Source organism: Zosterops lateralis, assembly GCF_965231275.1.
Source record: "Zosterops lateralis genome assembly, chromosome: Z".
NCBI classification, from domain to species: Eukaryota; Metazoa; Chordata; class Aves; order Passeriformes; family Zosteropidae; genus Zosterops; species Zosterops lateralis.
In genome coordinates, this window is record NC_139800.1 from 5,192,213 (window position 1) to 5,336,391 (window position 144,179).

The 144,179-nt window shown below is 40.2% G+C and overlaps 1 protein-coding gene across 1 annotated transcript; it reads left to right on the forward strand.

Moving 5' to 3' along the window:
- Window positions 1-10,412: 10,412 nt before the first annotated feature.
- ARHGEF28 (Rho guanine nucleotide exchange factor 28) lies at window positions 10,413-103,974 on the forward strand (the record flags this gene model as incomplete). Its single annotated transcript, XM_083884264.1, is given in 32 exon segments — window positions 10,413-10,458; window positions 17,440-17,623; window positions 18,874-18,967; window positions 18,969-19,055; window positions 22,361-22,433; window positions 48,731-48,861; window positions 51,295-51,596; window positions 54,136-54,274; window positions 55,555-55,666; window positions 58,474-58,513; window positions 59,122-59,245; window positions 61,150-61,282; window positions 61,650-61,705; window positions 63,197-63,248; window positions 63,793-63,940; window positions 64,047-64,168; window positions 64,914-65,054; window positions 65,512-65,762; window positions 66,666-66,788; window positions 67,174-67,291; window positions 68,172-68,426; window positions 69,326-69,402; window positions 70,079-70,257; window positions 70,912-71,006; window positions 72,050-72,232; window positions 75,572-75,703; window positions 76,333-76,418; window positions 79,834-79,872; window positions 79,963-80,010; window positions 81,760-82,239; window positions 85,561-85,861; window positions 102,867-103,974. Coding segments are annotated over 32 exon segments (4,512 nt in total). The 3' UTR covers window positions 103,028-103,974.
- Window positions 103,975-144,179: the final 40,205 nt, after the last annotated feature.

The following is a 144,179-nucleotide window of genomic DNA, read 5'->3' on the forward strand; positions in this document are numbered from 1 at the left end:
CCAGTGTCAGGACAGTGTTTTCCCTGGTAATAAAAGGTAGGGTGTATTTTATGGAGCCCAGAGAGGTGAAAACTAACATTTCCCCATCCACAGATTTAATGTGTTTGGAATTGAGTCTATGTTTCTCTTAAGGTCCCCTTAACTGCAGTGTCTTCCCCCGAATTCCCCTGTATGCTTTTCTGTTTTTTATGCAATGACAATTTTGGCTTTCAAAAAATCGATTTCAAAACTTCTCTTGGCTGCAATAGGCTGAGGGCTTCTCCCATGTTCTTTTTCTTCTGTTTTCCGCTATCTTTTTGCAGTAACAGGTGTAGATGCAGCTGCCTGAGGTTCTCTGCTGTTGCAGGCATGAATGGTGTTTGGGGGGTCTCCTGTTTCCATGTGTTCCTGTGGTGGTTCTGGAGAGCTGAATACCTTTTTTTGGGCCATGTATGTGTAAATCTAATTAAGATAATGGCTGGTTGGTCTCAGTAAGTGCCTTTTGACTTTAATATTTCTTTTCTCTACAAATCCATCAGAATCTACACGGTGTGAGCTTGAGGCAAGGATGGGATTCCCCTGCATCTACCTGAGGAATGAGCTGTGGCCAGGGACTGTGTTTATTTGCTGAGATAGTGACATGACACATCCTTTCCCTTGCTTTGATTAAGTGGGGACTGAACTATCTGAGGTTCAGCTGGACCCTGAAAGCATGCTTGAGCATACCTACACATAGAAATCAAGGTCTCTCTGTTGCATTTTCCCAAGTTTGAGGATACAGATAACCTTACTAAGACAAGGAAAGAGGTTAGGCTGTTAAAGGAATAAACCTGTGAAAATGGTGTCAAAGACATCTAGTAAATGGATTGTCAAGAATGTGGCCCTTCTGGATCCATGCTCTCACAGCTGCCTTGTATTCAGTGTACTTGGCCACTTTTCCAAAGATGAGGCACCAGTATGACTTCTCTCATTTGGGTCTTGGTATCTAGAGGATAAGCTTAAATTTTATATTTAGAAATGTTAGAAATGTTAAATTTTCTACTTAGAAATGAGGGTTCATGGAAGAGAAAAAATCCCTCCAAGAAATTGTTGGAAGACCAGTTTCAGTGTCTGGAACAAACTCAGACCAAACATCATTCTGTAGGAGACTGTTCTCATTTCAGCTGGTGTATATGTTGTAATCTATTTCTATTGATTTTGCTCTTTTCTACTGATATCTGAGTTAAGGCTTCATTACTTACTTTTAAGTGCCAATAACTATAGTTTTAGTTTCTTTGTGCTTTAGTTGTAAGTCAATGCCAGAGTCTTTTTTGCAGACTTGAGAAGGTGCTTTGGTCATTCCTTGCAGAATGGGTTGTGAATCAATGGAGAAGCCCTTCTCCCACATGTGATGAGAGTGATGCTGTGCAAATGAGTTTTGTAAGGGCAAATTTCTCATTGAACTCCCAGAGAAGTGTTTCACTGTTGTTTATATAGATCATTTAATTGCTGTAATAGTTAAGTGAATATGCTTTGATTGAAAACCTGGATTGAGCACTGTGGCTCTGCCAGGAAGCAGTGCTTTTACAAAAGAAGTGTCATCTCCCAAAAAACTCCAGGAAAGCCTTGTGAAGCAGACAGACATTTCTGTGGTGGAGGACTAAATTATTGCATCTCATTGCAAGATCCAGCCCACTCCCCTCTTGCTTGTGTGCCTTGTTTGGAAAGGAGGTGGAATTGCTCCCACTCCTGTGACTGAGTTAATTTATCTGTGGTGGAAAGACCTGCTCAGGTAGCTCCTGCTGCAGCCCTGCTCCTGGGGTTGGACTGACCTTGCCTGAGGAACTCAAGATACAAATACTTCTGAAGGGATTTGGTGTAAAACTTGAGTTACTTTCTCAAAGTATTTTTCTGCATAGGAGTTTTCTAGAATGGACTGCAAGTAATCTTTGTAGGAAAAAAAAAAAAGTGATTAAATAGGTCCTGTAATATACTTGGCTTCATGCAGAGACAATTTGAAAGTAAACTCATACATGTATCAGTAGCAGCAGCAGCAGCAGCAAGAAGAAATAAGTTTGAATGGAGCAACACGAAACAAGAATATCTGAAAGGGGGATAGAAAGTGCTGGAGATGATTATAGGAGCTTGCATGAAATAACTGTTTCTGATGCTAGGTAGGATAACCATATAACACCAAAAATAATATTCCTCTATTTCCTTCTGTGTTATCTCTGAATCATCTACTGTAATACAGGGTTTAATCCTCTTTTCTGATCATTTGAGATTTTCCAATTGAATCATTTAATTGTTTGGCCATATACAAGCTAGCTGCCAATTTGCTTTCCTTTTGTAAAATCTTTGCATAAATGACCATGACTTTAATTTTCCAGACTAAGGAGTTGTAAGGAGTGGGCTGTATAAAACTTGGGTTTTTTTTATTATATGCACATGAGGTTTCCACTGTCTTTTCCCCTCTAGACAAGGATTTGTGAAATTCTCCCTTGTTATACATTATGTAATATAATTAGTTTATGATGTTTCTCTGTCCTTAGTGAACCCAAGTTAACATTTTTTTAAAAAGGAGCAGTATAGCAACAATTTGAATTTTTTTCCCCCTGACAGCTGTTCATAAAGTGAAAAATGTTTCCACAGAATATCTCCCTTGTTTCGCATAGTTAGGGCAAAGAAAACATGAAAGCTTGTGGCTCTATTTGCCATCTGACTCAGGGGTCCAGAGGGCACAGAGATGATTTGGGAGTTGTGGCCCAAGTGTCCATGTGGCAGAAATTCTGCCATGCTCCTGTCAGCTCCAGGCAGCTGTCAGCTAAAAACCCACTGGAGCAGACTCTGGAGGGTCTTCAGAGACCTACCCTACTCCTATCTCCCCAGAATAGCCATCCACATTTGTGACAGTTCTGGCTTTTTTTCCTCTGCCAAGGCTGGGATTAATACACGAGAGTTGCCGTTCGTGTTCGGACTTGGATATATATTATTTCTTATCTATTTAAAGACTCCTGAGCCGTGAGCTCTGATTAGCAAGTTAAAGAAACAAGGTAAAATGGAGTACCTCTAACTCTTTCCAAGGTTATTTAAGTGCTAATCACCAAATAACCAGGTGACACCTACATTATTTATATCTCTGACCCAATAATGACCACCCAAGGCCTGCAATGTGGACCTTTTTCACCCAATTACAGAAAACCACCCAAACCCATGAAGAAGAAGGAAGAAGGATGTGAAGAAGACGGACTCAGACAACACCCAAAGTCCTCCATCTTGACTCACATGTATTACTATATACTAAAATCTTAACTTTAAGTTTTTCACCCTGTGAGATTACACAATACTATTCAAACTACACACCCACAACCCCAGTGCCATCACTCAATCTTGGGAGCCTGTTCCAAGGCCTTAAGTCAAATGTGGTGCTTGCCTGAGGCTCAGCACCTTTTAGCATGGAAAGCCTGAAATTTTCAGCCTCCAGGGTTCCAACACACATTATTATTATTCAACAGGTCAAAAAGGGTTATTGACAACTATAATATTTTTTTTAAAAAAACCAGATTGTTTTAATAACAACAGTAAAAACAGCAACTGTAGCAGTAATAATAATAATAATAATAATAATAATAATAATAATACATTCTGGTTATAGTAGTGCAAAACCCAAAGAGAAATAGGAGAAAACACTTTGCAGCTATAATAACACTTCATGCCACTAAAAGAAGGGGTGTTATCAGCGTTTGGGGGATAACGGGCATGTTTGCTCTTGATACTGAACTCATAATGTTGTTTACATCATGGGAACAGTCCTATGTAAGGAAGATTTTGTGCTAGAAACCAGCCTTTGCCTCTTCACCCCAGTTCATTAGATTTGTCTGCACTGAAGAGGAAAACACATGCAGAATTTGCATTGCTGTGAGTGACAAGAAATATTTCCTTGGGGAAGGCAGGCCAAGGTGTGACGTGGTGGATGACAAGAGTCACACTGCAGTGGAGTGTTTGGCTTGTAATGAACAGGGTAAGGACACTCAGAGGCATAAAGTGTGGTTTTCAGACACAGAATTTTCTGTGCTACTGTGTTGTGCTTTGTTTTTTACAAGACTTGTTTATGGAGCTGGTGGAGTCAGTGCTGTGGTGATTGTTTTGAATAGAGCAGGGCAGGCATCTTTGGAAATATGGCTCAGATATTCTTCTGTGACATGTTTTCTACCAGATGCTGGGGCAATTCTGCCTTATTTAGAATAACTGTGGCAGTCAGGAACTGTGCTGTAGCACACTGTCCTTCTCCTCAAGGAAATGCAGCTTGGTCTAAATTTCCTCCCTCAAACTTGTCAGACATTTGTTATTGTTTGCTGCTTCTTAGATCCCTTTCCTGTGTTTTTTGAAGCTATTGTATGACAGGTTTTTCTTGGCTGGTTGCTTTCTATTTACTATAAAGAGACCTGCAGACAGATATCTGGGAACTAGTATTCTTTAAAACCGTTTGTAGAATTGCATTGGTGCTTCTTTTTGAAAACTAAATCTAAAGTAATTTAAATCACTTCTGAATTTTTTTAATTTTTAAAACAAAACTCACTTTTGTAAATAACAAAATATTTGGGTTCGGGTTATTCTTATGCATTTTAAATAAAAAGCCAGTTATATTTGTGTTGGCTAGGATGAAAGGAATTGCTTGAGAGACATTATTTAAAAGGCACTTTTTAAAATCAGATTTGCTTTTGCAGGCATAAAACCAGTGTCATTTTCCCAGTGGAAGTAGGAAACTGAAGATTTGTCATTGTGTCACAAGCTCTGTATAATAGAGTTATAAATGTTACAATAAACTTGGACCTGAATTATACATCAGTGGGTCTGTTGAAGATGAGAAATTTACTGGATGTTTCAGAATGCAGTTTGATTTTTCAGGGACAGGTATACATGCAAAATTTGACAAAGACATTTATCTCCCAGGGGATGCTGAGTTTTACTTTGTTTATGATGGGTCCCTGAAGAAACACATAATGTTTCCTGAGTGGGTTAGTGACCACAGTCTTCGGTCCATAGTTCTAGATGAGCCTTAACTCATGTTTATATTTTTCTGCTCTTTGCTCTACTCCAAGCCCATTTCAAAGCTTGGAGTTTCAAAGTTTGGTATAACTGTTTTATGTCTCTGTAATGGAAAAAATGCAGGGATTTGAATGATTGCCTTTAGGATCCAGGCTGAGTTTGACTCTCCAGGTGATCCCGCCTTTTGTAGCAATTGGATAATTGGATTAAGCTTTACTGGACTTGCACCACTGGGCATGCATTAAAGTGCAGTCTTCAGGGATGGCATAATTTTTAACGTGACTGTATGCCACAACTGTTTTCCTCTGGAAATCCTAAAACCTGCAAAAATCCTATTTTTTTTTCTGAGCCTTCTGTTGGTGGAGCTGTCAGCCTGGCTTGTGATGCTCAGAGCTCTGCTGGAGCTGCGGGTGGTGCAGAAGTGTCTGGGAAGCTGTTCCAGGGTGCCTCACTGCAAACAAGGGGTGCATGTGTTGCCTCACAGCTGGCTCTCTGCCCTGGGCTTGTCTCCCTCATGGATGTAACATACACCCTGCTTGTCACCTTTATTGTGTGCTCTGTGACCTTTTCATTTGTGTGAGTAGGAGGGTCTAAGACACAGTGTACCTGTGCAATAGGATCTCCCTGTTTTCTGTTGTGTTCTAAAGGGGATTTAGAGTCTGAAAATAAGTGGAGAGTAAAAAAAAGGGAAGTTCTTTGCTGTTACATAGTGGCTCCTTTGAACCTGTAAATGCTAAATAATTGCCATGGATTACAACTGGAGAAAATGCAATGCTAGGCTTGTTCCAAGTCAGTTTTAATTTTTTTTAAGGTCTCAGCATATTCTCTGGCACTGTAAAATGGTTGCTTCTGGGGTAGGAACAAAATCAGAAGGCTACAAGCAACACTTAATCATGACCAAAGCCATGAACAGATGAAAATAAAATGTGAGATTAAACTATATCCCTGCTGATGATGTTAGTATTATTTTATGGTAGCCAAATTACATGTAAGGGAACACAGATCACTTTAGAAAGAACTACAATTGTGGTAAGCACATGATTCCTTCTGCACTTACTAGATTGCACATGCACTCCTAGCTTTTCAGAGTATGTTGGAAAATTTAAGCCTGTGCAATTAGTACATCATGGTTAACTTTATAGTGAGAGGTACAGCTTGCACCTCTTTTATGGCATCCATCCTCCCTTAGATGTCAAAGGAGTAGGAGGGAAAGACAAAGTGCTGACGAGGTTAAAGGGATAAACTCCCTTGGACTTTGAGGGTCCCAGCTGGAAGTTACAGAACTGATACAGCGCTTAATCAAGTTTGCCAAGAGCAAACGAGTGCATTAATTAAAAGTTTTTGGGTTTTGACCTGGGTTAAAACCAAAAAAAATCAGTTAATAAATAGATTTATTACTCAAAATTCATTTTGTAGGCCACGACCCCACTCTTTTCATGTGCATCTAATTTTTCTTAATTCTTATCCAAGAATCTTCAATTATTTTCACTGTGGTTAAAGAACCATCACCTAAAAAGACTGATTCTAGAATGAACTGCACTGGTATAATTGGGAGGACTGTCAGTTCGAGTCTGGTCGAATCCAAGTCCATCAGTATAAATGCTTGGTGGGTGTCCTAAGACAAATAAATATAATGAAAGGGATGAATAAAATAATTTTTAATGAACCATAAAGGTGGACAAGAATGAAAAACAGCTAATGTATTTTCTAAACACAGATTATTAATTTACATTATAATTACAGGCCATGGATACCAAGAAGCAGTTTCTGTGTCTGTGTTGATGGGCACGGTGGGTTTCTCACCTGTGGTCCTCACACAGGTCCTCACCTGTGTCACTGACAGAGAGAATCTTTCATGCAAGTTGTCTCACATTCTGGTTGATCACCCACAATGTGTCACTGCCACAAGTCACCAGCTGCTGCTGGATAAATTTGGGCTAAGGATGAAAGATCTGCAATCACTGGATAATGACCTGATGATGGCTTCTGCTTATGAAAAGTTGTCTTGAACCTGGAACATCCTTGGAAAGTGCCCAGAAGGTGGTAGGGTTGTATTTGAAGTTGGAAAGCTGTTAGTAGTGGTTTGGTGCACAGCTCAGAGCAGAGTTATCTCACTGTTTTGTCCCGTTTCTCTACTCTTGTGCTTTGTTTTGTGGTTAATATGCAAAATTGTTGAACTAGGAGGGTTGATCAGAGATTTGGTTTGTGCCCAGAGAGATAAAAAGGATAATAATGGTTATTGTAACTGCCTCCCTATAATGTTTTTCTGCCTTGACTCACTGTGAATGCAGTTCTTTATTTGTAAATAGAGTTGTCTGTTTAAAGAAAGCAAGAGCTGTATCATGAAGGTTTGCAGCTATAATTCTAAGCAAGTGAGGTGTTTTATCTTGGGAGGAAAAAGTGGTAGCCAGAGAAGAGTATGTTACTGTAGGCATTCCAATGTGCAGAGTAGACATAATTTTTGCCATTGTTTTGTCAGTGTTCATCCTTAATTTATTACTATGGTCATTCTTTGGGGAAAATATCATTAAATAAGTTTATAAGTGGCTTTTTTAAATTGTAGAGGAGATGGAATGAAAATACAAGTGAAACTTTATGGTAGGGTATGCTACTGAAACACTTCATAACAAAATCAGGTGACATTTTTCTAATTTCAGGTTTCATTGCAAACAGAAGGCTGTAGTTAGGGTTTGCTGAAGTGTATATTTTTTTTGCAGAATCAGCTCATTTATAGCTGAGGGTGGAAACTGTGTTACACTTGATGGCTTCACATGTTTTTCATTGAAATTTTGGTAGTTTTGGCTGGGTTTTTTTTTTTAGTACTTTAAATTGCTGAGAATTAGAAGACAGGCAGTTTCCATGTAAGCCAAACTGAAAGAGATGCGTGCAAGTTTTCAGGAAATAAAAACACACCAGTTAAGCTAATTTCTTTGGGTAAGGGCTTTTTTCATGTCTTAAATCCTTCTAATTCTTAATGACAGATAACTTAGGATCTGGAGAATGTTTTTTGTCTGTTTGTTGTAAACAACCCCTCTAACAGATGCGAAAACAAATACCAAGTCTCATTCAAATATTGGCTAGACAGGATAGGATAAAAAAAAAAAGACTGTTACTTGCTTCATTTTGATGTGGAATAAATACTTGTTCAACTTCTGGAGAAACTGTTGGATTTTAGCAATGAGGACCTTGTGTCAAAGCCCGAAGAAATCAGCTTAGTTTTGTTCACAGGCTTATTTAAGCTTTTCACCAGCTGAAACCCAACCCAGAAGCATCAGCAGGATGCCAGGGGTACTGAGAGATGCTTGGGCATAGCCAGTTTGGTACCTGCTTGCTTGAAATGTGTGGAAAGGTTATCCTGGGTGTGTTGTAGGTCCAGAGAGTCACAGGTCATCTCATCAGGTATCAGAGTAAGCTCTGCCAGGGCAACTGCTATCCACACAGCAAAATTCTTTAATTTTCAGTTGTGCTAATGTTCCATTTTCAGGTGTACTGCAATGTTTATATAGAAAAATAATAAGTTGCCCTTGCAAGACTTTTATAGATCTTGTATTTTTTTGTTTCTATGTATTTTCGTTTCTATGCATTTTTCATACTTTGTTGTGCCCTCATTGCCATGCAGAGTCTCTGCGAACATTTGAAGTGTAAGACAAGCCTGCCTGTCTTCAGCACAGTGTGCTAGGATTGCCTTGTGGGCACTGTTGTGCTTGAAGAAGTGACTTTTCTTTTTGCACAACAGACACTGCTCCTAATGGAAGCCAGAGTCTTTTGCCTGGTTTCTGAATAAACAAAACAAATTCCTGGGGCCTGGTAGCAATGCTCATTTACAGTGGGATCTGTCAGTGCACTCCTGCTTGGGGCCACCCTCGATGGGGGACTCCTGGAAGCTTTCTGGACAGCTTTTCCTCCAGCCCAAGGGAAGCTAATCCTTCCCTTTGTCCCTCTCTGAGGCCCAGGCTTGGGCTGGTCCTGATATCTATTTTACTCTCCTCTAGGCAATTAGTATAATTTTCCTTTATGTTCTGTATCCTCTCTCTCTCCTTTCTGAAAGTGTAGTTTTGATCTTTTCTCCTAACTCTGAGGAGCCCTGACTGGAGTTGCCTCCTTGTGCTGTTCCCATCATTGTGTTTTTGTCTTCAAAGGCAAGAGAGCCAAGCAAAGCTGAGGGTTGGCCTGTGCATGGAGGGGAAGGAGAGGGAGGGAGAAGGGGATGGACTGAGACAGGAGAGCTTCAGATCTCTCTGAAGCACATGAGAAGAGGAGAAGTCCTTCATCTTCAGCCATGAGATGAGGAAGGGTTATCTTCTACATGCTCTGGAAGATCAAAAGGGGTGAGAAACAGGATCTAGAAATTTATGATTATTCAGAAGTAGAATGAGAACTTCTTTCCCTACCTGCTGCCCCTACAACTCCTTGTATCAAGGATTGGATGTGTCTTGACACTTGACATTGTGAGGATGCTCTTTTTAATATGAATGTTAAGAAATTGTGGGTGCTGTCATCCATCACTAGTTAGGACATTACACTTCTGCTATTCTGTCAGTATTCAGAGCTGTGGGGCTGGCTGTTTTTGTTGGAAAAAAGTACTTTTGAGTGACATGTTGCTGGAGAAAACTATTGCACCATCTAGTGTTTTTGGGCCTCATTCATTTTTATGAGGATTTAGAATCATAAGGGTTGATGGAAAGATGGAAGAATTCTTTATTCATAGGAGTTTTGGTGTTCAGGAAAAATGTTTGTGTTCCTTTTATAAGGTATAAGAAGCATTGGATAAAGAGAGCCAAGAGATTGTCTAGGGAGCATTGCAAATAATTTAGGATTTAGTGTAATTGCAGGTCAGGAGTTTTTGGCCACATTATAGAAAGTTCAACAAAAGAAAGAAGAAAGCATGACCCTTCTGGTAATCCTCACTTGTAATAGATGCCTGTGTGACAGCTGTGACAGGAGCTGCTCACTCCCACACAGTGGTGAGATATTGAGATCAGCATCTTCCTGCTGGAGTTAACTGGGTACTCAGCAAAGGTGCTGTGCTTAGACATTTATTTGTTGGTGGGTTTCAGGAAAGGGGAAGGAGGGGTAGGGAGGAAGGAGAGGGAGAAGCTGATTTTCTTGTTTATTGCACTTTGATAAAGGATATGTTCCTTCTGAACTGGATTATTCAATTTGGAGACAATCAGTATTTAATAATAAGCTAAATAAATTGTTAGTGCTGCCAGAAAAAAAAAAGGAGAAGAGAATTTTCCCCTAGTAGCTGTGTTGGAAAAAAAAAAAAAAAAAAAAAAAAAAGATGCAAAGAAGGAAGGGAGGAAAGAAAGACTGAGAAAAGAGAAAAAAGTGAGAAAGAACAAATTATTCTGAATGAGAAAAATGCTTCCAAGTAACTCTTTGTTTCTTAGCACCATCAGGTTATGGCAGCCTTCCAGTACGGGCAGTCCCAAGAACCATCAGACACAGGTTCAGCATCTTCCCTGAAGCTTTTTATCCTTGACACACACAGGTTTACATTTCTCAGATGTCAGAGGGAGCACAGGAGGGCAGTTTGCAAGCAGGGCACTTTATGGATAAGAAGCTGAGGGTATGAGAGTTTCTGGTTGTTTTAGGGGCACTGCCAAGAGGGTGAGCTCATGTTGTCTGAGTTACTTAACTGTGCTAGAAAATGAAGAACAGTTGCTGCCAGCTTTGCCACCATTTACACTTATTTTCAAGAGGAGGACTGCTCAATCAGGTCTTTGTCTATTAATAGAAGCAATAACATTACAGCCTGAATTAAGAAAACTAATTGTGGGTCATAGAGAAGGAAACGGTGATCTCTTTCCTTTTGCGAATAAGGAGATTCTCCATTTTATTTCATAAATGCCTTGTAATTGTTTTCTAGGGATAGGTCTTGTGGAATGAACTGAGCTACCAAACTGTGCTTTTTTATAGTCTGCCTTTGGGGAACACTTTTCAATTTTCTGTGGCACTTCCTACTTTACAGCACTCGCCCTACTGTTTTCTTTACTATTAACATTACTTTTTTCACTTGGAATTACACACATTCCTTCTAAAGTGCACAAGCTCAAACCTGACTAATGCATGTCAGGGTTTTGATGTAATTTAAAGAAAATTCTGTCTCTGTCTTCTCTTCAGCTGGAATTTTAGATTACTTTTTTTTTTCCCCGTGGTAGGAAATGGAGAGGAGTGCAAAGTGCCTGAATTAGGAAAACTTCACAGTTTTAGAATTAGAAAATTAGAAAAACCAGAATTAGAAAAATTCTAATTTCAGAATTAGAAAAACCACTGAGAACAGTGGATAAATGTGTCTAGGTCTGGTGAGTTTTGTGAGGAGAGGTAATTGCATTTTGGTCAGAGAATTCAGGGAGTTAAAGAAACAGATAAATCTTCGGCCAGTAGGAGTTCGTCCTTTTGGAAACTGTGTCTGGCAGGGGGAGGAGGATGCTAGCCTGTGCATTGTGAAGCAGGTGAGTGAGTGTCTTCTAGAGCCTTCTGTTCACTCAGAAATCTGCAAGGGGGAAAATATTGTCAAGGCACACGTCAAGCAAAGGGTTTCCAGCAAGTGTATGATTCTCATCTCCTGGTCAGTGGCAATAACAGCAGAGAGGAGACGTTTGAGATCCCTTTGACCACGAAGGGGCTTTTTGGGAAAAGCACTGAGCACTTGGAGATATGCAGAGTGAGAGGAGAGTGAGCACCGTAAGAGATACAGGGGATGAAGTTTCCTGCTGAAGGCAATATAAAAGTGTTGGGGCTCTGGAGCCACTTTACTGCTGAAGAGACCAGATAGGAAGCTGTGCTCTGACCCAGACCTCAGCCCTGAGTCAGCCCTGGGCTGGGGAGCCCTGCTCTTCTCCTGGCTGAAAGGGTCTCCCAGCTGGTGTTGTGCACTTGGGTGCTCAATAAACAAGTGTCTCACACCAGGCACCTTGAGGGAGTGTTTGGCTGCAGTACTAAAGGATGAGGAATATCCCTCCCAGCAACAGGCACCTCCTGTAGGGATTTGCTTCGTGGCTGGGGTCACCCCATCAGCAGAGTCAGCTGGAACTTCACCTGAGGTGTAGGTGTGGCACCATGATGCATGAGGCTGGTGGATGTGAGCCTTTTCTAACCCTCCTGCTGCTAAAACTGCTGGGGCAGGACTCCCTTTGCAATGGACCTTTACTTTCTCTCATTTCCTTTATTCTGTAGGGTGATTGATGCCAGCCCCTGGGAGTTGGTTCATGTAGGTATGCTCTCAGATACCTGTCACATACCTGACTTCATGTATTGATGTCCCTTCACAAAACCACTTCTGTGGGTCTTTGCAGCTTTATTTATAAAGCTACAAAGATAGCTTTAGAAATATTGTTATTCCTAATCAAGAAATGAAAAAAATTAGCAGTAGTGTATTAAAGTAGGAAGCCAGGAAAAAAATGGAATTTGTCAGCCAGTTTTGATGTCTCCCCCTGCTTTTCAGTCTCCTTCCAGGAAATGAATGAGATTCAGAGCCCAGAAAGGGCTTAGTCATTTCTGTCAGAGAGAAATATTTGGTTTTAGTTTATTTTTTTGGACATAGGAAAGGATTCAGGTGCAAGGAAGAACAAAAGGATTTTTTTTAATGTTTAAAACAGGCTGTTTGGCTCAGCTCTCTGTAACCCAAAGAGAATGTTTTGGCTGGAGAACTGGGATACAATGCAAAACAAAGTCTTGATAGTGTATATATCATTTACAGCACCACCTGCCTTGCAGTAGCTGACCCTGTCTGAATCAGCCAGAAGTGTGTCCTTCAAATCATAGGAGTTGTTTGGTTTGTGCATTGACGAAAAATGACATTTTATACCATTTAAGTTAAATGGTGTTTTATACCATTTAAATAAGAATATGTTGAAGAAGCCTTGTGTTTTCTTCTTTTTTTCCTTATTTTGTTCGTTTGCCACAGAATGCAGAGTATGTTAGGATTTTTTCCACAATACGTGTGTGTGTGTATATTTATTTCTGGATCACTTTTTTTTTGTTCTGTTTTCTTTGTGGTTCTCCCCTCTCTCATACTTTATGCCACACTTGAATTCTTCCCCAAGAGAATGGGAAAATAAAGTGAAAAATGTATGAAAATACCAATTTTTCTGCCACAGTGAGGAAGTATAAGAGAAGGAGGCAAGAGAACTGAAACTAGAAATTGTTCTTAAGAGAAAGAACTGCTATCCTCCTGTTATTTCAGAACATTACTATCTTTTAATGAAAATCTTTTCTTTATAGGCCAGTCTGTTTAAAAAGCTTATTATCAGTAATCGTGTCTTTTTTTTTTTTTAATTTTTAAATGTTTTTGTTTGTTTGTTTGTTTTTTGTTTTTGTTTTGTTTTGTTTTGTGTTCTGGTATTTCTGATTCTGGAATAGAAGCAACGGCAGGTTTTGAATCTAAGTGTCCCTGGAGGAGACTAGGTCCTACCCTCCACTTGGAGCAGGGCTACCTGGAGATTTGCATCAGGTTGCTACAAACCAGGTTTTGAACACCTCCAAAGACAGACAGTTTGTAACCTCTGTGGGCCACCTGTCCTTGTGGTGAAAAATCCTTGTGCTGAACAGCGTATTTACCTTTCCATTTATCCTTCTGAGTAGACAGTTCAGATTTCAGATTTTACTGTCATGAAGGCATTGTAATTGCTTTATGTCATCAGTTTCTCTTCACCCCTGGATAAGCCATGTGGGACCAGTAAGAAAAGGGTAGCCCAGCAAACACATCATCTAGAGAGGTAAAAGACAGGGAAAAATGAGGGCTGTTTCTAAGTGCATCTAAGGGCTAAAAGCAGACAGTGAACCTGCTGGGTGGTTCAGCTACCATGTGCATTCAAGCTGGCCATGAACAAATTTAGCATGAGGTTAGATGGGGGTTGTTAGGTTAGGCAGATAAGGATCAGTTACTAGACTATTTGTGGTGAGATATTAAAAGTTATTGTTTTAGATGGAGGTTTCAGAAGGCAAAGATTAATTAGTGTTATTTTTAAAACCCCTTCTTTTGCAGCAGACTTATTCATACTGCATTGTTTGTAAGATCTGGCTGCCAGAAGAGTAACTTTATTTGCTGCAGTGTCTGAGCAGGGAGAAGGCTATTCCTCATCAGAGAAAGGGCATCCTAAGGGCTCCCTTTTTGCTGAAGGGGAAAGTCCTAATCTTATCATCCTCAGAGCAAGCTTATCTGGCTTTTTTTTTTGCATTGTTACAGTATACATTGAAACTCATTGGCCACAGGCCAATGCTCAGAGTAAAGTCTGCCTTTTTGTTTCAGTGCATTTAGTCTGAGGGTTGGGATTTCATCTGCAGATGTTTAGCGCGCTTAATATTGATTGATGTATTTGTGTGTGTTTTAGTTAGATTAATTTGTCTGCTGTCTGGTTACTAACACTGAAGTGCAGTGTGGTATGGTGTAGTTGGAAGCATCTGAAGAAAACAGCTTGATGTCTAAAGTACATGACCTTATTGGAGTTTCAGTGGTGCAGATCAAGGAGCAATTCTCAAAACTTTTTTTTTTTTTTTTCTGTGAATGCATAATGTTTGTTCAGGGTATACATTCTGGACCATGTGATTTCCTGGGTGTTTAAACTTGAACTCCCTGGTGTACACATAAACACTCCAGACAAGGTGCTCTGGTGAGGTCCAGACAGATGGCACAGCCTTGAGTCTGCTGAGGTCCTTGCAGGGGAGACTCTGATACAGAAACAGCTCTGGGGCCAGTGCTGTCTGTGCAAGGCACAGATGATTTTATCAGTCTCTATTCATAAATACAGCTAGGGGAAGGGAAGATACTGTCACACATTTTTGTACTGTGTCTGAATTGTTAGGTCATTCTCTGAGCAAGTGAGAGATCTGGGCTTTGAGCATTGTTTTTCACTTCTGATGACAGTATAACAAGAAAGGCATCCACGTCTAAGCAGCAGAAACTTCTCCTAGCTGATTATTCCATTGTAGTCAGTCTGTTTTCTTGGTCTTCTGCCCTGCATCCCCTGGATTTCCCTCCGCCCCATGCCCTATTTTCAATTACTCTGCAATACAGGGTATGCTTCCATCAGATGAGTGATCTGGGGAAATTTGAAGCTCTCTATGTTCAAATTGCATCTGGCTGAGAGGGAAGTTGTATTGCAGTCTCTCATTTCTCAAGTAGCACTTCAGCCACAGATTTTGGGAAGCCTTAACCCTGCTTATTTTCCATAGAAGGAGGTCTCAGATCCAGGCAGGCCAAGGTGTTTGATGAGTAGTGTTTGGCTGGGCTTTGAAACTGTGAGTTTTAGTCAGATCTTCTGGGCTGAGCTGTTCAAGGCCAGGTTAGATGGTGCTTTGAGAAACCTCCTCTATTGGAAGCTGTCCTTACTCATGGCAGGATCTTTGGACTAGGTGGTCTTTGATTTTCTCTTCTGATCCAGGTCTTTCTGTGGTTCCATGTTGGTCATGGTTCCATTTAGCACACTGGTCTGCAAATGCTTGAGTTGGATTCAGTGGTGTAAAGGTTGCATGGGCTTAAAAACTTTGAAACATACATTCTATCTCATTTCATAGATGTGTAAACACTACAGTTCACATTAATGTTGGTAACTAAAATAAGGCAATGATCTCTGTTTCCAAAGACTGAAATTGGAAGCACTTTGTAGACCTTGAAGAAAAAAAACACCACCATAAATTCATTACTTTCCTCTGTGGCCCTGGATCCTACAGTAGATCCTGTGGCCAGATGGACATTTCCCTATAATCTGAGATGGGAAGACCAAAAGAAAATTTTAGACTGAAACCTGTGTAGAAATTTGTTGCATAGGCTGGCTAATGAACCAGATCACATGTTGGCTAACCACAGTCAGATGAAGTTTGAACATGATTTTTAAAGAAATAATGGTATGACATTTTACATGTGTGTTCCACAAATACTTAGGTACATATTACGTAAATGTTTAGTGCTGTTGTGGTTTAAAGAATTCTCCCTATGTCCAATTAATGTGCCTGCTTCTGTTAGAACTGCAATGAAAAAATAGTTTCCAGACACTACATTCAGGTGTGCTGGCTGTTGTGGTTCTAGAGTCTGCTTCCTGAAGCTCCTTTTTACTCTGATGCTTGGAATTTCTTTCATTTATTGAAGGAAGCATGACATGTTTTGCTGGGATTTGACTGTCTGGGAGTTTTGATTCCACTTGAAATGGAAAGGTAAAAAATTTGGATGGGTTACCACCAAATGCTCGATACCAAATACTCAGATCAAAAACTGTATCACCAGTGGAGATCCTACAGTGATTTTCCCAGCGTAGTGGTAGGGAAAGTTCCTTAAGTTCCTTTCCATTCTGGCTCTATGAGATGTGGATATAAAGAATTTCTTGGAATATAATAACACTCTAAGTCCAACATTTTCAAAAGAAGCTAATGACTTTTCCCCCATTGCCCCTAGAGAGGACATTCAGCTTCATAGAAGGGCAACTCTCTTGTTAAAATGTCCAGAGAGGATGTACTTGGCTATGACATGACAGCAGCCTTCAATTATGTAAAAGGAAGCTGTGAAGGGAAAGAAATGAAAATTTCAGTGACATTTCTTAAATCACTGGAAACCTAACATATTTTAGCTGATTGTTCTAAAATCTGTAGAGCCATGGTCCCTAAAAACTTGATCCTTTTGGAAGGGCCTTTATGTTTAACTTTGTACCAAAATATTGGTGTAAGGAACTGGTTGAGTGGCACTTGAGAATATTTTATTTATTGCCTTTAAATTGCAGAGACTTTTTGTTTGAGAAAGTATGTGTTAAGGCAGATAAATCCTTCCTTGAAGACAGGCCAGGCAATGGTGAGAATGATAATTCAGCATCTAGTGACTAAGTCATGGTTGTGCACTCTTTTATTTTAAACTTCATCCCATTGAATTTGATGATTATGTGCTAAAAAATGGAGAGGAGAGGAAGGTTTGGCACATGAGGTCATATAAGGTTGGTCACACGAGGTTATAAGCTTATAGGTTATATGGGTCTCTTATTGTCCTGATAAGCAGTCTGCATTGAGAAATCTTTTTTTCTCTTTTTAATTTTTTTAGTTTATATACTTGGCTGTGCTGCTGGATGTTTTCTGTTGCTGAGGCAAGGCAAATTGCAGGAAAATTGTTTTTTAACTATATTCTCCATTGGGGTGGTGCTGAATACTATATTACATACAGAGAATGAGAGAAATAATAAGATTATCTAATTCCAGCTGTTTTCTTTGATGAAAGAAAATAGAGAGCATTTAGATATCCTTTAGCTCTGCATATGCAATTAAGTATGTAACTGCTGTTTTCAGTGAAAGACATAAAGTCTTCTGCCAAAAGAAATTTGTAGGTCTGAACCTGAGCTGTGCTATTTCTGCAGATGATAGTCAGTGTCTTTTGATGCTTCCTAGCATGTAAAATGCTGGGGTTTGTTGCTGATGATTTTGATCATCTGTTTGCTGTGTTTTTTTAAGAGCCTGAACAAAAAGAAACTCTTCTCCACCTTGTGATGAAGTTGGGCTTGGTTAAGCTTTCCCTGTTCTTGGCAGCCCAGCCTGGAGGGTCATCAGCATTAGCATTACCTAATAAGGATGGAGCAACATCGTTAGATTTGGCTTTACAAAATGGACACTCCAAACTTGTTGAGATCTTTTCAAAGTGAGTATAATTGTTTGCTGCTTTCTATGAAAATGTAATTTAAGAGATGTGAGGAGTACTGCATTGTTTATGTACTCCTGCTTTTTGCCAGTATTATCATTTAAAATGGTAAACTTGCACTTACAATTGAAGGAAGTTTATTATTTGTGTCCTTCATTACATTTGAAGTCAATTAATAGTCAGTTAAATGATAGAGGACCAGCTGCACCATCAGCTACCTCTCCCAGCACTACATCAGCTGACTCCTGACATGCTAAAAACAAGGAAGGACATTCCTTAAAAATACATATAAAGAAATATTTATATATAAACAGAACCATAGGACCTGACTTCCCCAAAAACCTCAGGAGACTTTGTGACGCCTCTAAAACTCAAGTTTGAACAAACAAATAAGGGAGAATCAACAACAAAGACACGGCTGCAGTTATGACTCTGTTTTGCCTGAGAGCTGCCAAACTGACAAATGACCTAAAGGACAAGTGCTTTCTGGCACCTTTCAGCTGTCTGGAGCTCTGTCTGTACAGTCCTGAGGAGCTGCATGGGGTGTATGTGTGTGTCTTTGGAGTATGGATAGCAAATGGTAAGCATCAGACACCCCTTCTTACTCTTTTCTTTTCTTTGCAAATAGAAAGTGCATGAATTGGGTTACATTTTTATTTTGGTATGTGGTTCTTTCAGTTCTGGCTCCATGCAGCCTTTAGTTTATGTGAGATTTATCTGTACTTCAGCTTAAAAAAAAAAAATAACACAGGCACAGTACATTATGTTATGACTGTCTAATTTGTTTGTTATATCCAAACAATACTGTACTCCCTTGAGATACTTTCTGTTTTTCACTCTTGTGGGATAACAAATCTGCTAGCTGCCAGTTGTGTCCTACTGCTATATATGGCAACACTGACAGGAAGAGGTACTACTGCTCATTTACAGCAATAAGGAGAAATAGGTATTGTCACAGCTTGCTCATTCTGGCTCCTTTTAGTAGTGAGTAACTGTCTAGAGCTACCATTGTTTTATCCCCAGTTGATATCTAGAAGTAGCTCTGTGCTCTTAAGGCTGAAGAGAGTTTTTGTTTGCCCAGCTGTGTTTTCAGTGGACGTTTCAGATTTTCTGCCTCCGGTTTTTGCAGTGGGAGTGTTGGGGTCCTGACAGGTTGTGCTGAAGACAAGCAGGGAATCTTGCTGTGGCTGTGCTTTCATTCTACCTGTGCAGAGAGGATCTGCCTTGGCTAAGAGAGTGTGTCATTTCAGCTTCCAGGGCAGTCAGTCGCTTGATGTTTCAAGAGCAGAGATCAGCAAGGGTGCCTGCATACAGTTTGCTCATTCATCTGGAGCTCTGACCCTGCCAATTCAGCCACACTGCACAGCACTTGCTGCAGTCAGACATTAAGCTCTTCAGAAAATACTTCTGGGAGAGACCTCTTCTTTACCAGGTACCACAGATTTTTTTCATAATTTCCAGCTGCTTTTCAGGCTTGATTTGTTTTCCTCTTGATTTAAGCTGCTGTGTCACTGATCACCAACATAATTTTGTGATTACTCTTGTGGGCTTCTACTTTGTGTAGGTGTAGCACATTGTATGTCTGAAGCTGGAGCATAAGAGGTTTTAAGAACTTAGTCAAAGCCTCTTTTGCCTCCCAAGTGGTTTTTTTTAATCACGGTGGACTCTAAAGTGAGTATCTTTGCCTGAAATCTCTGTGCCTTCTATTGCATTGCCATTGTATTCACATTTGTACTTTGAAATATTTGATTTAGTTCTGTTCTTCCAGTAGTGTAGTGCCTGGGAGTATTTATCAAGAGCCAATCCTGCTCTATTATTTACAGCAGAAATACAGATTTTCTTTCTTCAGAGTTTAGTTTAGTTTTTTAATTTAAAATAAAAAAAGTTTATTTATTTTTAATAAATAAATAAATAAATAAATTGAAATAAATAAACAAATTTTAAAATTAAATAATAAATAATTTTATTATTTATTTATTATAAAATAATTTATTTAAAAATAATAACAAATACAAATAAATAAATTTAAATTAAAAAAAATTAAAATGTCTGAAGCATTGTTGTCATATCCTTCAGGACATCTCTTGATTCAATAAAATCAAGAGAATGCTTGAATGTATAAGTTCTTTGATAGATGTGGATGATTATCTGTGTAATTTTTAGGTTGAGGCTGCACAACATATATAAAACTAGTGAGCTAAAAACACACTAAAAGTTTGCTTTTTTTCTGGTCTTGAAATTCAGATTTTCCATTCTTAGCTTCAGGTTCCCTCATTTGTGCACTGATTTTCCTTGTGTTACCTTTATTGCATGCTGCATTTTTTTAAACCTAGAAAATTATGTATATATTTTTTTAATATAGAAACTTAAGGTGTGGTGTACTGTATAGTCCTTATATATAATCTCACCTAACTACATTCTTCAGATTTTGATTAGTTTCAATACAAAAAAGTTGCTCTCTGAAGCTTGGAAGAATCCCTGCGATTTGTGTGTGTCTTTTCCATTGAGATCATAATGATCTCAAAAGGAAATCCATGTCTACGATCAAGAATGCATTGTTATTTATATAATTGGCTTTTTTTTCTTGCACTCACAAAGTCCTTGTTTTTCATTCTGTCTTTGAAATGGAGAGTGTGGCATGTTAGGTGTTCTCAAAGACTCTGAAAGGCTGCAAAATTCTGCATTTGGTATTTTCAGGAAAAGGCCTACTGCCCTGGATTTGTTGGTTCCCCTTTTGTCATTTCTCTAGTGGCAGCAGTCTAGATTCTGTCATGGAGACTTTATTCCCCTCCTGCTCAGCATCAGTGTTGCAGCACTTTCAATCAACCAGAAATAGATGAGAATAATTGTGAAGATCACCTGGTTTATTTGGTTAATTTCTTATACACAAACTGTCGTGTTTAGACTATGTATTATGTCCAAAATGAAAGGTAAAATCAATTTTCTTTCTGTTGCAAACAAGACTTTTGAGCTCTTCAGTTGTATCCAAAGCATTGAGAACCAGTTATAAATTTTTGGTAGGTATTAAAGATTTCACAGTACATACTATTTTTAAAATAGAGGTAGAATTTACTGTTATCCTGTTTCATCTATAGCAGACTAAGGCTGTACATCTGATGTCCTGTAGAAATGACCACATTGCTATTTCACACTTGAGTTGGAAAGTCATGAACTGAAGAAAGGGAGCTTTACTGTTGAATTTGTGGATTTGTGTGAAAAGAGCACCTCTATTCATGTAAGAAAGGCATGTTAGTTCTGTGTTGTCCTGTGTTGTTGCTGTGTTGGTTCTTTCGGTTTCTGTTTTATTCCTTAGAAGCCTCAGGAAGTAATGGAAAAAGTTAAAACAAGCTGTCAGTAGGCTAAAGTCACTTCATGTATGGGAGCCTGCCTTCATTAAGCAGTTCAAAAAGTGGAAACCCACAGGGTTTAAGGCCATGCTTAGGCAACAGAGATGGGGGAGATACCTGAAATTGCCAAGAAAGAATGTGGAATTCTTGAAATTCTGAGTGACCTTCTTAGGGCACAGATTGCTGTGTGGTAGTGGTGCCTGGATGTGTTTGGTTCATTGTGCACCTCCAGTGGAGACCTAGACAGCAGGAGAAGGTGATCCATGAGGTTGCCCTGGCTGCTGGAGGTTCTCTATGAGAGGAAGAGATATCTGGGGACTGATGGACACATCTGAAATATCTCTGGACTGATGGACACATCTGAAATGCGTCAGAGTAATGAAAGAAACCAGAAAGGGCAAGCCAGGATAATAATCCAAAATTACTAAGATTGTTTATGATTTTTTTTTTTTTTTTTTTTTTTTTTTTTTTTTTTTTTTTTTTTTGTCTGGTGATGGACAGATTTAATGGTTTCCCAACTTTCTTTTGGGTTTTTCTGTCTGACAGGTGGTTGGAGTGGGAAACTGCCTAGCACTGCAAGAGATGAGCAGAGAAAAATGCAACTTGCCCCACTGAGGTGGATTAATGGATTTCAAATTAGTTTGGCTGCAGTATTCAGCCCAGGGGTCATCCCTGGCTTTTTCTCTTGTGTTCCGGTTACCATGTTTTTTCTCTGTTTGCATCTCTTAGTAGTTGACAAATACACAGGCAGTCTTCTAGAGGAAAAGATTAGAAGCAAGCAGAGTAGTAGATGAAAGGACACAAAAGAATCCATTCTTTCTTCCTCCCACTCTGTTTTTAATTTCTGAGGGTAATTTCTAAAATAGGAGACTCTGTTCCAGGCCCCTCTTTATTTTGAGCAGGGGTGATATAGTTGGTGTGTATCTGAGAGAGGGAGCAGCCTGGCTAGGAGCACAGACAGGGGGACTGTCTCTTGGCTTCCAGACTGGGTTTATCATGTGTAAAAAGATTGATAAACACTTGTTTATCAAGTGTTTAGTCCTAGTTTGTTCTCTTTGTATTATGTATCCATCAAATTGCTTGTTTTACAGGGATGATTTTAACGTAAACTAGACTTCTGAACAGAGCTGTTGTGCAAAACTATTGTGCTGCTTTTCTTGTAGAAGAGAAGGTTGTAAGCAGTTAAGTGCAAATGGTAAATCTGTTCCTCTAGATCTTTTGCGTATTGTAAGCAGGAGGTGATTTCTCTCCTTGTGGAATCCCTCTCAGTCATTTTAGTATTGCTTATAACATAAGTGTTTGCTAGTCTTCAATATTGTTCTTGAATTTTCAGATAAAGGTCATGGGCATCAAATACAGTTACTGTAATTTTGATTTTTTTTCTTAATAGAGTATTAATTCAAATGAAGTTGAGGCAGTGGGAGGTCCAAAAATGCCCTGCAGTACAACATGCTCTATAGAAGGTGCATTTTTTTTATTCCATAATGTTGCAATCTTTCAAAGCTCTAGAAAGCTGGCCCAGATTCATACACTATTTATTTATTTATTTATTCAGAAAGATCATGTTTCATATGGTTTTAGAGACCTGTTAGTAGAAAACAGTGGAATAGTTAAGTAATATATTACAAGAGTTTTGTTGATCATGATACTCTCTATAGAGCATCGGTTTTACAATGTCAGACTGAAACTGCTCACAAAATATTATGACATTTATAGTGACTCGAAAAGCCTTAGCTGATCCCATTTTAAGACCCAGAAAAACGTCAGGTCGTTCCAGGAGAGGGCAGTGTTTAACTGAATGAACTCTCTTGCACGTTCCAGTAAAGCCTAATAAGTTAATAAAGATAGGAGCAGAGTGATGATTTGTATGGGTAGTTTTGGAATCCAGCCTAGACTTCTTAATGTAGCAAAATCCTCATTTGTTTCTATTAGATGTTCACTATTTTGGTGAGCAGTTTACCTGTGCAAGGATTGTGAGACTGCATTTGTGGATGAGAATGCTCTTTCATTCCCAAAACACCTCCCTGTGTACCTCAGAGCAAGCATAGGTTAGAGCTGAAGAGAAAAAACACCAAAAAAACCACCAAAAACAAACAAACAAACAAAATTATTCTTCATCATCAGAAGTAGGGAGGCTTGGGGACTTATATATGATTCTTAGGAATGAATTAAAAAGTTTTTTATCAGTTTGTCCATTTGCTTATGTGGCTGGCATTGTATGTGTGGGTAAAGCAACAAGCTGAAAACTGAGAGCTCTGTGAGAGGCTTTGGTCTTGCTCTTCAGTGTCTGCTGGAGACAACCTTACCTGAGGGCAGCAGAAATGTGAGCACCTGCATGAACTTCTGACAGGACCAGGTGCAGGGAAAGGATGGGGACTGAGGGGCATCAGCTAGTGACTTCAAGTGAATGGTAAAACACAGACACAGTCATGTATTTAAATGTGTATGCTGCCATTGCTAGTGCTGAAAAAAATAGTTTTATACCCAGCTTTTCTGTTGGTCTTCAGGCAGCAAGTGTTCTACCATTAGAAGTTAAGTTTGCAGAGGAATGATAAGCAGTTGTTAGCAGTTACAAGCTACATGTCTGTTATTGTAAGTGCAAGCAAGAATTTATTATACAGGGTTTGTGGCTGACCTTGGTAACACAGTGTTAAAATGCATTTATTTACTCTGGATGTTCACCTGGGCGCTGTACTCTGATCAGGGTGAATTTATGTTGCTTCTTGGGGATAGAAAGTGAATGGCCTTCATTGGCAGCACTAGAGGTGGCAGTCACTTGGCCAGTGTGACTTTAGTAGGTGATGATTACTTTGATATTTTTTGCAAGGAGCAGTTTTAACTTTGTCTGGCTTGCACAAGCAGAATGCAAACATCAATGGGTGTTCATAGCCCAGAGAGAGAGTGTGAGAGAGTCTCCAGTTCAAGACTTCTGCTCTCATTTTGGGTTCTGATGAGCAGCAGAGATATTTGGCATAGGCATCCCTAGCTATTTGTGTTTTCAATGGAAGCTATACACTTATGTGCCTTCATGCATCAGAGTTTCTTTGCACCTATTTGTTGTTGTTGTGGGTCTTTAAAATTTTTTTCTTTTTAATTAATTTCACTTCAACACCTGGAAAAGCATGCCACATTTTGTAAGCATAACAGATTGTAGCAACCACAAACAGATTGTAGTAAACATGGTTCCGTGTTTTATGCTCTGTAGTATCTACTTGTAGGCATGAGAAGTCTGTAACTACTGTTTGTACAGTATCAGGCAACAAAGCTTTTTCATCTTCTTATATTTCAATATTTTATTAGTTATCATATTTCTGTAAGGAAGACTGTTTTCTAACCACCAAGTCAGAAAAATGAAAAATCACTGAATGGTGGTTACTCGTGACTGGTGGCTTGTCTTACAATTTCCACTTGCCAGCATTCAGGAGATCAAAAAAACTTTGAGATTGAGTTACAATTGTTGATGCTGGAAGCAAAAATTACACAAAATGATTGTGCTTTTTACTACATTCTGAGTTGCATGCCCTGAACTCCTTTATAAAGTGTCTGCCAAGTTCAGGACTTCTGGCACACTAATGTAATGAAAATTTCCCATTCAGATTTTAAAACTGCTGCCATTCCAAGAAGCAGTAGCTACTCATTTCCAAAGTCAAGATCAACAGACCTTTAAAACCCAATGCTATCAGAAGCCCTGAGCTGTTAAGAAGAAGAGGTTGCTTTAGCAGTGTGTGAAATGCCATCCTATGAAAGCAGTAGGTCAGTGTAAGGTGATGCTGCTGGTAGCCTGATCTCCCATAGCAACTTAAATTCAAACATGTGGAGTGATACATTATCCAAACAGGATACAGAACAATAAGTGAAATAGGTGGTATTTTTGGCTAATTTTATAATTTGTGCTTTTCTTTTCTGTTTTTTTTGACTTTGAAATTCCATGCCCATGGGTATTCATTGCTGAATACTTTACCTGGAAAATAAGACAATTGTTGCTACAGTTTATATGGTCTAGAAAAAATGGCTTTTTATTTCTGAGAATTGTGGAACTGAATGATAATAATGCCAAGTGTATGTCAATACTGTAAAAAAATCTTCTCATGGAAGCTTTAAAGTAGGTGTCTGCACTTACAGAATAAATAGTCTGTTCCTACTAGCTGAAAGGTGGTGTATGGAATGTTTAGCTTGACAGCACCAGGGATTTTGTGCTCTGTATTTATTATTTGCACTGTACTAGAATGCCAGGGAAGTTATATATGTGAGCACTGCAGGAGATTAATTAAAGAAGGTAGATTAATTCAAAATTAATGATTGTGGTACTGATCAGTGTGGACCAGTCCTAACTCCTGCCAGTGTCCAGGAGCTCTGCTGAGGTCAGGGACAGCAGGTTTCAGTGGGCCCTTAACTCCATCCCAGAACTTCATGTCCAGAAGACCTGCAGGTCAGGTGGATTCTTTTTTGCTGAGGATTGTGTGATTTAGGCAATGCCCAGCTGTCTTTGAATTGTTTTTCCCAGGATGTATTGTCTAAAAACTTGAGTGTATAATTTGTTCAACACCAGTAAAGTTCCCCAGACTCCATATACCTCATATACCCTATGCTGACTCTTGAAGCATACTTAATTTAACTGTTTGCTGGAGCTAGAGAAATGAAGAGGATATCTGAGAACAGATATGAACCTAGATTCAAATATTCAGTATAAAATGAAGCATATTTACCATGATGACTTTGTCTAAAGAATTTCAGTTTCATTTTATTTTAAAATATGTTTGTGAAATAATACTGTTCGTAGAAGCATGAATGATGCTTGTGTTCATTTACATTCTTGTATCCAAATTACTCTGCTGTTTCACAATAGTCCTTTGGGCTGCATATGGGCAAAACTTGAGAAGTTTGGGAGATGTTCCTTTCTTGGTGTTTTTTGGCATTGCTTTGTCCTTCTCCACATCCCTTGGAAGAAAATATAAACCAAAACACAAGCAAACAAACAAACAAAAAGAGCAACAGAAGCTAAGTGTTTTTTTAACTTTTTGGGTTAAAAATGCAAATTCAAATTTCAGAAAATTCATGACATCCCTGCAGAGAAAAGTGAAGTTCAGCTGCTCTGTGGCATGAGACACAGTCCTGGAGCTGCTGATTCTCTGAGCCCGTGGGGGTTAATGAGCCCAAACATAACAGTGACAATAAACAGCACTTGTTGTGCATCCAGCCTGCACGCTGCCCACGGGATCGCCGCTGGGGGAGATGCATGGGCTGCCCATGTCCATTGTTCTGGCTGGCCTGCCTGCCTGCTTCTTGTGTCCCCTTTGCTATCTGAAAAAGAAGAGACAGCAGCAGCAGAAACCAAAGCAGACCCAAACTGAATTTCCTTGCTGTTTAAGGCAGCAGTCTTTGCTCTTGCAGGTCCTGTGAATTGGCATCTGATGAGTTGTCCTGGGATGATATGAAGGTACAGATTTCTCCTTTACAAATAGCTAAGCTTTATTTAGGCTGAGAAGCAGCAACCTCTGCATGCCTATCTGAGCACCTACCAGACCTAAGAAGTAAATTCTAGCCTGCCAGGCAACATTTCTTGCTATTTCTATGCTGCAGGAATGTGTGTAGATGATTATTTTCTGTTATGTAATTGTGGGCTGGAAAGCTGGGTTGCAGAAGCAAGCTCTGCTTTTGGACCAGAAAGCTCTTGTATTTATGGTGAAGCTTAGTAGTGGCTTGCAGCTGCCAGTTTGGGGTCAGCACCAGACTTTTGTCTAGCATAAGTTTCATCCTTGAGACAGTATGGTTCATTACGTCTGAGGAGTTAGTCTTTGAGAGGGACCTTGTGGGTTACTGTGAATCCTTAACTAGATGTAAATGGGAATAATGCTTGATGCAAAAAATACTGCTAATTCCCCTTGCCGTCTGCTTGGAGGTATCTAAAAAGCTTTTGGGAGAGACCAAAATATGTGAGAAGTGCCATTACAACTATTTCTGTCAGTTGTATTTGATCTTTAGTCTTATATTCTGCTTTTTATTTATATGTATTTGTTTACAAAACTGGAAAATCTTTCTCTTGGTATTTCTTAAACACTTTTTAAAACAGGAACTTTATTAGTATCTCAGTGGGTATGCAGCTAAAATAGTAATTGAGATTGAGAGAAATGAAACCTGTTCAAACCAGGTAAATCTGGTAAAAGTGCTATCAATAACAAGTGACTACTGTTTGTTTGGGGTTCTTTTAATAACATTTAAATGTAGTGGAATATTGCTGAGCTGACACATTAGGTAATTTTTATAAACGTGGTGACATCTTTAAGCTTTTTGTTTGTTTGTTTGTTTGGTTACTTGAGTTTTTTAAATTTTTATTTAGCTGTGCAAAAGATTGAACATTTGTTTGGAACTCACATGTTGGTATTGTAATCTGTGACATCTCAGAATTACATCTGCAGTATGCACACATTTTGGAGTCTATGTTGAAGGCAGAGTGTTGGAGCAGTGTTTCAGCTCATAAGTCTTGCTGGGGGAAAAAAAGACTCTGGTCCCATATTGATTGTCTCTTGTTTTGATCTAGCAGAAAGGCAATAATGAATCTATAATGAATGAACTGAACTGTAACACTTCTACAGTCATGAACAGCTCAGGCATTAGAAATATTTATAATCTTAGAAAATATTGCTGTCTTCTCCAGAGCACTCTATATTGGCTAGTCAGAGCACAGTTAATCTTTGTAAGAAGAAAACAGGCTGAAAATTGAAAATTGAATAAGATATGGTTTGGTCTCTTATTTGATTATGGTTATGATTTGAGTCCTTAGGGTTCATTTACATGTGGAAGCAGCATGCCGTATCAATTGCATTTATGAGAATGGCTAAAATGAAGTGACTGCTGTTTGATAGTGTTTGAACTGAATTATGAAACCCTGTAGCACAGTTTGCAACTAAGCATAAATACCACTATTTGTCTTCAGAGATAAAGCTTAATTTTTTGATTTCTAACCTTCCCAAGACTCTGGCATTCCTTCTAAAGAAAATGGAGATGGTGTCTTGTTGGGCATAGGTAAGAAAGAATTAAAAATTTTGACTTCTGAAATGCTACTGATAGATAGTGTCATGTCAGTTACACACAAGGCAGTTTCTTTAAAAGAGGTGAAGGCGATTGACATTGCGGAGTAACTTGCTGAAAGATCAGCCAGTTGTATCAATGTCAGAGAGGGAACCTCTTTTGTCTCTACCATACAATAGGTGGTGTATCCAACAGTATTGTGATACCAGGACTTTTCAGCAATGTGTTAGCTGTTGTAGGAACAGCTGCCTTGAAAACAGTATTTAACAGAGTCAACATATCTGACTGAAGCCATACGTGGGACTGAAGGTGGAATGAAGTCTGTAGAAATGTTTAAATGCCACAGTGAGCTGTGGGCCTGGTAGGAGAATATAGCCAATTGTGCTAGAGAGCACATTTAGAGACTGAAACTCCTCTGCAAAGGTATTTTGGACCTATGTGGAAAGCTACAAGAGCAATATGCAAACATGGGCTCGTGGAAAGCACAGCAGGTTGGAAAATGTGATGAACTAAGTGGGGAGTAGCAAGTGGGAGCTGCTGTGCCAGGCAGAGACTGCCAGTAGTCTGACATCACTGGCCTGTGATCCAGGGCTGAGCTCAGAAGGAGCAGCTGAAATAGAGGCATTCTCTGTGCAGATTTTGGTGCTGCAAAGTGAAGACTCACTTTGTGTGTGCAGAAAGGAAGGGGATAGATGTGCATGCATAGAGTGATAGATGTTAGAGGGAAATGAGCTGACATAAACTCAGAGACAGTTCTAAGATAAGAGGCTTATTTTATTGCCTTTCACTAAATCAGCATGTAGTTATTGTTTTAGTTACTGTTATGCCAAATACCTGTAATTCAACTGTTTAATGCTGTTTGTCTCACTGTCCCATACAGGGAATATGAGAGCTCCATAAGGGAATTGGGACTAGTAGCAAAACCCCTAATCACAACTCCTAATTCACAGTCATTCTAATGTTAGTGCTTTTGAGAATAGGACAGTGTACCACTCTTTGCCTTGATCAAAAATGCAAGGTATGGGGGATGTTAGTGCCCATGTGCTCAAATCTGTTTTGTCAAGCAGGAACAAAGTATTGGACTGCATCTCAGTGTAGGAGTGTGTTGAGCCACTGGGGAGTGATTATGGTTTTTTAATATGAAAGCCACATTTGCTCCAGCCTTTGTTACAGTTACACCATCTGGACAGAACATAAAGTAATTTAGAAGCTGACAAAGTAGAAGCTCTCCACCCTGAAATGATAGCTGATATTTCTTTTCCTTACTCCTGAAATGCTTTTTCCTTCTAAGGCATCATTTGCACAGCATTGCTTGCCACAGCTGAAACAGGAGCCAGGCCCTCTGGCTTCAGACTTTCTCATTCTCTGGTGCTTGGTGGGGCAGCTGCATCAGATCCTGAGTTCCTTGGAGGAACAAGCAAGTGACTTTGGCCATAGTTTGTAGTGTTAGGAATGATAATGCAGATTTTTAGAAGAGCTAAAAGGGTAAAAAGAGTGGTGAATTTGCATATCATTTGGACAAGTTTAGGTGCTTAAAGTTTGATTTAAATGAATTTTCTTAGGCATCCTTTTTGCATATAAAGTAAAATTATAATGTGTGTAATGTGTAGCTGTACATATATGTGTTCATACATGTGTGTGTGTGAAGTGTATCCTGAGCACAGGATCATCTTATATTAAACTAAGAAAAATTCCCTGTTGTAACTCCTATATAAGAAAGAACCAACCCTTTGTTGCCACCTGTATCTTAATGACTTCATAGTGCATTAAAGAAGTTGACTTGTTTGTGGAAAAGCTGCAGTGAAATCAGTTCTACTTGCTTTAGAAGTCTGCACTCAAGTTGGCCAAAACACTCATCACAAATGTTGTGTTTTATCTTCTTTTTGCCAGGGCTGGGATTAAATGTTTGAGAGGGTATTTCATGTTTGGACTCAGATGTTCATTAATTGTTATCTACATTACAGTCTCACAAACCATGAGTTCTACAGCACTTTTAGCTAACAAACTAAAAAAATGTCCCCCTATCTCTCTGTCTACAAGGCCTTTTAATGATAAACTTTCCAATTAAGAAATGATACCTAAATTATTTTTACTTTTAATCCAATAATCAACCACCCATGGCCCACAATGCAGACTTTTCTGTCCAATTACAAAATACCACCCAAACCCATGAAGAAGAAGGTGAAAAAGGACTAGCCTAGGCCCTAAATCCTCCACATAGCTTTATATATATTACTGTATTCTAAACCCTTAAACTTTAGGTTTTCTATCATGTGATATTCTATTCAAGCTACACACCCATAATCTCAGTGCAGTCACTCAGTTTTGGAAGCCTTTCCACAGCCTCAGGTCAAATGCAGTGTTCTCTTGGGGGTCAGTGCCTGTCAGCACAGAAATCTAAAATTCTCAGTGCCCAGGGTTCCAACAACATGGACATCCAGTTGGATTTTGCCATTGACCTCAGCAGGACCTGAAGGATTTCCAGTGAGCACAGTGTGTGAGATCTGATGGGGCTGAATTGCAGGCTAAGGAATGAGTGGAGTGTTGGGTGGGCAGTAAAAAGTGGGGAAGTGGGGAGGGATGAAGAAGGATGCAAATAGAGTTTGGTGACAGCCAGAAATTTGTAAGTTGACCAAAGCTGGGTTTATTAGTTTATTTGAATGTGAAAATCAGCATATGTTCTAACCTGACTCATTTAACCATATTGCTAAATATCATAGTTTTCTTACCCTGAATTGTTTTAAACTATTCTTAAAAAAAAAAAAAAAAAGATTGCTAGGCATTCCTGTTAAATGGCAGTGGTTTTGGCAGGAAAAGCACACAGTGGGGGATAAGAAGAGAAGTTCAAATAGTTGTCAGTGGAGAAGAGAGAAACAGCTAAGGGGGATTGAATGAAAAAGAATGAATAGAAACAAGCAAACTCTGGAATCTCACTGGTAGCTGGATGTGTAAATCAAAACGGACTTGTGAGAGTGAGAATGTGAGTGCTCTTTGAGTGTACAAAGTCCCCCACTTCTGTTTCCCACTTCTTTTTCTATGTGGTTCTTGCTTTAGAAATCTCTACCAAAAATCAGTGTTGTCATAGAATGGTTTTGATTGGAAGGAACCTTTGAAGTAGCAGTGGCTACTTGGAAGGGCTTCCTGCTCTCTGTGTCCCTCCTCAGACATCCCTTTCAAGCATGTTGATAATTTTGGCTCTTTCTCCACAAAGTTTGGGAAGTGCCTTTGCAGAAGTGGTTCCAACATTTGGTGGGATGCTAAAAGGGCACCAACTCTCCTTGCTCCATGTTTTCTTCATCTTTGGGTTGGGACCTGGCTGCTTTTGGCACCAGGTCTAGTAGTGAGTCCTGTAGTTTGGTTTTGAGAACTGTAGCTCAATTTCTTTTTGTGCAAGATGTTTCTCATCCTCCAGGACCTCTGGAGAGCCCCAGGGATATCAGTCCAGGGAGTGAGATGGGCCAATAAGAAGCCAAGAAGATGATGAATTTTGGGTTTGCACTATTTAAGAACGCGAGGAATAGGAGTAGGGCACAACAGGATGCTAGACCATGCTTAACAGGAGGCACTCCAGTGCTAGTCACACCTGCCAGTGTTCTTTCCCCTCTTTCTGTCTCCTTTGGAAATTGTGAGAGATCTGTCTTATGTTTACAAGAGAAAAAAATGCTAAACAAATTCCAAAGCAAATCAACCTCTCTGTACTTTTTTACTTTTTTCATTGAAGGTAAATATGCTGCAAATACTGAGAGAAAACCAATATCTAGTTGGGGAGAATGAATAAAAGAAATAACTGGAAAGCAACAAAAAAAGGATTTTTTTTTCCCCATTCAATATTATGCATGTGTTTTATTGCCAGGCATTGTCATCTTCAGAATCAGCAACCCTGTTCATTTTGGGAGAAAGTCTAGGAGGTGACAGCTGTATTCTGTTACTGTTGGGCATGTAACAGTGTGAGCAGGGCATGGGTTTTTAAACATTTATAATTCCTTCCTGTTTTGCATAGCTGGTTGGGAAAGATAATGTTCACAGGGCCATTTATAAAGCTGCAAAAGTTTCTCTTTTTCATTAAGAAAAGTGACCCAAACATCCAGTTTTTATTCCAAGGATATACAGCTTTTTTTTTCCACCAAAACTTCAAGAAGGAATGATGATGATAATTTTTTGAAATAATTTCCACAATCTCCTCCTTACATGGCCAGCAACTTAGTGGTGTCTGTCTCTTCTATTCTGTTTGCTCTGCCAGTGATTAAAAACTCCTGGAAGCCATGTTTTGCTAGAGATAAAATTACTGATGCCAAATTTTTTGGCAGTTCACTCTGTGACCAGGCAGCTACAAAATATTTTTAGTAGAGTCTGCCCTTTGATTTTTATGATTCTGCAGAAATCCCTGTTTAACCACAGATCAGTTTAAGGAACAGAATATAATTGCCATAATGATCTTCTTTTCTGTAAACCAGTGGGCCTGTACTGAAATCTGCAGAAAAACCTGGTTTCAGTGTTGCTGTTTTGTTCTTTTCTTTGATTAGATTTCCTCACCATGGCAAACTTAAAAGTGGTAGAATAGAAAAAAGCATGGTTCTGCTGTCTGGAGCTTTGCAGTTTTTGTTATGTCTGTAAAATTATTATTTTTTTTGTATTTACTTACTGTGGTTGTATATTTTGCTCCCCTTTAGTGTTTGCTTGCTTCTGGGTTTTTTAAGGCAGAATGTTTGCATTTGGAAGTGTTTGGAGTCAAGTGTGCCTGTTCTGACACTTCAACTACAGGAAGTAATTCTATGGTTTCTGATAGGTAAGAGTGAAAGTTAGGTATTAAGTGTTGCTTATTTGACACAGGTACAGGAGTCCTCTGATTCCGGCTGTGCGGATTTTTCTGTTTGCAATAATTTTTATATTTTTCTGGCAGCTTTCCATCCTATCTTTGCTTTATGTATGCTTTGAGACAGGCAGAGTGATCCAGCAAAGCATTTCTAGTCCAGGACCTGCAGACTTCTGCTTCAGTTTCCCTCCCTAATAGATTTCTAACAATACTTTGGGCATATCACTTAGCTTTTTTCTGCAACTCATTTTTTTCCTGAAAGAAAGAAGGCCACAGAGAGCAAGGTGATAAAGAAGCACTTCAGTACTTGGATGATTGGTTGTGCCAAAGAAGTTCAGTTTGTGGTAGAGGAAGATTGAACCTCTTTTGACTAATTTTTAGTCAAAAAATCTGACTAATTTTTAGTCAAAAGGTATTTGAAAATTGCAGAGAGAGACAACAACTGAAGAGAATTGCACAGTTGCCACTGGAGCTAATGAAGGTGGCAGCTGCACTCTGGAACTTTGGGCTGCAGCTTTGTGCTGCTTCTTCCACTTTGCAAAATCTTTGCATGGATCCTTGCACTAGAGATGTACCTTGGGGTTGGTCTGTCACAGTGTTGCTAACATCAACCTTCAAATGTGACAGTAACTCATTTCAGTAGATTAAAATATTCCCATTTGTCTGGAGTGTCTAGAAGCAATGCAATATTGAAGACTACAGAATAGTTAAGAGCTGCAGAAGATACGGGATGTCAAATTTTACTGGGATGTGAGCCTGAACTGGGTTCAATTAAAAAGCTAGGGAGTAATCTGGAAGAAGCAGCATTAGACACTGAAATAAGCTTGTTCTTGTTGCTTGGAGTTTCCTCCACTCCTGATTTTTTGAGGCATTATAATTCAAGTTGACCTCAAAAGGAAGAAAGAAAGAAAGAAAAATCAACAAGCTAAAACCATATGGTTTCTGGCTTCCTACGTCTTGTTCTCTTCCTCTGCCTAAGATCCAGAGCAAATTTGCTCAACAAAATAACCCTCCAAAAAAGCACTTTTTAAAAATTGATGTTTAAACCAGCTTTTTTTTTTTTTTCAGTCTATCTTCTGCCTATTTTCATTTCATGCTAACATAAATGTGCAATCTGGGATGTATCTAATGTCAAGTTAGTCTTTAAATGTGAAATATGACGTAGAAATACATTGTGAAGAAAACAGTTGTAGTTTTGAGAGTGCACACAAGAAAACATTTATCAGCTTTCTTCCTTCTCAAGAGAGAGTCTTCCCTGAAACACAAAAATTTGAATTTTTAATGAGGTGGGCCTTTGGTGAACTTTTTGGCATCACAGTCTGCCAGTGTGAGTGTAAACTCAATAACCAAGTCATTGGCACAGCTTCAGTAGAAGGGAGGTCCAAGTCAAACTTCAGTTTGCTTTCACATGAGGCAATATGCATGCTCCCTGTTCCTGGTCTCACAGCCCTCCACGGAGCTGAAACAAGGAAGAATAATCCCTCAGTCCTCAGGCTTTTGCAAATAATCTCTTATTTTCATCAGGGAGCTTTTCATCAGGACACTGGACAAAAGAGCAACGAGCTTTCCACCCATGTTTGTTCTGTATTTCCCAGCTAGTCTTTTGATCCGAGTAGATGCTGGACAAGGAGATAATTTAGGCAAATTATCTCTAATATGTGCTTTGCTTGCTGGTTGTTTCAAGAGTCAGGGCACACTGACCCCTGCCATGTGAAAGTAGTATTAATGAGCTTCTTACCCTAAACTGAACTTGCTTGTTACCCTAGAGTGATCTTGGTGTTTTATAAAAAGGATAAAAAAGTAAATGCCTACCATCAGTTATGAACCAGACATTAGAAAGGTCTGAGCTGGAGGAATGCTGTGAAATCCTAAAAGCATGTGAGTGAACTGGGCAACAGGAGGAGTGAGACAAAACCCAAGATGATCCAGTGTGTGTCCCCAGGGGCTCTTTGGAGTTTTAGGCACAGGTCATATTCCTGCCTAAGTTTTGTAAAAATATTAAGCATTTCTATATCCCAGTCTGGTGAGTGTTTTCCAAGGATCTTGGAGTATTAGTACAGTTTGTGCAAAGAGGGTTTTTTTAAATTCGTGAAGGTACATTATTTTTTAGTTTCTCAAAGAAACAAGCCTGAAGTGCCACCACTTAATAACAGCTTTTCAAAAGAGATACCTATGACCAAGACTCTTTGTAGGAGAATGTGTCATTCACTGAATATCACAAACATCAAACATTTTATCATTTATAACAGTGTTGTTCTTGTTACAGGTGTTCCAAGTGTAGTCACCCTGCTTTCAAAGAAAGCATTAAAAAAGTAGCCTTAACAATTAATCTAATTCATATTACAACTAGAAATGGATCTGCTGGGGTGTCCTGGTTTAGAGCAAATTTAGGAGAAAGTCATCCCAGAGCATTGGGAATAGTAAGGAAGTAGATAGAAATTTAGGTAGAATGGTCTTTTCTCAGTCTCCATGGTTTGCTGCAACATGGTGATTCCATATGCCTTGTCTGGGAATGATAAAAAGATAGATACATTTGGAAGTAAATGCAATTAAGCATAAAAACTCTTGGACTGGCAGGCCATCTTAAAGCAATCCAGAAAGCAGTGCACACGAATTGCCTCTGCTTTTCCTGCAGCCTGCCATGATTGTAGAGTGTTTTAGTAAACTTGTTGAGTCTTAGAACAGTGTTTTTGGAGATGGATAGGGTGCCCTGCTGCTCTCAGCAGAGTGTCTGTAAAAGCAGCAGCTGCTCTTTGTTCCTTTCCTGGTTAGGGTCCAAAAATTGCACAAATAAGTCAATGAAAAATTGACCCAAACTTTTAGTAGTTTATTGTTTCCTTACATTTTTCATTATTATTTCTGTTATCTGTCTACACAAGATCTACAGAAGGTCTGCTTGTTAGAGTAAAAGAGGTCCCTGATGTGGATGAGTTTTGTCAACAGCTGTTAGAATGGAAGAGTGAAGAACAGAGCATGAGGGGGACATGTGAGCAGGAGGTTTGTGGGCTGGGGGTCAGGGCCATTTAATCTCATGTCAGAAAGTGGCTAGCTTGGATACCGAATTCACCCAGGACTGCTCTTTTCTGGGGGTGTAAATTTGGCTGCTTAAACTTGTAGTGGGAGGAGGAGGCTCTGTGATGCTGGATGGTTGTGATCCTTCACCCTGTTGAAACCTGTGGCTTCATCAGGGTTGAAAGCATGGAAAACAGGCATGTACCTCATTAGTGTATACAAATTATGAAAGGGTGGGTGTCAAGAGGATGGACCAGGCTTGTCTCAGTGGTGCCAGGCAGTGGGACAAGAGGCAGTGGGCAGAAACTGATGCACAGGAAGTTCCACCTGAGCTTGAGGAAGAACTTCTTAATTGTGCAAGTGACCAAGCACTGGAACAGACTGACCAGAGAGTGTGTGAAGTCTCCTTCACTGGGGATATTCCAGAACCATCTGGATGCAATCCTGTGCCATTTGGTCTGGGATGGGTCTGCCTGAGCAGGAGGATTAGACTAGGTGGCCATTGTGGTCCCTCCCAACCTGACCCATCCTGGTGTTCTGTGATTCTGTTTGCAAGGAAAGCATGCAATGCAAGAGACTCTGTTCCTCCTTCCCCTGCCCTGCACCCTGCCCTTCCCAGCTCTGATCCCCTCTGGATGATGCAGAGTGGGTGGGCTGCCACAGGGTGCTGGAGAGGGAGATAGAATCCTCCTAATATTGCCATAATGTTGTGGTGATGATGGAGAGTGACTGCCTGCCTGGACCATCTGAAATCCACTGCTGAACAATTTAAATCCCAAACTGTTGTGTTACTTGTGGGACATCTCTGTTTGCAAAATAAGAAAATAATGGGCCTGTTTCCTTAAACCAAATTCCTAAATTTCCCATCAGAAACTTTGCAGTAGGGAAGATTGTAAGAACAGGTGGAGGGGGTTATGAACTAAGATCTCAAGGATCTGGGCTTGGTTCTTTGCTCTTCAGTGATTCAATGATTTGGGAAAGGGAGAGAATAGTTATGTGGCAAAGCTCTTCTGAGTTTTCCTGTATAAACTTCTGTAAGAAAGACTCCAGTCTTTAGTAGAGAAGAGAAATGGTAAAACTGATCTCTGTGACAAGACATCCTTCAAGACCTATGAGGATGTTGACAGTTGCAGTCTGCATAGCCATTGTTGTTGTGGGCAAATAGAGTGTTACAGTCAGAGGGCTGGCTGGCTTCTGGTTGGTCGTGTTTCCCTTTTGGTTGCCTTTAATTCATATTTGCTGAGTCTTGTTAAGTCTAATGTAGGGTAAAGCAGATAGTTTGTTATAGGTGCTTTGTCTGATCCTCTCTGTGGGAAGATATGCTCTGATTAGTAAGAACAATGGAGTGAAGAAGGTGGGGAAGCCACGTGTGCCTGTGGATCACAGAGATCACCTAACCCTTTCTACACCATTTTATCTTGTCAGATGCTTTGATGTACTTTGGGAAAGGATTGCAGGCTCTGCTGGAACTGGGACAGAATCAAGCTGGGGGAAATCAATTTCATTGCTGATATCAGGGGGACACTTTTCCTGGAGCAAAGTGAACGGGGTATTTTTGGCAGAACTTTTGTCCAGGCAGCTCTCACTCTACCTGTGCTAAAAGTCACCTCCTCCAGCTCTGTTTGTGGAGTCTTTAACCACATTTTCCATCCCATATTCCTCATCTGGGGAGGGGGTGATGGCTCAGGGTTGTGCCCTGCCTGAGAGAAAGAACTGCCAGCTGTGGTTTTTGGGAGAGGCAGCCCACCCACTGGGTACTACGGTGCTGTTCACTGCTGGTGCAGGGAGGCAGCAGTGCTCTTGCACGGAGTCTGCGGATGTGGTGACATTCCTCTGCTTCCTTCCGCATTGCCATGGGCCACAGGAATGGCCAGACAATAGACAATACACTGTACTATCTCTGAAAAACATTTAAGTTTTATGGATGTGTTTTGGTAAGCATTGGTTGAAGGAATTTAAGGCATTGCAATATTTGTCAAAAGCATTAGCTTTAGATAATGCACATAACCTCCCCCCCACCCCCCCAAGTTGTTCTTTATCTTCACATCTGTACCTTGGTATATATAATGAAAAATATTTTTAGTGGGAAGTGAGGTTAATATTTTCCAGCTAAAAGCACCTTTTATCTTGTAAGCAGCCAGATCTCTGCGGTAGCTGCCTGCAGATGCCACCACTTTGGGAAAAAGGAGTGGCAGGTGAAAAGTGGGTTGGATCATCCTACAAAGTGCAAGAAATAAAATATTTTTAGTCGAGGACTGTAGGGCAAAGCCCTTCTTTGTGGCAAAGAACAGCATGACATCTTTCATGGTTGCATAAAGGAGTTTTGCAAATAAGAAAAAAAAGAAGCCTTTCACAAGGCCCAAACAGAGTAAGTAATGTGAGTGATATTCAATTAACCCTTCAAAAGTGGGGGTTAAGGTTGATAATTTATCTGCACTTTCAGACTGCGATCGACAAATTCCTGTGCAAGATCCTGTTCAGGAGAGGTTGCAGTGTGCAGGTGAAAAGCCTAAGAATTTGGACAAAAAAGAGATGATAAGCAGCAGGAGTGCATGGTCAAGGTTTCAGTCATTACTGCAGAAATTTAGTTGCTGGATTCTCTGAGAATTATGTAATGGGGCTGCTGTTGAAAAATTATTTAACAATCTTACTTACTCCTTTATGTGAGAAAGTTAAATGAACACGGCTTGTTTAAGGGAGGGAGGACAGGCAATAACTGAGCAATCAGTGCAAACATTTATGCAGTGTACAGAGGTCATCAGGAAAGTAAATGTCTCGGCATGTAAAATATTTTAATGCCATTAAATACATTGGCAGCATTTCCTCATGGTGAGTGTTTTGTTCAGCTCTATTTACCCCTCCCTGGACTAAACAGAAGTCCAGGAAGACCAATGAGAGTGAGTTCTTTCAGCTGAATCTACAAGTGAAAAAAGCCAGATTTGCAGAAAAAATGCACAAGTGGAGATATCATAGAAATAAGCAAAATTTACTATTTGTCATAATACAGAACAAAAGAATATAGTATAGAACAAAACAACAACTGCTAAAATTGAAAGGTAAAATATTTTTAAAAAGCTCTCCAAATTTAAACTGCCCTTTGTCCATGGGAAACTGCCATTTGTGCATGTCTGAAATGAAAACTTACTCTGGTTGGTGTTAATTATACCCAATAAGCCGGACAGCACACTTATGTAGGGAAAATTACTGCATAGAGGGGAAATCTCTTTTGGAGCTACTGGGAAGGCTCCTTTTTTCCTTGATGTGTTCTGTCCTAGCCTTTTCTCAAACCATGGCCATGGTGGGAGGCAGGCGAGTGGCCTGGCTGGTGTGCAGGTGGGAAGGAATAAGTCAGTGCTCCTGCATTCCTGTATGCCCAGGGGATTTATCAGTGCAATTTGAACCTGACATTCCAGGGAGTGGAGATATTTTGAAGTGGATGTTTAAAGCATGGATTTATATCCTCCCTGTATTTTCCATTGTCTGTTGTAATTCCCTGGGGCTGTTAATTATACATATAAATCAAACAAAGTCTCTGTGAGTGTCTAATATTTAAAGTGAAAGTCTAAGGCTTCCAGCGTCTGGGGTGAATTATTCTTTTCAGGCCTAACAAAGCTGGCAGAACTTCAGTTAAGGGAAGGGCAGAACAATGATGTGTTTCAACTGTGTTTTATGTAATTTGTGCACTTTATGAAGGGCTTGTTTAATTATTTTATCCCTGAAAATATGATGGATTTTTTTCTAACAGGTTTTGAATTAAATTTGCATTTGAATTGCTTTATTTTCTTCAACAAATACATTGTTATCGCTGACTGAAATGTGGATCAAAGAATCACTTGAAACATAATACAGAAGTAGCACTGCAGACCCTAGCAGCCTGAAAAATAATTGAAGTGAAGTAAGGAATGTTAACAAGCTCAAATGTCATCATCTTCCAAAACCTGACATTTAAGCTGATCCACATTCCCTCTCCTCCTTTATGTGGAATACAAAACCACATACATTGTGGGGTAACTAAAAGAAATGTTTGCTGGAGTTGGTTAAGAAACAGTGGACATGTTATTTTTGTATTAGCTCTTGTATAGCCACATATAAGCCTGTTTGGAAGAAAATGTAGTTTGTGTAGCGTAAAGATGTTGGGGGAAGGGATAATGAGTTCCTACTGAATACTAATTGCCTATGAGTTGTTCAGGGAGACTGTATAAGAATGGAAGATTTGTTGTAAATTAGTCACTAGCTGTATTGTGCATTGCAGTGAGGTTAGACCAGAGCTGTAAAGGTGCCAGCTCTACAAAATCCTGATTATTCACTGTCTAACTTGGTGACTGTGTGAAGGAGAAATTACTGTGCAGACTAAATATTATTGGAAAAAAATGCTCCTCTAATGACAGTGTAATCTTTCTTCATGACACTTAAGCTTTAAGCCCATATGAGCTAGAAAGATGAGAGTGACAGATTTTGAGTGGGTTATCACTGCTTTTCCAGCTGCAACATCCCAAGGTCTGCCAAAATTATAAACGCTGAGAAGAGGTGTATTGCTGTGGAGTGATACAGAGCCCAGCAGATTGATTAGTGCTCATAGCTTGGTGCTCATCTTTGGCTTCTTTAGTTCCAGCATTTTGCCTGACTTTAATTTGAGATCTCCTAACCCCTACATTTAACATGGAAACAAAGCTTTGCAATAGTTTGCCTTTGAGAAGTATTTTCTCATTCCTTTACCCGGCTCCTATTGTTTTCATTTGCATCAAAATTGAAAGGTGAGTTAATGATTCATTGGCACACAGTGACCTTTCAAATAGCTCTGGACCACAAACGCAGCAGCTCAGCTCGAAGCTCTCATACTTTAACCTTCTTGCTTCTGCTTTAATATTTGCAGCCTGATCTGTCTACATGCCTGGACGCCTGAAGAGAGCAAACATTTACAGCTTCTCCCTCCCCTGTGTTTAGTGGGCAATTTGATCCTTCTTTGTCCATTCGTTTATTCCACATTACTCTAAGGCTTGACTTGCTATTGAGAACAACAAAGTGCAACTTTGGGAATCTGCTCTCTGTTTATTTAGCACAAAAATGGACTCAGACTCTGATTCACCTTTTAATTACTCTTGGCCTTCCTTACCTAAAATGAGGATTCGAAGAAGGGCATCCAAAGCAGGTAGAAAAAGCTATCTTCTTTTAAATGGCTCTTCTTTTAACAGGACTCTTTACAGCTCTACCTCCTTTTCATTTTCTGCTTCTGTGAAGGTGGCTCTATAAGCAGGTTGTGTGAGGTAGATTTGCTTTCTATCGAAAGTCCACTGCACTGTTTTTTATGGCTTTTTAGGTAATGGAATTGGAATTCTTTAAGTAAAAACAAAGTTTTTTTTTCCAGATTATGTACTGTTCTTTACAGTTGTTTTTATTTCTTTACTCTCTTAAAGCTTTTTTTTTTTCGTCTTGATGCATGTGTAGCTCTCAGTGAACAACTCTGACACCCTGGAGGTGCATGGCATGGCAACAGCTGCAAAAGTTGCTGCTGGTTGCAATTATTTTAATTTAGGGACAATTTGGTAATTCAACTGTGTCTCAACAGATAACTGTTTTTGTTTGGGGGTGTTTAGGTTTTATTGTGTGTTTTTTATTTTTTTAATTATAAGAAAAATCATACCAGAATGAAGAGAAAAAGCTTTCGCTTTCTGCAAAAGAAAATGAAAAGAGTCAGTTACTGTCTTTGCACAGTTAGACATTATCCTTCTTTGTGGAGAAATCTTTGGGAGGAAAGGATTATAAATGCTGTCAGTATGAGAAAGGGGAGTTTTAAGGCGGCTCAGAGACACTGACCAGTAAGTTTTTGTAAGGAAGAATTATGATCGGATGCTTTAATGAGGAAAGAAAAATTTTTAATACACATAAAAGCAATGAAGACAAAGAATGGCAAAAATATGATTTCTGCTTCCTTTCATAGAATTGGGAGATTTTTGTGTTTCAGAAGGGGAAAAAAACAAATCAGAGATGTCAGATGCATCAGAGATGTCATTAAATTCAGTAAGCCAAGAGAATAATTTTTACACAGACTGAGACTTTGACCCAGTTTGGAGTGAAAAATGTGTACAGGATGCACGTTTTATTGTGCAAGGCACTTCCTCAACTTTTTCCTTCTTTTCATGAGGAAATTCAGTGTTTCCCAACTGCACAGGAATTTCTGCAGTGTGAATAGTTGCACATGAAATTTGCAGGGATGAAATGAGTTGCAAAGCTGCACAGGATGTGTTTACTCTGTCTCAAAGGAGGACTCATTTTATCTGTAAATGCTGTTGCTGTGCACCTGTCCTTCATTCACTTTTGTTTAGACAGATTTTTTTTTTTTAAATACTCCACCAGTTTTAAAGCAGTGGATACAGATGTGATGTTTGTATGTTACAATACTGCACCTTGTTTTCCTTCCCTGCTAGTAGTATATCAACACACGTGGCTTGTACACACTGCTGACCTTATATGTGGGGTTGTTGGAGCAAGAAGGTGCCTTTGGGTACCTGTAAATATTTCAGTGGTAAAGTTCAAGGGTTCATTTGTGCTTGGGGGATTGAAATTCTCTGTGTTGATCTGGTGAGAGAAGGGGAGGGCAGGTTCATGATCTAAGCTCGTGATCTATGTTTTTTTTTCTGCAAGCGCCTGAACACGACCAGTTGATCCTGGCATGCAGGTGTGGGGCACCTACCTCATGGCTGCATTTCATTCCATTTCATTCAGGTATTCAGGTCTCAGTGAACATGAGACTTGCAGTGCCTGGCAGGAAACAGTGCAGGGTTATTTCAGCCACTCCACAAGTCATGAAATCTTGTACCTGTGCTGGGTGCTTCAGCTGTTCTGGACCATGAAATTCCAACTGCCACCCTTCCCCTTTGAAACATCAAGCTGTTCTGACCTAGGGTTGCTCCTCTTGGGAGCTGTGCAGACTGTCCCACTCTTCAGAATGGAGAGTCAAAGTTGTCATACACCACTTCCCACTATGTACATCAGTGTTTTCACTTTTTAAGGTGGAAGTCAGTTTTCATCCCTGCTCAGGAACCTTTCAGACTGAGTGTGCAGCCTCTGCCCTTACCCTGAGCTCCTGAAGCCTGTCAGGAGCCAAGTGCAGACTTCACTGCTTTAGGACATGCATTACAGATTGCCCCCTCCTGCTGAAGGTGCTGGGCATGACATATTTAAAGGGTAATTAGGCCGTATAGAGAGTGTGAACGTGTCTCTGTCTTAGTGATTGGACTGGAGAGAGGATCTAGGTTTTTCCCTTTGCTGCATGACACAAAAGGTTTTGTTATTTCATGTGAAATTGTCACAAGGCATACCCCTTACTCTGCACAGTTCTACCTGCTCAGAGACAGTGACTCTCTCAGCCTTTTTGGGAGCTTTAAAAACTTTCAGGGTTGCTGAGAGTATGTGTCCCTGATGAGTCTATCCTACTGCACTGGGAGGTGAGAGTTATACACTGAGTCCACTCATGCAGAGTTGTGAAGTGAACATCCCATATAGGTACATCCCATATCATCGGAAGGTACTTTTTTTTATTTTTTTATTTTTTATTTTTTTTATTTTATTTATTTATTTATTTATTTATTTTGATATACTGCTCTATAAAATGAGACACCAACTTATTTCTGTCTGTATATTCATTTGTGTAGTAGGTAAGGTGCCTTCTTCAAGGAGGGAGTCAGGACTGTGAATCCCGTGTTGAAAACAGAAAACTTTCTTGCAGTCCACATTTAGGTGACCAAGACCAAAGTTGGATTGACAAATGCTTTCATCCTTAGTGGCTTTTTTAGGACTATATCTTGAACATGTTGACATTATTTTCCAGCATCTACATGCCTGATCCCCCTTGTTCAGTATATAGGTAACACAGTGCTTTAGCTTCTACTTTGTAGATTTAAGACAGTTAAATGTTCACCTATAACAAACCCTGCATCATTTACCCTCCATGTAGGCTTATTCTCAAGTACTTGCTTGATTTTGCTGTCATGATTAGATGTGCTGTCTGAATGAAGACACCTCAATTAAGGGTGCAGTTCTTCCCCTGGAATGGGTTGTATGGTTCATATCCATAATGTGCATGTTGTTTGAGTTGGAACCATGCTAGGAACTTCTTTCTTAAAATTCAGGTGACCTGGCTTTAAAGCAGTATATCGGCAGTTCTGTATGACTCATGATCTAAGCAACTGTCTATTTTTCACTGACTTCCAATTATACATTAATCCCTGCACAGATTGCTGGGGGTAAATGTGATGAGCTGTCTGAAAACTATGTATCGTATCTAGAGAAGGGAGTTTGTAATTTCTTTCCTAGCTCTTGCTTGGTCATGTCGCTGTATTTAACTGCACCTTTGCTGTGTGTTCTCCCATGAAACAACTTAAGTTTTGATTTTTGTGGGGGAAAAAAAAAATCAGTGTTATGCTCTTGCCATTTTCTGACACAGACCATTCAAGGCTATACATTCTCTTATACTAACATAGAACAGGTTTTTATTTACTGCTATGATGATAATGTGTTTTTTTAAAGTTATAGCATTTGTAAAAGCTTTGTGGCTGGTAAAATGTGCCACCTTTGCTGTGTAACTCTACAATATTAGAGAAGATGTAGAGAACTTGTACCTAGTTTCTCTTTGGTCAAGGTCTTTTATTTTACCCATGTTTGGAGATTATTCTTCCCAGCATGAGACCTAAATGACACATACATCCATCTTGACTCTTTATCAGGCATATGGCAGAGAGCCACAGGCTCTTCTAAAGGAGGCATGTCTTTATTCTTTTTCTGTGATCACAGTGTAGAGCCAGAGGGTGTTCAGTTCTGGCAGAAAGAATAGCTTTTTGAGATGTGCTTCCTAGGTTGTTTCAGTAGCAAAGCCAATTCTCCTCTGTTCTATTTAGGTAGAACTATTCTTACTTTGGTAAGCATCTTGAAATCCATTTCCAACACCTTACAGAACCTAAACTCTCCTGGGGGCACCTTTGGGGACACTTGCTCTGGCAGTCCTGTTTATTTCACAAACTATGCTGAATTTTTGCATCTGCAGTGTGAATAACCTTTTTGAATGCCTAGGAGAAATTTCTGAGACATTTTATTTGAAAGTGGATTTGGTTGATATTCTTCATCCTTCAGGCAAGTGCAGCCTGTTACCTGCTGCCATGTTAACCTGGAGGGAAAGGTCTGCTGATGGTCCCTGTAAGATCAAGAGGACTTGTAGCCAGCAAGGCAGGCTGGAGGCTGTTTGTGAAGCGGTAGGAATGCAGTGTGCCATTAGTTAAGCTAATTAGTTAGTGAAGCTGTAGAAATGAAGTGTGTGATTTGGACATTTGCAATGATTTTGTCAGTTTTAAAACCATGTGGGCCTTTCTGGTGGAAATAAGCACAGTCAGCGTGTAATTGATATTGGTCTCCCCCACATTCAGCAAGGCTTTAAACTTCTCATGTTAAAGTTAATTTGATGTCATTCCTTCATATGTTTGAAATTGAAGGAGTGAGGGGGCAGAATAGGAATAAAGAGGTACAGTGGGGTCACACTGCCATTGCACTCAGTGATCTTGAAGGTCTTTTCCAATGCACACAATTCTATGATTCTATGAAGCCTCAAATAATTTGTTACCATTTAAAACCCCAATGAGTATTTATTCAATCATCTCACATGTAACAACAGACTAACTGGAGCATCTCCAGGAAAATATATGGCATTTAATGGGGATAATTAATAAAAGTTTGCAGATTGAAGATGCTGCAGGTAGTGTATTCTGCTATAGCTTGTACTTGCAGCATCTTTCTCCAGAATTTGTTACTTAGGTTGTTACTCTTGTACAGAATTTTAAAATAATACGATGTGTTATTAGAAGGGGGACTTGGGTTCTTTCTGGTTTGGGATGTGCAGTCCAATAAGTGACTGTGAAGACCCCATGTGACATCCCACCCTGAAGGGGAAGAGATCACCCAAAAATGCTCATAGATGCTCATGGTCAAAATGAATGGCAAAAGTCAGAGAGTCCACAAACACTTATAAAATTTTAGTAGTAAATTGCAATGTGGCATGGAAATTGTTGTAAGGTAGTTCCTGATGTCCTCCTGTAAGGAGGACATCCACAACAGTGGGTTTTGGGTAAGGAGGTGTGTTGAAAGGGAAGAAAAAGAGGGGGAGAGAGAAAAAAAAAAAAAAAGGGAAATCACCAGTCCTGGTTTCAGTGCCAATCCAGCTGGTGGGCTGTCCAGGGTCCTAGGGTTCATGTGCAGCTGTGGAGAAGTATGTTTATTTTGTTTTTTTTCACTCCTTGGAGCTAAGTTTCTTGCTTTGTATACAAACAAGTTATCATGCTAAGTCCATTTTTATAGACCTTTCTGGAACTGGGTCAGAGGGCTTTGGGGTTCTTGAGTTGTCTTGACCCCTCCCCTGCAGTCCATGGCCACTTCTTGACCTCATTCCTGCACTTGAGCTGTATTGTGTTGTGCTTATCTCCAGGATCCAGGAGAAGGATATTTGTCTCAGAAAAGTGCTGCCCTACCTCTTGAGCCACATCCTGCTCCTTCCTACATCATGTCATTACTGGCAATCCTTGGCTGGCTCCACACACTGTCTGTCAGTGTTTGGGACACACACATCAGTCCCCTTATCTCTGAGGTTTCTGCACCCCAGCAGTGGGGGCCATTGCTGAAGTCAAGAAACTGACTTTTCAGGCTCAGGTTTACACTGTGATGTGGGAATCCCTTATGCCTGGGCTGTTTTGTGGGGGGTATGTGTTGAATTTTGCCAGCCTAGCACTGATGTATATACCAGCCTTGCCTGTTGTAGCAGTGGGTTTGTATATGAGAGAGGGTGCAGGCTGGGGAGGGTAGCAAGCATGCAATAAGAAATGGAGAGTCTGACACTTACTTTTTTGCCCGATTGCTGGTTTAGGACCAACCCTTGGAGGGCTTTATTTGCCACAAGAAAGTACTGCCAGTTTTGCCAAATCACATTTCCGTATGATGTGTGCTGCCAGAGTTTGATGAGCTGCTGTAGAAAACAATGCTTTTATATTATTTATAAACAAAGGCTTTGGGATCTTGTCAGACATAAGGAAATGGTTTGCAGCTTTAGCAGTTCTCAGTATGACAGTCCCTAAAATCATGTTAAAATTCTTGCAGGATGGAGAAACAGAATGAGATGTGTAAGGATGTTTTAATGGAATGAGATCCCATGAGGCCTGCCAGGACTCAAGCCCAAGTATTCATAGTGTGCCATTTCTAAATGGGAATTTCCATATTCCTCTAAGTATAGAGGTTACTGTTCTTAGGCTTTATGAGATAGCATCTTAAAATTAAATAAAAGCTGTGGTGTATAATTGCAGATTTGGCAGTAGTCTGGGACCTTTTTTTTCAAAGCAACAAATGCACCAGACTTTAACAAAGGTTGTTTCTAATTCAGTTGTATTTTTTCATTATGAATTTTCTTGCACTCTAATGCCTATAAGTATCTTGGATGAGCTTTGAGCAACCTGATCCAATGAAAGATGTCCCTGGGCATGGCTGGGCAGTTGGACTAGATAACCTTTAAACTTACCTTTCAACCCAAACCATGCTATATGGCTCTGTGACCTCCCAAAAACAGTTATGTTGCTTTACTAATAGAGTATGGGGAAAGTCTTCAGTGGTATCTTTTCCTTTTACACCTTCGTAGAAAATAGATTTCTGATGCAGCATAAAAAAAGATTTTAAAAATAATATTCAATAACAGACAAACTCAAATTAAATTAATTGAGTGGTTTGATTTTGGATATTTTGTTGGGCGCAGTAGTTTCCTCTAAAACTCACATAATTTTTCCTCTTGTGTGTCTCCATTCACTTCCAATGCCAATGTTTGACTTACAGCATTTTAAGGATGTAAATCACATTAAGATTGTGATTTTTTTTTTTTTACTGCTTTCACACAGTCTACAACAAGTTTCTGCTTTGTTAAATTTTATTTGCTTTACATTAAAAAGATAACTCAGCTCAAATGCTGGACTAGTATAAGCTCTTCATTCTTACAACCAGCTTTAAGAGAAGTGAGCCTGCAGAACAGGATTTCTGCTGCTCAAAGGCATAAAATACATAGCCCATCCAGTTTTTTTTAAATATTTGTAGTCATGAGCACACTTTTGAAAACTAAACTCTGGATTTCTGTTAATGATTTCTGGTGAAACTTATCAAAAGCTGATCATATGCCATTTTCATCATAAATATTGTGTTCCTGAATTAAGTCTTGCTTGATTGCTGTCACTCTGTAAAGGCAGTATTGGTGGTATTTCATTTTTATCCCTTTTGCAATTTTATTAGCTTTTTTTTTGTTGTTGTTATTGTTTTCGTTTTTTGTTTGTTTGGTTGGTTGGTTTTGTTTTAAGAGCAGTAATCTGATTTCTTGATTTAAGGTTAGTATGTATGTGCCTGCCAGTAGGTAAAATGCTTCAGGAGAATCATTATTTGACTGCAATTGAACAGTATTTCATTTATTTAATGTATCAGATGTCAGGTATTTAATGTATAAGCAGAATCAGGTATAATTCTTCCCAGCCCATAAATATTGTCCTGTGTTCTTCTGCAACCACAAATCTCTGCAGAATTCTAGCTTTAGGTGGAAAATAAAGGCTTTTGCTAACCAAGATACAGGAGCACTTATTTTTTAGTTGTGTGAATGATTTTGTGGTGCTCTTGAGAGTCTTGTCAGCTATAGGCTTCCTGGAACATATAGCAAATGTTGGTCAGTTATGAAATGAGCATGTTTTGGTGTGGTTGCACAAATATAACTCAAATTGTAATGCTAAGATTTGGTGTTTAATGCTTTACTTTGCTATTTTTATGGTAGTATATAGACATAAGAAGGAAATGGTTTGAGATTTAATGGCAAATTTCCCATACTTTTTTTTTTTTTTTTCTTTCCAGAGCACAGACACTCTACCCTTGATGTTCTTAGGAAATTGAAGTCTCCCCCTAGTCTCTTTACTGCAACCAGGCTTTCTCCCATGCTGAGTGGAAGTGATGAAGTATATGCAAACTGCATGGTAGTAGACCAAGTAAGCTTATAATTGAACTTCTGGCTAATTTTTCTTTGTCTTCTGTTAATTTATTTGCATTATAATAGGATCTTCTAGATCTGTCAGTGGTGGTGTGCTGTCAATTAATAAAATACTAAAATAAAACCAGTAATATCTTACTCTTTTCAATTCTATTTTGTGACCTTTCTATGAGGTGTCTTTTTAAAGATTCAGTTAATTATAGGAATTATTCTCCCTAGCCTGCAGGAAGACCTCTAAGGCAGATGTCACTATCTCTTTTGTGTGTTTGTTGAGCTAAACAAAATATGCTTTCTTCTGTGAAACATTTACAATATTACTTGCTCACTTCAGATTTCTGAATTCTGTGTACATTCACAATTTTGCTGGATAATTTCAGAAGTTATTTATAAACTCATAGTGAAGCATACAGGGTCAACAAAAACAAGATATTGATGGAAAGGTGAAGTTGATGTCCTACAGCTGTCATGGAAAATTCTGATAGTGGAGATCCTGACTAGTATTCCCAACACTTGAAATGACCTAAAGTGTCCATACCAAATTATATTTTACATCACTGTGTTGCACCTGGAATCTTTCTTCCATGGTCACACTCAGGTACCACAATTTAGGCCAGGGGCATGAATCTGACTAGTCACAACATGTGTTGGTGGCTGGGTCTAGCTAAACACATGCCAGATTCTGGTGGTATGTAGCTATTTTTCAGTGGTGCTTTAAATGATTTATTAATTTGTAACCTGCTTTGGGCCCTCCCTTTCCTGAAAGTTGGAATACAGGAGTAAGAAATTATCAGACAATATTAGAAGTCTGAGATTTTGCAAATGGGATTTTTTACCCCTTTTCTTTGCCTCCTGCCTGTCCCTACTCCATTCCCTGAAACATTTCACCTATTGCATTCGCTGCAGATCCAGTTCATGTGACAGCTGAGATGGAATTTTAAGTCAGAGGCTGAGTGTGTTCAAAATGCACTGAAGAGATGTAATCTGTATTACAGATGAATCTAAGAGATGAATGTTTGTAATAATGACCCATGAGTGAGCAGCTGTCAGGGGACTGTAAAGTGCAGTCTTCGAACCTTTAAATTGAACAATATCAAGGTTGGAAGGGAAGGATAGAGCTGCAGAACTGCATCTCCATCAGAGATGGGGATGTTACCCAAGTGTACTGCTCAGGGGACCTTCAGTTTGGGTTGCTAACCTTTGCTCAGTATGTGGCCACTTTGTACTTTTTAAAATTACTGATGGGAGCCAAATTCTCCCTTAAGCACCACTCAGCAGGAGCCAGAGTGGCTGCTGGAGAGGGTCCCTCTGGTGCTGAGGAGGAACACTGCCCAGACAGGAATAACTTTTCAAGGAGGAACAGCTGCATAAGAAGACCTGGGAAAAGCATTTTACCTTCGTGCATGTCATGTGCACAGTGCAACAGAAGTATTTCCAGACTTGCATGTGCTCTGTCTTTGAATGCAAATGTGGCCTGCTGTAAAAATGCCAGCAGCTCTTCCTGTGTTTTACTAAGAGAAGCATAATTAAGATGGGGATGAAAGCACATCTCAAGAGGAGCTGGAGAAGAGGAAGTCTGCAATCAGAAAGACCAGGGCTTTGGAGACACTTGCAATCATTCCTTTATTCTTGCTTTTATGCAGGTGCTTTTTTGGACATTAAGTATTTTAACTGGCAATGTGACTTTTCAATATGATTCAGTATCTAATTATATGACTGTTGCCTCTAGCTAAAAAAATAATAGTGAACTGTATTTTAGTGTCTTCTGTAGATTCAACAGGGAATTCAAAGAATTATTTGTGACTGGAGTTTAAATCCTGATCCCTGTACCTGGAAAAAATAGAATTCTCAAATCTATTCCTGTCTTTGTGCAAAAGGAGAGATGTTTCAGGCCCCAAATAGCCTAATGGCAAAAAATAAGAGTCCTTTCCCTTCCTCCCCTCAGAAATTCTGTTCCAGGTCATGTGTATTTATATCAAAGCTTAGGAAACTGGTGCTGAAAAATTAAAAGTGCATGATGTGTAGGGTGATTTTTCCAAATTAAATTGCACAATGTTTGAATTCTCTTCCATATGTCTCCCACACTAATGTATTATGCATATTTTTTTGCTCTCAACTGAAGGGTAGTTTTAAATAAAATCTATAAATATGTGTATCAGTACATTTAATAAAAGGTATAAATATGAGTGAGAAATTCAGTAGACTTGGAAATACCAATTAATGTCTGCTCTAACTAGGGAAAAAAATAATGCAAAGTCTAGAATCTCTTAGTCATATGAATTGCCTTAAATTCATGTGGTGTAGAAAGTAATAGGGGAAAAAACCCTCAAAATATATATAGCCATAAATAAAGTGGCAAACATCTTAGGCCCTTGTTTCCTGACCAATATATCTTGTTGTTACCTCTTACCAGCACTGATTTTTTTATCTGCAGGCTGGAGACTTAAAGACTAACTACATTCCTGGAGATGGTGATAGCAGTGAAATGTGTCTGAATCCCACTGACTCAGTCGCGATGGCCAAGAGCTCTTCATCCCCCTCCCTTGAGGAGGATGATCAGTTTATGTACCTCCCAAATGAGGAAAGTCAAAGGCCAGTAAAAAAAGAAGAAAATGCAGGATTAAGACAGACCATTTTGCCTTCTCATCTGTATGTATCAGATTCATATTTTCCATTCAAGACCCATGGATTTATTAAGGATCGGGGCCAACTTTATACTGACATGAGAAGAAGGAGGTATGGAATTGACTTGATGCTATGGCCAGAGTAAGGATTATTTATAACCTCCTTTTGTTTAAAAAGGAGAAGCAGAATCTGAAGTAATAAATAGTATTATTGGAGTGAAATCTCTGGTTTTCATCACTATTATTTATTGTCCTAATAATCTGTTTTCATAAAATAGCTGTGAAGACATTTTTAACACATAAAAGTGTCTTCTTGGTAAATGTATTTTGAATGCAAATAGACAGTTTCATACCTTTATTTCTGGTATGGAAATATTCTTTACAAAATAAAAAGAAAAAGTCATCTCTTCACTGTCACTGCCATTTTTGACAGATAACAGAATTTCACATTGGTTCTCCTCAGCTATATTTTCCATTAAGAAAATAGCCCAAAATCTGTTGAAATCTCTGGGAATCTTTCAAGTCTTTAAAGACGCCTGTAGAAGGACTATGTTATTCCTGATTGTGTAGGTATTTCTTATCTCAAAAGATGCAGTGCAGAGTGTAGCTGGTGTTTATGACAGGTTCAGAATGTTTTCTTCTCCATTGCTGGTACACCAGGTCTGCTGCCTTTTGTCTGATGACCCTTCTGCAAATGGCTTCAGAAATGCAGAGAGCTTTGAAGATGGAACAGTAATTTTGGTCATTAAAATTAGGTTTTTAACAAGTAATTTAAAAATTAAAAAATTTAACAAATTTTCTGGATGAAAAGGTTTTATTGCTTCTCTGAATAGATGAGATTCCTTCTTGTGCAGGAGGAAATCTGAATCTTGCTCCCATCTTTGAAGGGTATTTGGTTTAGTAGGAGGTAAAGCATCAGATTTATGTAAAAACAGTAAGGAAGAGAAGGGTCAGTCAATTATTATTTAAAGCGGACGATAAAATTTTATCATCCTTAATTTTGAGTTTCTTATACAACTATGAAGTCCCACTAGGATGAATCTTTAACACAGATAATATAATAAATGCCAGACAGAGTTTTTCTTTCACAATCCTTTTTTTTTTTTTTTTTTGCGTGTTTGTGGGGGTTTTTTTTGTGTGTTGTTTTTTTTATTATTATTTTTTTTTCTTTTTCTTTTTCTTTTTTTTTTTTTTCTCTCTTTTTTTTCTTGCTTATTTTAGGGATGTCATGTAGAATACTATAATCTCCCTGTGTCTCTAGTCAGAAACATTTTAATCTTATATGTTTTTAGATAGTACCACCCTTTTTACAATGTTGGTTAGGTACCTGTCTTGAGAACTCAATATAAATTTGCAGAGACTTGTGATTTGCCTTAATATATCATATGACATATGAAAGTGATACAAGTATTACACATAAAATAACACTTATAATGTGTGTAACTCTATTTTTAAACTGGCTTTTTATGTCAGAAAAGTTCCCTGGAGAAGTTACCACAGTAAGTCATGGATGCTTGTCTGTTGACATAGACTTGTATTTCTTTTTCAGTTTTAATGTGTGACAGTAATTGATAATGCATTTATATCACTTGTTTCTGAGATATCATGTGGGCTATTATTCAGAAACATTGCAAAATGCTGTCTCCAGAATTGTAATAAGGAAGTAGTTTCAGACAGTGGAGATAGATTTGTGCTTCAAAAAAGTAGTGATGTGTGAAGGAATTTTTGTGCTCTTATCCCTGGTAGGAACTCCGGCTATTTAGAAATACCACACATAATTTAAAGTTTTATGTTGTAAGGCTGGAATGTTATTGCAAGCAGTCAGCCATTCCTTCCAGTCAGTCTGATGAAAAGACCATGAACTTGCTCTTGCAGGTAACAGGACTCATCCTGGGAAGCTCTGATACTGCTGAGCAACCTCAGTGTACTCTCCTGCTCAGGAACCCTTGCCAGTAAAATAGTCTCTACATGTTTGACATGCTGATGTAGCCAGAGATTTTTCAGCCTGCTTGTTGCTTTCTATGTTTTTAAATGTTTATCTTTTGAACTGAACCTCATGAACTATCTCAAGACCCTCCTTAATCTCTTTTTGGTGTTTTTATCTTCCATCTTCTATCATGAAGTCACAGATGAAGATAAAAATATGTCTGTGAACAGCCATGTCATACCTTCCAAATACACACACACACACTAATATCCATCTACACCCACATATCCTGATATTGAGATCTGGAGTAGTTCTCTCAGTTCCACTTCTTGTCTCAGTTCTGCTTCTTTCTGGTGAGACAGGTTTATGTGTGGAACAAAAAAAATCTCATTTTTTGGGAGATGCTGAATATGTGTGTAAAAGCCATGATCCAGAGGTGGATCTGGCTGTGGTGGGAGTGTGTGTCATCATAGGTGATGCCTGCAGGTATCTGCACTGCAGGTCCATGACACAGTGTCAGAGGGGTCCTGGATGGAGAAACCTTACAAGGACTGCAGACCTGAGAGAGGCCTCAGGGCATGGCTTAAATAACCATGACATAATTGTGGTGGTTTGGGCTGCCGTTGTCCAGAGGACTCAGCTGTGTCTTTGCTTGTTGCATGAAGGTTGAAGTAAATTGTTACGAGAAATTCAGGGAAGTCAAAGACTTTTTTGTGTTGTTCAGTTCCAGCCTGGATGACCTTGAGGTAGACAATGGGAGTGGAGGTGTGTCGGACAGATCCCGTGTTCACTACCCTACCCTCACCTCTGCTGAGGCTTCTAGCAGAGATGGATTGGACTTTCCTACCAGTCTGCAGTCCAAGGTACTTGATCCTGTCTTGTTTTGAATTTTTTTCCTTTTAAGTACATCACTGAAACTATGAAAGAAACATTTGAACCTGAAGGGGAAAGATGAGTTTCCAGTTGGCAGTGCTAGTCTCTGCAGAGACCACTCTGAGTTGTGAAGGTAGAACTCCCTGGGTGTGGCTGGGCTGGGAAGAAAGCAGCCATGAAAAGGAAGTGTCCATCAGAGATTTGTCCCAGGTTTAAAAAAAACACCATTTATCAGGAGTGTTTCGAAGGAAGTGTTTCAGGTCCAGTGAATCAGCATTTTTTAACCAAAATGTATTTAGTGAGAAAATGTTTAACCAGCTCTGGTTATGTGAAAGAGTAGTGATTTGCAAAGTGTAAAACTGGCCTGCTTCTTGTGTTGAAACAATTTCTAAACTCAGGGAAATTCAGTTGGGGTGTCCATTGCTCGATGTAAATCTCTTCATCATGGTTTTCTGAAGTATCATGTCTACATTAATTTTTGAGATCTTCAGACACATACATGGAGTTATTTCTTGTTTGCAGAGATTCTTTGTGGTTTTTTAGATGCACTTGTTGCCACTGTAGAACTTTATCTGACCTTCAGCAAATGATTACATGAAGGGAGAGAAAGAGTTCAGCACAAACATGAATTCTGGTAGGGCTACTTTAAAAAACAATAAGCAAAGATTTAACAGGAGTTTTAGGAATAGTGTCTATTGAAGCGTAAATGATGTATCAAAAGTTAGGGGATTTCCTTTCAAGTCTTACTGTTGAGATATTTGGTAACTGGAAAATGTTTTCAAATATAATAATGATGAAAAAAGCAAAAAAACAACATAGAGAAAAGAGAAAGAGGTCAGCTCCTTTCTTTGGAAATTCTGACATCAATAATATCAAGGCATGGCTGAAGTCTCCATGAAATATTCTTGAAGTATTAAAGTACTAAGATTAACCCCTTGCTTGGTAAAAGAAGATAGCTTGGTCATCAAAAATAATGGCCAACAACACTGTTTGGATGTCACCTGTTACCAAATTGGAGGAGAATGTAAGGTTTCTTTTAGTCTCTTAGTCTAACTTGCACCCACAACTAATTTCCCGGAGTACAAAAAAATTTATCATAGTGGGAATATGACAGACTTCCTAATTCTAAAGATTCACAGGATATTATCAAAAACTCAACGTGAAGTCAAGGAATTTTATGCGAGTGGTCAGCTGTTCCTGGTTTATTCCATTTCTGTTGCTGATGCATTTTAAGACGACATGAGGTTTCATTTGCTGCAATTTCTCACAGGAGTGCACAGTGTTTGGGATTCGGTCACGCTCCTATTCCTGCTCCTCACCCAAAGGTTTGCCGGGAAGACATCGCCTTCCCCAGGACTTTGCAGCTGGGGATTCAAACGGAGGTCAGTTCTCTGGCTTTGCAATACTCAATACCTGCCTGCTTCAGGCCCAGTGCTGATGACCTTAATTTACAGAGCTCACCCGTGTGTATGTTTGTGATGGTTTTGGCTTCTATTCTTCTCTGCCAAGGTCAGGATAAAAATGGGAAATGAAGATGTCGAGTTCGGACTTGGAATGTTTGTTGTATTTATCTATTTACAGTATTTACAGGCTCACCTACTGTGAACTTAACTAGCAAGCTAGGGAAACGAGGTAAAATGGAGTGCTTCTAACTCCCTCCTGATACAGATTAACATGTGGCTAGAGTCTAATAAGCCAGGTGCTAATATATCAATTTTTGAATGTCCAGCCTTTGTAGAGAAGTGACTCTAATCAATTTGAGCGAGACTGCTCCTCAGAGGTGTTTTGTAAATCAAAAGGTTTAATAAGGAAAAATATCAAAATAACAAACATTACAGAAAACAAATGATAAAGCTGCGCACAGGTGTCTGAGAAATCTCTGACACCTTGCTAAGACACCCCAAAAAGCCTTTGCTTCCTTTTGTGCTCCTTCCTAAAAACTGCATATTTTAGGAGGGATATCATGGCTTGCAGCCAATAGAGGGAGATACAGGATTTGAAGAATGGTGACAAGATCCAATAGATGCTTCTCTCATGGCCCTGAGCCAATCACTGCCAGGAGGGTATCAAAGGATATCAAAGTTTCTGGGTTCATTACCTTAAGGGGTGAGCCTTAAATTTTTCCCTATATGGAAAACCCTTGCTGGGTGTGGGAAATGCATCCCCACACTCTCCAAGGTCTTTTAAGTGATAAGTACCCAATACCAGGGTGACACCTATATTATTTATGGTTTTGACCCAATAATTACCATCCAAGGCCTGCAATGCAGACCTTTTTCACCCAATTACAGAAAACTACCCAAACCCATGAAGAAGAAAGAAGAAGGCAAAGAAGAATGATTCAGACAACATCCTCCATCTTGACTCATATGTATTACTATACACTAAAGCCCCAGATTCTAAGTTTCTAGGATTCTAACATATGTTAGGTAGCCCTCAGGCAGCCCTACCATCACCCCTTAATTTTCATCCATCTACAGCCCTGTCATGCCCCTGTCATGCCTGTGACACAGCCACTGATCTTGAGAGGGCACAGAGAGAGAGCAATAGCCACAAAAACGAGTGCAGACAAGGGCAGTAAATCCTTCCTTTGGAAGATTCTTACCCTAGCCTCCTGCTAAGTGTCTGACATAGACCAGGAGGAAGCTGAGGATGACACAAAAGAGGCATCAAAGAGGACAGATGGTTCCAGCTTCCCACAGATCCTAGGGAATCTCTGAAGCACAGGTGGGCTGTGGTATCTACAGGCTAAACCCACTCACTTCATCAAACGGAGTCAGAGATGTCTCTGCAAGAAGCTTGTAAATTTTTATGACTTGTTTCTGACATGGTTTGTTTTCAGACAAGTAGTGTCATATTTAGAAGACAACACACCCTTTGCTCACTGAGAGTATGGCGTATGTTTGAAAACCATGCAGAGTGTGAAAAACATACCCTGTGCTTTTCATACAGCTCACATCACTTAAAAGACACCTGCAATATGCTCAGGTTTAAAACATATGACCTGCCTTGATTTGAGAGGGAATTACCAGGCTGTAACAGTAAAGGATTTGTACCTGCTCTGCAGATGGAGTGCTCATGAGCAGTGGTCCATCCCTCCTCCAGGCCCTTACACTCTCTAAGGCAATGTCCATCCCTCCTCCAGGCCCTTACACTCTTTAAGGCAGTGTCCATTCCTCTTCCAGACACTCTCTAAGTGAGTGTCTCAGCTCCAAAGTGCTGTTTTGCACAAAGCTGTCTTCATCTCCCATGGACACATGGCATTGGTTTCTTACAGAAGCATCCTGTGGCACAGGTGTGTGTGCCACTAACTGAAATGCCCTTTTTGTTTTGCTGCCTTTTTGGTAAATACTCTAGTTTTTGCTGATTTGTCTGAAGAGATGCTGATTCAGCAAAGACTGTTTAAGCCTGTATCTGACTTCAAAGAAAGCGTACTCTGGTGCTTTGACTTAGGCAAGCTCTCATCTTTCTGAACTGTACCTGTGGTAGCTTTGCTAAAAATATCTGCAAAACGGAGTGGCTTTTAATTTGAAAATGGTAGTGTTCCCTATAGTTTTTGGCTTATTTTCTTCCAAAACAGCCCAACTGAATTGTTTATTTTTTATTTTGCTTTTTAGAGAGTTTGTGAAAAGTATCTCCTTGAGTCATCTGTTTATAGGATCATAGAATTGTAGAAGATACAAATCTGTAACACATTAAACATCCTAGACAGTACTTAGAGTAGCAGTATTCCTCTGTGTAGAAGGATTTAATTTTTTTTAGTAGATAAAGCTGCATAAGATGTGTAACTGGAAATGTTAAAAGAATGTCATTAAGTTATTTTACAGCAGATTATGTAAAAAGGAAAATGAAGGATGAGTTATTCAAGTCGTGTTGTTAGGCAAAAACAAAATAAATAATTTTTGCTGTTCTTAAAACCAGGCTGTTTCCAGAGACTGGTATCACAGAAATTATACCCTTCTCAGTTCTGACAGATCCTATCAGCTAAAAGCTTAGTAGGAAGAGCTCTTAACCCAGAAAAAATCTGTTTCTAATGTACATATGCATGTTTTTGCCTTCCTAATTTCCAAATGACATTGCAAACCCGTCGTTTTGTGAGCTTATGTTAAGGCTTGGTGGAGGTGTCGAGTTCCAAACAAACCCGATGACCTTGCAGTCTGAGTGCCCTGTGGCTGTTTGTGTCTTGCAGAACGAGCCTGCACCCTGCCCCAGCAGTGCCGGGAGCAAAGGTATGGAGAGAGCCGGGAGCAGGTCTGTGCAAGAATGCCATCTAGGGAGCCCTGTGGGGAAGGGACCTTCCACGAGGGCTTGGAGCAGCTCTGTAGAGCCCCATGACTTCTGTGAGCTCATGCCTAAACCCTGTGCCAAGCTCAACCCAGTTCCCATCACACACATCCTGCAGCAGGGCAATATTGGGCTGTCTGCTCCATCCCTCCGAGTAGGGACAGGCTCCTGTCTTCTCCTGGGGCTCCTGTCCACTGCAGGAATGTCCAAAACCACTGCAGTAAAAGCAGGGGAGCTTTTGATACCAACTGTAATCTAGGAAAGCTTGTTATACATTTGTTACATATATATTTATATTTATATTTATAAAATGTATGTGCAATGTATAACAATAACTATGTGCAATGAAAGCGCTCATTGGAAAGTGTTACTTCTTTTTATGTAGGGATAGTAGGGATAGCAATCCTTTTCATGATGTATAAAACCCACAACAAAGCATGTAGTTTTAAATGTTAGGTGAAACAAGCACTGTCCATGTTCTGCTGTACATTAATTAAAGGAGTGTTGCCACTGGAATGAGGAATGTTTTTTTTTCCACTGGTCTCTGTCATAGGGTTCAGGAAGAGGAATGGAGTAAATATGTTGTGCCCTCAAAAAATGAGTCTGAAAAATACAAAGTGAGTCGGACTTTCAGCTTTCTGATGAACAGGATGACCAGCACACGGAATAAGTGCAAGGTAATTTGGGATTTATGTCCATATTATTATGTATGATTATGTCACTGTAATTAAATGAATTGTAGATGGAAGCTGACTTTTTATGTAAGGATAAATTGTTTATTACAAAACCACAAAAGGCATAGGAAGACTATTTTCACTTTTCTTTTTTTAAATTTAAAACATATGCAGGTTACCTGAAATGGCCTTCATATTAAAAACCAGCTTTCCTTTGATGTCCTTAGTAATCCTATTTGGTGATTTAGCCAACATTTAAATGTATGAATTACATTTAAGGAATTTTTTCTTTGTTAAGTAAAATTAGGATATATGGCCTGTTCTTGGAATTGCTCTCAAAAAGTAATTGAGTGTGTAAACTTCTAAATTAGGGTGTAATTAGTTGAATTTACCTTATTTGAAGTCAATGGGACTTCTTGCATAAGTAAACACTAATTAGTATTAAAGAGTTTGAGATTTGGGCCCTGCACAGTCAAACAGGCCTGCTGTGGGAAGGTAGATTGTTGTCTTTTATCTTCTTTTCTGCCAGAGTCAGGATTAAATGCTCGAGATATACTTTGTGTTCAGACTGATGTTTATTAATTCTTATCTATAGTACAGTCTCACAAGCCGTGAGTTCTACAGAACTTTTAGCTAACAAAGTAAAAGTGGCTTCTATCTCTTTCTCTACAAGGCCTTTTAAGGATAAATTATCCAATTATGAAATGACACCTAAATTATTTTTAGTTTTAACCCAATAACCAACCACCCATGGCCTGCAATGTGGACTTTTCTGTCCAATTACAAAATACCACCCAAATCCATAAAGAAGGTGAAAAAGAGGGACTTTGCCTACGTTCTAAAACTTCCACCTTGCTTTATATATATTACCATATTCTAAAACCTTAAACTCCAAGTTTTCCACCATGTGATATTACACACTTCCATTCAAACCACACACCTATAATCCAATTTTGGAAGCCTCTTCCAAGACCTCAGGTCAAATGCAGTGTTCTTTTGAGGATCAGTGCCTGTCAGCACAGAAAGTCTAAAATTCTCAGTGCCCAGGGTTCCAACAGTAGATTATAACACTGTAGTTTAATTCTAAGACCTCCTATTTTTAGATTAATGGCATCAAAAAGCAGCTAGAAAGACAGGCTTGGCCTACATGCTCTTTCTGGGTGGCCTGTTGAAGGTTTTGCAGGCCCCCTAACAGGCTCCCTGCAGGCTCCTGTGCACCAGGACATCCTCACATACATGGAACACATGGGAAGGGGTTTGTCTGTGGTGGTACCTTCAAGTGTCAGAACTGTCCATGAACATGCACATCTGGTCGTGCAGCCTGTGTCTGTGTGTTCTCCTAAAAGTGTAACAGTCTGTAGGTATAAGTATAAGCTGTATGTACAGTTATGCCAATAAGGGTGCTGGCAAAATAGGCACAATTTATTAAAATTGTACCACCCATTAAAAATAAGTTGTTTCTAATGTCTTCTAAAGACAGCTTGCCTAAGTTTGCATAACTGCACCTTTATCTGCAGAGGCATGAGCTGTATACATGTAGAGGATGTAGGCATTGACACCTGTGTGTGCAATGAATCAGCAACATGTCTTAAATTTTGTTTCCTGTCCCTCCCCTTTTTGTAGATTTATAAATGTATTTCTGCCAGTCTTCCTTTGATAATGCTTCCAGGCCTAGCTGCCAGTAAAAGCAATGTCTCTATGATTTTATGGCTTCAGCAATATTGGGTATAGAGAGTACAGTATGCTGTTGCAAGTCTTCCAGGACAGGGATTAAATATTCTAGAACAATTTGGTTTTACAAGAGAATATTTCAAGATATTTTAAGATTTTAAGTTTTTAAGATTGAATAACTTTTATCTTATATATTTAATTTATTTATTTTCCTGTCTCTGTTTTTGGGGATGAAGACAAAAAATAAAGATACCAAAGACAAGGAGAAACCAACCAGGCACAATTTTACAAATGGGACTTTCCCAGGAGTTATCCCATGTATGGTCTGTGAAAAGGCCCTTCTAGGAAAGGAATCACTGCAGTGTTCTTGTAAGTAGCTGCTGGCTTTTACATGTGAATTTACAGTGCTCTAATTGCTGTTCTGACATCCTGGTTTTGTGTGTTGTTTGAAACCTTGTCTACTTTGGGATGTACCTGCTTTATGTAATGGGCTGAGGTTGACAAAGGAGAGGGAGAAAGGACAGCAGGTAACAGATTCAGAAATAACCTCATGCGTCTCCTAGCCCTACACATTAGGCAGAAACTTCCTTCTAGCCTGGATCCATACATCAAAGAATCCTGAGGATTACTTTAGTAAGTGAACCCGAAAAAGGGAAAACTGAAGCCTCAGAGTACTTTTTCTGCAGACTGGGGACCCTGCTTGGTGCCAGGCTTTGAAATGTACCTTCTCTTTCAGATTGCAGCGTGGTTGTGCATAAAAGCTGCAAGGAGTGTGCTCCTGTGTGCACCAAGGTAACCTCCTACACTGATCTAAGAGCAAATTTCCTTTCCAAGGGGCTGGAAACATGATGAAGGAAAAAAGAAAATAACACACAGACTGCCCAGACGTGGTGTCTGTATGAGAAGGGCTGCAAGGGTGTCAGAATGGCTGATGTGAGCCACATTAATGTGAGCAACAGAGCAAACACTGTGCTTAAATAACAATTTTTGGTAGGGAGCTGAAAATGAGTTTCAGGAAGTGTTTATATTTTTGAAGGGTTGCAAGCTCAGACTGTGAAATGGTGTGCCTGGAGGGTTACAGAACAGACTGAAAAGAAAGGCTTCACAAAACCCCAGAGAGAAAGAGCCCTTTGTGTACTGGGGGGCATTCCATATGTTTGGAGTAATGGAAAGCAGAGATGAAAGGGGCTCTGGCAGGTGACCTCATCCACCTCCTCACCCTTGGGCAGGCTCACTTCTAGGCAACAATTTGGGCAGATGTTTGTTTCACCCATTCTGGAAAATCTCTGGAAGAGGAGACTCCATGGCTGCCTGCCTAAGGAATTGCTCACAGTGTTCAGCTGCTTCTGAGCAGGGCAAAACCAGCACTAGAGCTGATGGATGTTACCTTAACTGTTAAGAAGGAAGGCACGCATGGTGAGGTTATCATAACAAAGACATAATCTTGAAAACCAGATGCGTAAGGCCACTGCCCTCAAGAAATAAAATGAGACTTGAAGAGAAATATGCCAAAATGATGCAGGTAATTTTTCACATTAGTGGAGTGTGTCTTTCTGGTGTAGCTGGGTTTTGCATCATGGTGGCTTCCAAGGAGACCATGATTCCATACTGATTCTTTGGCATAAGCAAGCCTTAAACTCTATATAAATTAAGTGGGTTTAATTTTGTTTATAATTTTCATGTCATAGTCTTGCACTAATTTCTGGGAAACTTTCATTCAGAATTAAGACTGCTGAACTGACAGCTTTGGTCCATGGGGATAGCGGGTTATTTGCAAGAGGAGACAAGAGCCCCCAACCCATCACAGCAAAAGTGCAGTGCAGGAAATGTTCACTGACCCACCTGAAGTGAAGGATATGCCCAAGCACAGCAGGCTTTTGCTATAGATTGTGTAAAAATCCACTTTGGAAGGAGGAGCAGTTCTGCCTCTGGTACCCACATTTCAGATAGTGTACTACCACAAATGCTTTGATCTTATTTGAGTATAAAGCCCCAAATGTGCACTTTTCCTGCAGTCTTTGCAGGCAATACTCATATAGAGAAAGTAGAATGTTGTAACTCAGCCTGCTTAGAATAGTTTTGTATTGCAGTACAAATAGTATTCTACTTTGAATATAATTATCTACCAATAACTAATAAAATTAGTTATTGGAAGGAATTAGTACCTTAATTTAGGATCACTTTCTTTTAGCCCTTTGTATGATGGTGTATGTGAATGAGTTACTGGTTGACTGTGAAGTATATTATCAGCTATGTGATTTCAAAAAATTCTTCTTTTTTCAGAAATCCCAGGAGAGATACCATAATAAAAACAAGCTCCAAGTTGGTGCAACAAGTAAGTTAGGTATAAACTTATAATTTCTAAGGTAGGCTTTGATTAAAAATCATGGGACTGACAGCATGAACTTTCCCATGTCATTTTTCTGTTTTTGATTTTCGTTTCAGTATCTGTAAGAAAGGGTGTGTGTCTCTAATATGAATGGAATTTCTTTTAGAGATCACTGTTGAATTAACTCATCTTCTACTAAAATGAGTGTGAATTTACTATATTTTCAGTGAAAACAATAACAAAAAGTAGTCAGTTCTGTCTAAGTAATTTATCTCGTGCACAAGTATTTGCACATATGAGTACATATTTGCTCATATAAAGTATGTATGATTTGATATTATCTTCTTATCAAATTATAGTTATTTTTATATTCTGTGAGAGAACATTGTGGTCACGTACCTTGGCAAGTGGACATTCTTGATGCCTGGTGTAGGTCAATATGAGCACCGGATAGGATTTCTCATCATAAATGTGTTGTTGATCACATACTCTGTCAAACAATGACAAACTCGTTGTTTGTCAAAATATTGTGTTGTGCTTTGCCTCACAGATTCCTTGCCTGGAGACATTTCACAGATGGTGCTATCCTCAGCACATCCTTCTTTCTCTGTGCCTATTGGACTGCCTCCTGGAAAGAGGGAAGCCTCACAACACCCCTTCCTCTTGTCCAAAAGTGTCTCCAGTGCCAGTTTGGAAAGGTAGAGGGGCAGCTGCCAATGGAGTATGCTATATACATGCTTCAGCATTTCTAGGAAAATTTAAACCATTAAATAAATGTGAGGGGTTTTTTTATTTCTGCTGCAGAAGAGCTACACAATTTTCTGAACAAGACTCTGAGACTAGCACCTGGAAGTTGAAGTCACAGTCTGAAGAGATGTTACAAGCATTAGGGACCTTTTCTTCAATGGATGCTTTTACGATGGAAGGTGAGAATACTGCACAGATGTTCCATCTTACAGCTGCTATTGGAAAGCGAAAATCAGAAAAGCTCCTTAGCTGATTTAAGAAGATACTTCCATCTTCTTAAAGGAGAGCACTCGTTTTTGATAATTACAGTTGCCTCATTAAAATGATGAAATCAAACACATTAGTCTTAAAAGAGGACTTTTCCTTTCTTCGTTAGAATGAACCATTTTACAGATTTTAGGATATTTTAATATATCATTAACATTTTAAAATAACAGGGATAAATGTACTTGGCATCCTTGCAGAAACAGAACAGTAATACACTTTTCTTTTGCATTCATCCAGCTGACTCTGTTGACAGTGTCCATTGCAAACTGCAAACCTGCAACACATGCATTTCCTCAGTAGCCCAAATTCTTAACTCCTGTGTTCTTACAGTAGCTACAGAGCCTTATGAAGCAAATAAAAATATGTAATTTTTGTAGCTAAGTGTGAGATTGAATTTGAAAGCTGAAGGGCTTTCACTCACATAGGATAGTGCACATACCACTTATTGGACATTTGCTACTGGAAATCCTGGATTTTATTTTTAAATTTTAAAAGGTTTCTTCAAGCAAAGAGTTATAAAAAGGATTTAATCTGAGGAAAGAAGATTCCCCTTACTTAATCTATTCCCCTTACTATATGAATAGATCTGCATGTGCCAAGGGACTTCCCTTAGTCTTTATATGTGTGGTGTTAAAAGAAATATAAATTTTGTCATAGATGATGTGGATATGTCTCAGTGGACTGGTCTCTGCACAGATGCAGAAGAGTTTGAGGCAGAGTCCTGGAGTCTTGTTGTGGATCCGGCATTCTGGAGCAAGCAAGAAAAGGATGTTGTCAAGAGGCAGGATGTCATATTTGGTCAGTATTCCAAAGCTGTGTGTAAGTTTAAACATGGTTTGATGTGTCAAATAGAGAGAGAACCTGCTTTATGTCCAGAAGAATGAATGCTTCAACTCAAAGAAGGTTCAAAGAACATTTTTATCACAAATTACAATGTCTCCTAGAACTAAGGAAATGGATAGTAATGGCTGCCAGAGACATACCTAGGCTGTTCACAGAATGGTTGAAATTGGAAGGGGCCTCATCTGATGCCCAACTCAAGCAATTTATAACCACAGCTTGTTCAGTGGGATACAGAGAGAATTGTGTCAGAGCCAGATAAATTAAGTCTTCCTACTGACATAATCTATTAGGTTTGAGGCTCACACAGAAAAAGGAATTATGACTGTGTATCTGATAGACTAGAGTCTATTTTAGAAGGTGTGCAAAATATTCAGGAGATTACTACAGTATGCTCTTTCCTTTCATACTGCAGAGCTGATGCAAACAGAAGTACATCACATCCACACCCTGTTCATTATGTCTGAAATATTCAGGAAAGGGATGAAGGAAGAACTGCAGCTTGACCACAGCATGGTGGACAGAATATTTCCTTGCTTAGATGAGCTACTGGAGATGCACAGGCAATTCTTCTGCAAAATGAAGGACAGACGGCAGGAATCGTGTGAGGCAGGGAGTGAGCGTAACTTTGTCATCAGCAGAATTGGAGACATCCTTGTGCAGCAGGTAGGAGCATCTGTTATTCCTTTAAGTGCTCAGGGTTCCAAATTTAAACTTTTTTTTTTTTTTACTCCAAAAGTTCTGTGAGCAAGAAGACAGTTATAGTTGCCTCAAAAAGATTCAAAACCTGTCCTCCCCTGATATTCAGCAATGTGAAAAAATGTGATTATTGTCAGGTAACTGTGATGAACTTGGGGTGGACTTCTCGGTATATGGTATGAGTGACAAGGAAAGTGATGGACTTGGTCATATTTGCAGTAGAAGGCTGCTGTCGTGCTATGGATTGCAAAAAATGGAAGCAATGGATTCACTTTTTTATCAGCTGAGCAGAGATGTGAAGAACCGATGATGGAAAAGAAACTAACCATTAATTTCTTATAGTGATTTGGCATGTTACATCCCAGGATACTGTTCACTAGGGAAGGGGTGTTAGCAAGGTGTTTCTTGTGGCCAAAGGACAGCTAACTGATGGCTTGGCATTCACACCTCAGTTCCTTGTGGAAGACAGATGTGGCTTTTCACCTTTGGTCAGTCCCTTTTCACTCCACTGAAATAAAGAGCTGAGCTGCTACCTTGTCTAGAAGCAATGTGGAGATCAGGCAAAAGTAAATGAACCTCAGAGGGTTATGTTTGAAAAGAGATGAAGGAAATGCTGTTGTGATGTTCTAGCTGTTACTGGCAAGACTACAGTGGAGGTTGCATGTGCTCTCTCCAGCCTGTGTTCCTCTTGCTCCTAAAAACAGCTAGCCTGTTTTCATTCTGTAGTGACACAGCTTCTTAGTGAAATTCAGAGGACTTGATAAACCAGTAAAGTAAAAGTTTCCTATTTGTACAAAATTCACTAGTTAAAGGTATACTCTTTGCTGTTTGATAGAATGTTGAGCACAATTCACTTATTAGTTTTTTCAGTTTTCAGAGGAAAATGCAACTAAAATGGAGAAAATATATGGAGAGTTTTGTAGCCATCAGAAAGAAGCTGTTAATCTCTTTAAAGAGCTGCAACAAAACAAGAAGTTCCAGAATTTTATTAAAGTAAGTTAATGGGGAATCATGAGCACTATTGACAAAACGCTCAGGAAAAAGGTACACAGCTATTACTTATATTTAGGGTTGGAAATTATATTCACTTTTAATGGCTAATAAAAATGGCAGAAGTTTTTCCTCCTTAACTAGTGAGCTGATAAATCACAGTTTTCTTTCAAATTTTAGAATGCTTTGGCATCCAGTGTGTATTACACACATGTTCCTGTTACAGTACGCCTCATCCCTCAGCACAGCAACTGTTCCTTGGGGATGGTTCAGATTACCCAGCATTTGTTTTAACTTATTCTAATGCTTTTAGATCATATTTCTTATTAGTCAATTGGTGGTTTAATATGCAATTTACTGCTTAAGGTATGTATTTATATCTGTGCAGCTGAGGAATAGTAACCTGTTGGCACGACGCCGAGGAATCCCCGAGTGCATTTTGCTCGTCACCCAACGAATCACCAAATACCCTGTTCTGGTTGAAAGGATATTGCAATACTCAAAAGGTGAGTAAAAGCTGAAGTGTTGCTTCATATCTGAAATCCTAGCACGTTTCTAACATAAGGAGTTTGCACAGCTGAAATATCACAAAATATTTAAATTCACTGCTCTGTTGAGATACAACCAGAGCGACATAAATACCTACTGTTCAGGCAAATGTCACCTGAAGAGGGTTGTCTGGTCTGTATGGGCCTTGTCAAGGCTGGATTGTGAAGATTTCTGATATTCCAGCCAGATAGGCCATAGAAGTCCAGAAGAGAATGCTTGTTTTAGGAAAAGACCTTGACTAAAGTATGTGAGCTAGCTCAGATCCACATCTGTACCTTTGGAATCAGTTCTGGAGGAGTCTTTTCTAAGTAGGTTTAGGCAAACGTTTCGTAAATTAGTCTCTATTTTTTCAGGCAAAGCTTGAATGCCCTCTGGAACTTAGTAGAACATTTTACAATTACTATTAACTTACAGATATTGCCTCACAAAAGAGCAGTAAATGAGCATTGTAGAAAGCTGCATATACAATGCAAATCCTTTGTACTTGCAATCCTGTTTCATGGGCTCTTTTGCTTAGCCAGAAAAATAATACACTATATGATTTACTTAGCTGCTAAATTTTTTTAAGTGCTTGCACCTCATAAATATGTCAGAAACTATCCATCGTGTTGTTTTGGCTAATGAATAAATCTGAGGTATAGATCATTTCATAATAGCTGAGTCAAACAAAGGTATATACCTTTAATAATTTTAGTAAGATGGTTGCAAGGTTCAACTTAAATTAAATTCATCAATTCAAGCTTTGCATCACACTGATTGTTTCCAGAAAGTAAAGAACTATATCTTCTCTTGAATATGCTGACTGGTGTCATGTTGTTTGTTTTTTATTTCATACAGAAGGAACAGAAGAACATAAAGACCTGTGCAAAGCCCTTCGTCTAATTAAGGATGTAATAACAGCAGTAGATTTGAAAGTGAATGAGTATGAGAAAAAGCAAAAGCTGTTGGAAATTCTTTGTAGAACTGAAAACAAAACATATACAAAGATGAAAAATGGCCATGTTTTTAGGAAGCAAGACTTGATGAGGAAAGAGAGGATACTTCTTCATGAGGGTTTAGTGTATTGGAAGACAGCGACGGGTCGGTTCAAAGGTATTTTACCTGAGCAGTAAAGTCCTTTAACTCTTTATTTTCAAATAACATTCAAAGACTGTATAAAGAATGAAAATACATTCTTGTGCTATATTGCAAATAAGAATGGCTGAGGTAGTGGTATTGCAAATGTCCCACTAATTTCTGGATGATCAGTTCTAGAAGCTGCCATGGTTTGTGAGTAATCTGCATTGGAACACAAGTTCACATAAAATGCCATCTGCATTTCTTCTTCCAGCCCCTTCCTTCCAGATTTTTGCTTTTCAATTTCATTTCATAATATAGTGTTTTGACTTCTAAATTTTTATTGTTCACAGTATTTGCCATTGCAAATATCTCATTAACAAATCAGTGGTAATGAGACATCCACAGTAGCAAAGAAATTCTGAAGTCACATTTGGCTGGAGCACAATTTTTACACGCAAGCCCAGATTTTGATTTTTGGTGTTAATCATGTATTAAGGGTTGGGTTTTTTTGGGAGCCTACTAGTGTTTGCTGTACAGCTCTATAGAGCTGTCTGATGATCATTATTTTAGAAATGCTTTTACCAGTGTACTACTGTGCTGTGAGTGTATGTAACAGCACAGATTAAGCAAGGTGAAAGAGTCTTTGCCAGGTGACTAGCTTAGGGAAGCTGTACTGGCATTGGTGCAAGGATTTCTTCTTTCCCTGGGCCTGTGCTCCAGCATGGTGCACTTTCCTGAGAGATACAAAGCAGGGATGTGCAAGCGTTTCATGCAGACCATGGGTTAATTCAGATATTTCCTGTTTAGTTTACTGTAGGATTCTGTGAGATATTTCTTCATTGTGGCTTCTTCCTTTATAAAGTAAAAATTATAATAACAGTCATTGCACTGATTTTAATTAAAAGCCATTATTTTCCTTTTCTCATTTTAAGACACCTTAGCTCTGCTTCTAACTGATGTACTACTGTTCTTACAAGAGAAGGATCAAAAATACATCTTTGCAGCTGTTGTGAGTATATTATCAGATACTTGAACACACACATTGCACATTTATTTGTGTATTTATCAAAAGTTAGGCCCTTATCCAGCTCATCCGCACATAACGTTTTTTTTTCTAAAATCCTGGCATTGTGTTCAGAACTGCAATATGTCAGTATATAGCAAATAAGGTTTGTTTTCAAAAGTAAATAATTTTTATGGAGAAGGATGAAAATAACAGAATTGTATCTTTAATGTTGTACCTTATGTGACTGTGAAGGTGGAAAGTAATGCAGGCTCTTTCAGTTGTCTAATATAAGTTTTAATTTTTTGTTCCATAAAATAAACAGAAGTAAATTGTTACTTCTGAAAATATAGTAGTAAACACACATAAATGATATGAAAGGTTATAGAAAGAAGTTCTCAAACTATAGGAATATAAATATTATATGAATATTGCATCTCAGTACCATTGAGCCTTTGAGATTTTCTTTTCAGCACATACCTAGTGCTTAATTTGCTTGTTAAAAGTGTAACATATTTTAAAGAATAGTTTAAAAGGATGTCTGATTACTCAAAACTTTCAGTAGTCTGACTATACCAGGACTAGTGTTAGTCCAATGAATTGAAAAACCATGGTCTTCCTAGAGTGTAGTGTTTTATAAGAAGGTAATTTATTATGTGTGTGCTTTGACTGCTTCCTCCAGGACCAGAAGCCTTCAGTTATCTCCCTTCAGAAGCTCATAGTAAGAGAAGTAGCCAACGAAGAAAGGGGGATGTTCCTGATCAGTGCTTCATCTGCAGGGCCTGAGATGTATGAGATCCACACCAGCTCCAAGGAAGAACGGAACAGCTGGATGAGGCACATCCAAGAGGCAGTGGAAAGGTAGGGAAAAAGGGGTTTGGTTTTCATGCTGGTAGTCCAACACAGGTGGGAAGTTGGTTGGATATTCATGGCAGCATGTTCTTTGTTCTGCATTGCACTGGGTCCATCTGTGAGTTTGGGTTTTCCTCTGAGCTCAAGGTGCCAAACCTCATCATAACTCCTGCTGTGCTTCCCATACTCGTCCTGGTTTCCCACTGAATCAGCAGACCCTTTCTGTTCCTCATTAGACATCCTAACCAGTCTTCCCTCACCTTTGCCTTTGGCACTGGCTGCCTCCCAGAGTCCTGCAGGTGTCCATACAACCATTTTGAGGAAATAATAAATCATGCCTATTATCTTGGCATCAACTCTTTAAGAGTGGTGGGGAAAATATTGCTTCTGGTGGGGCCCAAACTTATGGGACAGCAGACCTGTGTGTGTATCCCAACCCCTCTCAAACTGCACAGTGCAGTCTTGCCAGAGTGAAAAGGAGTCCTTCAGTCTGCTTGATATCCACTTAGTGCTTCTTAAAGAGGTAGACAAATGGCATGCTTCTGGATTGTTGCAAAAGGTGCTGGTGTTGTGTTCTGTTTGCTGTGAACATAACATTTTATTGAGGATGGATAGATGATGTGTGATTTTGCTTTATCCACCTTTGTCTTTTTATCTTTGAAGTTGTCCAGAGGAGGAAGAAGAGGTAAAAATGACTGAATCTGATGAGGACAAACGTATTGCTGAGGCCAAGGCATACAGAATTCAGAAATACCAAGGTGTGGTATTTTTTCTTGTCACTCTGAGAGCTCTGACATCCTCAGAATTCAGGATGAATTAGTCATGCACCCATACTGTCTGGTGCACTCAAGGTGGCTCAACAGGCAAAGTCACAGCAGAGACAGATGGGGTGGTCTGATGGTATAATGTGAGTGTAGTGAAAGAAAAGCGTGTTTTCTCCAAACACTTCAATGTTTTTCCTACATTACTATAATTTAAAAAGAAAAATAAAAACGAATGTTTTCAAAACAAACACAGAATTTCACAGATGAGCATTAGGATCAGGTAGTTCTGAGTTTTTGAAAATACCTTGAATCTTCAAAGTTGTGTGGCTTTGTGCTTGTTTATGGCACTTGGTCCTTTGCTGGTATTATTTTAATCTGCAAACACAGCTAATAAGGATAAATCCTACTTTCTTGGTGCTCCTACTCCTAACTCCCACATCTTTATACTGCTGTAAGGAGAGAAACTGCAGCAATGTCTGTCCAGTTCAGAGCCACAGGGAAGGGCATCCTCTGCTGAAAGTAGGTGTTCTTTGATGTTGAATTATTACCACACATGAGCCAAGTGCTTTTTCAGGAGGTAGAACTGACATATTGTTTTGAGTGCAACAGGAGTAATGAGGGCCAGAGAGGGCAGCCAAAGCCCCCTCATCTGGGCAGGGCTTTGGCCTAGACTCTGCCAGGGTGTGTGTTAGCTTTCATTTGGCCAGATTATGGGATGAACTTGGATGAATTTGGGTCCTGGCTACTTAAAAGAAGTAGCCTAATTCATTAAAAAAACAAAACAAAACAAAACAAAACAAAACAAAAAAAAAAAAAACCAAAAAAACAAACCCAACCCAAAAACAAAACAAAAAAACCCCAAACCAAACCAAAAAAAACCAACCAACCAACCAAACAAACAAACAAAAAAAGAAGTAGATAATTCATTAACCTGAATTAGCACTTTCTACATGGCATAAATATCAGAAAGGTGAATGGGGACCATGCAGGATAAAAAATGATAATACAGTTTTACAGTGTTCAATTTTGGTTGGCAGAATCACTGAGTAACCAGGACCAGCAAATCTGCAGTTGTTTGGAAGAAAAGCTGCGTATCTATGCAAAACTGGGAGATCTGTGTGGGTTTGATGATGTCCATGTAGAACCCCACCTACTTATCAAACCTGATTCTGGAGAAACTCCACAGGCTGCTCCACTGCTGGCAGCAGCACTCAGAGAAGGTGAGTTTGCATGGGAAGATTGCATGGGATGGGTGGCTTTTCACTTGGGCAGATATTTTAAGATAACCAAGTGCAGCCATGTTGCCTTGTGCTGCAATTCTGTCAAGTCTCAAGAAATGGCAGTGTCAAAAATTGCCAAAGGCCATAGAAGAAAAATCTGTCACATTTATACAGGAGGTGGTACCTGCTAGATTGTAAAATAATGGATATGTTTAGGGCATAGCATCAAACATAAGCAGGTAGGAGCATGGTGTTAGGTTGTTAGATGTCCTTACAGTCCAGCTCTGTGAAGCACAGCAGGGGCTGCAGTATGATATTGCACCTGGTCCCCAATCTTCACCTACCTTGGCTGATTTTGATGTCGGATCAGAACCATGTATGATCACACGGCGAGTAAATCAAATTTGTCTCAAGAAACACTAGCCTTGGAACCGTGATAAAACACCTGCCAGAATTGCTGTAAGAGCCCTGTTTCTTCTGCCTGCTATCTTAATACGGAGTTGGTAGATGGCTGCATGTCTTGGTTTGGAAAGACAGGCGTCTGCCAGGGAAAGCTGGAGCTTCCCTTGGAATGGAGAATGTAAACCCCCTCCCTCCAAATTATTATAGTTTTGACATTAAGGGGCTTTCAGGCAAAGATATGGGAATCGGAATAACAGTTCTTTACTAGCAATATTAAAAAATAAAAATGTAGTAGTACGAGGAAAAAAAAGCAAATAAGCAAAAGGGAAAACACTGTCAAAACAACCTGACACCCTGTTGGTCAGGGGGTTGGGAGCAGTCCAGTCAAGTCCTTTTGGAGTGACAGATGTGGTTCTGTTGGAGCAGAGATGATCCTGTATAGAAGGGTGAGTTTTCCTCTGAAGGTCCAGTGGTGGTGAGATGGGTCCAGTCTTCCCCTGGGAATCCAGAGCAATCTAGAAAACAGGCTGCCCTGGTGTTCTGAATCCCAGGTTTTATCCAGGTAGAAATGCTGGGCTCCTCCCCCTGGGTGGAGCATCTCCCCATGGGATGATGGAATTGTATCAGCCCTGCAGTGAGCCTGGATGGCCCATGAACAGCAGAGATCCCCTGGAGGGAGGATGGGTGGTGGAAGAGATAAAGAACACTGCCCCACCTGGTTTTAACAGCTGCCCATTAACAGAAGGCACCTGCCCCTTCTCACCTGGAGTTATGGAGAATGAGTCAGAGAAGAGAAAACCACCTCCCCAAACGTTTTCCACAGATGGTTACAGAATACGTTCTTTTTCTTACATCTTGCATTGCAACCCAGGACACTGCACCATCTACAGTGCTCTCCTATGAAGGAAGGGAATGGTATTTGTAGATACCTTGCCCAGCTGGAACTTCTTCTAAACTCAGTGGAAAAGAGCCCTTGGTAAACTGAGTCCTGATTTTAGTATCACCTAAATTGAGAACTGTGTGCTGCTAACAACATTTGAACCTAGAAAGCAGTGGAGCTTGGTCTTCATCATTATTATAAAGTCAAAGAACATTTTATTGATAAAATTGATTTAAACCTGTGGTAGGGTACTGTTAGTCAGTGATGAAACAGAAAATACTTTAAATGGCAGCCTATACTTTTTACACACCTTCTTCTGCCCACTTCTTTATTTTTCACTTTCTCTCATGCTGTTGTTGATGATGGTGTCTTTGATTTCAAGATACTTCAGCACTCTGTGGGAGCTTAGAGTTGTTTACATGGTAGACAATTTGTGGGGATTATTTTCCAGAATGAAAATACTTAATCCCTGAGCTAATAGCAAACTCTATGGCAATAAAGCGTTGCTCACAGCAGAGAAGGGCAGAATTACACAGTGCTTAAGCAAATTAGATATACACAAATCCATGAGATGAGATGGGATAAATCCAAGACTGCTCAGCAAGCTGGCCAATGTCACTGTGAGGCTGTTTTTTCTCAGCTTGGAAAGTCACAGTGATAAGGAGAGCTTCCTGATTATTTGAAGAAAACAGACCTCACACTCCAAGAAGGAATATATAGAGAACTAAAAAACAGTCAGTCTCATCAGCATCTCTGAGATAATCCTTCTGGAAGGCATTTCCAAGAACCTGAAAGACAGGAAGATGATTTGGAACAGCTGCCAGAGATTAATTAGAGCAAGTTGTGTCTGACTAACCCGACTGGTTTTATGGTGAGAGAGGAGTACCGTCGTGGTTACCTTGACATCTCTCAGACCTTCAACACTGTTTTCACTGGCTGTAGTGTCCTTACATCTGAACTGATGTAAACTGCTTACCTGGGTGGAAGACAGGCTGGACTGCTGGGCTGAAGGGGTTGTTCATTTGATGTCCATTTATTGGTATCATTTTATTAGGGGATTCTCTTCGGGTGTATCCTGAGACCATAAGTGTTCAGCATATTTATTAATGCAGTTAAGCTCGGGATTGAGTACACTCTTAGCAAGCTTGTGACTGTCATGGAATAAGATGGAGCATTCAGTGAGCTGGAGAGACATCTACAGATTGGGAAGATGGGCTAAGAGGAACACCTAGGCATTTGACAAAGACAAATGCAAAGTCCTGCATCTCAGGGGATGTAATCCTGTGTGTTGGTACAGGCTGGACACTGAATAGGTAGAAAATACCTTTGAGGAAGTGGACTTGGGAGTCCTGTGTGATAGCAGGTTGATCATGAGGCAGCCCTTGCCCTTGTGTCAGAGATGGCCAACAGTTTCCTGGGCTGCTGCAGTAGGAGGAGAGCTGCCAGTAAGTTGAGGGAAGTGATTCTGCCTCTGCTTAACCCTGGTGAGTCCCATCTGGTCTGCCATGCCAAATGCTGCTCTTCCACCAGGGCAAGAGACATTGGCAAAGTGGAGCAAATCCAGGGAAAGGCACCAGGATGACTAGAGGGCTGGAGGACACGATGTCTGAAGAGAAGCTGAGATAGCTGGCTTGGTGGGACCTCATCACTGTCGACAGAGGCTTAATGGGAGGATATAGAGAAGCCAGATTTTCTGCAGAGGCACATGGTGATAAAAACACACATAGACAAGAGACAATAGTCCTGTGGTGAAACACAGGCAATTCCAATTAACTGGAAAGAAAAATTAAATGCCGTGAGAGTGTTAAAAAACTGGAACAGGTTGCTCAGGGAGACTTTGAAGTTTCCATCTTTGGAGACGTTAAAGGCTTGTGTGTGCAAAGCTCTGAGCAACAGAATTGAAACAGATTAGGTTTGAGTGAAGTGTAGGACTAGGTGACCACTGAAAGTCCCTTACAGGCTAGATTATTCCATGGTAAATCAATTCCACATCATTGATTCATGCATTTAGGAGCTATTTAAGGGGCTTCTGTAATTCTGCCTGTTTTTCTCTTCAGTTGAAAGTCTCCATGTTGCTGTAACATCATCACAAGTGAGTGAAACAGAGAGATCACCAGAGGAAAGCACTGAGGAATTAAGTGAGAAGCATGGATTCACTGCCAATGAAATGTTGGAATCTGTTCCAGGAGGTGAGTAAAATTTGATGCTTTTACATCTTTAGAGTGCTAAAATACTTGATACTGAATCAAGTTTTTGGAAAGCCTTCATGGAGTAGGACAGAATCAATAGAAAATAATGTAATAAAAGTTGTCTTTGGGCAAAAGCTCAGGTAATGTAAATTGTTATATAACTTCATTGAAAGTACACTTTCTTGTCATTGTTGTTCAGCTCTGCATCAAGTCTATATTGCAATATAGGCCATTTTCCTTTTTGTCAATACTTTTTGAAAACCAGGATTGATATTCCAATAATTTCAGCTGCAAAGGGTAGCATTAATTTCTCACATCAAAATTGCAAATGAAGTTGTGACAAAACATTGCTACAAAGCACTTTTAGTGTTACAGTTAGAGTTAACTCCAACATTTCATAGATGAAATAGTGCTAATTTGTAAGGTAGAAAAACTGGATTCTGCCACGTGCGCCATCCTGGCTTGCAAATTTGTTTTCCCCCAGCCTAGGATGCATTATGCAACTACAAACTATAAAAATCACTTTCTCATCATCCTGAGTAACTGTAAAAAAGCATGTGCTTTGTTTTTCTAGTCAGGATATGCTTTGACACCTTTCTTTTGCATTTTCTTTGGGCTTTATTTGTTAGATGCAGAAAGAAAAGAACTTGAAGAATCACCAGAAATCAATCTCAGCATTGAAAAGGAAATGGCAGGTGCCAATCTTGAGGATAAGGTACTGTAAACAGTTTTCCTTCCTGCACTGCACACAGCAGTCTAGGCACTGTGCATGTGCACACTATTCAAATTTTTACGGGGAATTTTATTCAGATCCAGATAATTCAGTCTCATAGATTGCAGAGATCACTGCAATTAATAATAAAATTTTAAAAAGCAGCCATAAACAATCCAAGCACAGAATGATTTTCCTGCAAGGCTGAAGATCACTGAGTTGTAATAACAGGCAGTATTTTCAAATCACCTCTATGGGCTGCTTACAAGCCTAGGTCTCTGTTGTCATCATTCAACAGATGCATATCTGTGGAGCTGACAGTAGTATTCCCTCTAATCCCTCCTCCTGTTCACAGGATGATGAAAGTCTCCTGCAGTGACAGAGTCCTCAGCTAATACAAGGAAGACTTGTACACTGGAAGAACTTCGTCCTGAGAACAAGCACATAAGATAGGATGGATGTTTTTACACCAGCTTGCTTCAGAATGTTAAATCAAAACAAAATGGAGCAATTAGAGAACAGAAGAGAAATTGCCCATTTTGCACTGATAAGCAAAGCTGGGGAGAAAAGCAGAACCAAAAATCAGTTCTGGACAAAACTAGGAATGACAAATTTTATGTAGCAACAGAGTGTTGGAGTAAGCAATGTGAATTACTGTGTGGAAATAAAGTGAACCCTAATAGTATAGTTCTTAGGTGGGGAATAAGAATCACAAAAGGAATAAAGGGGAGAGACAAGAATATGAGATACGTAACTTGAAATGGAAAGAAAAATTTGCTTGAAAATTTAGCATTAACATATTGTGTTTGCATCAGGTCTGAAAGAGAGCTTGTGTGCCTGAAACCTTGTGCTTTTTTGTTTGTTTTCTCTACTGGGAATACCCTTGCTAGTCCACTAATCTCTCTGTAACCTCACCTTATGCTTAGCTCTAGATCATCTTACTTACCAGACTGCTAATAGAAGGGAGCAGGAGGAAGAATCTGAGTGGAAAAAATTGTTTGAAAACGGAAGTCCAAGTGAGGGAGCAGAGAATCTAGGTGAAGAGGAATAGAACCTAGAGAGGGTAGAGGAGCTCAGATACTAAAAAATTAAAAATTGCAGTAGCTCCACATGAAAACTTTGCCTTTGGGGTTAGAGAGAAGGTGGAGCTGGGCTTTTCTCAGAGGTGCACAGCAAAAGGATGAGTGTCCAAGATTACAGGTTGCAGCAAGGGAAATTCTGAGTGTATACAAGGAAAAAAAAATCAGTGCAAGGATGAGCAAGGAACAATGTTTGTCCAAAGAGGTTGTGGGGGTCTCTACCCTTGGACGTTTCCTGGATTTGACTGGAGAAGTCCCTTGGCAACCTCTTCTAACTTTGAAGTTATGCCTACTCATAAATCTGGGGGGATCTGCACCCAACTCTTGCACCCATAGTCATTATCCTATTATTTATGGCACACTCTTTGGGAAGGGCATTTATCACACTCTCTGATACCATGTCAGAATCAGACTTACCAGGAGGTGGCAGAATGAGCACAGAAAAGAGGCAAGGCAAGGGTTTTCCAGGGAGGTAGGTGTGTTTGCAGTCCCAGGGTTGTGGGTGCCAGCTCTGGACTCAGCCCAACTACCTTGGGAAAAATAGGAGCTGGACAGGGGAGGAAGAGCTCCCAGCTTGGAGGTTAAATGTTGACTAGATGCTGGAAAGAAGAGCATTGTCCCTGCAATGTGAGGGGTCTCCAGTGGGGAGCTGTGAGAGGTGATCCCCTGCTCCTGCCTTGTATGTCCAAAGCACAGTGTAGCCTGCCCTGGAATATGACCACCTCACCAGTCTGAACCAAGGTGATCAGGAACAGTGGCAGGGAGGTGGTGGTGGCCTTCAGCACAGTTAAACACCTGAAACTCCTGCTTCACTCCTGGCTTGGCTTGCTGGGCATGTGCCAGCTCAGCTAAACCTGCCACAGCCTCATGTGCTAGTGCTCAAGTGGTGCTGCAGTGAGGGGACCATGGGCACTGGGAGTGACCACTTGTAACTCCTTAGTCAAGCCACTGCCAGAAAACTCCCCTGTGCATATCTTTTTTCAAATTAAAAAGGGTTTAAAAACCTGAAAGAAACCCTGCCCTTGTTCAGTGTGCAGTCTCCTTTGTACACTCTTCCTCACACTTCCATCATTACCTTCTTTCTCTCCCTCTTGGCTCTGTGCTGCCTCCTTACCCATTGCTCACCATCCATCCAGCTAAGGAAAAGCAAAGCCATCTTGAGTTCACCCTTGGGCTGCACAGAGACATCTCTACAAAATCCTGTGCTCTCACAGCAGAGCTGAGCTTTTCTATGGCTTGTGGATGCAGTGAGGAAGAGAGGAGGTGAAGATGTGGAGGGGGAATGGAAGGAAATACTGCAGAGAGATAATGAGAGAAAGAGTAGTGGAGGAAATGATGCAGCTGGTACTCCCTGTGCCCCATGGGTGTCTGTGTTGGGTTGTGTTTAGGGGGCTGGTCTTTCTCATTTTCATTTTCAGTTATTGCATCTAAATGTAGCAGATGCTTTGCTCTCTGCGGTGGAAAATGAGACTCAGTAGAGAACTTAAGAGAATCAGAGAGAAAACAAATATTCCCCAAACTCCCCTCTGCTTCTTTGAAAAAAAAAAAAAAAAAAAAAAAAAAAAAAAAAAAAAAAAAAAAAAAAAAAAGGAGAAAAATCATACAAGAAGTCTTTTCAGCTTAGTCTCAGAAGGGATTGTGTTTGAAACAGCCCCCAGCATCTCATCTTCTCTTTCTCAGAGGAGCTGTTCTTCATGCTGAAGGGATTATGGGTAGATTCACTCCATAAATTTAGAGAGCTTCTTAGGAAAAGGGAGCAGGATGGAAAGTGTGAAGCAGCTGTGCCTTGCTGCAGAGGACAGTGGTGACCATGCTGGTCCCTTTTGTAGAGTGTACTGGGCACAGCATCTCACAGGGCACAAAAGGCATTTTTTGTGATCCACAAGCGTGACTTCTTGCTAGATTCTTAGTACTTTATAATCTCTGTTTTTGAGGAGTCTTATGCTGTTTCATCCTACTGTAAGTAATCTAAACCCACTGTGCTGAATGTACAGAAGTCTGGTTACTGTATTTCAAAATCGTCAAGTAAACAAAGAATGAATTGAAATGTCATTTCTGTGTAGCATTACTCACAAGGAATTAAAATTGTGGATGAAATAATTTTATTTGTACAGTTGTTGTTCAGAATCTCTAGTAATTTCCATGGAAACTGCATTATTGATGAATTATTAGTCTTCATAGGTTGTTGCTTCTGTCTTTTTTCATATACTCACAGAAAGGGTTGAGTCAGTACACATTTCCTGGCCATATGTCCTCATTAGTTAAAAAAAAAATATTACCTAGATGATACAATTTTAAAATTTCAAACAACCTTTTAAAGCTATGTGTGTTTATTTTAGGGAGGAAGTATGGGTTTTCCAGGATCTACAGGGACAGAGGTGAGTTAATTTAAACCTCCAGACAGAACATAGTAACTATTTTGTTAACAGTGGCCAAACCTTTGAAAATCCTTCTCTTTTATTTTCTAGATTGTACAAGCAATCCAGAACTTAACACGTCTCTTATACAGCATGCAGGTGACTACTCCACTACTAACTTTGTAGAGTAATTAATTTGTCCTAATAATTTACTTTAAGGATTTGTTTTCGTATTTTGCTGCTTTTATGTTCATATGAATTATATTAATTGATACTGATCTCTACTGACTGTTGCATAAGTTGTCACAAAGTATAGTTTTATTCCACATCAGTGGTAGATTTCTTTTAAGAACTGAATAATACTAACCTGCTTAGAGATCAGTCCCCTCCTCCCAAAAGGGGATGTCTGTACAGTCCAAAAACCTAGCAGGAAAATAAAATGATGGCTCCACTTGAACTGATGTCATTCCACATACAGATTTCTGAAATTATAGTTGAAAAAATTGAAAAAAAAAGTGTGTTTTGATTAGACTGTTCTCTTGGCTAGTAGTAAGCAGTAACTTTGCCAGGTAGCTCAGGTAGCAAACTCAGCTCATTTTAGATGCTTAAATATCACTTACTTTGTATATTCTGTAGTGTCTTAGTATGAAGTGTTTGCCTCTTTTATACTAAGTTTGAATATCTTAACTTCTTCTTATTTAGCTGCAGTTTTACAATTCTATTTTTAAATGTTTCATTTGAGTATACTTAATTTTTAGACCTTTGCATATTTCATAATAATCCTGGAAACCTTGGGCTTAGAAGTTAAGTATTAAGTGTATTGAAGCAATATAAAAGCAAAATAAAAATCTTGTAATTCAGGCAAAATTTTTTGAGAAATTGAAAAATTAACAGGAACAGTAAAGTAAGGTTTAGGATCGTGTCTTAATTGCTCAGACCATGAATGGGCAGTCAGGTGCTGAGAAAAAAAACCAGAGGATCTTGTGCTCTTTGCAAATCATCGGAACTGACCCAATACTGGAGGAAGAGCCAAGGAAAGTGCAGATGGGACATTGCATGAAGTTTCTGGGGTGGACAGCACAGGGCAGTGAGGCTACATGAATTCTCTGGGAATGTCTGCTGAAATAGATTCCCATGTCAGCTCTTGAACACAGGCAGTGCAATAAGTGCCTCAGCACTTGCTTTTCTTCCTTCTTAATCCCAGCCATTTGTTTTTTGCCTTATTGGAGGATGTCACAACCTTTAATGCAAACAATGTCACAACATTCTTGTGAGGGATGGAATTCAGAGCTCTCAGCTGTAAAATAGGAACATCAAACCTGAAACCACTGCAGAGCAGGTTCATGCTTGCACTGACACCTCAGTCAGGTGCATGTAGCAGTGCAGCCCTGGTGACAGGGCTGTGTTGGCAGGTGCCTGTAGGGCTGAGGTTAGCTGGGCTGCAATGTTGTGTGCTAGCAAGGAGAGCCATAAAGTCAGAGTGAACTCTCCTGGAAACAATACAGTTTTATGTGGATAAGGCACAGCTGTGTTAGGAATACGTGGGTGAGTGTAGCGTTCCCAATGGCTTATTGCCCTCTTAAACCATGAAATATAATTTTTTTCCTGTGTGCCTTTATATTCTCTGACAGAACAAAACCCCAGCTGTAATTGAAGTGCACATGCACAGCTGTAACATAAACATGTATAATAACACTAAGTGCAAACCAGAAGCTTTGTTAAAAATGCTGGAAAGAGCTGAGTTCTATTTTAGAAATACCTCTGCGTGAAGGCGTTAACACAGAATTTTCTCTATTTGCTTGAAGAATAACCTCCAAAAAAGAGGTTGAAGCATTTATATAAAATGAAAAAAAACCACAGAAATGGATTAATGCTGATATTTAAACACTTGTTAATTTTGTTGTCTAGGCAGCACTGGCTATCCAGGACAGCCACAGAGAGCTCCACAGGCTACTGCTGCAAGACAACGAGAAGACCACTCGGAGCCAGGGTTCTCGGCTCAACCTCGTCCTGGAACAGGAGAAATTCCGGAATCTGGAAAAGCAGAGGGTGGAACTGGCTGACACACACAAACTGAGGCAGCAGTTCCAGCAGGAGCAGCAGCGGTGGCTGCGGGAATGTGACCAGAGGCAGCGGGAGCTGGAGGACAGGGAGGGCCAGCTGGGGCAGCGGGAACGGGAATGCCAGTGCCAGGAGGAACTGCTGGAGCAGAGCCGGCAGGGGCTGGCCCTGCAGCTGCAGGAGTACCAGCAGAGCCTGGAGAGGCTCCAGGAGGGCCAGAAAATGGTGGAGAGAGAAAGAGACAGTGTGAAAATGCAGAAGAAGCTCGTGTGGCACTGGAAGCACGGTCAGCAGAACAGCCTGCTGTCCCGCACAAGGGACTATGAGGTTTGTGCTTCCTCGTTGTGATTGTATCCCTGGCTGCATTCCTAGAGACCTGCCTAGGATAGACCACAGTGTATGGGTTCTGTTGGTGCTTAATGTAATGAGTGAGCATGTGGGAAGCTGAGATTCAGTCGTATCCAAGCGTTTTCTTTGAAGCTTACGAAGTTTAAGCAGGGAAAGTGCAAAGTCCTGGCCATGGGAAGGAGCAACCCCATGCATGGGCAGATGCTGGGGATCACCAACTGGAAATCAGCTCTACAGCTACCTGAAAGGAGATGATCTTGGAGGTCTTTTCCAACCTGATGATTCTGTGATTCTGTGATGGGAGTCAGCCTCTTTTGTCAGGCAAATAGTAAGAGGACAAGAGGAAGTGGCCTCAAGCTGTGACAGGGAATGTTTGGTTTGGACATTGAGAAGAATTTCTTTGCTAAAAGGGTGGTGAGGCATTGAAACAGGCTGCCTTCAGAGGTGGTGGAGGCACCATCCCTGGAAGTGTTCAAAAAGAACTGGACATGGTCTGATTTAGTTGATGTGATGGTGGTGTGTTGGGTCAAATCTTGGACTCAATGATCTTGGAGATCTTTGCCAGCCTTTGTGGTTCTATGATTCTGTGAAAAGGACCTGGGAGTACTGGTGTAGAACATGAGCAAACAGCGTGACATTCTGTGAAGGTGGCACATAGTCTCCAGGGCTGCACTGGGCAAAGTATTGCCAGTAGGTCAAATGAGGGGATGGATCCTTCCTCTCCTCTCTGGACACACCTGCAGTCTGGTACCCCCAGTACAAGAACGGCAGAGAGCTGTGGGGTGGAGAGGAGGTAGAGACAGGAGGATGAATGTCTGGTGAAGTGCCTGTTTGAGAGGCAGGGACATCTCTCCAGTAAGGAAAGGCTGAGACACTTCAGCCTGGAGAAGAAATGGTTCTTACTGATGTGGCTTCCTTTTAATGTACAAAACTACCGTAGTGGAGGTTCTAAAGGAGATGGAGCCAGGTTCTTTGCAGTGGCACCCCATGACAGAACCAGAGGCAATGGGTACAAACAGAAGCACAGAAGATTCATTCTGAAGGTCAGAAAACTTTTTCTGGTGAGGGGGATGGAGGCCTGGCACAGGTTGCCCAAGGAAGTTTTGGGGTCTCCATCATTGGAGATATTCAAAAGCCACCTGAACATAGTCCTTGGCAACTCTCTCTATGTGGCCTTGCTTCAGCAGGAGAGTTAGACCAGATGTCTTCTAGAGGTCCTTTCCAACCTCAAATGTTCTGTGATTTTAAGCTGGATACTCTACAAACCTCAAACTTAGGCAGATGTCTATTAAATTAAAAAGACAGAAATTATAAATATGAGAATCTGTGTTTTATTCTGCTTTGCTGCTGTATGTGTAAGATACATTGTGCCTCTGCATCTTGTAGGAAAATTAAATTATTGTAATGCTTAAGCACATATAGCAGTTAATGAAGTTTTTGGTTGCTGTTCTTTTTCCTGGACCACTGTCTCCAGGGAGGAAAAGGTGCAGCTGCAGGAGTAACAAACACCAGGCTCTGGTGAACCCCCTGCTTTCCTATTCCCTGACTCCACTAGCCTCCTAGGGGAAGAGGTTGGTGTGTGGCTCCATCCCTGACAGTATAAATCCTTGGAGATGCTTACTATTTGGGGATGCAATTTAAAGTAGCCCCGAAGCTGCTTAAGTGTTTAATACTAAAAATGATTAAGATTTTGTTAAGGGTGAAGGATGCAGTCTGACTCTGAACTCAGATGTCTGGCTGCTCACCTGCCAGGTAGGTCCTCATCTCTAATACCTGCTTGAAGGGTGTGGTCTTGATTTCCATTACTGTCCTCTAAAGCACCTAAAAATCAACACATTTTGTCTGGCTTTTCCACGTATAGAGAGCTCACGGACTCAAACAGCATTTTTTCCCCTTCAGGTTCTCATTTTCACAAGAAAATCTGTAGAGCCTTTCTTCAAGCCATCACCTCCATAGTTTTCCATAGCTGGCAACTCTCCCATAACAGGCAGAGACCATTTGGCATCTAAGGTTGTGCCTGTGTGAGAGGGTAAAGGATTGGCCTCTGACGTCTCCCTTCTCATCCAGCTTTTGTGAACACCATGTGAACATGACTTACCCATATATACTTGCTAGCCCAAACAGCAAAGACACTTTTTACTAGCATAGCACATGCTGCAGTTTTGACTTTTTTGGTAGTGCTTAAGAAGTGGATTATAAAACCAAAGCTGAACTTGCCATCAGCTTTAGTGAATGTGGCTTCTGAAATCTTTCAAGGAGGGGAAGTTGAAAGATAAGAGTCTGATACAGGGATATCAAGATTGCACAGAGAGGCAAAATAATTAAATACTAAGTGTCAGAGTACTGCAGTTTTTGTAATCTAATATTTTATTTGTAAGGCTACTTGTATTTTTTTTCCAAGTAGACTACATGGTTTTGAATCCACCCAGACCTTAAGCCTGTCTTTCTCCCATGTTTCCATTACCGTACTCCTTGCAGCAGTGGAACAGGTTGAGTGATTGTCAGTCAGCTGGTATTCCCAGCCCAGTGTTTTTGTGTTACACTCAACCGAGATAGTTTTGTGTGACCAAACAATGCACCAACTCACTGTAATACTCCTGCCTTTTTTTTATTTTATTTTTTTTTAATTATTTTTTGTGAAATTGGTCTTAATAAACACCTGCAGACAAAGAGTCTGCAGGAGTTGCACTTTCTACCTTTGGGAGCCATGACTTGCTTGCTAAAGTTATTTGCCATCCCCAGTTTGACTGCTGCAGCCCTGTTCTCTGTGATTGCCTGTCTATGTGAGGTACAGTGTTATTTTTGGATTGCAGAGTACACAGATTTACATATGGGATGCAGTACCTTGTTGGGCCATGAGGCAAAATATTAACCCTCTGGAAGTAGGTCAGCAGAGCTCAGTGCACCCCAGTTAGTGGTCCTTTCTGTTCTGTTACTTTGCAGTTATTACTTCTTTTGGGGTGAGCTAAGACCAGATCTGCTAGGTCATTGCTGTTTGTTCCTGAGTGCACATCAGGTTGAATGTGTTGTGAGGTTAACTTCTGGCAGATTAGATGACTATTTGCTATGAATCCTCATTCTGTCTGGCAGTTAATTTTCTGCATCCTGGTATAAAGATTCTTCAGGATGATGCTCATACACTTCGGTTTTACACAGGGAGAAGCAGGAGTTGGACTCCATGATTCTTATGAGTCCCTTCCAACTTGACATACTCTGTGATTCTCTGCTTCTGTTACTTGACAAAGGTGAAAATACACCTTTGCTGTTTTGTTTTTTGTTGGTTTTTTTCCCCTTCTGCAGATAATGGGACGTAATCAATTGGACAGCCTACATGGTGAAAATGCATTCTACTTCAATGAAGCTGTAGTGCGTGTGTCTCTAAGCAGAATCAACAGATCAGATTCTTCTCTCATTTGTGAGGATGGTGTCTATGGGATGAATATATCAAATTCTGATGTAGCAGGGACTAGTGAAAATCAGGTGGACCCCAAACTGGACACTTCTTGTCAGCCAGGATTAACTAGTGCACTGTGGAAATCCACTAGTTCTTACCAGCAGATGCCTTTTTCCTGCAAAAGCAACAAGGATAATGGTAATGAATGTTTTTTTAAATAAGAAGTGGTGCAGGCAGTTTTCTCCCCTCTCTGGCTGAATAGTCTTAGGAAAAAAGACAGCTTGGTAGTAGTGGAAGCAAGAGATTTTGATAAAAGAGTTGCCTGCTTCTTTGCAAGACTTTTGATGATAGGTGAGAAAATAAGCAGAACAGAAATACAGAAAATTATTGAAAAACCCCACAAAAGTCCTTTTTGTGTCTGCATAACAGTACTCAGAATGTGTTTTTCTCTTAGTCTTTTCCAATTGCTTTTCAACCTTTTTTTTTGCTAGCAGAAATCATTCTTTTTCAAGTGCACTTTATTGATTGTTTGAGAACATATGTGCATTACTTGATGATTTCGGGTTAGAATAACTTTTGATTTAATGTCTTAGAATTACAATCAGTGTTCAAACACCCTTTTTTTGCTTCATTGAAGAATGAAAATATCTTGAAAAATCCATAGACAGACAATTGTATCACTTCTAAGGAATAATGTAATCTTTAAAATAAGTTAAATTAGTAACTCTTACTGCATTACATTTCTTTATGCTTGCATTTTACCAGTACCCCAAAGATACATAGGCTGCATGGCAGTTACTGATTGTAGCTACCAAAATGAGTAGAAAGAGGCTGCCTATCTGAGCAGTACATGCACTGAAAATTCCTCAAAGGTCCTAAAAACTTAGGAGAAACTCTAAACTGTCAGGGGTTTATTTCTCATTTTGCACAATAATAGTTTTGATCTAACTTCTTTCATTAGTGTGAGTTGCAGAGCAGGATGTAAAAACACAACAATTAAATGTCTTGGGCACAAATGGTGTAATTTTGCTGTAATAGGTTAAATAAACTGGTGGGGTTTTCTGCTTAATTCTGAAATTTAGGAAATGTGGCCTGTCAATGCTGCAGCAGTGCCTGAGCTCCCATTTTTCTGCAGTTGGCAGTGCAGAATAACTTCTCACACCAGCCTTATGCAGGTCAGGTCACAGCAAAGACCAGTGGACAGCAGAATTAGGAGTTGAAAATATACCCAGGTACAATGGTTAATTGTCTTACATCCGTGATTTAGGAACTTGCTCCTTAATACTCCTTGTAATATATTAAACAGATCCAGTACAGCCTTACTAGTAATTGGTATGTGGTTTGCCAAAATAGCATGTTATAATCAAAGGTAGGGCAGGCTAGTCACATCACCACAATCAGCAAACCAAGCTGATTAGTAAAAGAGATTAATATTTCTAAAAATGCCTAAATAAGTAGCCTGGTGAAACTTGTTCTAGTTTGACTGAGGTTGTCATTTTAGTTATAGGTTAGCTAAGCTAGTGCAAATTTGAAAAGGAGCACATATGTGGGTTTAAACCTCTCAAAAGTGGCTTAGCTTGCACTGGCAAACATACAGATAGAAGCTAACCAGGATGCTTTCTGTTGAGGCCACATGAGAGCATCTTTTTTAATTAAACTGGCTTGTACCAGTTTAATTGCACTGATTCTAAGATATGCTGGTGGAGCTTTTGTGTCTCAAGACACAACGGACCAGCTTTGTGTTCAGCTGCTGTCAATGCATGCTGTGCAGACATCCTTATCCTGACCTGGTAACAGGGCACCAAGACAGCCCCAGCACCCTTGGGGACAAGCTCTGGCTACAGAGCCTGCCCAAGAGGTCAGTGTAAGTCTCTCTGATGTGTTGCCAAAATATGCAGTTACTGCCTGGGTGGTGCCACAAGACACCTTATGCAAAGGAGGGAAGTAAATCCTTGGAGCATTCTGATGGTTCAGGTGATGCTGGCTTCAGGCGAAGCCCACCACTGCACTGCTGGGGCAGGCAGGGCTGGAAGCCTCCCCCCAGAGAGATGGGACATCACATTCTATGGTTGCATGTGTGGTTCAGAAGGTGACATGAGTTTTATGCTCTGATCATGCAGTGAATGAGTCTGCATGATTCTGTCTTGCATCAGGACCCCTGTACAGGGAGGGACTGGGGAATGAGAAAGGTGCTGAACTTCCCCAGGGGATTCTGCACATGGAAATTACAAAAATCACTTGTTCCTAAGCAATGTCAATCAAATTGAGCAACACAAACATTTCATAGTAGGAAACTGATTTCCTTTTTCCTGAGTGTTTTTGGTCATGTTTTCTTCCCCAGGGGGTTTAGTGGAATTTCAGAAAAACTCCAACCTTGTGCCTCCACTTTCTGACACATCTGTAGGATATAGTCAGTTCCAATCACTTTGAGGGGAGATCAACTTAAATGCAGTGAGGGAAAGAACTTAATAGTTAGCTGAAATATTCAGTATTTTCATGGGGATGAATGTTTCATGGCATTTTCATGCATTTTCATGCATTTTCATGCATTTTCCAACTAGCTTTGCATATAAAGTCTCATAATCATCTTTGAAAAAAACATTCTTAAATAATTAGTCACCATAGAACTAAGAAACAAATACTGGGTATGGTTTTCTGCATATAGCCATGTACCACATACATGCATGGCCAGACCGAATATATAGTTAAAATTTTCTGTGTACACAAAAGGAATTTCTTGAGTTTGATCAACTTTCCCAGAATTATTAGGCATTTTGTAAGAAGTTGGCTCTGTCCAAAAAAACCCCCTTAAATTATTTAAAGAGAAGCACCATCTAAACTCGTTTCCAAGGAGTTAATCACATTGCATTCTACCATATGTTAAGTACTGTTCAATTAAGCTTCATAAATATACAGAAATGGAAATGGCTACATTACTCCAGTGCATAATTTTCCATTCATATTTCCTAAGGTAAGACATAGGTCTCTTCACATAGCTAACATCATGATTATGTATCATTGTTTTATGTGTATGGGAGGGAACTTTAATAAAGACCTTCAGGCAAGTTCCCACAAAGCTGAAACTGGCATAAGTAACCTCGCTAAAAAAGGTGTGTCAGTCAACAGGAGGAAAATATGATGGAAAGAAAAATGTGTTAATGCTTTACAGTAATGGTTATGAAATTATCTGCATGAAAGAAGCAAGTACTTTGGCTAATTAGGAAGGAGGGGAAGTATAGGTTTTGTGTCAGACTAGACTGAGAATTGCATAAATTAGTCTTGCATTTAATTGACATGTCAGGTTAACTAGCCAAAGTGATGCCTAAGGATTTACCTATGGATTCACCTCTTTGATTTCAGGAATCAGTGCAATTTTAATTCTTTTAAGCTTTGAAGTGAACAGCGTTGTTTGCTGCTGCCACCTTAAATTCATTTATTCATACACTGTAGCTACAGAAATGGAATTGAGAAGTGACTGATCTGGAAAACCGCTGAAACTTGAAAGTGGGAAGGTTTTACCTCAGACATTTAGTATGAAAGATCTATATATGTGATGCAGTGAAAAACATTATTTAAATCTTTATGAGGAACATAGGAGATCCTGTGATCTTCATAAACAGCCAAATGCAAACCCAAGGAGCAAAAATAGGACTCTTTGTGACTAATATAATTTCATTCTTTTTTAAAGGACAGAAATTTGTACATGTATGCATATAAGCAAATGAGATAGTTTGAGTTTGGAAAAATAATTCATTTATAGTGGCTTTCATCAAAGTAAGTGGTTTCTAGAGATGTAAAACATTTCATTTGCAACAGAAAAAGCAAGAATTCCAGAAACAATGTGTAGTATCCTGTAACTCCGTATAATTTATATGAAATTTCCTTCCTATTGCTTAAGGCAGATTTTGCTAATGGTGATTACTCTGTTGAATCTGTTCTTAAAACTGTATATGAGATTAATTTGCTTTGGTTTCCCATTGCTGATTTAGATGGCATTTAGAACAGTGCATTTTTTGTCTATGTGCTGGTTTCAGCTGGGGTTAGAGTTAACTTTCTTCATTGTGGCCGGTATGGGGCTGTGTTTTGGATTTGTGCTGAACTCAGGGTTGATAACACAGAGATGTTTCTGTCACTGCTGGGCAGGGCTTGCACAGAGCCAACGCCTTTTCTGCTTTTGGTGCTGCCACACTGGGGAGGGGACTGGGGGTGCCTGGGGGGAGACACAGCCAGGACAGGTGACCCCAAACTGACCAAAGGATGTTCCAGACCATGTGGCACCAGCTCAGTGCATAAAGTGGGGGAAAGAAGCAGGAAAGGGGGGGGCATTTGTGGTGATGACATTTGTCTTCCTAAGTAACCATTACCCAAGTAACCAACTAAGCTGGGCATGATGGGGTCCTGCTCTCCTGGAGATGGCTGAACACCTGTCTGCTCATGGGAAGCACTGGATTAATTCCTTGGTTTGTTTTGCCTGTGTGCACAGCCTTTGCTTTCCCTATTAAACTGTCTTTTTATCAACCCATGAGTTCTCCAGCTTTCACCCTTCTGATTCTCTCCCTGATCCTTTTGTAGGAGAGTGAGCAAGGGGCTGTGTGGGGCTTGGTTTCTGGCAGGAGTTAAACTACCACTAAGGCTATCTTAAGTAACATAAGCTGTGGCATAATGACATTGCATAAAAATACCTGATCCATGTTTGCATCAGGGAGGCTGATAACAATAGGCCTGGCTCTTTTCTCATACTTGTGTTAAGGTGAATTTGTTGCAGTCAGGAGAGACATAATATACAATGTAAAACTGGTGCAAGTGTGATACAAAACAGGTGAAATATGCCTTGCACTACAGTGTTAAAAAGCCACCTGAAATGATACAAGCTGTTTTTCTGTGCTTCCAACTGGAGATTGGATTTTGGCAAGGAGAAAACCTCAGTAACTCAGGGCCTTATTCAGATACCACAGCTACTGCTGCCAGTGCTGGAGGTGGCTGATGGCGTCCTGTGTCGAGGACTTTTTTGAGTAAGATTGCCTTCATCACGTGGAACCTGGTAAATAATGATTAGCAACATCCCCAAAAAAGTCACCACAGGTCTGCATACGTGATTGTTGTGAGTTAATTTTTATATTGGTATTGCTGAAATAGCCCCTTCTGAGTACCTCTGATTTTTCTGAGCTGGAATGTAACTGTCCCATACAGCACACACTTTACAACAGCATCCTTTGTAGTCAGTGAGAGGCCAGCCCCTTACCACGTGCAGAATTGCATGTGAAGATATGTTTCAATCTATTTTTCTTTTTCTGGTGTGTCTAATATTTTTAATAGTGTCATTTTTTTCACTGTCTCATAGAGTGAGCAAATTCTTTCTGTTTTTTCTTCACTTGGGAAGAGGGGAAGAGGGAAATTTTTAAAAAGCAAAGGATAATATGACCCATGGACCTCCCAGTTTGACAGGGAGCCTCCTGAGCAGATGTGATATTTTGAGCTACTTTAAATTTTTTTGGTCTTTTTTAATTGGGTAAATGCCACACTGAGAACAATTCCAAATTGATTTTTCTGTGTTCAACATATCCCTACTACTCTAAGTGTGGATGGCTACACAGGTGAGCACAGAACCCATTCAGTGCTCAGTGTAAGTTAAAATGAGAATAAAATTAAATGGAAATATATAAGAATATGAAGCTGAGCAACATCAGCACCAGCATCTTCCAAGTTCATAATCTCATTAATTTTTTAGAACAATTAAGCTCTTACTTTTGACTCTGCAACAGAAAACAGCAAATTTGTGTCTTCTCCATACCACAAAACACTGATTTTCATGCTCTGCTGAAAGAGTTCTGTGTATCTGAGATACTTGGTGGAAATGAATTAGAGAGGAAGGTTTTTTCCTCTTAGGAATGATGCTGCTGTTTGTTTAAAGCAAATGGCAAAAGGGATTAAATCACATGGTAGTGTGATATCAAAGTGAAAAATATGTCATTGTATGTCATCTGCAATTAGTATATTTCAAGTAACACTTGCTTTTCACCTCTCCAGCAGTCAGATTTTGTTGTTCTGTTACTGATTTTCTCATCTCAAAACACTCTTCTCCTTTCTGAAAATAACCACAGTGGATGCAGCACTATAAAATAACCCTTTAATTAAGGCAGCTAATGATATTCTGGTTTTATTTTGTACATTAATGTAAGTAATGCCTATCCTGTGTAATGCCTGTCTGATTTTATTTTTTCTATTATCTTCTCACTTAGAGTTCATTCATTTGTGGAGGGAAGTTTAAAATAGTGCACATCATTAAGGTTATAAATGGAGTAAAAGAGATTGCCTGCCCCTGTCTTTTGAGGTACCACTGGTGCTGGTGTAAATCTACAGACCACATTCAGGCTTTCATTGACTGCAGACTTATTAAACAGCAACAGGATGATGGCTGAATCTTTCTCATTTTTCTCACACTTACGGTTCCACCAACTTCAGTGAGTGGTTTGTGGAGTCGGTGGAATTACTGGTGTCAATGAAATTGGAATTGTGTGGATGATCCCCCTTACATGCAGATTTATTCTCTACTTAGATTGGATTTTTCCAGCAGGTAGAGGTTTCAGGGAAGCAGAGGGATGATGAAAGGAGAACACTTCAAAGCAGAAAACCATGGGCAAAGCGTTTTAAGCCAGACAGTTGGTTTACAGTGAGTTGGATCCTGAAATCCAGCTCAGGGATGTACAGAGAAGTGACTTGGATAGCAAGTCTGCAGGGAAAGAAGGGATCTCTCAGGAAAAGGGCCACAAAACAACTGTCTTGCTGGTTGTTTGATGTCAACAAGTTTCCTTGGGAGGTCTTTGTTTTGCTTGGGAAATGTTCTCTATGGGTAGAGACCTGGCTGCAGTGCCCTGCTTTAGTACATTAAAATATTTTGTGTATGTTTTGTAATGAAGTTAGAGCCTGAAATAGATGCACTAGTGTAAATAAATAATTCATTCTAATGGCTGAGAGAAGCTATTTATGGATGATCAAATTTTGCAAGATACTGAGCATGCCAACACACCCTGTAAAACCATGTAGCTGAATCACCAAGTGGATCTGTCTGGCTTATTCTGAAAAGTACAATCTCATTTAAATTATTTAGTATAATACTTTACGTATTCCAAGAAATGGCCTGTAGCATATTGTGCAAAAATAATGAAGTGTTAGTAATATGAAACCTCCTCAGCATCATCTACTGTTAAATATTTATTAGGACACTGGGGAAGATTGTCTGTCTTCTTCTGCTGGTATTCATAACAGAAGCAACCAACTGCCTTCCAATAAACTTCATTGGCTGTTGCCAAACTGCTAGAGGAGATTTCATGGAGTATCTTGCTCTCCCTTGCCAGATGCTGTAGAAAACTTTCTTTTGGGTGTAGATTTTTAGTGGGACAGTAGAGAGGAGGAGCCTTGGTGCTGATATGGAAGTTGGTTATAGTTTAATCAAATGGGAAGACTTCCAACAGTCACCTGCTGAGATTCCTTGAGTGTTCCTTGGAAATCTGATCTAGAGCTGAAACATAAATGATATAAAAATAGATAGGATTTTTCTGTATTTGTTTTAGGGTCTGTTGTAGAAAAATTGAACCCATGTACTTTAAAAGTAATTGAATGTATTTAATATGATAAAGAATATATGAAATATAGGGGAAGCAGGGTATTTGGGGAGGATGAAAAGAGATTTATTTTTTCTCTTTATTAAGTGAACTTGAAAATTGAAGGATAATTGTTGCTGACAGAAAAACTGCAGGGAAGCTGTCTTCTGTGCAGAGCAACTTGACATTGAAGCACAGTGCCACTGGGGAGGGGACAAAGGTCTGAGGAAGGCTCCTGCATTTAACACAGGAAATTTAGAGCTGCAGGTGATGTGTCCATCCCTTCAGCCAAGTGTTTTCTATGAGTGGAAAATTTGATAAGCATTATCAAATGCTTATTTGATAATCGTGGGGGTTTATAGCTTTGATGTACAGTTTTTCCTTTACCTTTTATGCAAACTGTTTTCACAGCAGTTACATGTTCAGAGAGCTTTTAGCAAACAGTTAAAAAGGGCATTAATTTCAAATAATATTCAATCACACTGAAAATTCCTATGCTTACAATGCAAAATTGGGGGAATGCAAGACTTTCCAGTTTTTTCTTGATTTTTTTCAAGGACTCCAAGAAGAACACATGAGTGCATACACTTCCTGCCAAAAATTAATAAAAATGGCTGTGCTAATACTCAAAATGCAATCAAAAATTAGTGAATATTTCCTTCAGTTTTGAGCTCAGGAGGGAATAAGTATCCCTGTGACTATGAGATAAGAGGCTTCTCTCAGATGCTCACTCTTGTAGTAATGCCTGTATTTTTTTCCTGTATTAATCAACAACAGCAGCTTCTATTAAAGGGTAAGATTAGCATGTAATTGATTTGAAACAGGTGCTTTGCCTGATTTTTTCTCCTGCAGCAATTCTGTATACTGACTTAGTGTTCTTCTGCTGGTCTCTTTGAGTTTTGATCTCGTCAGCTTTTATGAGTAAGAAGTGGTGGATCTGGTCTGTTGTTGGGAAATTACCCTATAAAACCAAAGTGCTTAGGAGGAGGCTTGAGTGTTTTATAAATTACCTCCCCCTTTTGGCTTTTGTAAAAGAGCTGTGCCCTTCTGCTACTCAAGAAAATGCTTGCCAAAGTCCAGAGCACACTTCTTTATGTTGCACCTGAAAGACTGGTCAAACACTGGGGACTAAATTGATTGTTTGCCAAGGTCTTTGATTTCATGTTTATTTTAAAATGAAAAAAAAAAAAAACCAAAAAAAAACCAACCCAACAAAACAAACCCACAATCAAAGAGCGTCCATAAAATATGAGGCAGAGTTAATCAACACACCAACATCTGTCTGTGGTAACAGCTCAGAAGAAGAGTTTTGATGTGTAAATGTCCCCTATTTGTTTCAAAGGGAATGACTTCATGTTCCAGAGACTGTTTTTTCAGGGTTAATGCTGGCTGTTTCTCTTTTTTTGGGGGGAGGGAAGGAGATAAAGCCTCACTGCAGTGTTTTATCTGCAGGTTGCAAATTGGGACAGTGGGTGAGAGAAGTGTAGGGATGTGCTGGCTGGCAGCAGAAATGAGAGTTGGTTCATTGTTCCTCGAGTCCTTGGAGGTGCTGTTTGGGTCTGTAACTTTATGGGCTTTTTTTCTCCATCAAACCTTCCAGCAGGAGTATTTCCTACTGATGGCAGTTCCTACTTCAGCCAGCTGGCCAAATGGCTCCAGCAGATGATGGGCTGGGAGGAAACAGTTGCAGCCCACTTTGTTCACACTGGACACCTGGAAGAGGAGGCTGTGGGCATTTTCCACGCTTCCCCAGCCCTGTTGACAGTGGGCAGAGCTGCCCTACCCCTGGAGAGGTGCTCTGTGTGGGTGTGCTGCTGCCCTGGGTGGGGCAGTGGCCCTGCAGCGGCAGCTGGTCACGTTCCTTATGATCCTGTGTAGGAAGAGAGTTCTTGGGGTTTTATGGTTCTTTTTCCTCTTGATCATCTGAGTGCAGCTGTGTTTAATGAGCTGGAAAAAAGAAGTAGGTCAATAAAACATGTGTTCATTGTTAGCAGAATACCTGTTGGACCACGTGTTTGTCTGTAATTGACCATCTAGAGCTTCAAAGCTTAGCACAAAGACAGTTTAATAGGTTATTCATACTTAAATAAATTAATATTAAGCAGAAGCAGACAGCTGTCAGGCAGTCTGCCCTGCCAAGGTGAGACTGTGGGTATTTAATGCACAGACAAATTATGATTTCGAGTCAGACCTATTTTTAAGTCTCTCTTATTGGTATGCATATAGAAAAACAGCGTGCCAAAAATAGCTTAGAACCTGTGTGCTTTAAAAACCCATACAACTGATAACATAGCCATGTAACTAGGTAAAAATTTTAATCAACATAATCAATTTTAATCAGCATGTTATGTATTTGATGTCAAAGTGACACTGTCAGTATCTGAACATCAAAATCTTTTCTTTGGTAAACATCAGTGTTAGAAATAGTGTGTTTACTGGGATTTCACTGTGTTTTCTTTAATAAAAGCAAAATTACTGCATCAAGACATTACTCCAAAACCAGGAGTATAAACTGGAATCTTATGATAAATGCTGTTTTAGTGGAATAAATAATATTTTGTGTTTGCTGTGCCAAGAATTAGGTCCAAATTGTCTAGACCAAACTTCTCTAAATACTTAGGAGGACAAAACCTGAAAACAGAACTGCATTGTTTTGCCTAAGCCAGCAACTACACAAACAGCAGAAACATGCAGAATAATGGCAATCCCAGTAATTTTACCATTATCAAAAATCCAATGTACAGATGTAGAGAAGAGTTATGTTCTTAACCTTATTCATCATAGACTTTGAATTCCTTCTGTTCTCTGTCTTGTAACAAAAAAATTCACCAAAAGCTGCTAAGACTAATTGATGTAGGATCTCTTCTGAAATAATTCCTCATCTGCTTTTTGTGTAAAGATCTCTTATTCGTGAAGGTGCTTGTTAGCCTAAGAAATGCAGCAGCTGCTTTTTCACAGAGTTGGGCTGGTCAAAAGTAAATAACAGCATTACAATTCCCAGACCGATTTTCTTGCCTTATTCAGTCAGCTGAGAAATGGATTAGGCTCCTCTTTCCTTGGTAGCTTTAGGGTCAAAGTATTTTTTCCCAGTGCTTTTTTGAGAGCCAATTCCAAATTAAGTTCCTGCTGTGAAATCAGCTTTATTGAGGTGTGAAGGGCCTGGTTTGTTGGTGGTACATGGGATCTCAGCTGCCACTGAAAATGCTGGGAATTGTCCTCAAATTTTCAAGGCTTACACATAACTTTCCTATAGCAAGTGTTGCATTCTGAATAGGTAGCAGCAGTATTTTGGTTGTTCCAGGGTGATGTCCTGGCATTCCAGGTGCCCAGTACCACTGCATGGTGTTCCCTTTCTTCCACCAACTTATAACAACTGAACCTGCAGTACGGTCTTAGTAGGCATTGAAAAAAAGCAATCAAAACTGGTCATGCTGCCTTTCATGGTGAGGACAGGGAGAGAGGCCGAGGTGCTTGGAGTTCCCTGGGGAATCTGCTTTCTGTTGCTAATGAATCTGCATGGAAACCACTGGGAGCATCATTAGAGACAAAGAGGTGCCGTGGGATTTGCCAGTGGGTTTTTCAGTGGAGCCCTTGGGAGTTATGCTGCCTTTTGCTGTTGAACTGAGATGGCAAATGAGAGCCTGTTACCCTTGAATTCCTTTGAATATCCCACACCCGGTAGACTTAGCACTGGTTTTTAGGTGTCTGCTTGTGCTTTGCATTATGCATGAGTGCCAGTGTGGGGATTAAATAGAGCAGCTCTGCCATTTCAAATAGCTGTGGCCTGAAGCTGATGTGTCAGCTGTCAGTCCAAATGAACTTGGTACCAGTTGTTATAAGTATATGTAAAACCAAAACCCAACTCTATTGTTTCAGAAGGTTAGTGCTTTTGAGACTCTTCAACATATTTGTTGCTAAAAGCGGCATAAATCACTCTTCATTTAATGCAGTTTTATTTTGTAAAGAGGGTCAATGTGACAGATCTCGGAAACAAACACAGCAAGGTAATTGTCTGCAAAATCCCTGCGGTGTGTTCCTTCCACCTCCCCACCCCCTTATTTTTTCTCTCTCTTTTCTCTCTTTCCCTTTCTCTTTTTCTCTTTCTCTCTCTTTTTTTCTCTTTCTCTCTTTCTCTTTTCTTCCTTTTTAGAAAGGACCAAGAAGTAAAAACGTATCTAGCCTGCCCTGACCTCAGAGCTAACCCAGCTTTGCAGAGGAGTTTGAATACAAGGCCTTCTGAGATCCCTTCCAACTTGAATTATCCTGTGATGCTGTGAAACCAGGGTCAGAGCTAAAGGAGTAGAAGTAAGGGCTTTCTGTTCAAAACACAGAGACCTGAGAGGTTTTTTTTGCCTGGAGTGTTTTTTCTTTGTGCCTTGGTTCTCCTGTCCTTCCCATAATCTTCACTGTGGGCACTCTAGCCTTAACATCAAGAGCTCTGATCCTGGGGGGGAGAGAGAGGAGGGGTGAAGGAGGTGCAGGAGAAAATCTGTGGCATTTATTTGATGTGGAAGTGCTTACATCCTATGACAACAGACAGGAGGTGAGAATCAGCGTGACTAATGAGTTGTTTACTTGGCTTTTGTATCTCCCACTCCCCCCCAGGTACATGGGCTGTATTTGTTTTTATACGTATTGATTTCAGATTCCTGCAAATACCATTACTTTGTCCTTCACCTTGTCAGCAGTTTGTGAGATACTACTAATCCTCTTTCTTAGTGCTGTGGAAAAGGTAGGATAGTTAGGATGCAGAATGCTTCTTTCTTTCTTTCTTTCTTTCTTTCTTTCTTTCTTTCTTTCTTTCTTTCTTTCTTTCTTTCTTTCTTTCTTTCTTTCTTTCTTTCTTTCTTTCTTTCTTTCTTTCTTTCTTTCTTTCTTTCTTTCTTTCTTTCTTTCTTTCTTTCTTTCTTTCTTTCTTTCTTTCTTTCTTTCTTTCTTTCTTTCTTTCTTTCTTTCTCTCTTTCTCTCTTTCTCTCTCTCTCTCTTTCTCTCTTTCTCTCTTTCTCTCTTTCTTTCTCTCTCTCTCTTTCTTTCTCTCTTTCTCTCTTTCTCTCTCTCTTTCTTTCTCTCTCTCTTTCTTTCTTTCTTTCTTTCTCTCTCTCTTTCTTTCTTTCTCTCTCTCTTTCTTTCTCTCTCTTCTTTTTCCTGCACAACAGCACCAAGTTTTTAGCCAGGAGCTGTCGTTTTTCAGAGTTTGGACTCAGATCCTGTTTGGAAAAATGAGTTCCCCTTATGAACTCCCATGAGAACTGATCCCACATACGACAGGCCTGCCATCTGCCTTTGTTGTTATATTGAGGTGGTCTAAAAAAGTATGGAAAGAGTAGAGTGCCTCCCTGCAGTTTCCTGATGCTGCAGTCCTTGTGGTACCAGATCTAAACTCAAGGAATGGGGAAAAAATTGAACTTGTTTTTAGTGTTGAATTTGACAGTGTGAGTGAGAATTGTTTGTGTGAGTGAGACATTTTGTGATTGGATCCAGAATTTGTTAGAAATAGCCTCGAACTCCTTTTGCAAAAAAATTGGTGGGGGAGACTGCTGGGAATGCCTGGGGTTTCTTTATTTAATGAAATGGTCTCAGCTGAGATTAAAAGGAGTAAAAGATGTACTTTAGGAGTATTTAATACTGAGGTGTGGCACAGGCTACAGATCCCCAAAAGGCTGAAGTGCTGTCACAGATTACCTAATATTTAGTCACCAGCCTCAAGCACACCTTTTTTTTGCCTTGGCTGCTTGACCAGCCCAGCTTTCAAAGAGGGGAATTCTCTGGTCTACTGTTCACTTTTACCCAGGGTATCCATGGTGCAGCTGCAGATCTGGCTTGTTCTTAAGGAAAGAGTCGCCTGGAATATTGTAGGGGAAATACATTTTATGTAAGTGACAAACAGGTAAAGGAGGTTTCAGTTTGCCCATAAATTTTGGGGTCCAGGGTATGGAGGGATGCTGACAGCTCTTGGCTGGTGCAAAAATGGGAGGGAGCAGAAAGCTGTGTCAGAGCAGACTGTGGAAGAATCTGAGCTACAGCTCTACAGTTTTGTTAAAGCTTTGGAAATAGCCAGGGAATATTTATCTAACTATGAAAAAAAAAACAAAACCAGTCTAAATGAGCAAATGGGTGGCTATGGCCAGGTAAAGTCATTTTGTTTGTCTTCTCTGGAGGGTGTGGAGCAATCAGAGCCCAGTCCAGGCAGGCAGGGTGTGGGCAGGGGCTGTTCCCAGCTTTTGCCGGGGGCTGGTCTGGTGGGTGTGCTGTTGAGCCAAACACAGCCTGCCAGAGACAGCATCTGTCGGTAGCTTAGAGGGGAGCAGAGAAAATGATAAGTAAATGCTGAATTTAAACAAAGGAGGTATCACAGAACTCTTTTTATGGCTGATGTTGATAGATGAATTAGGATTGCATTGAAGGAAGCTCATGAAAAGCCAGTGGTCTGTACTTACCTGACTCTTGATCCATAGTGAATTCTGATGTTTGCATCAGTGCAGCAGAGAATGGGCCTGGAGATGGGCTGGGGAGCTCCCATGGGTGCAGGGGAGAGGAGCATGGGAGAGCTTCTTGGATGTCACTTCTTGGTAGCAGCCCCTTTGCCTTGCTGTCCACACAAAAAATCAGTTTGTTTTCCTTCTTCTATTTTTATTGAGCGTCCTCAGCTCTCAGAGTTCTTTAGTAGACAGCAGCTGATGTTTTCAGGTCTGATTTCAGAAGTTTCCTCCTTGTTTTGAGAGAGCATTTCAAGAGGAAGATTTCTCTCACCATTCTCCTGCTTGGTGACCAGGGCAACTCAGTTTCCCCATGCTGTACCAGAGAGCTCAGGGGAGGCTCTTCGGCTGCTGTCACTGTTTTATATTACAAGAACCAAGGCTGACTGGCAGTTCAGTCCACTTTTCTCACTCTCCCTTCACCTGAAATTGTTGTTACCATTTCTAGCACTTCTTCCACACTTGACAAGCATGTGCTCCCAGGGCAGACCACGCTGCTGGTGGCTGTGACACCAGCTGGTCTCCTGGCTCAGCTGCTGCCAGCATGGGCACTGGGCAGAGAGACAGCAGCCACCCTCCCTGATGGCAGGCTGAGTGTGTTGGCCTTGGGGACACATTGAGCTTTTATTAGGCAGGGTCTGTGTTGAGTGCCACCTGAAGTGAATCCAAAGCCAGCCCCTTCCCTCCTCTGTTGGATTAAGCACAGCCTTTCCAGCCTGAAGCCACTCACCACCCCAGGAGCAGCTGTGCTCTTACCTCCTGGGTGCTCTCCTGCTGTTCAGGTTTTTCAGATTCAATGTATTTAGGAAAAATAAAACCAGGAAAAAAAAAAAAAAGGCAGCTAAACCAGTGATAAATCATTTATTTTATTAATCATTTATAGTGACAGGATCTGATTTGTTTTTCCAGAATGCTGACAGTTTCCACTGCTCAGCTCTGCTGCCTTGTAGTTGTAACAGTTAATGAGAAATGGTTTGGAAACAGTTAGTCTTTTAATTGGTGAAGCAATTACTGTTTAGTTTTGATGGTGGAAAATAAATGCATGTAAGGTGTTTCTCTTTCTTTTCTGTGTATTTTCAAATTTGTAATTAGGCTTCTCAAATTATGTAGTTCATAAACTTTGGAAACAGATCTTTCAAATAAGTGTTTACTCCCTGGTATTCTTATGCACATGACTTGGGTAATGTGAGTAGACTCACAGGACTTAAAAGGAATATTAATGTAGGTAAAATTACCCCCAAATGTAAGTGTTTAGAAGTTGAGGAACTTCTGCTAGTAGGGCTCTTTTTAATAAATAAACAACCCAAATGTATCCAGTTTTCATAAAGACAGACACATATTTCTGCCGCATTCTGTGGGCTGCAAATTGCAATCTTTTTTTAACATGACCATCAAAAAGGAATAAATGCAGACACCATCTTCAAAAAATCAGGACTGTTTGGCTAAGTTAGGGAGTCAAGTCCTGTTTGTTACATATTGCAAATAAATCACTAGCAATCAAGACTTACTCTGGATTTTCTTCACGACTGAAACTTAATCCAGTATCAAACAGTAGAAGAAAGACAACTGACTAATTTTTGTAACATTCTGTGTCATCCCACTATGACTAAGCTGGGTTATAAATACCTTGCTCCTGCCATTGACCCTGCAGTCTTGGCAGCAGGAATAAGATGCATGTGGCTCATGCTGGGAGCTGCAGCTCCAAAGCCTGTTTGCTCCCCCCAGCTGTGTGAATATCAAAGAGGAGAAGATGCTGAGGGCAGAGGCTGTGATATAATGTGTTCCCACATGCCCATTGCATAATCACCCCACACTGCTCCTCCACACGCCCCATGCCAGGGAGCAGCCAGAGAGCCTGGGCTTTTCAGGGTGCCAGAAAACTTGTTTTGCCTCGAGCTCCTGCCTCAGTGAGCGAGTCTGATGAAAGTCACATATATTTGGGGAATGCTAAATGTGGGCAGGTGTCACTACGATTTGCCACCAGTTAAGTGACACGTAAGAACCCAAATAGATCCGTCATAATAGATTTCCATTGCACCCACACACGTGAGAAATAGGGACCAGAGCAAGCATGAAATGTCTCTTCAGCTCTGCATGAATGATCAAGGCTCAAAGAACCCCAGTTCTCGGTTTGCATGCTTCTAGCATTACCATGGAGTTCCAAGCTCCCTTTCTTCCTGCAGTCCTTTTTTGAGAGGGAAGAATGAAAATTAAACCCTCCTGATGTAATAGAAGAGATGGTCAGGCTAAGATTACGGTGAAAAATATTGCAGCATATCCATTACAGATATTTTTCATCGCTATGCATGAGGGTACACATTCTTTGTTATGCAGCTCCTTTTTATGGTAAAGTTGCTTTGAAGGAATACAGATGTAGAAAAGCCAACTACTGAGATGCAGTTCCTGAGGGCCCAAAGTGCTACAGGATGCTGACTAGGGAAAAAACCCAACTGTAGTCATATTGTTTTGGTTTTTTAAGCTATATGTGGATCATCATAGGAATGCTCATTGTGCAATGCTGCAAAACAATTCTGCATTTGTGGGAGAAAATTGGAAAGATAACAAGATCATTGCGAAATAATGTTCTATTGTTTGGTTGCAAGTGTTTCTTTCCATGTCACACCAAAAGGATCAAAACAGAGTAGGCAGTTTATGAAAATAAACAGATAAACTTGGTAGAAAAAGCTGAATGTAAGTGCCAGCCATGTAGACTTTTAACTTTGCTCACTTAATTCTTTTGCAGCCATAAAAGGAAGGCTTACAAATAAAATTCTGTGTAATGGTGAAAAATGTATTCATGTTACAACTGTATTATTGCTAACAAAGGCTCTGATTATATGCTGTGTGTTTCCCTCCAGCTCAATTCTGACTTCGTTTATATATTTTCATTATTGTGTGTCTGTTTAGTAAAGTATGGCTACATTTATTATTATTAGTTGAACAGATTTCATAACTTTGGGTAAAGTACCTCTCACCAGGCTGTAGTATAATTTGTTCTGGAGTAATGTTTTCCTTTCTAGACAGATGCAGCAAACTAGAACATGGTGCTATTGAAAAAGTCAGAATTTGCTTTTTCTGATGATGTGGCCATGGCAGAAAATGCACTGTCACATGCTCTTCTCTTGTGTGTTACAGATCTGAATGCACCACAGACCCAGGGTCCCCAGACAAACCTTCCAAACCAGGGATCCATCCAGTCACCAGAGGTGGACGAACTGCTGCTGAACCACCAGCCTGAGAGCCTGCAGGATGCAGAAAGTGGAGCCAGAGTAGAAGAAAAGATTGTTCACCTCTGATAACTTGTTTTCTAATCTCAGTAGCACTTTGGAAAGGTAACTGTGTTAGCTTTTCTAAAATTCTGTAGTCATTCTCTATGACCATCTGGCTTTTAGGGTAGTATTTAATAGTAAATGCAACGTTTTCCCCATGATAAATATAGCAAGTAAGTTATTTTGAAGCCTTTGTTAGGCAATCTTTAATTTATGACATGATTTCAAATGCTTTGCAAGAAGCAATGAGTAGCAGGGGAGACCTAACATTTTGAAATTGTAAAGATGCCACCAAGAACTGTGAAAGATAGTGTTGATTTTCTCGAGTCCTCTTTTTACAAGGACAAGCTAAGAGAGATGGGTCTGCTACTTGAGATTTCAGAGTGTGTATCAGTAACCTTCTAATAGTTGTGATATAACATGAGAAGACAGCAATGTAAGAATGATGGCTCTAGTCTTCACTGAAATGTGCTATATACCCTTAGCTGTTGGGTCATTTTCCTTATCTTCTAGCTCAGGAACTGCTCAGAAGGGGATGTTTTTTATGGTCTGAGCATAATTACCTAACTGTAAATGTTTTTTTCATGTCCCAAAGCCTGTTATCATTTTGATACTACTGCCAGTTTCTGTGCAGAGATGCACTAAATCAGTTATTGTATTATAACTGTTCCTCATTTCAGTAAGTGTCCTTACACATTAAAATTTCCCAGATGAATCTATCTCACTAGTGAAAAGAAAAGAGAAGAGAAGAAAAGAAAGGGGATAAATAGTAGGCTTCAGTTAGCTGAACTCTTCTGAAACTCCACTGCTTTCCTGTGTAGAAGTCAGATAGCTTTTCGCTTTCAGATTCATGGGATTGTCTGTGTGTTATGCAGTAACAAACCTGTTTCGTGCCTTTTTGTGCCTTTTTGTCTTTCTGAAAAATTTGTACACTTCTGTCAAACTGAATAAATGTCCTGTGCATTTCTGCAAAACTGTAATGTTGATTTATTGTGAGATCCTCCAAAGAAATAAGAAAAAAGGAGGGGAGAAAAATAAAATGTCCAGGCCTTTTTTGCACTGAGCTCTGCTGCAGGTGTGTGTTTCTGGCCCAGCATAGCCAAAGCTGTGTATTTCAGCTGGCAAAACCAAAGATGTGCCTGTCACCACTCAGCACAGCTGATGGCATTGGCAGAGGTGCAGCAGGAGGTGCAGTAGGAATGGCAGAGCTGCAGCAGGAATGGCAGAAATGCAGCAGGAATGCAGCTGCACAGTTCCTGAACCTGGGCTGCCTGAAAGGATGGTTTCCCCAGGGAAGAAGAAAACCCCTCTCTGGTGCCCTGGGAAATGCCTTTCTAAGCACAGCAAGCAAAAGGCTCACTCATATGGTCCCTCAGTTCAAGCATGCAGATTGTTGCTAGAAGGTTCCTCGTTCTTTGTGTTCCCATAGGTTGATTTTTGGTGCAGGAATTTTAATATTCCTAATTATTCTCCCCTATTAGACGCTTCCCTCAGACCCTGCTTTCACTCCTGCCCACACCAGGAGGCATAAATACCCCTGTCTGAGCCTAAGCCCCACCTTTTACCTTTGGGCCCTTATTACTGCTTTTTTACAGTTTGCTCCATGTACAGTGGACGCCTTATTTTTATTTTGGCATTATTAAATTCTGTTTCTGGACAACTGGAGCAAGGCTGCCTCTCTCTATCAAGTTGCCATCGGGGCAAAGCCCTGAGGAAACTCAAAGGGATCTGATTGTCCAGGCTAGGACCCCTGGGAGTTTCAGCTGCCTCACATCTGCCCACCTCAAGGAGCAAAGGAGGATTGCTCCCACCCAGTTGTCTGAGTAAGCCCCAGGTGCCAGTGGTTTCCATTTTACCCTAAGCCTGGTGTTGTGCAACACCTTTTGCAGGGTGCAGAGTTTTAGATTTGTGCATTTGCTGGCAAAGGTTTCTTGACTGCGGAGGATTTTCTTCCAGGGGCTTGGGTGCAATGGGGCTTACCCTAAAGCAGAGCTTTTTGGGGTGCATCCTGCTGGATTCCAGGGTGGTTGTTCAGCGGATGTCTTGGGCAAAAAAATGAGCACTTGGCGTGATGAGCAGGACGTATTAATATCAGCTGATGTGCAAATGGTGATGTGCAAGTGCCATCAGGGAAAGGCTGGGCCTGCAGATGTGGTTTCCAGTATCTATGTCCAACCTTCAAGACTCCTGCTAACCTGACAGCACTTCAGAAGTATGTCTCTTTATAGGAGAAAAAAATACTCTTTCTAGAATTTCTAGAATTGTTTTACCTTATTTAATTTTCACAATTGGACTAAAATTAAATTGTGGCTCCAGCTTCTCTTCAGGGCCCTGCAGTAAGGACAGAGAGTCAGCAATGAATTCAGAGTTGCCACCTGAACAGCTTTTTTTAGCAAATTTCTAAGGAGCCAGACAAATTTCTTCAGATGCTGTACGTCCCAGGATATGTGCCTTGCCTGGAGACCCACAGGAAACTGGGAAAAAATGAGCAGTTCTCTCCACAGTTGCTCTGTCTGCATTTTATTATGCCTTGGCTGAAACATCTGGTATTGGTTACTGTCAAATCCAAGCTGCTGGATGGATAGCTGCTGTCCCAGTTTGGTGTGGGAATTCCCACGTAAGCATCTTGCCACTGGGAGAGGAAGAGAGGATACTGCCTCTCTCATCAGTTTTAATTGAGGGGCTGGGAGCTGAAAATTGGCTGGCCCAGACTTCAGCTGTTGTGCAAATTCTTTTAAGTCCCTTAAAGTCAGGCAGCATCTTATTTTGCTCACCTGTGTTTACAGTAAAACCTCTGGCATTTCAGAAAGGCAAAGGCAGGAAGCAGGTGGCCTCTAGATTTAGGTATTTTAATTGTAGAAAATGTTTAAAGTATAGGCCAGTATGGTCTCGGCAGGTGTTCTTTATAACAAGATGTATTATGCACCCCTGTACTCTGTCCATTATTTAGGCATTTCTTAATACTTAGCAGAATTTAATCACAGCCCCAGTGAGACTCAGCTATTTTAGCAGTCTGTGTTTTCAGCTATTGTCAGGCATATATTAGTGCTGCATCTTCTTTTTTAAGATAAATATATATATATATTAGATAAATATATTCAGGAGTTCTCTCCACCTTTTTTATGTTATTTTGAAGCTGGTTTCTTTGCAAAGCCTGTTATTTTTCACTCATCCCATATATTGCATTTTCTTTTTGCTATGCTTCTCAAAGCATCTTGCCTCTGAAAGCTCAGAATCTAATTTCGACATTAATTTCAAGGTTTAAATTAAAGGAGCAGTAGCTGTACTACAAATGTCCGATGTCTGTGGTACCAAGATGAGCTTTCTGTTTGTTTTTTTGTCTTTTAATTTTTTTCTCCATCTTTTAACGAAGAAGGTGGTGGAGTTTTTTGGTTGTTTTTTTTTTTTGTTTGTTTGTTTTCTGTTTTGTTTGTTTGTTTTTGGTTTGGTTTGGTTTGGTTTGGTTTGGTTTGGGTTTTTTTGGCTGTAATGCCTTGACTTTGCCAGCATTTTCTCCTTAATGTTGTATGCTAGTAAAGTTGGCATATCAAGCAACTTTAAAAGACTTCTAAGGGAAACTTGAAACAAATCTTTTCTTCAGCAAATCTACAGTAGTGCTAGAGAAGAAATTCATGGAGAGCTAGAGCTTAGAGTGTGGATCCAGACCCCTGGATTTGTGCATTCAATCATTTGTAGAATGAGGCCAAAGGGGAGCAAATTCTTCACTTGGATGCTGTTTGAGTATTAATGTAAACAACACACTTAGCTGCATTTCTAAGAGATTTTTCACAAAGGTCATCCATGTTATTTTCAAATTACTAAATTAAATACAGATTAGGCTATCAGCAAGACTCCCCAAAGTTTGTTTACTGAAATGACTGAAAAAAATGTAGGCTAATGTTCCATGTAAGGAATACAAATCATTTAACTTGGAGAGCCCTGTTAGCTGCATTAATTTATATGCCACCCACTAAGTTCAAAAAAGTCAGTAAGATTTTTTTGCTGCATCTTAATCAAGTGGGTGCCAATTTTATAATGTGTCATACTGCTGCTAAAAACATTTTTGCAGTGTGATAGTGTTCATTCAAAGGTAAAGAGATTGTGTTGTAAGTAACAAGCAACTTTCTCGGGCTGAATTTTGAAAGCAATGGAGAGTTGCAGCTGAGGCAGTTTTTCTTTGATGACAAAATGGGGAAATAGTGTGACAGTTTGGATACCTTCTAATGAATATTCTGTTGGATGAGAATTCCAACCCCAAATCCTTCTCATCCAAAACTTTCACTGTGCCCAGTTTATATTACAGAAGAAGAAACAGGACAAGTTGAGGAGCATTGGCATAGTGAAACAGGTTGGATGTCTGCTTTTACAGAACTGTGGAACTTTAAAACATGGCAGTTTTAAATGATTTCTGCCATTTTTCCAAGGCAAGTGTATGCATTTGTTGTTTTCTCATCCCTGGTAAATATTTGTACATAGAAGCACTGCATAAGTAACTATGAGTGTTCTAGATAATCTTAATCATAAGGACAGCTACAAGTTAACCTCCAAAAAGATTTTGCTGTCTGGCTGCAAAGTAGTGAGATAAGTCTGTGAAGATGGCCTGAATTCAGTGGCTTGAATTTTGCAAAAAGGCTCCCTTTGGCAGGCAGATGTCAAACAGTGCTTATTTTCTTCAATATAAAGGAAAACCCTCAAAGGATAACCTTTGAGGTATTATCCTAAAGTGAGGCTGGCATTATTCTGAAGTGTGGTCATCAATCCAGCCCTTGGCTCTGAAAAAGTGCATCAGACAATAATCTGCTGGACTTCTGTGAGGAGCTCATCAAAGGCTACATGGATTGCAGAAGAACTTGCAAGGCTTTTGCAGACTGTGGGGGTGAAATGATCCAGGTATCTCACCTGGGAATGTCAGTGTTTTTCCCTGACATGCAGGGCAGTGTTGGAAGCAGCTCCTAAATTCCTAGAGAGCTGTGTTTCTTATTCCATGGATCATCTGTGCTGAAGTTTCTTCCTCTTCTCCTCACTCCCTCTCAGGCTCAGATCAGGATATCGTCACCTCTTACATGGAAAGGTTCTGCTACAGAGAGGTCTGCAGCACCCACCAAATTCTGAGTTTTAGTCTTGAAATATCCTGGGTGGAGATCAGGAGAAGAGAAAAGAAACATCAAAAAATTGCTCTGGTTGTAGAAAAGGCAGGGAGAGTGCCCACTCTAAGCAGGTGTTTCTAAGACTCTTCATGGAAAAAGCTTCAGAGAAAAAAAATCTATTCAGAGAAAAAAAGTCTATTTATCATATTTGTTATTGATTGAATGATAATTTGAGAACAGTTAGATGCCACATTTTTAAATTCCAGTGCCAGAGAGAGCAAGTACCCAAGTATGCACAAAAGGGACAGTGAAGCATGTAAGTTCTAACAGAAATTTCTCCTGTGGAGGCTTAACAGACCCAAGGGAAATTTCTTATCAGATTTCTGTAAAACTGCCAAGCCATACTGCAATAGCTATGCAGAGGCATGAACCTTCCGCTCACCCAGGTTTCCACTGCTGATAACAAAGGTGGACAGGGATAAACAATTGCATGGGCTGAAGACAGCTTGTGAAGATCAATGTCAGCCCTGGCCTTCCCTTGCAAGTGAACAAACAGGATGTTTGCATTCCCTATGTCCAGCTCATGGAAGATGCTCAACGTCAAGCTGTGAACCCACTTGTGCTCCTTCTGAGTAGTGCAAGAAACTGTGAGAAATTGGTGTTGTTCCTGGTTAAAGTAAGTAATGTCTTAATGAAGACTGTCCCTATTTCCTACATGCATACAGCTGTCCTAGCATTGTTGAATGAATGCTAAAACAAGCCATTATAGGTCAATTCCAGATACAAAGTGGACAAAAATAGCTTTAATAGGACTGACTAATCATCTCCTGCTTTCAGTCAGTGGAGGGTAACTATCCTTATCCTTTGGGGTTGCTTTCCAGCTTTTAATTAAGGAGCAAGTTTTCACAGTGACACACTCAAATTGTCAGTGAACAGGAAAACTTTAAGAGTGAAATTGCCTCTCTGCTGATGCTGCTTTCCTTCACAAAGTCCTTGTGACCAGATTTGATCTGATTTTAAACTCATGTCCAGACACCAGGTAAGCTGACAAGGTGGCACAGACCTCATAAAATTATCTCCAAGCTCCTGATACTTGTGTAGTATCAAAACAGCTTGTCCAGGCTGGACAGTGGCAATGCTGCAGGTAAAGGATGGACTTGGAGGATACAAAACTAAGGTGTGATCTCCTTTGAAGTCCACATCAAACTAATGATTTACTCTGAGACCTGGCAGTGATATGCAGATGTCCAATGAAGAGAAAGCTGGCACAGAGCTGTGTCTATGAGTAAGATTCCCTTCCTTCTTCCAGATGGCTTGAAAATGCTATCCTACCATGGAAATTATGTCCTTGCCTCAGCTGACTTTCACTTCATATTTATACTACAGTTGTGCAAAATGTCTGGGCTGTAAGTTACGAGCCTGTAGGAAATCCTATTGCTGTAGAAGATGTCTTAAATACATCACACTACCTTCCAGTTGATGCCAAGGCTTTCTGTAGGGAGATTTATTACAATAATTTTCCTTAAAGTTGTCAGTAAACATCTACATCTCCAGACTAGAGGGTGTGGTTGGTATTTTTCTGTGTCTGGCAGTGCAAAACTTGTTACCATGAAGTGAAACTCCAGGGTTTAGGAGGCAGAGTGTGCTCATGGCTGATCTGTGGATGGTGAGTGGATGATTCCCTCAGAAACTACAGATGCCTGTTAATGTTCCAGGTAAGCTATAGAGATATTTTTTGGGTGGCCCCTAAGGGGAGCACTGAGTGCTGAGGGAAGGATTCCAGCTCCCTGGGGTTTGTACATGGATTTTATCAGTTTGATGGTGCTGGCAGCCTGGTAATCTGGAAAACCAAACCTGGCCGTGGGAGCAAGCCATTTGGTGTCACTGAAGTTGATTCCTGGGAGCACTGGCTGCATGGTCAATTGTGTTTTGCCACAGAGCAGAGTGATGGGGCTGGTGGGGCCCTGGGGCAGCCTGTGCATCACTCGGATCACCCCCCTGCCTGCCTCCCATCCCTTCAGTGCATGCCTTGAAGGCTTGTGCAGGCTGTGAGAGATGGCTTGCAGCCTTGAGAAGCTTCACTTGGCATATAAAATAAATCCTGAGCACTGAAGGATATTTCACGCAAAGTAATTATTGACAGAAGGTAGGGTGCATCAGCTGTTTCACTGGAAATCACAATTTGCACAGCAGAAGTTCAATTTCTAATCCTGACTCCAGCTGTTCTCATTTAATTTACAGCCTAACTCTTCAAAGGGATTGGGATAACAACTTTCAAGGACAAGATATGGAACCACCAAAAGGTGAGGAAGGGGTTTAGTTTACTGGTAAATTGTTGATTAATTCTGCTTGTCCTACAGGCAAGACTGTTGGAGTCTCTGAAAACCCCATGAAATGGCATACTTCCAACAGACTTCTCAAGGACACTGATCATGTGTAACAGCATGGTTTGCAGACACCAAAATCAAAATATTCTTCTTTCTGGGAAATTTGAACTTCAGACCACCTGGACTACTGAAATTCATCACAATGCAGTCCTCCCATTAATAATTTCAATTAGAGGGAAGTCATCTATGCTCAGCACTTAATTCCACAAATGCCTTCTGATAAGCAGAAACATTTCCCTAAACATTGGTCAGATGTTTCCAACCTATTATTTTACTGCCACTACCATGAGCAGTTCTGGGGGATTACAGAACATAATTGAACAGAAAAGAGATGTCAGATATTTGGATCATGCAGACCTAGATCCAAGCTTGACAGATTCAGACAAAATGCTTCAGTTCCATGTAAAGTTAGATTATGAACTGTCAGACAAAGTGATAGGGACTCAAAAATAAGTGACTGTATAAATAAGCAGCACAGCCAATAGTGGAAACTGCTGTTTTTCTGCAGCACTCAGGGAGTCACTGACCAAAACACCTGTATAGGTATCTGTGAAATTACATTATTATGACAATAATGCCTTACTATTTGATTAGGGGTTTTGTTAATGTGTGTTTCGTGTATAATTATACTACTGGGTAGCTCTAGTGATGAAAGTAAAGCTGAGTAAGATGGACTGGGGTATAAAATTTTCCAGGTAGCAGGAAGTGTTTTCATGGATTGAGAACCCACAGTGGGCAGAGAAGGAAAATGAGATTATATTGTCTAATCTGGAGATGGTCTTGCCTTTCTCTGTCTGCTGCTGTGTCATGATTGCCTCCCCAGCACAAACTTGGGATACTCTGGGCCCTTGGCAGCAGGCATCTGGCCTGGCTTTGTCCCCCCAAGGGCAGAGATGTTAGGGTGTGGGGAGCCCACAGATGTTCCCCATGCTGGTGAGGATGGCTTTCCCATGCTGCCAGCAGCCCCTCTGTGCTAAAAGAGGAATTTTACTCTGTATTGCAAAGAAACTGTGCACTCACTACACATATCACACACTCAGTCTCTCATATATTTGGTGTTCTCTTTCATGTCGCTATGTAATAAAAGGCAATTGTCAAGGATATGTAGTACTGCCTTCTAAAACAAAACATCCCTGTGAAAATTCAAAATGTGTTCAAATTTTTGCGAAGTAACAAGGGTCAAGTATGGTTATAATAATTAACAACATGTGTGTTGTTTAATCTTCAAAGCAAGCTTTACCTTTAGACGTCCATAATTTACTCAGTAAATATTGTTCCTCTTACTTCAAAAGGAAGCAATAATTAGATTATGCCTGGACTCAGATTAACATTTAATTTGTGCATAGTTTCAGACCAACTTGTCTGCATACAATAGCAAAATAATTCTTTTTAACTCTGTATGCTGTCAGTGATTAAAGCTGTAATTTAATACCCAGAGGAAAGATATGGAAGTGCAAGAGATGCAAACACTCAGAGGTTTTCCAAGCCAACATTCCATCCATCCACTTGCCACTCGTGCACAGTCACAAACTAAATTTTCCTGCTTCTGCCTCCTTCCCATCTACTTTTTATCAAAATCCCTACTTAAGTCAATTGTTATGGGGATTTTTGGGGAGTTTTTGCTGGTTGGTTAGTTAGTTGTTGTTTTTGGTTTTGGTTGGGCTTTTTTTAGTGAGTGTTTTAGTGAGTTTTTAGTGAGTTTTTTTAGTGAGTCCTCTTAGCTTCACCAAAGGAGCCTGGCCTACAGGCACAGGGGTCATTGATTTTGGTTTTGGGTGGGCTTTTTTTGTTCTTGGCTTTGGATGGGCTTTTTTTAGTGGGTTTTTTTGGGCTTTTTTTAATGTCCTCTAGCTCCTCCAAGGGAGCCTGGCCAGCAGGCACAGAGGTGGTGTGCTGGCCCCTTCCCACAGCTGTCCCTGAGGACAGGGCTAGCTGGGCATGTGTGGGGTGGAAAACAGCTGAGATAGCAGTGCCCCCTGCTTTGAGGCAGGAATTTAAGGGGATTTATCCAAACATCCTCCCAATGCTGTGCTGGCTATGGGAAAAGATGGTTTGTGGACAGTGGTTTGCAGCTGAGCTTTGGCCATCAGAACAACCTTCCCTAGGTGAGGCTGAGATGAAATTTTAATTCCTGGCAGGGAATCCTGGCACCATCATGGTGGAGAAATCCAATCCAGTGCTTCCTTCAGCATATCTGAGTACAAAAGAAAACTGAGAATGGGGGGCCCTTTGCCCACAGAATAACTGAAATAAGCAGCTCTTCCATTAGCTAAAAAACCCACTTATTCCAGCCTCTATTAACATCTAAATGATGGGGATCACACCTTGCCATTACACGTGTTTGGAGCCTAAGCTGATAAGATAAGAGGACTAGTGAGATAAGAAATACACCGAAGAAACACTTATTTGCTACTAATATTTTCATAATCACCTTATGATGAGTTGCAGGTGCAGCACTGCAAAATACTCCTATTCATTTTTTGAAGCCTGAATTTTTTTAAATGTAAAAAAGGTGGTAATGGACTTCTTTCTAGGCTTTGAAAAAGAGTGTGTCTGCTTTAATGTGACTTAGCTCGAATGCTATTACACATTTTAATGAGGTAATGCATGAAGAGGGGTCAAGTTGAGCAGGGACACGTTCCGTTCACATCAGCACTGACACTACTTTGCTGGCACAAGGAGTAGTTCTGCAGCCACAATTTAAATAAAATATGGAATGTAAAATGCTCTATTGAATATTCCAGATCAGGGTAGTCTGTTGAGCACTGTTGCCATGGGGACTGCATAAAGGTTGGATTAATTAAGGCCTGAGCAGATGCTCTGGAGTATGTAGTGTCATTTGGGCTTTCTGCTTGTAATTAATGGGCATGTGTGCAGGGTGAGAAACAAGGGGAGAGAGATAGACCCACCTTAATCTGTGTGTGACAGCTTTTCAGGTAAAATGAATTATGGGTATATGAAAAGTGGGGCCTGTACACATGCTAAAAATGCAGATTAAAAAAGAAAGCAAAAAAAGGGATAATCAAAATCAGCATCTAGATGAGTCACTGTGCTTAGTATGAGGAAGCCAGAAACAATGATAGAAACTTCCCCCTTGTTAGTACAAAATTTAGGAACTCAAAAGAGCCACTTCATCTCTGAAATAGATTAGGATTAAAGAGTATATTCTAATATTATTCTATAAAGTTAAAACATACCATAGCTTTGAGGGGTACTTTTATGCATACACAATTTTATGCATGCAAAGAGGGGGATAGTTTATTTTAGGAATGTGTGTGTAAAGTTAGGCCTCCTTTCTGGTTTTTGGAAGTCTGTTTGAGCAGCTGAGCTCAAAGACATTAATGAAATAAAATTTCAAATCCCTTTCTCTATGCTCAATAAGCACTTGCTGTTGTTGTAGCAGGGCTTGAAGCCTTTAAGACAATGCTAAATCTCTGCTTTGCCTGATGATGAGAGAGTAATGCCCAGTTCTTTATGAGTGCTTCAGCACATGCCCTGAGCTTCACAGGGAATGTTTTTTGGGATAAAAGGGATCACACACAGGAGAAACACCTTCCAAAGACAGTGGTGAATATGGTGGTGGGTACCTACTTCTTCCACAGCCACTCCTGTTCTCTCTCCACCTTTGCATGAGGACATGGAGATCTCCAATTTTTCAAACCCTCATTCAAAAACAAGAGAAAGGAAAAAAAATCCATAACATATCCCATGAAAAAAATATTATATTAACTTTTGAGCTTTTAGAAGTAGGAATACATTACCTCAGAGGAACCACAGTTGTTGTGTGGCGCTGGAATCACAGCTGCTAGAAAAAGAAATGCAACAAGTCTTCACAGTGTTTTCTATGAGTATGCAATTGAAAATAAATCAACCTCTCAAAACTGCACATATTTTTACAGTGGAAGAAAAATCATCATGGTGCTTCCAAGTGAAATTTTCCCAAAGCCAAACAGCTCCCTGCTTTAAGAGGACAAGTTTCCAGCGTTTCATGATTAGAAGATGGGTTCCTACCATTCCTAGTAGTAAGACAAAATTGGGCATTTTCATCTAAATACATGGAGGGCAAAAACAAGGATATTGACTTTCTGAGTGCTATTAAATGAAATATTTCTGTAGGACAGTTATCATCCTGGCTCCTATTTTAAAAAAATAGGCAGTCTTGGCAAACTTTCATACCTGAGCCTGCTGCTTATGTAGCAGTCTTGAAATACTTGGGGTTTTTAAAATAAAACTATTTGTAGTGTAAAACTCTCTGAATTCCTTGTGTGACTGTGGAATGAAAGGTGGTGGATGTTTTTCTCCAGATTGTGAGAAAGAATAGTCAGTATAATGAATGCTGAAGCATGTTTCTTTCCCAGGTGCTCAATCCTCTCTCTCTCTCTCTAATTTGCCTGCTAAATCTGCTGCATTTTCCTCGCGTTTCTTAATGTTTAAGGATTATCTCATATGCTCTCTTGGGAAATGTGGCTTGCTTAGGGTTATGGAAGTAATTAGAAAAGATTGCAGCCTGCTTTTTGAATGAGTCTGGATTTATTTCTGTTTTTCTTTTTGCTAACGAGAGGCTTGCTTGTTCTTGCTTTGATTTAGAAAACTTTCATTTTTTTTTTCAGAAAGAAAAGTATAGTCTTATTCACAATGTGAAAAAAGTGAGAGAGAGTTGAAAAATCCACAGAAATGGCTGGGTGCTTTTGATCAAATGAACATGCTTAAATTAAACATAGACATCATTTTAAATAAAAAGACTGGAATAGACTGGAGATATTGATTCAACTACCATGTCACTGGGAAAGTAAGAAGATGAATGAACCGTCTAGGAAGAGTATCCCCAGATTTGTGATGAAATCCAAGTGAATTTAGTTCAAGCAAATTTACACTTATCTCTGACCCAGGTCTGAACCTTGAAGCAATGAGATCTGTACCCTTTCTATAAGTACATGCAGACTTGTCTCTTTAGACATACAGAACAGTTTCATCCAGAGTATACATTCCCACTCCAGGCTTTCCTTATGTGACTAGATTATGAACACATGTATTTAGTTACCACCTACTTGATTTCAATGATAATTGAGATGTTTTCTCGGTTTTAGGTAAATGTCCAAATAAAATTTTACCCTGGTCCCTGTTCCTTGACTCTGGGGTTTTGTATGTTGTTGGCTGATCTTACAGGTACTTGCCATCTTCTCTGTAAAGAACTATTTTTCCCTTCCATTAGTTATACACAGTGGGATGTTGTTATATTTTTATAATATTTTCAGGAAAGCCTTCCTAGAGTTCATTATTAGATCACCCTAACATACTGTTCTTCCTTCCTGGTCTTCAGACTAGTCTGTGTTTTCCCTGAGGTCCTTATTTGTCTGTCTTCCGTAATTAAACAGTAATTGAATGATAACTCTTGAAATTATCTGTATCTGAAGGTCCTTGGAATATACCTATACCAGCCAACACCTTTAAAATTATTAGAAGCCCTTAGATAGCACAGATAGTTGGGAAATCAGACAAATTTTAGCTGTGACAGCTGAAGTGCCCTATGTGCCTTGGCAGGGAGAATGAGCTGTAGTTAGTGCCCTATAGCTCTGTCTGCAGTGTGTTTCAGGAATTGTTTGGTGCTAAAACTGGGTTAAATGGGGCAGGCATTCATGTTCTGTATTTTTTTGCCTTAATTTCTTTCCCTGGCGCTTATTACTAAATTTATGACTGGACTTACCTGTCAAGGCTTTGCACATGACTTCTCATGTTACTCCTAAAATCAAAATGGATGGGGTATTTGTCAAAAAAAGAAAAATTCAAAGCCTTCCAGCATCTGTGCTGGAATAATGCTGAGTAGCAGCAGAAATCTGAGAGATACAGACCCAAGGGACCTGGGAACCCAGAAAAGGAGCGGTGGGCCCCAGTGGAGCAGCCAGTAGGTCAAACAAAGTAATTATTTTCCTCCATTTGGTACTTGTGAGGCTATTTTAGGAAACTGTGTCCAGCTAGGGGACCCAGCAAAAGATAGTTACTGAACACTGGAGTCCAGGAGTTCAGAGAAGGATGTAGTGGTTGATGTACAAGAAGAGTCATGGCTTGTTCCATGGAGAGCAGGACTGGGCTGGGTTCTCACTGCTGTCTTCACCTGCCAAATGGGAAATAAAGAGGAGGGGGGAGCTAGACTTCTTTCAGAGTTGCCCAGTGGAAGGACAGGAGACAGCAGATGGGAACAGAGCAAGTTGTTGGAATTCTGGAAGCTGAGAGTTTTGGGCTTTCTGTGCTGGGGGCACTGACCCTCAGGTGAGCACTGTGCATTTGGCCTGAGGCTGTGGAAGAGGTGTCCAAAATTGAGTGATAGCATTGGGGTTGTGGGTGTGTAGTTTGAATAGAAGTGTGTGATATCACAGGGTGAAAAGCTTAGAATTTAAGGCCTCAGTACATAGTAATTTATACAAAGCAAGATGGAGTATTTTGGGCATTGTCCAAGTTCTTCTTCTTTACCACCTTCTTGGTTTCAGGTGTTTTTTTCTAATTGGGTGAAAAAGTTCCATATTGCAGGCTTTGTGTGGTCAATTATTGGGCCAAAACCACAAATAATATAGGTGTCAACTTGTTTTTGGGTGGTTAGCACTTTAAAAACCTTGGAAAGAGTTAGAGACCTGCATTTTCTACCTTGCTAGTTAGAGCTCACATCTCATGAGGCTGTATTACATATAAGAGTTAATAAACATTGAGTCTGAACATGGAACTGTGACTCCCGTGTATTAATCCCGGCTCTAACAAGAGAAAAATAAGAAGAGAAACCAACAGCAAGGGGAATTCCTACTGCATTTAGAAGAAAAGCTTGTACCAGGGTGAAGAACACATGCTGAAACAGCTTGTACAGAGAGGCAATGCCATCTTTATCACTAGGTAATTTCAAAGTGTCTGTAGCCAAGATCCTGGAGTTGGCCGCACTTTGAGAAGGAGATTGAATCAACTGCTTCTAAAGAACTCCTTCCTCTAAGATCACTCTCTGATTTTGATAGAATTGCTATTAAATTTAGTCTGTCACATCTCATGTGTGATCATATAAAACCTTTATTATCTGTATTGCTTCATTACATCCTTAAGGTTCCATTTTGGGATCTTACCACTTCCCTAACTCTGATTCTGATTTAAAAGGTATTTAACATACATTTACTGCCATGAACAGGTAAGTCTTTACTTTCATTTTAAATTACATCCTCTGCAATTACACAGAATTATTTTCTATCAGTGCAATTCTAGTGGTCACCATTCTTTACCCTGGATTTTATTATGCACTCACATTCTCTGAGGGGGACAATGTGTAAATGTGTTACTTTAAATATAATGCCAAAATGGAGATTTGCTTCTCTGGATGATTTATTTTGTTTCAACTTCAGTTTTGCTAATCTTCTTAGGGCAGTAGATTCAGGAGATGGGCTGGAATATTTTCTCTTAAGGTATCCTTTTTGGACTCAAGAACACAAGCCTTGGCTTCACATGCTATCTAGAAATAGCACCTAAAGCAACCAAGCATCTGTGACATGATAAAACATCAGTCTACATTGTTTCACAGAATAAAATCTTTGCTAACATAGACTTTGTTCCTGAAAACCTGTGATCTAAACAGGTATTTTTGCATGCCAGCTGTGGTATAAACTCAAAGCAACTTGTGTCTCTTTTTTTATCATTTAAATCCGACTAATTATTTTCAAAACAGAGTGTTGAATTTCAAGTTCGTTCACTTGCACCAACATGTAGTTTGAGGTTATATAGGGTTTTCTTTAAGATTTCTAAGAAATCTAATGAAACAAAGGGGAAGAGTCACTCTGGCATCAATGAGCCCAGTACAAATACACTTGTAAGCTTTTGGGAAAGTGTCAGCCAGACACACAGTTGTCCCTTTATCTACCAGGGACAGGAGCACTAAATGGTGCAAAAGCCATTACCAGACTATACATGTGACAAAGAGGTGGCACAGGGGTGACAAAGACTGTAGGGACATTTGGTCCTTCTTCCATTGACCTCGATGGGGCTGCCTGGGACTGCTGGCTGCAGCCACAGCTCAGGGGTGAGTTTCTGCCTCCCAGGAGCAGCACAGAGATCCCTTGCTCCCATATGGAGCTGCCAGAAGGGGATGAGGTCATGTCATTTAATGACCAGCTGGCCAGTGTGTGAGGAATTAGTTCTTCAAGGAGGTTAAAGAATTTGGCCAGTTCTTCTGGGACCAGTTCAGAAAGACAGATCTTGACAGTTGGACCTAGTAGTTGGCAAAAGGAATGTCTCACCCTGCATGCTGGGTATGGGGAGAAGATTTTCAGACTCTTCCTGCCACAGTGTGCACCTTCTACACTGGGGCTTATCATTAGGAGATGCTGCTGAGGCTCAGGGCATGCAAGCAAAGACCCCTGCGTTTGGGTTCTGCACTATTCTTAGTTGATGGTTTAAGGATAGGCTTTAGGAATGGAAGCAACAATTAACAGATCATAGCAAAGAGGACACAATGAGCTGTTTGACAGACAGTGAGCAATTGGTAACAATTTTTTGAAGATAAAGTCACCTCTGCTATTCTTTAGGATGAAGAGTAGGATGTCAAGGCTGCACTGGCCTGAGCTGATGTATTATTTGGCATTTTCAATATGTTTTTTTCTCATTAATCATGAAAGTTGTGGTTTTTTTCGACCTTGCTAAAGGAAAGAGCAAAGGCTAATGGGAGTACATCTGGCATCTGCCACATCTGAGGATGATGTACCCATTTGTTCAGTTTCATAAATGTTACTACTTCTTTTGATATTCTAGTATCAGTATCTGGGTGACTTTCCCTTTTGACAGCCGGGGAAAGTTTTTTGGAAAACAAAAGCAATTACAAACTTAAAAGGTCTTGGGAATCTCACCAGCATAACTGCATGTCTCTCCTCTTGAAGCCCAAGTGGGCTAAGATGTGAGAAAGAGAAAATGGGAACTGGTTTAGAGGTGGTGTATCATTCAACTGTCTGTGTGCTAAAGGGGAATATGGGACATTATTCTTCCTCAGGAAGGGTGGGGTCTGCCTCATTCTGGCCATTTCTTGTGTGACCCTTCTCTCACCAGTTCTAGCTGTTTGTGGGAAATGGGGTGTATGATTAATCTTCCCTTGGGTTGCAGGTTGCAAACCTGGATGTCTTGCTGCAAAACCAAACTGCATGCAACTGCAGGAGCAAGGGAAACTCATTTTCACTGCATGCTTGAGAGCTGAAGAAGAACTGATTGCCTAAGGCAGGTAGTGACAAGGTTTTCAGTACCCATGGCTGATCTCAAAGGTCTGGTCCTACTCATCACAGAGCAATGCAGCCAACAATTCCTAGCACAGAGCCACTGGGAGGCCATGAATGCTGTAAAAGCAATGGTCTGGGAAAGTTGTAATGAAGTTCTTGAGGCCATTGAAGGGCTAACAGACAGGAAATCTTCTACATGGATTTCCCAAGACTCTTTTATCTGCCTGATCACAGCCTAGCTCTTTAGCATGCCAGACTAGCAATTTTTGGAGAAGCATAGAGATAAGGTACACTCTGGAAAATGATGAATTCAAAGTCCTGCACGTGTGTCCTTTCACACAAACAGGTGCATTTTACTAATAGAGAGGGAATACATAGGAAAACCAGATAAAATCAGAAGAAAACGCAGCCAACAGTAAACCTCTTGTACTTCACTAGCTGCAAGGGTTTAAACCTGCTATTTGCATAAGAAAGCTGATACTTCTGACTATAAGCATTCTCCCTTCTGCTGATTCAGATCAGCATTGTACTGGTCAGCTGGACCTGCTGGCAAAGGAGGTATGAAAATTCAGGTGTGTTGCTTTCTCTCTCTCTCTCTCTCTCTCCCTCTCTCTATCTCTCTCTTATCTCTATCTCTGTCTCTATCTATCTCTATATCTCTGTCTGTCTGTCTGTCTCTGTCTCTCTCCCCCTGGCTCTCTTCACTCTCCTCTCTTTCCCTCCCCACCTCCATATTTCCTTGTCTGACCATATTTCACTGACCAGATACGAGACTAGTCTTGATTTATGCTGGTGTAAACCTGTAGCTCTATCTTTGACCTCCATGAGGTCATGCCTATCTACATCTCTGGAGAGTGACACATTTGCTCCAATAGTTTGGCACCTCTCAAGCTACCTCCTGTCACCTCATGTGGGAGACATGAAATAGCAAACTAGTGTCTCTGCTGTAATGCTTTCCCTCCATAGAGTATTCCTTGGTGAATTTATCCTAGGAAAAAAAAAGATAATTGCTCCTATTTCACCAGTTTTTACTTTTGTTGCCTTTGAACTCTCTGGAAACAAATACCTTTCTTCTTTATTTTCCTCTAGAGACTGTCAGGAGATCAGCTTTCAGGAGGTTTAATGAGAAACAAGCCCCTGTTGACAATGTTTAAGGAATGTGATTAATTGCCTGGTTTTAGAGTTGCAGCATGCCTCCATCTAATACCTAGGAGAGCAGGAGTAAGGGGCAGGAGCGTGCCTTTTCATCAGTGTATCTGCTCTTTGGTGCAAAATAAACCCTCACAACCCTCCCACACTTCCCCAAGCTCTAAAATGGGATGCTGCAAACAGGGAATTACTGCCCTGTTTGGGTCCCATCCCCACATCTTTCTTGTGCAGATTTGCAACCTGGGCATTTTTGTGCCTTGAAGACTTAGAGCTGTGCCTGCATATACTGAATGTCCAGGGGAGGGTGTGCCAGGTGTGTTGCAACAGCCTTGCCCCACAGGGAAGTGAACAGCAGCTTAAAAAATCTTGTCCTAGTGGAGAGTAGATGGGTCCTGGGCTCTCCCAGCTCTGCTAAAAAGCAGCAGGGCAGGCTCAGATCGAGGGCTGTAAATCTGCATGTATTCAGGGATAAACTGAGTTAAGCTCATGGTCCAGGTTCACCAGGATGTGAGGCTGTGGTTCTGCTTGGGGCTGAGACCACCTGGCTGTGGGATCATTTCGGTTTCCTAAAACAGATCCTGGTGCACTCTTAAAACAAGTGCCATGGAAAGAAAGTAGGCTAGCACCAGCTTGTCCCCACCACCAGGTCTCTTTAGAGATTAAAAAAATCCTGGAAAATGCTAACAGTAATTTGATGACCTTGGGACTTTCAGGGCATCACTTCTGGTACTCTTGTTTTCCTGATACATGATATTTTTGGTACTCCTGAGATGGAGGAGACCCTTAGAAAGGATCCTTGATATATCAGATGCCTGTTTCCTCCAGGAATCAACCTCTGTCCATACAAAGGTTTTCCACACACAGAAGCTGAGTCAAAAGTTCTGGGGTGTATTGTCAGGGTGTGAACATTTTCTGAACCATCTGCTTACAGCAGGGATGCATGCCCTGCACCTCAGCATTTTCTTTCCACATATGTGAGCACTTCTAAAATTAATTTATCAGTTTTCCCCCTCTTGTGACAGTGTGGCAAAATGGCTTAGTGTTTGTATTTGATTGATGGCCTAGAAAATGAAGGGCCAGTTATGATTCTTCTGGCCTAAAACAGATTGTCAGCAGAAACATTGGCACTCATTTCCATGGGGACCAAGCCTTTGCCATTGCCTGAAAGGAAGTGATCAAGCTTTGAGCTGGGTCTTTGAGGTTCTGGTTTTGCAAGCCAGTTTCCAGCCCCTCAAACCAGCCCAAATTTATTTCAGGCTGAGGAAGTTTCCTTCTCTGTGCAACTTTGGAGCTGGGACTGAATCACAGCATTGCTTTCCAAACAAGAACTCCCAAAGAACATGTATAGATTGAGAAAATGGTAATTTCTTCCTGAGAAATTTAAGAGATACACAATCAGGGGAAAAAAAATCTCTCATAATTTTCTGCACAATTCTAAATCATCATAATAGACCAGGACATGAGTCCTTATCTCTAACAACTCTCCTTAGTTTTCTTAGGGACAGTCTGAAGTAATTTATTGCTTTTTACCACATGTATTATGCTTGAGGGGAAAATAAAATTAAAAAAAAAAAGAAACAAGTTTGCAAATATTCACTGGTTTTCACATTTGATTGCTGGATGCACAACATAATATGGTTCTTAAAACCCTGGTTGACCGATTTGGATTGGGGAAATGTGTTGGAAAAAGAGCTTCTGAAAGGGTAACGTTTTCTCTGTTGGCACTGCTGGCACTTACTGACATGGAAAAGCAAGAACTCTCATGAGGGAAATGCAAAGGCTGACATCTGGCATGAAGTAAGCAGGATGAAAAAATTCCAGACACTGGGTGTGAGGGAAAGGTGATTCTAACATCCTGTTTATCTCTGTTGCACTGAATTAACTCACCCTAGTGTCTATTGCATGTATTTTAAAATTAGAAATGATATTGCAAATATGCTACTGGAGCAGGCAGGAAGATTTCTGGAGCCAGGTGTAGAGTTTGCTTCATTCATAGGACATTCATTAGGACTTAAGCATGCAGTAGTTCTTAGATATTAATATGTGATTCATTCTTCTGCTTGTATCATACAGAGTTATTAAGCTTTTGGGAAGAGTAAACTCTGGCTGTAAAATATGGAGAGGTTTTACATTAATTATAAAGCAGAAAGCTCAGAAATAATGTCCATGCAAAAATAAATTATTTATATATATATGTATTTTTATATATATGTATTATATATGGATTTTATATATATGTATTATTTCTGTATTAATTATATCCCCTGTAAATGCTCTGGCATGCTTACTCATTGATTACTCATCCCACCCCAAGCTGAGAAACTGCTGATCCCCACAAAAAAAAAGAAAAAAGAAAAAAAAAAAAAAAAAAGAAAAAAAAAAAAAGAAAAAAAAAAAAAGGAAGGAAGACTTTGAAGTCTTCCAACATTGGCTTCTCATGGAGTGAATGAACTTGTAAGAGAAATGTAAGCCTTGACTTCTGATATAGTAGAGAGCTGGCAAGTTACTACAGATTTTTACTCCCAGATGACTTCACTTTCTCTCCAGCAACTTGCAGCTTGTCTAGCACTGCAAGGTAACTATAGCCATGCCACATAGTGCTCATCACCTCAGAAAGCATCTTTGTCTCTTCCTATTCTGAATCCAGGATATTGTGCAGAGCAGATGGTGTGTGAACCTGCAAGGGCAGATCTACAACCAGTGGGCATTGGCATATCTCCCGTGTAGTGGAGACAGAAGTTATGCTGATTTATACCCTTTGACATTCTAGCCCAAGGTGATGGCATCCTCATTTCTGACTTCAATAGGAGCAGACCCTGGTGTTGGGAGTGAGGCTTCCTTCCACTAGAGAAAAACACAGCTGGAACTCAAAGCTGAAGGAAGAGTAGCGTTAAAAAAACTGCCTCAGCAGCAGTGGTTAGATTTAAACACTGTGCACACCTAAGAGCCAAGTTTCTGATGTGTAAGTGCATTTTTTTGTCTGATGCCAAGAAAACAGATGTGAGAGTTATTTCCTAATAGCCAAAGGCATTGTCACATGACTCATTCAGCATCTTCCAAAACTGGGTGCCTGCCTAGGCATGTGATGGAAAGATGGGAGGAAATTGTCTGGCTATGTGGATTCCTTGTGGTAAGGCAAATTTAGCTCAGTGAAGGCCATGACTAACAAATACCAAGAACTAACTTTTCAAATTACAGAATCACAACACCCTGAAACCTGTTGATAACCTTGCACAAAGCTTGGAATGTTTGGATGAAAGCAGAGCATCATAGAACTCAGAAAGAGAATTTCTTGGTGGCAAATAGGTGTGTGACTTAGATACTCTGTTTTGGAATTAAGCCACAGCAAGACCCATTTGAGAAAGTATGTTCTGCAATTGTAACTGGTTTGAGAAGTAATGTTAAAAACCAGCTACTCTCTGCAGGTTATTCTCTGTTTTGTAATTGCTGTGAAACTCTTGTGAAAGAATTTGATGGTACCACCTTCTGGCATGGAGCTGTAGGAATAGGTCACTCCCAGAACAACCCCCTTCACAAACCATTAAACTAATCATTTTTTCATTTTAAGAAAATATCTCAGCATTAATGATGGAACTAGAACATCCTCCCCTGATTACCTTGCAATTTGTCATTCTCTAATTACCCAGTGAGGTACATCCTGCTGCTTCATCAACTCTCCACAGCACTTTATATAGCTCTGCTGTTGGCTCCCGTCTTGTTTCTCTGCACCTCTTATCTCTGAGCTTTCATGGCCAGGATCAGAAAATTTAACCCTGTCAGCTCTGCAATGTTTCTTTCCTGAGCTGTGTCTGTGCTGCAGAATCACCTCCTTCAGTCCAAGCTAAAATTTTAGAGAGCACTTTAAAACTGTACCTGTACTCTTTCTTCTCTGCAGCCAGCTCTTATTTCCATGTCTTTTGTCTCTTGTTTTCATATTTGGATTGCCAGGTTTTTGTCATGCAGCTGTGTGTGCTAGCTGTGTCCACCACATGGCTCTGGTTTGAGGATTGCAACTTAAAACTGCTACAATATTGAGAGATCACAAATAACTATAGAGTAGTATTAAGTTTGCAGTTGAAGTGTGTGTATCTAATCTCTCAAACTCATAGTGAGAAAGTTTGTTGATCTACAGACAAGTAAAATGCAAGGTACTTTTCACTGACATTTATTCCCCAAAAGCCTAGCCTATGGAGAGGCTTATATTATGCCCACAGGCACATGGTTAAAAATATCTCACCTTAATCCAAGGAAAAGTTAAAAGCTTTCCCTTTACTTATTTTTGTTCTGCTTTTTAATTTTTATTCTTGCTTTTCCGTGTCTTTTTATTCTCACTCCGTAAAAATGAGATATATATTCGCAAATCAAAATCTCACCTGATATGATCTGAGAAATCATTTTGAAAATGTTCCTGGTTTTGTTAAAAAAGAAAAAAATCCATTAAGATAACTGATAAAAACATTGCAGTGACATCAACTATTTTTCAACAGATTAGAAATTCAAGTTACTGGAATAACATATTTTTATTGTCTGGCTGTAGAAATGACTGTGGTGTAGAACCATGGTATAATGTTCTTTATTTATTTACCATTTATTTATATCAGATAGGTTGTGTAAGTACCACACAGGAGGCAAATGAAAAATTCAGGCTGAGAAATCCCACTCATGTCTTGAGTCTATGATCTTTTATGAAAAAACGAATATGTTAACACTGCTGTGGGCATTTGGGGGACCCCCTTGGTACAACTGGTGGATCCTGACAAGTGCAATGAGATTTTTACACCTAAGATTGCTGTATTTTGCACTTACTTTACTTTGAACAACCTGCAGAGACAGACAAGTTGGACCAGGTTTTCACCAGGACAAAGGTGGTGGTAGGAACAGTCGGGTGACTGTTTCATCTCCTATGGGTGACCCATAGGAGATGAAAGGTTTGGGGAAGTGTTTTACAAAAACTGGGGTGAGGTGTGGCCTTCATGTTGTCTGAAGGAATGGAGAAAATAAAAAATTATCAACCTCAAGACAAGGAGAGACGTCTAAAAATATCACTGTGAGGAGCACAGGGGAAGCTGAGGACATAGGGGAAGCTGGGGACACAGGCAGGTGTGGGCTTGGTGACCATACAACTCGGATTTGGCTCTCCTTCTAAGCTGGAAAAGCCCCAGGGATTTTGGAGGAGGGGATAGCTGGTTTGGGGGATTTTTCACTTAAGAGATGTACTGGTTTTTGTAATGGTATCGGACCTCAAGCATTTTATATTATAAGGAAATGTAACAGTATACTTACACAGTTTCTGGAAAGGCTATTTATATCTGCATGTCTGCTTCCTTCTCCCTGTCCAAGGCTTCACAAAGGTATTTTTTAGGACAGAAGATTCAGCCCGCTGTGAGAGGATGAGCTTATGCTCAAGAGCCAGGACTGCATCTGAGAAAGAGAGATTCCTATATGAGTGTTAGGCAGAGTTTGTATCCCAGAGGCCCCAGGGTTAAAAGGAAGGTACCTAGACATGGCTGGACTCAGATGCTATCAGAAACCCTGGGAAACAGGATATCTCTCTCTCTCTCTCTCTCTCTCTCTCTCTCTCTCTCTCTTTCTAGGATGTCCTAGAACCTGGGTGATGAGCAGTAAGGACATTTGGACAGATGCTATCACAGGTGAATCATTACTTGCAAAGCTGAGTTATTACTGGCCTTATTTATAAAAGTGGCTCCTTCAGGAGCGTGTACAACTCCCCATTTAAAATTCTCTATATGAATCAACAAATTGGCACTTGAAAGAAATTGTAGCTGCTTATGTTTTTGCCCTGCCACACTGTGTGCCCAATCTTAGACTAATATGCATGAGTCTAGTAGTCACTCACGAAGAAACAGACTGTGCTGCTCCTGGAACTGCAGCAGCTGTCCTCAGTTAATAACAGTTTGCAAGAGAGGAGGCCAAAAAAGCAAAGCTCATCAGAGGAGAGTAGTGAATGCAGTGCAAACATCCACCATGACTCCCTCCCCTGCCTTCCTCTTGGTGCCATGTCCTCAGAGCTGCCACATCAGTGTGGATGCTCTGCAAAGGATTGTAAGGTGGTTTTACATGTCCCCCATGGGTCACAGCCCTCCATACCATTCTGAGAGCCTGTGATGATTCTGGCTTCTTTTTCTGCCAAGGCTGGGATTAACAGCACCAGAGACAAAGCTCATGTTAGAACTTGGATGTTTATTAATTCTTACCTATCTTACAGTCTCACAAACTGTGAGTTCTGCAGCACCTCTGGTTAAAAAGGTGCAAAATGGAGTCCCTCTCTATCTCTACAAGGTCTTCTTGAGGACAATCCATCCAATTGTGAAATGCCACCTAAGTTATTTTTACTTTAAACCCAGTAACTAACCACTTGAAGTCTGCAATGTGGACTTTATTAACCAATTACAAAAAACCACCCAAACCCATGAAGAAGGAAGAAGAAGGTGAAAAAAGAACAACTTACCTCCACCCAAAAGTCTTCATCTTGCCCCATATATGTTACTATATACTAAAATATTAAACTCCAGTTTTTCACTCTATGATATCACACAATTCTACTCAAACTACACACCCACAACCCCAGTGCTATCAGTTAACTTCAGGAGCCTTTTCCATGGCCTCAGGTCAAATGCAGTGTTTTCTTGAGAGTCTGTGCCTGACAACACAGAAAGTCCAAAACTCTCAGTTTCCAGGGTTCCAACAAGAGCCCTGACAAATCTCTTCTGCAAAATATCCAGACAGGTTGGTTAGTTTAATTTCTGTTCTTTAGTTCCTATTCTTATTTCCATCCCTTTTAAAATATGATGTTAGGTGATAGAACAGTAACTCGCATTTGTTGTAACCCTGATGGTTTAAAGGCATTAGCACAGCTTAGGAGAGACAATGCAGTGAGCTGTCTGCAGAAGACTTTGGAGTGAATAATAATTCTGATTAAACACAGAGTTCACATCCCACCAGTTTTGCCACTGTTTTAATATTGAAAATTAGTAGATCCATTAAGAAGCATGTCAGTGGCAGTGGCATTTGTAATTGGCATTTGATCCAAAGACATATCACTCTTTTTAAAGAAAATGCCTTTAATTTTGGATTAAAACTTTGAGGTTTCTTTTAAAAGTATTGCAGTGCCCTTGTTTAGGTAGGAGATTCTTTTCATGCAGCGTGTTTCATCATTTGTGCTCTTAAGCATCATTTGTCAAATCCTCCCTCATCAAATTACCGCAGCTTCAGGAGTCCTGAAGAAATGAGTGTAATTACTCACTGTAATGAAATGTTTCATATTTTATTACACACTGCATGCAGTGTGGAGATCTCATACAAAGCCTGCCATATCTTTATGTATCTCTCACACACCTGATTGGTTCAGTAAGTGCAGAGATTTATTTCCCTCAAATCTTCTGTGTTGCAGAGATTATATATTGTATTTTGTTAGGGAGGCTTTGTCATATGGATTGGCAGCTGTAAAGAGTGGCCTCACCTGCCTCAGAACATGAGGCAAAGGGAAAAAACACAAAGTCATGTTGTATAGACAGTAGACTGTTTTTCTTAAGATGGAGAGATAAAAAAGGACTGAGTAGAGGCCCACAAAAGCACAGAGCTTTGTCATGAGTCTTGGTACAACCAGCAGCCCTCAGCTGAAGTTTTGAACTTTTCTAAAAATCACCTTCTTCCTTCATCCAGGACTTGGTCAGCCAGGCTAAACAATTAAAATTGCCTGTGTAAGTCTCAGAGAACTGTCAAGAAGTTGGGAGTTTGGCATTAAATTATATTGCTGGGAGGATTTTGTGGTCTCAGCTTTCAAAAGAGGAAGTGTCATTAGTAAATTTATGGGGTACCATGAAAGGAAATTTTCATTGTTGCAACATAAATTACTGAGAAGCCTGAAAGAACTAGTTCAGAAATAAACTAAGAGCCCACAACCATCAACTCATAAAATAAGTAGAGAGTGATGCTAGCTATAAATGCCTCATCTCCTGTGTTGGTCCTGAAGGACCTGCCCAGGAGTTCCTAGGAAGTGATGCTGTTGCTCCAGAGGGAATGAGGCCCTTCCTTACATTTATTTATCACTTCAGATGTTTTCTTTGTTTTCCAGATCTAGTTTTCTTTATCTCCTGGGTGTAAAATAAAAAAGGGGAAACAATGTGAGAGCCACATGAAATGTATTACTTGAAAGCATGATCTCCAGAGAGAGAGGAAACCATGCAAGCAGCTCTGTAAAAGAGAGGAAAACAAAAGAAAATTTAATAAGTTGCAACAGAGCAGGAAGTTCAATGACATCAACAATAAGAGAAAAAAAAAAGAAACCAGAACTGTAAAATTCAGAATGAAAGCAAAGAAACAACATGAAATATTTATTCCAGAACAGAAGGAGAAAAAATAATGGAAAGAACAACAATAAAGGACATCTATTACAAATTACCTTAGACACAATGTTGATTCTATACCACCACACTAGTTTGCTCAGGACCTTTATTTTGCAACATCAGCGCATTAAGTTCCGGATATTGCCTTGGAAACCTGAGCTAGGGTTGTATACTCTGGCAACTGTGTCCACATCACTGCTCCTCAGGTCCTGAAGTCCAGGCTGTGCAGTGCAGAGGGCTAGCATCCTCCTCTCTGTGCACTGCCAAAGTTGTCAGCCCTTCTTTGCAGCAGAGGAAACAGTCATCATTTAATTACAGCATGCTGCTTGAGTTACACGTTGCCATTATTGTTAACAAGCTGCTTTCCCATGATACTAAAAAGTGTAGTCCTGAACTGGGAAGCAGAGAAGGAACCTGCCTACTCTACCCAGGCATACCCTTGACTTGTGGTGGGATTTTGGGTGCATTTTACCACCTTCTTAGCAGGATATATGCTATGATTGTGCTATGTAAAATACAAGGACATATATAAATGTGTTTGTGTGAATGCAGATATATATATACACACATACATGAATACATGAAGTGTTATATTTTTTGCCTTCTTGATGCTTAATGCAGGTTGCTTGTATGAACAGAAAACCAAATTGCATCACCCATTGTGGTTTTTGACTTAATAGCTCTATTTAAATCAGTGATACACAGGAGACACCACACAGGTATAGGACATTTCCTAGATATTGTGAATCTCAGCAGCCACCAGTTCTCCCTCTGCAGTTCTGATCCATTCTGCTGTCTGTGCTGGTGCTGGCTGGAGATGTCACACCTCAGCACTGATGCCCATCTGTGCCCCCACACCTGGGCAAAGCAGGAAACAGAGAGATCAATTAGTTCCATCACTCACTCCTTCACAGGTTTTTAACCCAGAGAAAGCAGTTAAAAATATCTTTCCTAGGTAAAAAAATCCCATTTCCAGTGTCAGTTCCATAATCAGACAGGAGAAAAAATGATTGGTCATTTCAAGCTGGGCGGGCACCTGCCAGTGTCACTGCCAGCAAATCCTCTGCTGGCAAAGACTGGCTGGGTTTGGGAAGGTAACTGGCTCAGCAGGTTCTGATAAAATCATAATTTTAACACCTCATATTTTTTTAAGCCTTTGAAAAATATATTGTGGTCAAATATCTTGTTGTGAGAGGGTTTTAATGAGAGCTATAGCTTTACAGCTTTTCCTTATTATTTGCTGATCAAGCTGAGACCCAGTTTGTCACATGTTTGTTTCTGTACAATAAGCACCTAAACACTTACACAGTGCATTGGAAACCTGAATTGTCCTATAGAAAAACCCTTTCCAGAAGAATACAGGGCCAGCAATGGTGAGGCTGTACAAATAATATAATAAATTTATGGGTACCTTTTTTCCTGTATGTTTGTGTCACATGTACAGACAAGCAGCCATGCTAAAGCACATTACTAAGATTGCTCTATCAATTAACCCAAATGTACAAAATGCCAGAATGAAGATTGAAAATAAGAGCCTCTGTGCTCTTATTTCTGTTGTTCTTTTTACCTCATGCAGCATGCACAATTTTGAGAATATCCTGTATTATTTTTCCCATATGCCTATGCCTCATTAAGTGCACAGGGTAGATGAGTCCCCTTAGCGAGCAATTATTCAGTGTTTTATTCCAGCCTTGCTATTTAATATGAGGTTTTACACCTTATTTATTACTCATCCCTATAAATCCTGCTGCAAGAATGAAGTTATTAACTTCTTTATAGGCTTTTCTGTGGTACATACCCTTATGAAGCCTGAATGCTTTGCAAACAAAAATGAATATATTCTCCCACTAGCTCTGTAGGATAACAGTAAGTTATCTCCATCTTAGGGTGGGCAAGGTGAAGTATAGAATTAGTAGAATCAGAACTATGCCTTAAGTTTAGAGACTTAGTTTTGAGTATATGGGCTACTAGGCTATCTACTTCAGACTCTCTCTGTTGTTATTGGAACAACATATGTTTCACCCTTGAGGGTGAAATGTGCAAGTTAGATACTGTTGGAAAAAATGAGTTGTTACCATGTACCTGAGGTTTGTACTGAGTTGTAGTTGCTGCCCAGATGGACAAAACAGCGTTCTTTACAGTCCCCTGCTTTTTTAATTTTTTTTTTTATTTGGTCCCCTTAGAGAAAAAATTAATTTTAAAATTTTGTAGCCAATAGAGGATGAACAGTGAATAATTCCAGCTTAGGGCTTAGATCATGAGGAACTCACCCCATCTCCACTTTTTCCCCACACTGAAATTCCAGTCTCTGTTTTTGAGGTCCTCATGCTGGCTCTGTCTTTCATCAGTCTACCAATATTTCTGCAACCTAAAAATGCAGCCAAGAAATGCAGCTTCTTACCTAAGCAAGAAAAGCAGCATTAAACATCAGCATTGGTGTGAGAACAAATATTTACCAACTTCACATTAATACATTCAGGGTATAATTTAAAGAAAGATGCTTAAGTATCAGAAAAATACATGGTATTCTTTTATCCATAGAATGAACAAAGAAAGTATTTTTTAAGTTGCAGGTGAGTGGGATTCTAGATGAGCAAGTGTGTGTGGTGTCTCCACCAAGATCTGTGGTATCTTTTTTTACTAAGACACTAGCCCTTTCCTCCAACCTCAGCCACAAAAAGTTCCTTGGTCCCATCAGGTCCCTTCCACCCTAAGTAAGGTGAAGGCAGGTGCTAAGCTATGTGCATCTGGGTGGAGGGTTTTGGTTTGGTTTTTTTGGTTTTTTTTTGCTTCTTTTTGCTTCTATGTAGTATTCAGGGGTCTGAGTCTGTGATCATGGCAGGGAAAAGGAGAGCTTTGGTCCCCCACTGGATTTTGTCAACCAGCCACAGAAGATGGATGGACATGGGACTCAAGGGCTCTGCAAGTGTGAGCAAACCATGGTGTGTGCAGGACAGTTTTTGCTTAAATAGTCTTCAGAATTTCACAATAAATAAATAAAATTAAGGCCTCCATTTGGTAGGGATGGCTTTTGTCAGCTTACAAACTGGACAAATTTGGGAACAACTTCCCCTAAAGGTAGATGTGTAGGGGAAAAGCAATATTAATCACCCTGTCTAATCTTGCCTAAAGGTTACAACACTTTGGTTGCTCAGAGCAAAGGGCTCAGAAAGACTTTTTCAACCAAGATATCTTCCCTAGTGTCATGGTTTAACCCCAGGTAGCAAACAAGTGCCACACTGTCTGTTGCTCACTCCTCCACCAGTAGGACTTGGTAGAGAATTGAAAGCTGAGGAACTCCTCGGTTGAGGAAAAGGCAGTTTAATAGGGAAAGCAAAAGCCACAGACACAGTCAAAGCAAAACAAAAAATTAATTCACTCCTTCCCATGAGTAGGCAGGTGTTCAGCCAAGACAGCAGGGCCTCATCACATATGATGGTGATTTGGGAAGGCATGCACCATTGCTCCAAATGTCCCTCCCTTACTCCTTCTTCTCCCTACTTTATGCACTGAGCATGATGTCAGATGATCTGGAACATTCCTATGGTCAGTTGGAGTCCCCTGTCCTGGCTGTGTCTCCCCCCAGGCACCCCCAGTCCCCTCACCAGTGTGGCAGCACCAAAAGCAGAAAAGGCCTTGGCTCTGTGCAAGCCCTGCCCAGCAACAGCAAAAACATCTCTGTGCTATCAACCCTGAGTTCAGCACAAATCCAAAACACAGCCCTGCACTAGCAACTGTGAAGAAAATTAGCTCTACCCCAGCTGAAATGAGCACACCTAGTCATGTAATTTTAAGTGCCCATTCTACAGCTTTCTGCAATTTATACAACTGCAGAAACCATTACTGCAGAAACCTGATGCAAACATCTGGCATACATAAATGTCAATCCAGACAGTCAATGTTTAGTGTACAAGGAATTGAAAAGAGGGTCTTACAATGTAAACTGTCTGGTAATCTTAACAATGGAGGGAGTTACCACCCATATCTGTAATATTAAATTTCACTGCTTCAAAGCAGCTTGCAAGTGCTTTGTGTCCTTGTTGTGTCTTGTCATGTTGTTACACAGAAGATCCCTCATTGTCTACAAGATCATTCATATAGGATATGCACTGTATTTTATTTTTGGGGTGTAACTGATCCAGTGGGGTTCACCAGCTGTGTACTGGATCAGTTCTGTGTGTACAGAAGGAAATGCACATGTGTATCTATGCAGATACATGTAAGCAGGTGTGCAAGGATGCTGGTGATACTTGCCCCGTGACTGATTTAATTCCAGAGCTATGACTATCTCCTGCTTTAGGGCAAATTTGGGAGAAAACCCCTGAATAGGGTCCCTGTGGGGAGCAAACCCAAACGACTCCTCTCCCCGCAACTAGTCAGGGAAAGAACTTCCTCAGGGAAAAGTGGAAAAAAATATTTATTCAATAAACAAGTGCCCACAAGCATAAAGAATGAATAATATGAAAGAATAAAACCTTTTGTTGCTCTGAAGTGAGATGGTAAATCCAGAAAGTCCTTGCCATGGGTAGCTCAGCTCAGTTAGTCTCTTATCAGACCCTCCAGAGGTCCAGGCCCTGGTGGGCTGCAGGTGTGAGCTCCCAGTGCTCCTCCGGGTTTTCCACTCTGGAGCAGGTTTAAACAGTCCCAAGAAAAAGGGAAAAAAACAGTCCAGAGAGCTTCTCTGCCCCAGCTAGCTAAACTAACTAGGAGCAATGCAGATCTCTGTCCTGCTGCTGTCCATGCCTCAGCCAAACACAGTCCTGGAGAAGGAAGGCAGAGGAGTGAATGCTGTTTTCAAAATAAACTGTGTGCTTCTTCTTCTTCTTCTTCTTCTTCTTCTTCTTCTTCTTCTTCTTGCTTCGCTCCAAAAACCAGTCTCAAAGGCACAGAACTCAACATACAGCACAAACAAAACAGACAGCTGGGGATACAAGCATCCTAAAGTCACCATAGGACAGACTCTGTCTTGGCATTTGACAATGGGTTTCAGAGCAGAGGGTTTCCTCCTGCTGTTTCACTCCCCAGTAAATACATGCCCCTTGCTGCCCAAGGCAGTCCTTTTGCAGTGCCCTCCTACACCAAAGGTGGAGACATGGCCTTGAGGTTCAGAAATTTCCCCCAAGCAAGGAGGTGTGGTGTGGCCAAGGCATGTGCATTGTGTGTGTCAGTCTTCACATCAGCTACAGATGTGAAGTTCAGACAGTGCAGAGAGAATTTCTGAGGGAAAGTGGCAATGGGACAACATTTGGGCATCAGAGACATCATATCAGAGATACAGAAATGTGGGAATCCCTTCTGTGAGCTGCAGCAAAGTAAGGCAGAACAGCAGCATCCTTCAAAGTGGCGCAGAATCACCTCCCAACCTGATGACACACGCTGTGTACCTCAGTCAGTGATTATCTGGTTGCATGAGAAGGACGAGACCCAACACCTGCCTGTGAGGTTTTGTCTTCTTTTGTTCATGTTAGAGCTGGGATTAATGCATGGGATGCAGTTTTGTGTTTGAACTTAGGTGTTTATTAATTCTTATTTAAATACAGTCTCACGAGTTGTGAGTTCTAGCTAGCAAGGTAGGAAATGGCAATGCCTCTAACTCTTTCCAAGGTTATTTAAGTGCTAATCACCCAATAACAAGATGACACCTATATTATTTATACTTTTGACCCAATAATTGACCACCCAAGGTCCACAATGCAGATCCTTTCCCCCAATAAGAAAAAAAAACCCAAAACCATGAAGAAGAAGGTGAAGAGGAAGGACTTAGACAACACCTTAAATCCTCCATATTGCTTCATATATATTACTATATACTAAAACCCCAAATTCTCATTTTCCAGGATTCCAACACCTGCCTCAAACTCTCACTTGGGTCGGGAGGGGAGGAGCTGCAGCTCTGCACACATCTGGGGCAGCAGCTGGGAGGGGCAGCAGTCACAGCCTGGACAGGCTGATCATCACCGTGTGCAAGGTCCCTGCAAGGTGGTGGTGCCCCAGGCTTTCAGGTACCCCAAAGGGCTTTTCAGGCTTTTCAGGATCACCCCAAAGTGTGATCCCACCTTTAAATGGCAAGCTTACTGAGGGCCAAGTGGCAAGAGTATTCATGCATGAAGAGAGATGTTCAATAATTTCTTCACAGAGGTAGGAACCTTCGTTCTCTATGCCTCAGGAGACCGTCCCAGCAGGTGTTCTCACTCCAGGTTATAGGAAAGCCAATGACACTTTTCTCTCTCCTGTGCCTGGTGCAGCTGCAAGGAGTACTGAGACTCTCCTGGTGAGCAAGAGAATGGTTGCATGTTGAGGACTCAGGGAAGAAAAAATCCCAGCCTCTGCTGCCAACATTGTCTCTATGTTTCATCAATGGCTGATCAATGTAAAAAGCAGAAATAATGTAAATTTTACTTAATTTACACTTATTTAAATTACAACCTTAAATGCTTTTGCTGGATTTTTGTCTGACTCATATTGAAGATTCCGACCAGGTGGTGAATGAGGAGAGAGTCTTTGACAATACCCTCTAAAGGCCTTTTTAAGATAAAACTTTTTTCTACAAGCAGAGTAAATTATTGGACTTTGTTCTTGGCACAGTGACTATAAAAATAGCCTGACCCTCTCACTCTATAAACCTATAGCAAATGAGAAAAATAATTACTTTAAAGTAGATTTTTTATAAAGCATCTACTTGGGATGGCCTGAAATGAAAAGGAATTGCTTTATCTAATCTTGCCAGGAAAAGCATTTCAGCACAGAGGAGTATGAAAGTGAATACTTGACCCTCCTTGGAGGCCAGTTTCCATATGGGGTCAGGCAGAAAGACAGAATCTGATGATAGCTGATGATAAATCCAGGATAAAACACGGAGGCTGACTGAGAGTTCAGGCTTTGTGGTTTATGCTTGAGCCTTATCGCCGCCGAAAGAAAATTGAAGTGATTATATAGTACTTTGAACTTAATGGAAAGAAGAAAGATAGTGAATGGTTGATTACATCTCTTCTTGAAGTCCTTCAAGTACAGGCCACTGCCCATTAAACTGTTGCCAAGGCAGCTTTAGCTGGGAGCTAGATAGCTCAGGGTCCCCTCTCTAGACTTCCTTGGTAAAGATTAACTATATCATCTCACTTGCCTTCATCCTCAGAACCAGTCAGAGCAAAAAGTGCTGCAGGAGATTTCTGCTCTTCTCTTTTGCCTTCAGCTGGGATCCAAAGCAGGCTGCAATTAAAGCAGTGAGACTCCTGGCCTCCTATGGGGATGGGACAACCTGATTCACAGGAACATAAGAACAATGCTCCCTACATTCCCATAAAACAAGTTGCAAGCTGTAACTCCCCAAGAGTTCCTCAAGAATAAAATTACCAAGAATTACTGATGTTTTTCAAGAGACTCATGCAGTGCTGAGGCCTGACTCACAACTGGGAATGTTTGTGCTTGGCAGGATGCAGCATGCAAGGAACAGCCAGAGACATGTATGATGGGTACCCTGAGGTGGTGCTGCAGGAAGGTGTTTTCCTGGGACCTGATGTAAAGACATTGCTAGGAACTAAAGTGGCAAACTGTTAGCCACTACTAACAATAAAACAACTTGTTACACTGCTGCCACTAATTCAGACACAGCAGATTATGAACTTGCCTATGGTGGAATTCTGAGTTATAATGAAACTGTAGTAGAGTGGACATTCAGCAGAAAGAGAACAAGTGATGATAGTGAGACTGTGATTAAATCATTGCATTTTCCTGCCCTAGAGTCACTGTGTAGGGCCAGCTCAATGGCTAATAATGGCACCTATTTTCAGCATTAAGGTTGTCACAGAAGATGCTACAGATGTTTTCCAGTTTCCTCCAGGGTTCTGCAGGAGTGTTGTAGGTCTCCACAGAAAAATGCTGTCCTGGGAGAAAATAAAACTGAAGCTTGTGCTAGTGTCCACATCACTAAGATAAAAAGTGCCCAGGATCCAAATGATAGTGAATGGAATAGCTTTGTGCTGATGCAGGCAGAGCCCCAGTGCTGAAGCTGATGCACAGACAGGTATCAGAGACTATCATGAGTGGCAACAGCAAAGATTTAAGCCTGTCAGTCAGGGACAGCAAGTGTTAATGCATCCACTTCACACAAAAAAAAATCAGAAGTAATGTTATCTTGCTTGCATTGGGTTGTCCTGTTTGTGAAAGACTTGATCTGGAGCTGATCTACCAGTCAGCAATGTCCTCTTGCTTCCTGTTTCAAAAGAAGGGCAAAAACCCCACTTGTACTACATTTCATTATAAAAAGAGCTGAAGTCAGGAATCTAGTAAAAATTGTATTATTCTTCCACTGCAGAAATACATTGAAAAAAAAGAGATTGCTGGCCTGCATATAAGAACTCCAAGTTTAGCCACAGGAAGCAGGAACTATTATGTAATTAGCCAACCAAGAAGATATATCTAAAGCAAAATTCCTCTCCATTCAGAAATAGATAAATCTCTTCCAAATGGTGCATTCTTAGTCTGTTCCCACTAATAGTGGCACACATGTAAGTTTTTTTGGTGGAATACAAAGTGTATCTGGGAACTGTTTAGGTACAATAACACCATCCTTGAAGGGCGTGTGATACCATTTTCTTTGTATGTTTACAATGGGGTTAGGCTGTGTTCTGTTTCTTAGTTTCAGAATATGAGAACGGCCTGCCCTTTCTTCAGAGCAGCACCACCAGTACCTAAAAGTTGTGGTCCCCCAAAAGACTCCAGCTGCTTCTTCTGCCCTCCACTCACTCACTCCCCAGTCTCCCTTCTCAACTCCTTGCTATACCCCACCAGCAGAAAGATGTTCAGGAGAACACCAAGCTGGCTGGTGAAGGAATTGGTAGCCTAAAACATACCTTGACTGAAGAAATTAATCTTCTCCTCTAAATAGTTACTGATTTTATCAAAACTAGGAACTAAACTTTCTGTCCCTTTGTCAGATGTTATTTCAATTGGCAATGAACTGAAAAGTTCAGAGGAAAGACAGCCCAAGAGAAAGGTAGTAAAATCAAGCTGTCTTAGGAGGTGGGGGAAATAACGATAAAAATAACCAGTTTTCAAGCTCCTCAGTTGTGACCTGTCATATGCAGGCACACATTCTGATTTTTAGGTATTAAAGGAAGGCAGTTCTTTAAAAAAGGTAGAAAGTGATGCATATGCATATGTGTACATATGCCCATATGAAAAAAATGGTAGAATAACTTCAAAATAAAGTTTAGATAGTGAAGCCAAAGAGCAAGATTTTTTAAAGGAAAACTCAAACCTAAGTTCTACTTAGAATATTTTCTGGTCTTTATGGAAAAGATAATGCATACCTAGATTCATATTCAAATGCCTTGACTCAGTAATTAACTAAGCATGGCTCACAGAGCCTGATATGCCTGAAGGGATTTTACTACTCCTCCTCATATTTTTTTTCCAGATAGAAGCTAAAAGTCACAGCATTAAGACCATGGCTCATCTTTCATGAACTTCTTAGTTTTACAGTCACATTTGCACTTCCAGAGAATGTTCACCTATCTTGACTCCTGGAATCCAACACTTACTATCTCTTCTAAAAAAAAAAAATAAAGTGTTTGTGAAACTGCCATGGCCCTGGGCCCCATTAAGTTAAGCAATGTGTCATAAATACCAGGGGTGTTTCAGGGTGTTGTTCTTGTAGCAAGAACTTCACCTTGGCACAAGGGTCACAGGAGGCACAAAAACTCCATTGCTTCAAACAACCCTCATGAGGGTGAAAAGTTGAAGAAGGAAAGGTGAAAGACACTTTGTTTTCTGGTGGCACCTTTGCAGTACTGGGTACTTCTGTGCCCACAAAGAAAAGATTGTCAGTAATCTCTTCCCTGTCTGGTGGTTGGGTCAGGCTTCCCCAGTGTGCAACCTCTGAAGGTGCTACAAGAATTTCTACCTTAAGCACACCCAGGGCTTTGATATCTCCCTGTGAATTGTTCTGAGGTGAGTTTTTTCGATCAAACTCTGTGCTCAAAAGCTTTCTACTGCTTTCTACTCTGGATGCACAGTGGGTGGAACAGCCTCATAATGTTCCCTCTTAACATTTTCCTTGTTAATGTACTTCAGCTTCTTCTAAACCATGTTTCTACCCAATGAACTCAGAATTATTTGGCTTTAAGGAGTTAGTTCTGCTTATCTGCTTCTTTCTTTGTATTTGACTGGATCTGCAGGACTCGTCTTTGTTTATCTACACCTGCTGAGCCCTGTTACACAAATGCAAACAGGGAAATGAGTAGGTGTATGGTAAGCGAACTCCTGCATCAAACTGCTTTTGTAATCGCTTTGTCATTTCCTAATGGGAGGATAATGAAAAGTGAAGCACTGAAGTCAATGAAAAAAATGAGGACAAGAAATCAAGCCGTGAAACAGGAATATTTCTTAAATGTATGTTGCCAGCTGTAAAATAAGAATGATCTTGCTACATGTCAATGATAAACACATCTCACAAAGAGGAGGATAAATTGGACAAAATTATTTCTGCAGTGGGCTCTCTGATTCTTGAGATTTCCTGGGATTTGAAAACTCTGTTTTTCACTCTTAATGGTAGTTTACTTCTTTTTCTTTTTTTTTTCTTTTTTTTTTTTTTTTCTTTTTTTTCCTTTTTTCTCTGTTTTAAAGGTTGAAGGACAGAAAGGAACATCTGAACTACTTGGCACTCATAGTACGTAAGTCCCAATGGCTTAATCTGGTCACAGAGCTTACAAGCTCCACCAGCTACACCAGGAGAGCTTGTAAATCTTCCAAGCTAAATGAAGAGATTAGGTTTGCTGAACACACAGAAATCTATTGTCTTTGCCAATGGTGCTATTAAATTCTTTGATCCACAGCTGCTTGGCCTGAAATCTCTCACAAGCAAACTGATGTTCATTCTCTGTCCTGCCTTTTGCCAGATGCAATCCCCAAAAGCATCTGAACCCCAAAGGAGCCCAAGTTCCTGTGATGGGGATCTTTGTGTGTGAAGGGGCACAGGGCGGGATTTCTCCCACCTTGGTGCTGGCTCTCAGACACAGGGTTTGTCATCTCAGCTGACTGTCCAGCTCTACCTGTAACCAGCAGGGGTACCTGTGAAGACAACAGGTTGGTCTCAGTGTGGGACACTGTCCCTCTTCTACCTGGAATACTGAACCGCCTCTCATTGGCTGTGGAGACACCTGGAGAACTGGCTTTGACTTGATGCCCCATAGTGATCAGGTGTGAGGAGTTCCACCCAAAGGGCTAACCCAAGTGGTGGACAGATGAAATGGACAGATGGGAATCTATTTCAACACCTATATATGTCTGGGGTTCACTACCTCTGTGTCTTTATTTATAAGTCCTTTGAGGATGTGGTCCAAGCCTCACATCATCATATTATTCTGTGCACAAGGACACAGGTATTTCCATTCCAGGTCTTCCAAGGAATTATCATCTGTTTATAACATGGGTCACATGACAGGCTGCATTCCCATCCCCAGGAAAGGGCTAACTGTTCCTTTTAATTAACTATTTTAGTTTCTTAAGGGAATAAGGCTCATGCCTTTGCCCTACTTATCTATCTTCTCAGGCAACCCCTTTTAATAAGCTCATTTCCTCTGGCTTTCTTCCTCCACAGCCTCACAAAGATTCAGTTTTCAGATGCTAAGTGACATGACTTTAACACAAAAGGTGAACTATCTCCATGAACTATCTCAGATTCACCTACAGTTTATGGATTACGACTCTCATGAAATGTTAGACTAATAGAGGTTTAAGCTTTCCAGGCTGAAGAGAGTACTCAGCCCTCCTCACCCTTTGCTTGGATGATTCCTTTAGGAAAAAAAAGCTCACTAGGATCTCTCTTCTCATGTTCTTTGACTAAAAAACACAATCTTGGATCTAGCCTTCTGTTTAGGAGTCATATCTGCTACAGACAGACCTCTGTTACCTGTACTCACTGGGCATACAAGTCACCAATATTTCAATCACATTAAAACCCTTGGTTTGTTGAACAAATTGAACTCTCTGAGAGTCTTTGCACAAAGTAAAATTTTTCATCTTACCTCTGCTGTATGAATTCCTTTCTCCAGGATGTGAGTTTTTGGTCTTGCTCTTGATATTCCAGTTAATGTGCTGTGCAAGACTGTGAACACTTCCCTATGTCTACTGGAAGTACTTTCCCTAACAATGTCTGTGAAGACATTTGCCTTTTTTGTACAGCCCTATCGCCCTGGGCTCTCATACTTATTCCTGTAAGTGAATAAAATTACCCTTTCTTTGTCCTTCTCTTTCACTTTCCCAGACTGTTGAAGAGATGTAGTAGCAAATCCCCAGACTACTGCAGAAATCCGCCTGTTAGATGTTAAAGACAATGTCTTGAAATGAGTGTTAATATTCACACTACCACTTTTTTTCCAGATCTGTAGGTTATCTGTTTCTGCCTGTACCATGTTCAGATGTCTTTCTGTGCCATGCTGTCTCCTGCAAATGTCTAAAGGGCAAATTTCATAAACACACACCTACTTCTTCAACAGAAGTCCTTTATGGAGACAGCTGTGAGAAGATTCTGGTTCTCAGAAAAAGCTGCAAGTTGTCCTTTAACACAACTGCTTGCCATCTGCTTTTAGAGCCATTTATGACTTTCTTGCTGTGTGTTTTTCCTTTTAGTATTTTCCATTTCACCTAGTGATTTCCCATATCACAAGTGCTTCTCAGATGTTTCTACAGCTTCACCTGGCTGCAATTACCTTTCTTAAAGCAATTAATCAGCACTCTTGGAAGCAGAAGATTTAGGCTGGCCTGGTACCCTCCAGCTGTTGTGTACTTTCTTTTATTTTTCATTAATCATCATATCATTAATTATTCCTTTCACTTAAAGTCCTTCATGTACTCTTGCATACTATTACAATCAAGCTAACAGGCCTTTAGATGCAAGTTTGCTTTCTTAATTATGGTTACTATATTTACTATTCCCAAGACATGTGGATCCCTCTCCTGCACAGCTTGACAAAATTACATAGATTGGCTGCCAGGTCTTCTAGTGTCCTGTAGCGAGGGAGCTCTGCTGGCTGAGCACATCCAGCTCTCAGAGTTTTGTATGTCCCCTGAGGAAGTATTTTCAATTTCCTGACACTCATCCCATATCTGTCCTCCTTTTCTGAGAGTTTAATGTTCTTACAGAAAACCAAAGCTGAGCTTCACTTAATGTTTTCACACACCTATGCCAGCATTAATCCTCTCAGGATAAAAACATCACTTCTTTTCTTGTCTAAAATACTTTTATTTTGATAGCTAAATAACTTTTTATGATTTCCTTTTATTATTACTATTTAATTTCCTCTGCAAACTTCTAACTTGGTTTGACTTTTGGCAATGTTTACCCCAGCCATGTACTTCCTGGCCTCTGAAACTAAGTTTGTTTTTTTTTTTTTGCTGATTAACTGTGCTGGACTTTCTAAGGATCCATTTTGGTCTATAGCCCCTTCCTACAAATTTTCCTCCTTTTCTTCTGAAGTGAATTCCAGAGAATTGCTTGCAGCTTTTATTGAATATAAATTATAGGTCTCCTTCAGCTGAAGTACCTTACAACTCTTTGGACTCACTGGACCCACTAATCAGTTCACTTTCTGAAAACTGTTCTTTCAGAACTGTAAATCTGACTTGTTTTCATATATGCCTCCATTTCATCTAAAACCTTGGCTAATGGCTCAGTTTAGCTCTGAAATTATTGTTAGTCTTTCCATTGGCTGTAGAAACTTGGATCTGTCCTGTTTAAATGTTCTCTAGGGCTGAGGGTGTAAACACAATGTTATGGGCCATGGTTTCAGCTGGTTTAAATTGCTAAAGCTCTCCTGGACTCTGGCCAGTCAAGAGGAGTCTCTCTTGTCTAAGAAGCTGAAGTTTTCATCAAAGTATTTTGGAAGCAACTGCGGTCTCTTAAATTACTAGAAAAGAGATATATTTTTTGCCATCTTTCCACAGAAGAAACTGCAATAAGATCTGTGTTCTCACACTGTTTATGGTAGTCTCCAAATTAATTTACTATACCTGTCACAATGTATTATTAATGCCTTCCATGTGCATTACCTCATTTGAGAGCCTCATCTTGTTGCACAGAGCAAATGGCAGAAAAAAACCCAATTGGTACAATGTGTACAAAGCCAGAAACTTTTGGATTGATTCAATTCTGCATGCCTATAATCTCCCAATCCTCAGTTCTCCTATTTGCAGTGATTGCAACTTACAGTTCAGACAGCTGCAGCAGTAATGAGAGACTGGGAGACAAGTGCCAATCTCCAAAATCTCCAGAGTGCTGAACAGAGCAGGCTACAAAGGGGCCAGAGGCTGGTTGTCATACCGAAGTCTGACTAAGTGGCAGCATACTGAATTGGACAGCAAGATTACAGTCTGAGAGTGTGAGACCCTCGTTGCATCCTCCCCTACACTACACCCCACCACATCTCTACAACCAGGCGTGTCTAAAAACATGCCAGAGGAGAGGAGGAAGGGAAGCCAAAAGGACCACAGCACAAGTGAAGTGTGCCAGTCACCTCTGAGTATCTTGGGGCAAAACAACACACTTCTGTAAGGTTAAAGGTGAAGTTTTTCCACACGAGGTCATAATAATAACAAAACATGTAATGGCTTTCTGCCACCTACCACCCAACATGGATAACTTCCTGATAGTGTGCTGTTACTCATTCAGTAGTAATAGAGCATTAGCTGATGCTAAATAGTTCCTCACACTTGACATACTTTGAGGTATTTGTGTGTGGCTCCTCTGTATTGAGATTTGAACAAAGGGAGGTATGAACTCAGCTTGTCCTTTCCTTCCTGTATCTCCCAAATTTATATCTGCTCTGCAACCTTACCATTCTTACCAGGGGCTGCTTGATTCATTTAACAGGCAGGCTAGCAAATAAAACATGATTTCAGGGATTAGCTGCCTGCCACAGGAGCATAAGTACCAGCCACTTCATTTTTGCAGGTATAGACTACTGAGG